We start from the raw sequence: 144,179 nt of genomic DNA, 5'->3' as shown, positions 1-144,179 counted from the left end.
GGTAAGGCATTAAAAATAAAAATGGAAACACTGATCTATTCCATTTTGGGGGCTGCCTTCATTGGAGAGGTGAATCTGACTAATTTCTGCATTTCCCCCACATTCTGGGAAGGAGCTTTTATTATTATTTTATTTATTATTTTATTTATTATTTTATTATTTTATTTTATTATTATTAAGTTGAGAATCTTCAGAAACAAATTCCCAATTTTGGTTTTGTAAGATTATTCACTTATAAAATGGAATAATATGGAAATATGTTTTGTGTTATAATACATGTATAACCCAGATCAAATTGCTTGTCAGCTCTGGGAGGGGGGAAGGAAGAAGGGAAGGAGATAATATGGATCATGTAACTTTGGAAAACTGTGGAAATTTGTTATTAAAATAAAAACAAAATAAAATTGAAAAATTAATTAAAAAAAAAGGAAACAAATCCCCAAGCCAGAGAAAGGATAGAGAGAGCCTTGGCTTGAGGATCTCTTTGTCAGGATTGAACTTCCAGCTTGGCCACTGACCGGCAGCCATGGGGGCTGGAGGTGGGGAAGTTCTCTCAAGATCCTCATCAGGTGACTATTGCGCTGAAAAGAATAATGAAGTGGAGGAATTCCATGGGAACTGGAACAACCTCCAGGAAGTGATGCAGAGCGAGAGGAGCAAAACCAGGAGAACATTGTACACAGAGACTGATACACTGTGGCACAATCAAATGTAATGGACTTCTCCATTAGTGGCAATGTAGTGATCCTGAACAACCTGGAGGGACTTATGAGAAAGAACACTATCCACAACCAGAGGAAGAACTGTGGGAGCAGAAACACAGAAGAAAAACAACTGCTTGATTACATGGGTTGAGGGGATATGATTGGGGATATATAATCTAAATGATCACACTAATGCAAATATTATCAATAATATGGAAATGGGTCATGCTCAATGACACATGTAAAACCCAGTGGAATTGCTTGTTGGCTATGGGAGGAGGGGAGAGAAAAGAACATGAATCATGGAACCATGGAAAAATATTCAAAATTAAATAAATTCAAAAAATAATAAATTTTTAAAAAGAGCCTCATCAGGTGTGTGTGTGTGTGTGTGTGTGTGTGTGTGTGTGTGTGTGTGTGTGTGTGTGTGTGTGTAGAGGGGGAGGGACTTAAAGTGGTTTTGCCTAGTCTGGGGTCCGAGGAGCTTTTTAACTACCCTACTGCACTCTTCTGTCTACACCCTTCTCCTTTTTAGAGAGGATGATTTCCCAGAGAGGTTCCAACACTAATGGAATGTCACAGTCCAGAGACATTCAGGCTGGGGATCTAGGAGGCAGTGGAGGGACTGGGGAGAGCTGTGCTGGCCAGCCTGGGAATGGCGTCCCTATTTGGGCTGTATTTATTGGTTTTCTTTAAACGTTCCCATTACTCAGAGGCCTTTGGGCAGACGTGGGGACAGAAATAAATACCACATGCTCACTCCAGCCAGGAGCTGGGGAATCCAACTCCCCATCAAAGGCGGGGAAGGAGGGGCCAGGCCACAAGGAGGGAGGGAGAGAGGGAGAGGAGCCAGACCGCACAGACACACAGCACAGTGTCCTGTCCTGGAGGTGAGCACACACATATACACTCAGGGACATAGATATACACAGACACATATAAACTCAGACCCCCAGAAACAGTTAGGCACAGACAGAAAACAGACACGATCTTACACAGTTACATTAAACAGGGTCAAACAGAGCTGCCCACAGGCAGAGATCCCCAGGTCTGTGCCACAGTGGTGGGGAGTGGGTATTGAAGATCTGTGGGCAAAATCTCCCCCTTTGTTCCTGGGTCTCCCTCACCTTGCCTCCTGCCATTGATTGGGCTGGAATTATTCCTGTGGATCTTGGGGGAGGGTTTTCTCCTTCCCTTCCTCCCTGGGATCATCCCCTGAGCTGCTCCCCCTGCCCCTAAACCTCCAAAGACAAGAAGAAGGGTCTGAAGGAGAAAAGATGTGGATACTGGATGACTTCTGGTCAACCCATGGACATCCTGGGGGTTCCCTGAGCTGCTCCCCTTCCCCAAAACCTCCAAAGACAAGAAGAAGGGTCTGAAGGAGAAAAGATGTGGATGCTGGATGACTTCTGGTCAATCCATGGACATCCTAGGGTTGGGGAGACTAGAGGAAATCTCCAGAGCCATACTCAGGTAAAGTGACAAGTCCAAACCAAATCAAAATGACTTTGGGCAGCTAGTCAAGACATGCTGATATTAGAGCCAGCAAGTGTTTGGATAAGGCCATTGCTCTGTAGGTGGGGGCGGCTCATTCGTTCAATAAGGATTTATTAAGTGTATATTATGTCTCAGTCAACATATTAGGCATTTATGTTATATTTATTTTATATATAGGTATATAGGATATGTTATTATATTTATATTATGTTAAGATATTATATATGTTATATTAGGAATACAAAGACAAAAACCAAAATAGCCCCTGCCCTCAATCAATTTCTATTTCATTGGCAAGAAACAACCAATGTACACAGAGAAGTAAGTAAGAAATAGTTTGGGGAGAGGGTACAAGCAAAAAGAGGGTACTAGGCCTTGTGTAGAAGACATCACTTGAGTTGAACTATGAAGGAAAGCTAAGGATTCTAAGGAGGTGAGAGAATTCCAGGGACTGGAGAAAGTCTATGTAAGGGTAGCATAGCTCTGGATATGGAATGTTATAGAGAGGGAGCACTAGTAAAATTGGTTTGGCTAGGACATTGAATGAAGGGGAGAAATGAGGAGTAAATCTCGAAGGGAGGTTAGAGACAGGTCGTGATGGACTTTAGTAGACAGAAGAGTTGGATGGAGCCATTGAAAATTCTGGAGCAAGAGAGTAAAGATCTTTGGAATAGCAATTTGGCAACCACATAGATTGGAGATGGGGGGGAGGATAGATTCCAGGAGACCAATTAGGAGGCTACTGCAATAGGCTAGGCTAGAGGTGACAAGTCTGAACTATGGTGGTAACTGTGTGAGGAGACAGGTGATAAGAAAGAGAGATAATATGGAGGGAAAGTCAACAGGACTTTGGTAATTGATTGAATGTGGTGGAGTGAGGAAAATGGAAGAGATAAAGATGACTACCAGGGCACAAACCTGGGTGACTAGAAGGATGCTATCCTTAGACAGGAAGTTAGGAGGAATGAGGGTTAATTTAAAATCTGGATTTCAGTCTTTGTCTCTCTCAGGAAGCCTCCCTAGATTGATGAAGAGCTCATCTTGTGATGCCTATGACTTGGATTCCCACATATATACTCCCTACTTTCCATCCTTACACTATTCTCATCCTTCCAAGAGGCAGGTGGTGCTGTGGCCAGGGGGTTCAATTCCACATCAGAAGATCTGGGTTCCCTGGGGCAGGTAGGAGGCTCAGGGAGCCACATTGAGAGCCAGGCAGTCTTGGGATCAATTCTGGCCCCAGATACTTCCTAGCTGCTTGACCCTGGGCAAGCCACCTAACCCCTACTGCTTAGTCTTTACTGCACTTCTGTTTGGAACCAATACATAGTATTGATTCTAATATGGAAAATAAGAGTTTAAAAAAGATCTGGGTTCAAATTCTAACTACCACTTTGGCTATTAGTTGTGTGATTGAACAATATACTTTGCTGCTTTGAACTCCACTTTCCTTCTTTGTAATATGGAATAATAATCCTTGTATTACCTCTCCCTCTTGCCTATGTGAACTTTAAAACTACTCCACCCTAATCAGACCATACTTTAGAAGATTTAATTTAGCTATTTCTTGATTGTAACAATGGAGATACTTGGTCTAACAGAATCAGGAATGTCTTGGGAACTCTACTTTGCTCCACCCTGCTTAGTCTAACAAGGTCAGGAATGTTTGCACCCATACTCAAGGATTAAATATCTAGGTGGATGGCCTTCAACAGACATGTGCAGAAACAGTTGACAGACCCCTGGGCTGTCCTAAGTCAAGCTAAGCTACCATTGGTACAGACGAGACACAAGAAAGTGATGTAAAACTGTCTATATAGGGCATGTCACTTCCTCTCTTCAGCCTCTTTCCCCAGAGAGGTGGATCTGGCTGATCACTTCCTGTGAGCAGCTAGGCGATAGTTTGATCCTGGAACTCAGCCTGGAGGAGCTCCCTCAGACAGCTTCCTTGAGACAGTCTTGTGGTGAGTGATAAGACTGACTCTCTTTTCCCTTGGGCTCAGGGGAGGCCCCCTTGGCCAAGGCCTTTAACTCCTTCCTGGCTCAGCCCAAGCCGGAGCAGTTTTAATTAACTCTTTCCCTCTCTATCTCTTCTCCTTAATTCCTTCTCTCTATATTAATTAAAATCATCATAATTTCTAGCTGACTTGGGTATTTTATTATTTGGGATATCCCATGGTGACCAATTAATTTAGATTATAAGTCACAATGCTAAAATTATCTTTACACCTATTTGAAGAAAGTGCTTTGTAAACCTTCAAGTGCTAGAGAATACTAAGCTTTTGGCATTACCCTGGCAGGGGTTGTGTTAGTATTTCCAAAGGAGCTGGAAAAAGAACTGAACTTGAGCCAGATGGAATCAGCACTCCTCTTCTCTCCAAAGGGCTATGTTAGGGACTTGGGGCATCCTTTCTTACCTGTCTGGGATTATTTCTCCTTGACTGTGTCTGGGGCTGAGTCTTTGTTTTCCTCCCCTCCCCTCCTCCATTCCTTTTCCTTAGGATCCCTCCAGTTCTAAGTTCTGTGATCTTGAAATGGACTCCCCCTGCCTGCAGTCTCTCTCTGATCTGGTTCTCTTTGTACGGAGCTGCCAATGATCCCTCTTAAATTACAGGTCTGACTATGAGACTACTTCCTCCTTCCCTTTTTTCCTCTCTCATAAATTATAAATTTAGAGCTAGAAGAGACCTAATATAACCCTCTTGTCCCATAAGTAATAAATGGCAAAGCCAGAATTTGAATCCATGCCCAAATCTAGTATGCTTACCACCACCTGTTAGTGGTTCCTTTTTCTTCTCCCATTTATTACTCCTTCTTCATTATACTTGCCTCCATTTATAGTGCTTCCAAATTTACAAAGTGCTTTCCCAATAATGGTCTTTTGTCAATATTTTACAGATGGGAATGAAGAGGTCCAGAAGGTCAAGGGTCTTAGATTCATGAGTTCATCTATCATTTGAACTGGCAGAAACCTTACAGATGATTTAGTTCTGATTGTGAGTCAGAAAAGGAATTTGCTTGCTCAAAAACACAAAGCAAGCTAATAGCAGAGGTAAAATTTGAACTCAAGTCTTCTGGCTCACAGTCCAAGCTGCTTCAACATCAAAACCTTGAAGGATCTTTTTATTTCATCTTTGTGGGCACTCCCTCTGCCAAGGCAGATCCTAACTTCAGTAGGTAGTTTTTTCTTCTTCTTTTTTTTTTTTACTAGTAAATAGTTTTACTAGTGTCCAAAAAAAAAATCTGTCCCTAGCGGTAGGCCCTTTGGTTGGGAATCTCTCCGAAAGCTAAGCTGGTCTGAGAAATCAACAAATGTACAGTACTTTTCTGGGTCAATTCTTAATTTGTGTCTAGGTAGGACCTGCCAGAACCTGGGATCTGGGATTTTTATTTACTTTTTCTGGTTCCACCTATATATTATCACATCAGTTTTCTTTGGTTTGTTTTTGTCTAGTTGTTTACATGCTGTCTTCCTTTAGACTGAGAAAGAAGAGGCTGGTTTTGTTTTGTTTTCCTGCTTCTTGAGAACAAGGGACTATCTTTGATCCTTCTTCGTACTTCTAGCACTAAAGATTGACTGACTTTTAGGGCTCACCAAAACACAAAACTAGATTCAACTTGGGGGAAAAGTCCAAAGGAGCTAAATGTTGACTTGATGTAAAATCTTTTAGAACACACTTCCCAGCTGTGTGACCCTGGGCAAGTCACTTAACCCCCATTGCCTAGCCCTTACCACTCTTCTGCCTTGGAGCCAATACACAGTATTGACTCCAAGACGGAAGGTAAGGGTTTAAAAAAAAATCTTTTATGACAAATTTTCTTTTTTCCCCTCTCTCAATCTTCTCTATATTTGGCCAAAATATCATCTCATTATTTTTCCATCAGAATTTTTGTAGCTTCTGTAAGGGTAAGGGAAAGGTGATCAGGGAAACCCTCTGGTCAAGCTGCTGAATTTCCCAATCAACTTGATGAGGTTAGAGGGCAAGGGGCATGGTTGAAGGGACAGTTCCCAAGGAGGGAGATCTGTGACTTGGCACCTAGCTGAGAGGACACAGGAAACTCCTTTGATTAGTCCCTAGTGTCCAGGGCTGCCTCCAAGATGATTGGCTACTGAGAATCAGAAGAGACAGACTCTTGCTGGAAGTCATTTATCCCTTGTGGTCTATAAAAATGAGCTGTGAAAAAGGCTGGCCCTTGTTCACTCACTTTCTTTTGCCTTAGACTTTTAGAATGGAATATAGGAAAGAAGTTAAAAGGGATTTCTCCCTCCCTTTCTCCCTCAGGAGCAGAAAATGGTGATTTGTAGAAGTACGCAGTAGTCTGAGAGGGTAGTCTCTGGGCCTCCAGCTCCTGGCTGCCTTCCGTCTGCCATTCTGTTTCCTTTCCTGACAAAGCTCAGAGACTAGATTGCTCGACTAGACTTTCCATGTTTTGGGGTTTTACCTAGTGGATGGTCCCAATTAGATTTCCCATCTTTGAAGCTCCTGGTATGGAGATGACACCAGAGTCTTGGGGAAGAGAGACTGGTCATGAGTGACATTTGGGGAGTGACCCCAAAAGGATCGGTTTCTCTTTGTTTGAGTCTCCACGTGGAAAGTCCTTCTCAGGAACTCTAATCTTAGAAAAGGACACAGAAAGTCAGAAAGAGTAAACTCAAGCCACCTGGGCACCTGCTTCTTCCCCTGCAAGTCATCAGCTTATATATACTTCTTAGAGGAGGGAGAGGAAAAAATCTCCTCTACTCCCAGGCTCCACTTGCTGTACTGCTTTTTGAAGGAAGACCAATGGAGGGAAAGCATGAGAAAAAGGCATTAAGTCATTTCACAGTTTGCTTTTATGAACCTCAAGGGAAGGCCAGCTCTTCCAACAAAAATCCATTTCCCCTCAACTTCCAGGCACCTGCCATCTTTGAGGTAGCTCCAGGCACAGGAGACCAATCAGAGGAGTTTCCAGTGTCCTCCCAGCAAGGTGACATGATCAATATCTATCTCTGGATGCCTAGTATTTAATAATGTTTTTCATTCATCTATTCATTCCTTTATTCACCAATTCATGCATTCACTCATTAATTCATTTATTCATTCTATGGGAGGTGACCTGAGGTCTACTCCCTACAATCTCACCAAGTTCATTGGGAGATTCTCAAATTCTCCTTATACTCATTCTTAGTTTAAAAAATGAAGATTAAATTTTTCTGTTAAAAATTAAGTGACTTAAAAAAAATTATGGCAGGTCTTCAATTCTTCCTGCTCCATCACTCTCGAATCAATCAACTGATTGGCAAACATTTATTTAAATGCCTATTATTCCTTGCCAAGTCCTGACTTGGAATTTGAATTTGCATGCTGGCCCTGACACTTAGTAACTAGCTGCGTGCCATTGGACAAATTTCTTCATTGTGAAATGAGGGTAATAATCCCTGCTTACATCACTGTCCAAGGGCATACCGTTGGCCTTCATAGGTGAACAAACTGCCTCTGGTGAGAAAATCATGGATCTCTGATTTATTGCAGTACAAAAAATTTCGATACCTAGAATCAATTTGGCAGCATCATAAAACAGTGGGAATAGTTCAACTCAGAGCTCTGAATCCAGGATCATATATGCTAGCAAGGAGAATTGAGTCAAGATAAAACAAAATCATTCTACATCAAGCCAATACAATCACACCGAAGACTTAGTTGGCTGGGAATGGCAATGTTATAGCCTAGAAGAAATATCTTGACTTTGAAACTGGATCTTTTCTTCTTTAAGTCCTTACCTTCCATCTCAGAATCAGCAACTGCATTGGTTCCAAGACATAAGAGCAGTAAGGGCTAGGTAGTGGGCATTAAGTGACTTGCTCAGAGTCGAACAGCTAGGAAGTATCTGAGGTGAGATTTGAACCCAGGACCTCCTGTCTGTGGGTCTGGTCTTAACCCACTGAGCCACCTAGTTGCCCTCAATTTTTTTTCTTATATGAATTTGCATTTATGAATGAGTAACATATAGGTGCTGAAGCCTGTGAATATTTAATAGTGAGGGATTAGCATCTCCAAATATAGGGTGGGAGAATGACCTTGGATTTAGATCATTGTTCCACAATCCTGACTGATAATGGCTTCCCCTGACCCACTGTTTCAGACAGGTCTCCAGACCTGCTCCTCACCATCTTCTTGACAATCTCACTATCAGTTAATGTGTCAACCCTCCTCTCCCCTCACTAGGTTTAGATTCAGAGGTCCTTGGTTTCAGTATCAGCCATATGTAAATAGAAAACTACCCATCTGTCCTTGTGCAAATTATTTTACCTCTCTAACCCCAGCTTTCTCATGTGTATAATGAAAATTTTGGATCAGATAATCTCAAAAGACCTTTCAAAAATCTAAATTTTGTGACTGATTTCCCTCTTTGGTATCGTCTCCTCCGAAGCTGTCAAAGCTGCCCCCCAAATCTCCCCAAAGTGCAGGTCTGAGGATGTCTATCACTTCCTTTGGCTCCTGAACAAGTATCTCTTTTACCCAAAGTACCAGGTGCTAGAGATACAAGACAGAAATGGCAATGATCCCTGCCCTCAGTGAGCTTACATTCCCCTACAGGCAGATGATGTAGACAGAAAAACTAATACAAAATGTACAAAGTCTCCCCAGATAGGAGTGCTCCCAACTGGGAAGGATTCAGGAGGAGCCTCAAGCTGAATCTTCAACAGAGTTAGGGGGTCTGAAGACCTGGAGGTTAAGAAGAAATACATTTCAGATATTAGAAATGGCCTTTAAAAAGGCACAGAGGGTATAAAGAAAGGAGAGGGAGGTCTAGTGGCCTGGAATGTGGAGCTCAGGAGGGACCAGTGGTGGGAAATAAGTCTGGGGAGAAAGGCTGATTGGAGATTGTAAAGAGCTTCAAATGGAACTTCCCCTTAGAGGGCAGGGTTGTAATCCTAAAGGGCTTTGGGGGGAGGCCAGGAATTTATAGGAGGGCAAGGATTCTAAGATTTAGAGGTCAGGAGGGGAGAGCATTTCTGGTCTGGGGACAGCCAGTGCCTGGAGATTAGACCAGTATAGATGGTAGAGTTCACAGAAGGGGCTTTAAATGCTTAACAAAGGACCATATATTAGGTAATGGAGATAACAGGGAACCACTGTAGTTTATTGAGCAGGGATGTTCCCTGAGCTGACAAAAATTCACTTTGGTAGGTGGGTGGAGGTTGGATTAGAGCTGGGGGAGAGGAGACAGCAGAGCTAATTGGATAGAAATAATCCAGGCAAGAGGTGATGAAGGGGATGAAGTGAAGACTATACTAGCAGGGGATGGGGGACTGATGATGGCTGCATGATTTGAGGCCACAGCAGGTATATGAGAGCTACTGTTCATGATAGGGCAACTACATAGCACAGTGTATAGAATGATGGACTTGGAGACAGAAAGACTCCTCTTCCGGAGTTCAAATCTGACCTCAGAGATATATGAGCTGCATGACCCTGGACAAGTTACTTAACCCTATTTGCCTCAGTTTCCTCATCTATAAAACGAGCTGGAGAAAGACATGGCAAAAAAAAAATCCCAAAAGGGGTCACAAAGAATTGGACATGACTGGAAATGACAGGATCTGTTTCGAGGCTGGGTGCATCCTCAGTGCCTGGAATGGATTCTGCACTCCTTTTCTCACCTTCTTTGTCTGATAAATGCTTCTCTATCACCATTCAAGGCCCAGTTTAGCTTCCACCTCCTCCATGAGACCACTGGGGAGACACAGGAGTCTGTCTGGGTGGCTAGAGATTCCAGTGCAAAAACAAAAATTCTAGATGTTTATACCGAAATTATCTTACATCTCATATTTACACTTTTGGTTTCCAGTGATGATCAACAAACAATTTAGTTCACAAACACCAGATTCCTGTGCAAAGGCTCCTTTCCCACATTTGTCTAGACCTTTTAAATGTATTTTCTTCAGCAAGCAGAGCAGTTGCCACTTTCCATCCCTTCTTTCTTCCTTCTTCCTCAATAATGTCACATTTCTATAGTGCTTTAGAGTTTTATGCAGTGCCTTCCTCACAATAGCTGTGGGATGGGAAGGAACATGCAAGTAAAATTATTTCCATCTTATAGATGGGGAAACTGAAGCCCTAAGAAGTTAAATGATGAATTCAGCTAGAGTTTTTGAGGTAGTCTGGTACTCAATCCATGCTACCTCTTGCTTGTCCTCCTCTTCCTCTTCCTCTTCCTCTTCCTCCTCCTCCTCTTTTCTTCTTCTTCTTCTTCTTCTTCTTCTTCTTCTTCTTCTTCTTCTTCTTCTTCTTCTTCTTCTTCTTCTTCTTCTTCTTTCTTCTTCTTCTTCTTCTTCTTCTTCTTCTTCTTCTTCTTCTTCTTCTTCTTCTTCTTCTTCCTTCTTCTTCTTCTTCTTCTTCTTCTTCTTCTTCTTCTTCTTCTTCTTCTTCTTCTTCTTCTTCTTCTTCTTCTTCTTCTTCTTCTTCTTCTTCTTCTTCTTCTTCTTCTTCTTCTTCTTCTTCTTCTTCTTCTTCTTCTTCTTCTTCTTCTTCTTCTTCTTCTTCTTCTTCTTCTTCTTCTTCTTCTTCTTCTTCTTCTTCTTCTTCTTCTTCTTCTTCTTCTTCTTCTTCTTCTTCTTCTTCTTCTTCTTCTTCTTCTTCTTCTTCTTCTTCTTCTTCTTCTTCTTCTTCTTCTTCTTCTTCTTCCTCTTCCTCTTCCTCTTCCTTTTCTCTCCATTTCAATTTTTCCTTTGCCCAGTAGCCAAAGTAATCTTCCTAATATGCTGTCTGATTGTATCTCTCCCCAGTCTTCCATTGCCTCTAGGATCACAAGGGAATTCTCATTCATTGAAGGTCCTTTTGTTCCCAAAGTGAATTTTTGGGGCAATAATACATTTTTTTGACATGCTGACAGCCCCTAATGAGGGTGGCAGCTTTTGCCTAATCAAATAACAAATAAGAGTTTGAAAATTAACCAAAATTCTCTTTAATTTCCTTTTAGAGCTGAGATGTGTCTCTTCTGAAGTTCTCTTCTTTGCTGGTTTTTGTGATATGATAATATTCTACTTGTGTGTCCCTCCCTTTTTTGGCCATATCTTTTCTGGCTTCTTATCCCCTCCCCATCACTTAAGTGTAGCCTTTCATTAAGGTTGAATCCTCGATATCTTTCTTTCCTTCCTTCCCTCCTTCCCTCCTTCCCTCCTTCCCTCCCTCCCTCCTTCCTTCCTTCCTTCCTTCCTTCCTTCCTTCCTTCCTTCCTTCCTTCCTTCCTTCCTTCCTTCCTTCCTTCCTTCCTTCCTTCCTTCCTTCCTTCCTTCCTTCCTTCCTTCCTTCCTTCCTTCTTTCTTCCTTTCTTTCTTTCTTTCTTTCTTTCTTTCTTTCTTTCTTAGAAGCTATTATAGTACATGATGGAAATAAGATGATGATTTAAGCTTATTTCTGCCATAATACTTTCTAGTTTTCCCACTTCCTCTTGTTAAATAATTATTTCTCCAGTACATTATGTTCATGGGTTTACTGAAGATTAGTCTATTGTACATAGTTCCTTCTGTCTTACTTAACTTTGGTGTTTCATTGGTAATTCTGATTTATTAAAAATTCAGTAACATATTTTTAAAAGCAACTATTGCTTTATGATATTATATAAGAGCTGTTTTTTGCCAAACTCCTTTCAATCCTACTTGTTTTCATTGTCTCCCTGCATAATTTTTTTAAAACTCCTACCTTTGTTCTAGCATTAATTCTAAATGTATGAGCAGCAAGGGCTAGACAATTGGGATTAAGTGATGTGCCCAGGTTCACCAGATAGTATTGTCCTGAGGCTAGATTTGAATCCACATCCTCCCAGATCCAGACCTGGTACTCTATCTATTATGCTACCTAGCCACCCCTTCCTGGTGTAGTTTTTTCTCTTTTGTTTTTTTCTTCTTTTTTAAAATAATATTTCATTTTCCCTATTATATGTAAAACAATTTTTTTAACAAATATATATTTTTTAAGTTTTGGGTTTCAAACTCTCTTCCTTTTTCTGACTCCCCCTTTCTCCTTCTGTCTGTTCTTTCCCCTTTCCTGAGATTGTAAGCAATCTGACATAGATTTTACATGTGCAATAGAGCAAAAGTTTTTCAAATTAGTCATTTTGTGGAAAAGCTCTCAAATGAAAATAAAGAAGAAAGCAGAGGAAAAGAAAGAAAGAAAGGAAGGAAAAAGGGAGAAAGAACTAAAAAGGAAAAGAAAGAAGGAAGGAAGGAAAGAAGGCAGGAAAGAAAGAAAGAAAAAGAAAAAAATAAAATATAGTTATATTTCAGTCTGCATTCAGACTCCATCAATTCCTTCTTGGAGGGCAGATAGCATTTTTCATCATGAGTCTCTGGGATTGTCTTGGATCACTGCATTCCTGAGAATAACTAGGTCATTCTCAGTAGTTAATCAAGAAATATTACTGTCACAGTGTACAATGTTCTTCTGGCTCTGCTCACTTTACTTTGCATCACTTTATGTAAGGCTTTCCAGATTTTTCTGAAGTCATTTTGCCTTTTTGTAGTGCAATAGTCATTCCATCACTGTCATATATCACAACTTGCTCAGCCATTCCTCAATTAATGGACAACCCCTTATTTTCCAGTTCTTTGCTATTACAAAAGTCTACAATAAACATTTTTGTACAAATAGTACTTTTTCCTTTGGGATACAGACTTAGAGATGATATTGGTGGATCAACTGATAGGCACAGTTTTATTATCATTTAAGCAAAGTTCCAAAATGCTCTCCAGAATGGTTGGATCAGATTGCAACTACACCAACAGTGTATCAGCGTCTCAGTTTTCCAAAATCCTCTCCAACATTTATAATTTTCCTTTTCTGTCATATTGGCCAATCTGATATGTGTAAGGTGGTCCCCCAGAGTTGTTTTATTTTGTATTTCTTTAATCAAGAGTTATTTGGAGCATTTTTTAATAGATGGCTTTGATTTCTTCATTTAAGAACTGACTGTTCATATTCATTGACTATTTATCAATTGGGGAATGAATTTCCTTATCTTCTTTTTATTGTACTTTTCTAGTATGATATCAAATAATAATGGTGATAGTGAATATCTTTTCTTCATTCTTGATTTTACTGTGAGAATTTCTCGTGTTTCTTCAGTAAAAATAATGCTATCTTTTGAGTATATTATGTAAATGGTTTTGATTGTATTGAGGAAAGGTTCTTTCATTCCTGTACTTGTTATTATTGTTTTTAATATAGATGGTTACTGGATTTATTAAAGGCCTTTTCTGTTTTTAGTAATGTAAATTTCATTGTCTTTGTTATTGATATGTTTTTATTGTGCTTACATTATTTTTCTAATATTGAACCATCATATTCCTGAAAAACACTGAACTTAGTCAAATGAATCATTTTTGATATGTTGATATACTCTTTTGCCATATTTTTATTTCAATGTTTATTAGTGATGTTAATTTATAATTCTCTTTCTCCTTTAGCCTTTTTCAATTTGGGGAATTGAGATCATGCTTATCTTACAGTTTGGCAAAGTGTCTTCTTTTTTTTTTTAAACAGTTTATCTAGCATAGAAATAATTTGTTTTAAAATTATTGTATAGATTTTATCTGTCTTTGAATATTTTTTTCCTTTAGGAGTTCATTTATGGCTTTCCCAGTTTATTTCTGAGATTTGGTTGTCTATATTATCTACTTTCTGTTTTGACAATTTTAATATTTTCTATTTTTGTAGATATTTATCCCTCTTATTTAAGTTTCAATTTCATTGCCATTCAATTCAGTGTATTAGAGTCTGACAATTTTCCTTATTTCCTCTTCATTTGCTTTGAATTCTCTTTTCATTTTAAAGTTTGTTAATTTGTTCTTTTTCTATCATTTTTGGTTAAATTAGTAAAAAGTTTTATAGATTTTGTTAGTCTCTTAAAAGGCAACTTTATTTAAAATTTTTTGTTGATGTGATTTTCTCCTGTATCCCTCCTCCTTCTCCCAGAGAGTCATCTCATATAACAAATACTTAAAAAAAAAAAGGAAGAAGAAAGGAGAGGTAAAAAAATTAGCATAACTAATCAACATATTTTTAAAAATCTGAAAATATATGCAGCACTCCATGTCCACAAAAATCCATTCCCAGCAAAGGGAACATAGATGTCTTCTCATATCTCTTCTTTGGACACATTCTTGTTCTTTATAATTTTACAGCCTTTGTTTAATTTGTTTTTTGGTTATTTATTTTTCCATTTTCATTGTAGCCATTGTGTATATTTTTTCCTGACTGATTATTTTGCTTTGCATCATCTAATGTAAGCTTTTTGTTACCCCTCCCACCCCCAAGACCGTATTGCCCTATTTTGCCTAGTCTGGAAGGAAAGAAGCTACACAAGGACCTGATCCTACTACTGATTGGTCAATGGGAGTTTTAACCTGTTCCATTTTTAGGCTGTTTTGCCCTTTTTGGGGGCAGCCTTGTGACCCTCTCACCTTCCCACTTCCCTTGTAGGGTTTCACCATATTGGTACCCTACTTCATTCAGACACCAGAGAGTATTAATTTATTATACCCAGAACTTCTGAACTCAAGAGAACCATCAGACTCAGCCACCTCAGTAGCTAGGCAGTGTCTGGCACTTTGCCTGATCATGTAAGTCTTTCCATATTTTTTTTGTAGTCATCCTATTTATTGTTTATATAGCAGAATAATATTCCATCATATTTCTATTCCACAATTAATTTAGCCATCCTCCCAAGCATCCATTTTGCTTCCAAGTCTTTAGGACCATAAAGTGCTACTATAAATATTTTTGTGTATTCAGGGGACTTTCTTTTTAGTCAATGACCTCCTTGGGTTATAATCAATGACCTCCTTGGGTTATAAGCCTACTAGTGTAGTCTCTGGGTCAAATGGTATGGGGATTTTAGTTACTTTAGTCAAGGTTGTTTTTGACATGTATATTCCTTATTATGAGTGATTTGGACCATTCTTTCATAAGGCTAATAGTTTGTAATTCTTTTGACAACTGTTGCTCATATCCTTTGACCACTGACCTCTTTGGTCAATAGATTGGAGGATATATTTGCTTTTTGTTAGTTCAGTTTTTGGTGTAGGCATTGGTTTTTTTTTCCACTTTTGTACTGTATCTTTAGCACCTAGCAGAATGCTGTCACCTAATAGATGCTTAATAAATGCTTCTTGATTGATTGATTTTAGGTTTATAAATTAAAAAGTTTGATCTGTTGTTTATATTTCTACATTATTATATTATTGTTGTTGTAGTATTATATTGTTTCCACTTTTGTGCTGCTTGAGCCAGTTTTTTTCCTCAGAGAGTCCATTGCTTTCACGAGATTTTCCATTGTCTTTTCTATATGGTCAGTTCTTAAGTTTACCCTCTTAAATTGTTTCTTCCATGATTTTATTATATAATATTACACAATACAAGTATATCTTGTATATAATATGCGCAATAATATAATATTATAATTATAGATTATTGTGCATTTGTGAAATCTAGACAGTCTACTGGCGCCATGCCAGAAAATGGAACCACTCCTATTTGAATTGTTTTAGAAGATTCTGAAGATCACTTGGCAAGACCCTAAGGTCTTCTCTTGTGCTACACTGGCAAGCATTAAACTCTACTTAAGAGAGTGCAACTCTGATGGGCTGATCCCAGGCTAAACGCTGAAGGCATTTTTACCTAACAGACTTTTAATCAGAACATGCACAAGGAGGCTCAGGGAGGCCAGAAGGAGAAGTACAAGGATGCTCTCAAGGTCTTTCCAAAGAACTTTAGCATCAATTGTGAGCCATGGGAGATGCTAGTATAGGACTGCCCAGCAGCATGTGCCCACATCAAAGAAGACCATGGCTTCCATGAGCAAAGCAGCATCTTGTTAGCACAAAGGAAATGTGAGATGAGCAAATCTAGAGACATTTCCATTGCAAATGTTCAAATGGACTATTTGTGCCCAATCTATGATAGAGCCTTCTCAACTTGTATCGGACTGATAAGTCTCAGTTGAACATACTGTAAACCCCAACATTGTGATGTCATTAGTTTCTTTTGATCGTGAAGGACAATAACAATAAGTGCTAGATCTCCTTCTACATCTCTTACTGTGATCCTAAACCATTGTGGACTTTCCTTCTGTATGTCCATTCCCTCTCCCAGAAGTTTGGTTGCTGTTGAAGAGCTGCTGTTCTTTTCTTCAAATCATTTCCAATCATTTCCAAGTTTTCCCTTAGTATCTATTGTATTGGGACCTCTTTTTTTAAAAAAAGTTCTGTAACAGTCATACTGTTAGTTTTCCTGTAAAAGCTCTTTTCCCTTCCCTTAAAATTTTTTATTCTTTTGTTTGGCTCCTTTGTCATTGTTTGAGGTGGTTCAGAGAAGTGATAACTCACTGAGCCATCTTGCCAGAACCCCTAAAATCAGCATGTTTCCCAATACACCAAGCTGCCTTCAGAGAGGTTTTTGGCTGCTATCTATGCTTTTAGAATCTGTTATGTTACTGTCAAGTGAAGGTTGGGTTAGAGGGAGAATTCCAGTAGGGAAGAGAGTCTCTGTGTCTGCAAATTTGTGAAAATTGCTTATGTCCCTTTCTCCAGGAAGCTTCCCTTAGTCATTCCTGGACCTCTGGTTAACAACCTTCATTTCCCTTTGTATCTCGCAGAAGAGTTTATTTTATAACTTGTATTTAGATGTACTATATTTTATAATGTGTATTTTACTATTATTATTTATAGTATATATTAGTTATATCTCTACAGAAGTTCTAACAAAAATAACCAGTATTTATAGAGTGCTTTTAGATTTGAAAAGTGCTTTACAAATATTATTTTATGTGATCCTCATATTAACTGTGAGAGGGAGGCATTACTATCACCTCCATTTTACAGATGAAGAAACTGAGACCCAGCTAATAAATATCTAAATCAGGATCTGAACTCAGGTTTTCTGGAGTCTAAGTCCAGTGACCTATCCACTACATATCTTACATTCTTAGAAATTTGACTCAGGTCTCTATATATTTTGAGAAATGAGGCCTTTATCAGAGAAATATGCTGTAAAAATCCATGGCCCCCCTCCCCCCAGTTTCCTACTTTCCTTCTAATCTTGGCTGCATTGGTTTTGTTTGTGCAAATCCTTTTTAATTTGAAGTAATCAAAATTATGCATTCTACATCCTATACAGAGTATAATTCTAGGAACAGAGTGTATTTGCTTTCTGAGGATCAGGTTTGCTCAGTATAGAGAGATGATCATAAATAGGCTAACCATTTTGTGATGAGTTATTTGAGTGGTGACCCATAAACAAAGAAAAACACAACTGTCCCTAAGGCTGTGTGGCCACTCTTACCTCTGAAGTGATGATGGCAGACTAAGTATGAAGAATCACACCATTTTTAGGCTGTAAATATTAACTGTTAATTCTTTTTTTTTTAATTCTCACCTTCAGTCCTAGTATCAATTCCAAGACTGAAAGGCAGGGGCTAGACAATTGGAGTTAAGTGACTTGCTCAGGGCCATACAGCAAGGAAATATCAGAGGCCAGATTTGAACCTAGGTCCTTCTGACTCCAGACCTGGCACTCTCTCCACTTTGCTATTTAGCTACCCTTAACTATTGATTCTTTTTTTAAAGCCCTTACCTTCTGTCTTAGAATCAATACTGAGTATCAGTTCTAAGGCAGAAGATCGATAAGGGCTAGGCTGGAGTGACTTGCCCATGGTCACAGCTAGGAAGTATTTGAGGCCATATTTGAACCCAGAATCTCTTCTCTCTATGGGTGACTCTCTATCCACTGAGCCACCTAGCTGTCCCCTACTTTTCTTTTTGTGTGCTTAGCACAGGGTTTTGTGCCTCGTACATTTTTAGTGAGTGCTTCATTCATTCATGAAGATATCTGAAGTTTATGTGTAGAGGATGAAGTGGAGAATCTCTGTGAATAACTAAATGAATAACTAAATAAGGCTGAGCAAATCAAAACAACATATATCTTCTTTTCCATTTGAATAAGATTATTTAGTCAATTTAGAACATTATTCCTTGGTTACAATAATCACATTATTTCCCTCCCTCCCCTCCACCCACCCTTCCCGCAGCCAACATGCAATTTCATTGGGTATTACTTGTGTCCTTGATCAGAACCTATTTCCATGTTGTTGTTTACACTAGGATATTCGTTTGGAGTCTACATCCCCAACCATATCCCTTCAACCCATGTATTCAAGTAGTTGTTTTTCTTCAGTGTTTTTACTCCCGTAGTGTTTCCTCTGGATGTGGATAGTGGTTTTTCTCGTAGGTTCCTCTGAGTTGTTCAGGGTCATTGCATTGCCACTAATGGAGAAGTCTGTTACATTCGATTGTACCACAGTGTATCAGTCTCTGTGTACAATGTTTTCTTGGTTCTGCTCCTCCCACTCTGCATCACTTCCTGGAGGTTGTTCCAGTCCCCATGGAATTCCTCCACTTTATTATTCCTTTGAGCACAATAGTAGTTTTGTACAAACAAAACTAATGCAACCAAAATTAGAAGGGAAGCAACAAATTGGGAAACAATCTTCATTACAAAAACTCTGACAAAGGTCTAATTACTCAGATTTATAAAGAGCTAAACCAATTGTACAAAAAATCAAGCCATTCTCCAATTGATAAATGGGCAAGGGATATGAATAGGCAATTTTCAGTTAAAGAAATCAAAACTACTAATAAGCACATGAAAAAGTGTTCTAAATCTCTTATAATCAGAGAAATGCAAATCAAAACAACTCTGAGGTATCACCTCACACCTAGTAGATTGGCTAACATGACAGCAAAGGAAAGTAATGAATGCTGGAGGGGATGTGGCAAAGTTGGGACATTAATTCATTGCTGGTGGAGTTGTGAATTGATCCAACCATTCTGGAGGGCAATTTGGAACTATGCCCAAAGGGCACTAAAAGACTGTCTGCCCTTTGATCCAGCCATAGCACTGCTGGGTTTGTAGCTGGGTTTGTACCCCAAAGAGATAATAAGGAAAAAGACATGCACAAGAATATTCATAGCTGCACTCTTTGTGGTGGCAAAAAATTGGAAAATGAGGGGATGCCCTTCAATTGGGGAATGTCTGAACAAATTGTGGTATATGTTAGTGATGGAATACTATTGTGCTCAAAACAACATATATCTTAGTACTTGCTGACTTGGATGTAAGGTGAGTTTAGGGACAAATGGCAAAAGAATGTGGGAAAACATTGTCAAGAAACAAAAGAAAAAAAAAGATGTCAGGAAACAAAAGAATCCAAGAACTTATAGTTTACTCAGAAGCTTCATGCCTATGTATCATGATGATTTCACTGAGAAAGTTAGAAGGTGCTGCAAATGGTGAACATTAAAGGAATAATTTTAAAAAATGAATTGACTATATGTTAACAGAAAGGAAGGTTGTATGAAGTGTTTAGGGAAGACTAGCACCTCTGGTATGAGGGCTTACTGAGCACTTTTCAGAGCTGCTCATCCACCTTTGGTGTCCACCCGACACTCAACTCTCACTTGTGGCTCCAAGAAGCTGTAGCATACACAGCAGGCAACCTCTTGCCCCCAACCCTCCCAAATGAAGTTGAGGGTAACCAACAAGTCTCAATCTGTTGATGAATTAGTGGAGTATCTACCCCAGGCATGTGAAGACTTCCCCTTGTGGAAGAGATGGATGAGAACAATTTGTTCCAATGGCCACCAAGGCAGAGGAAGCAAGTGTTATGGAGCACTCGGAGCACGGTTAGACTTTGAGGAAGCCAATATCTTTCATTGCATCTCAGGTCATCATCAGTCATCTTGACTTTTGTCTTGCCACTGGATTTCAATGTCTCTGGAAGAAAGAGTCAGGCAACTCTCTCTCACTTAAATCCAATTTATACATGAGTCAGAAGACATCACTTAGTGATGCCATTTTAATCTTTGAGTACTAAGGGCAACAACCAACCAAACATCAGAAAGAAAATGATTTATTAAAAAGACGAGAATGATTTCTGAATCAGTTGTTTCTATAAAGTCAGACCATTGACTTATTAGAATAAAAGTCAATAGCAAATTAGAACCAAGGCATGCAATTTAAAAGGCAAATATGTCTCCAATCTTACCTATTTAAACAAGGTATTGATGCCCCCTTCCTCAAATGTCAATGGATAAAGGAACAGACATTGATGAGAACTTTTACCATTTCCTGTAAAAATTTTACTGATGTAAAGAATTGCCACAACAAGGAGACCAAAAGAGTCTAGAAATCACCTCAGTCAGCAAACACTCAATCTTCCTGCCAAGCAGAGAGAAATGACAGCCAAGGGTAACACCAACTTAGAATATAAACTCACTTGTAAAATGTCATGGAGGAGGATGGTGGAAAAATATGAGCAATATTGTCTCATAAAAGAGAGAAGTGGAAAGCAAAAAACAAGTTTACAGAAAACTTCCCAAGAGACCCAATTAAGTCAGATAATTCCAAGGCCATTTAAGGAGGAAAGAAGATAATAGATAAGTGGAAAAGACCTACAAACTTGTTATGAATTAATAATAATAACTGACATCTATATAGGGCTTCAAAGTTTACAAAGGATTTTATGTAGGCCATCTTTTTTCACTCACTGATTTATTCAACAAGCATCTATCAGTATATTAGGCATTGTACTAGTTGTGAAAGGGAGACAACACCAAACAAAGCAATTCCTACCCTCAGAAAACTTACATTTTATTAGTGGTGTTGATGAGGAATGATAGATGCATAAATAACCATAGGAACACTGTAATGTAAGCATTATTGGAGTTATTCTTATTTTATAGATGAGGAAAGCAATGCTTTAAGAGTTTAAGTTACTCATAGATGTTAGATAGTTACACATAGTAAGGATTAGAAGTAGAATTTGAACTCAAGTCTTGGGGACTTCAAGTCTATCATATTATTCACCACACCACACTCTCTCTCAGGGAGATGTGGCTGCAAAGAAAGCTAATTAAATCTTAAGTTGCATGAAGAAAGCCGTCCAAGGTGGCATCCAAAGGATGGCATTAAGGTTGGGATCATGGATGTTTACTTCAAGATCATATGATGATCAGGAGAAGGAACTGAGGTGTTTAGCCTAGAGAAGGGAAGATTTGACAACAGGGCAACCAAAATTGTCTCCAAATGTTTGAGCCAGGCTTATCATATAGAAGAAAGGTTAGAGGTGTGATCTTTGCCCCAAAGGGGCCAAGGACTGGGAACAGTGGGGTGAAGTGGAGTCAGATTTGGGCTCATTCTAAGGAAAAACCTTTTAATAATTAGAGCTATCCAAAAATGGAATGGGCTGCCTTGGGAAGTAATGGGTAACCCCTTTCAGTAAAGAGAAGGGGGGAGGCCATAACTACATGTTGGGTGTATTGTTGAGGGGTTTCTTGTTCAGTTGTGCATTGGGAGAAAAGGACTTTGAGGTTTCTTTTAACACTAAGATCCTGATTTGTACGACAAACTCTTTTCTCCAAGGACAATGGAGCCACCACATTTAACTCTAATTTCAAGGTCCTTAATGTGACATAGAGAGAGACAAAAATGCCATGACAGAAAATGAAGTGGGGAGTCCATATCATATAAACATGGGCGGTTCATATCTAAGTTGGAACAAATTGGGGGATGTGGAGGAACCGATCTTCAAGGTATCTGAAATGGGGGAAGGTACTAAATAGTAGGGGGGGAAATCATGGATGTTTACTATCTTCAGAAGAGACTCAAAAGGATATCAAGAACTCTTGACCCAAATGCTTACTCTCTTATCTCTATACAACCTTTTAAAAAATTTTCATTATATTTTAAGTTCTGAGCTATCTCCCTCCCACCCTTCCTGTACTAGAGAAGGCCATTACTTGACACACAGAATAGAGCCCTATTCAAATTCATGCGCATGGTGTGCATGTACACACACACATATGTAAAACCATACTACACAGGATTCTACTTATCAGCTCTTTCTCTGAAAGTGGACAGCATCTTCCTTTATCGGTCCTTTGTAGTTGATTTGAATATTTGTAATACTTAGAATAGCTTAGTCATTCAAGTTATTCTTTTTTTTAAAAAATATATTTTATTTGATCATTTCCAAGCATTATTCGTTAAAGACATAGATCATTTTCTTTTCCTCCCCCCACCCCCCATAGCCGACGCGTAAGTCCACTGGGCATTAGATGTTTTCTTGATTTGAACCCATTGCTTTGTTGATAGTATTTGCATTAGAGTGTTCATTTAGAGTCTATCCTCTGTCATGTCCCCTCAACCTCTGTATTCAGGCAGTTGCTTTTTCTCGGTGTTTCCACTCCCATAGTTTATCCTTTGCTTATGAATGGTGTTTTTTTCTCCTGGATCCCTGCAAGTTTTTCAGGGACACTACACTGCCCCTAATGGAGAAGTCCATTACGTTCGATTATACCACAGTGTATTAGTCTCTGTGTACAATGTTCTCCTGGTTCTGCTCCTCTCGCTCTGCATCACTTCCTGGAGGTTGTTCCAGTCTCCATGGAACTTCTCCACTTTATTGTTCCTTTTAGCACAATAGTACTCCATCACCAACATATACCACAGTTTGTTCAGCCATTCCCCAATTGATGGGCATCCCCTCGTTTTCCAGTTTTGGGCCACCACAAAGAGCGCAGCTATGAATATTTTTGTACAAGTCTTTGTGTCCATTATCTCTTTGGGGTACAGACCCAGCAGTGCTATGGCTGGGTCAAAGGGTAGATATTCTTTTGTCGCCCTTTGGGCATAGTTCCAAATTGCCCTCCAGAATGATTGGATCAATTCACAACTCCACCAGCAATGAATTAATGTCCCTACTTTGCCACATCCCATCCAGCATTCATTACTTTCCTTTGCTGTAATGTTAGCCAATCTGCTAGGTGTGAGGTGATACCTCAGAGTTGTTTTGATTTGCATCTCTCTGATTATAAGAGATGTAGAGCACTTCTTCATGTGCTTGTTTTTTTTTTTTTAAATATATTTTATTTGGTCATTTCCAAGCATTATTCGTTAAAGACATAGATCATTTTCTTTTCCTCCCCCCCCCAACCCCCCATAGCCGACGCGTAAGTCCACTGGGCATTAGATGTTTTCTTGATTTGAACCCATTGCTTTGTTGATAGTATTTGCATTAGAGTGTTCATTTAGAGTCTATCCTCTGTCATGTCCCCTCAATCTTTGTATTCAGGCAGTTGCTTTTTCTCGGTGTTTCCACTCCCATAGTTTATCCTTTGCTTATGAATGGTGTTTTTTTTTTCTCCTGGATCCCTGCAAGTTGTTCAGGGACATTACACCACCACTAATGGAGAAGTCCATTACGTTCGATGATACCACAGTGTGTTTGTCTCTGTGTACAATGTTCTCCTGGTTCTGCTCCTCTCGCTCTGCATCACTTCCTGGAGGTTGTTCCAGTCTCCATGGAACTTCTCCACTTTATTATTCCTTTTAGCACAATAGTACTCCATCACCAACATATACCACAGTTTGTTCAGCCATTCCCCAATTGATGGGCATCCCCTCATTTTCCAGTTTTGGGCCACCACAAAGAGCGCAGCTATGAATATTTTTGTACAAGTCTTTGTGTCCATTATCTCTTTGGGGTACAGACCCAGCAGTGCTATGGCTGGGTCAAAGGGTAGATATTCTTTTGTCGCCCTTTGGGCATAGTTCCAAATTGCCCTCCAGAATGGTTGGATCAGTTCACAGCTCCACCAGCAATGAATTAATGTCCCTACTTTGCCACATCCCCTCCAGCATTCATTACTTTCCTTTGCTGTTATGTTAGCCAATCTGCTAGGTGTGAGGTGATACCTCAGAGTTGTTTTGATTTGCATCTCTCTGATTATAAGAGATGTAGAGCACTTCTTCATGTGCTTGTTAATAGTTTTGATTTCTTTATCTGAGAACTGCCTATCCATTTCCCTTGCCCATTTATCAATTGGAGAATGGCTTGATTTTGTGTACAATTGATTTAGCTCTTTATAAATATGAGTAATTAAACCTTTGTCAGAGGTTTCTATGAAGATTTTTTCCCAATTTGTTGTTTCCCTTCTGATTTTAGTTATATTGGTTTTGTTTGTACAAAAGCTTTTTAGTTTGATGTAGTCAAAATTATTTATTTTATATTTTGTGATTCTTTCTATATCTTGCTTGGTTTTAAAGCCTTTCCCCTCCCAAAGGTCTGACATGTATACTATTCTGTGTTTACCCAATTTACTTATGGTTTCCTTCTTTATGTTTAAGTCACTCACCCATTTTGAATTTATCTTGGTGTAGGGTGTGAGGTGTTGATCTATTCCTAGTCTCTCCCACACTGTCTTCCAATTTTCCCAGCAGTTTTTATCAAATAGTGGATTTTTGTCCCAAAAGCTGGGATCTTTGGGTTTATCGTATACTGTCTTGCTGAGGTCGCTTTCCCCCAGTCTATTCCACTGATCTTCCTTTCTATTTCTTAGCCAGTACCAAATTGTTTTGATGACTGCTGCTTTGTAATATAGTTTTAGGTCAGGGACTGCAAGGCCCCCATCGTATGTGTTTTTTTTCATTATTTCCCTGGATATCCTTGATCTTTTGTTCTTCCAAATGAACTTTGTTATGGTTTTTTCTAAATCAGTGAAGAAGTATTTTGGTAGTTCAATGGGTATGGCACTAAATAGATAAATAAGTTTGGGTAGGATGGTCATTTTTATTATATTGGCTCGTCCTATCCATGAGCAGTTAATGTTTTTCCATTTGTTCAGGTCTAGTTTTAGTTGTGTGGCGAGTGTTTTGTAGTTGTGTTCATATAGTTCCTGTGTTTGTCTTGGGAGATAGATTCCTAGGTATTTTATTTTGTCTAAGGTGATTTTGAATGGGATTTCTCTTTCTAGTTCTTGCTGCTGAGCTGTGTTGGAGATATATAGAAAAGCTGATGATTTATGTGGGTTTATTTTGTATCCTGAAACTTTGCTAAAGTTGTTGATTATTTCAATTAGCTTTTTGGTTGAATCTCTAGGATTCTTTAAGTAGACCATCATGTCATCCGCAAAGAGTGATAACTTGGTCTCCTCCTTGCCTATTTTGATGCCTTCAATTCCTTTATCTTCTCTAATTGCTACTGCTAGTGTTTCTAGTACAATGTCAAATAGTAGAGGTGATAATGGGCATCCTTGTTTCACTCCTGATCTTATTGGGAATGCGTCTAGTTTATCCCCATTGCAGATGATATTAGCTGTTGGTTTTAGATATATACTGTTTATTATTTTTAGGAATGACCCTTCTATTCCTATGCTTTCTAGTGTTTTTAATAGGAATGGGTGTTGTATTTTATCAAAGGCTTTTTCTGCATCTATTGAGATAATCATGTGGTTCTTGCTAGTTTGCTTGTTGATGTGGTCAATTATGTGGATGGTTTTCCTAATGTTGAACCAGCCCTGCATCCCTGGTATGAATCCTACTTGATCATGGTGAATGATCCTTCTGATCACTTGCTGGAGTCTTTTTGCTAGTATCCTATTTAAGATTTTTGCATCTATATTCATTAGGGAGATTGGCCTATAGTTTTCTTTCTCTGTTTTTGACCTGCCTGGTTTTGGAATCAGTACCATGTTTGTGTCGTAAAAGGAGTTTGGTAGAACTCCCTCTTTGCTTATTATGTCAAATAGTTTGTATAGTATTGGGATTAACTGTTCTCTGAATGTTTGATAGAATTCACAGGTGAATCCATCAGGCCCTGGGGATTTTTTCTTAGGAAGTTCTTTGATGGCTTGATGGATTTCAATTTCTGATATGGGATTATTTAAGAATTCTATTTCCTCTTCTGTTAGTCTAGGCAGTTTGTATTTTTGTATATATTCATCCATTTCTCCTAAATTGGTGTATTTATTGCCATATAATTGGGCAAAGTAATTTCTAATGATTGCCTTAATTTCCTCCTCATTGGAGGTGCTGTCCCCCTTTTCATCTTTAATGCTGTGAATTTGCTTTTCTTCCTTCCTTTTTTTAATTAGATTGACCAGTACTTTGTCTATTTTGTTTGTTTTTTCAAAGTACCAGCTTCTTGTCTTATTTATTAAATCAATAGTTCTATCACTTTCGATTTTATTAATTTCTCCCTTAATTTTTAGGATTTCTAATTTGGTTTTCTGCTGGGGGTTTTTAATTTGATCGCTTTCGAGTTTTTTCAATTGCATTTACAATTGATTGATCTCTGCTCTCCCTTGTTTGTTAATATAAGCTTTCAGGGATATGAATTTGCCTCTGATTACCGCTTTGGCTGCATCCCAAAAGGTTTGAAAGGATGTTTCGCCATTGTCATTTTCCTTGATGAAATTACTAATTGTTTCTATGATTTCTTCTTTAACTAAACGGTTTTGGAGTATCATATTGTTTAATTTCCAATTGGTTTTAGATTTGGTTTTCCATGTACCATTACTAATCATTATTTTTATTGCCTTGTGATCTGAGAAGGCTGCATTCATTATTTCTGCTTTTCTGCATTTGTGTGCTATGTTTCTGTGACCTAATGTATGGTCAATTTTTGTGAATGTGCCATGTGGTGCTGAGAAGAAGGTGTATTCCTTTTTATCTCTATTTATTTTTCTCCATATGTCTATTAATTCTAATTTTTCTAAGATTTCGTTCACTTCTTTTACCTCTTTCTTATTTATTTTTTGATTTGATTTATCTAAATTTGATAATGGTTGGTTTAAGTCTCCCACTAGTATGGTTTTATTGTCTATTTCTTCCTTCAATTCTCCTAGTTTCTCCATTAGAAATTTGGGTGCTATATTATTTGGTGCATACATGTTGATTAATGATATTTCCTCATTGTCTAGAGTCCCTTTTAACAAAATATAATTACCTTCCCTATCCCTTTTGATCAGGTCTATTTTTGCATTGGCTTTATCAGATATCATGATTACCACTCCTGCCTTCTTTCTATCAGTTGAGGCCCAGAAGGTCTTACTCCATCCTTTAATTCTGACCTTGTGGGTGTCAACCCGCCTCATGTGTGTTTCTTGAAGTCAACATATGGTAGGGTTTTGGATTCTAATCCATTCTGCTATTCGTCTACGTTTTATGGGTGAGTTCATCCCATTCACATTCAAAGTTATGATTGTCATTTGTGGACTCCCTGGCATTTTGATAGCCTTCCCTAATTCTAACCTTTTCTTTTTCGGCTCTACCTTTTAGTCCAGTGATTTACTTTGAATCAGTGCCCCTTGTCCCCTCCCTTGATGTTTCCCTTTTTAGTCCCTCCCTTTTTCTTCCATCCCCCTCCCCCCTCTCTTTCCCTCCCTTTTTGTTCTCCCTCTCCCCCTCCCCACCTTGGTTTTCCCTTCTCCCTACCCTTGTTGGGTAAGATAGAATTCAAGATCCCAATGGATCTGGATGTTTTTCCCTCTCAGAGTTGATTTCCCTGAGATTGAGGTTTAAGTAAACCCCCCCCCCCTCTCTTCCTCTCCTTCTTATAGGAGTTTTCTTCCCCTCCCCTTCCCATGTGAATCTTTGTGTGAGAACCATTATTCTATTTGGTCTTTCTTTACCCCCTATTTGTACATTACATTTTCCCCACATGTTAGTATACATAGATTGATATAAATGTAGTCCTTATAGAAGAGAGTTTGAGTAAAAGAAGAAGATAACATTTTCCCCCTTTCCTTAATATTTACCTTTTCAGGTATTCCTTGCTCTTTGATTTTTGGTATCAAACTTTCCACAGAGCTCTAGTCTTTTCTTTGCAAAAAGTTGGAAGTCTTCTATTTTGTTGAATGCCCATACTTTCCCTTGGAAGTATATAGTCAGTTTTGCTGGGTAGCTGATTCTTGGTTGGAGACCCAGCTCTCTTGCCTTTCTGAAGATCATGTTCCATGCCTTACGATCATTCAGAGTAGAACTTGCAAGGTCTTGTGTGACCCTGATTGGTATTCCTTTATATCTAAATTGTCTTTTTCTGGCTTCCTGTAGGATTTTTTCTTTTGTTTGATAGCTTTGGAATTTGGCAATTACATTCCTGGGAGTTGTCTTTTGGGGGTTTAGTGTAGAAGGTGTTCTGTGAGCTCTGTCAGTGGCTGTATTGCCCCCTTGTTCTAGAATCTCTGGGCAATTTTCTTTGATTATATCTTGTATCACCATGTCCAGTTTGGCGTTTATTTCTGGCTTTTCTGGGAGTCCAATTATTCTTAAATTTTCTCTTCTCCCTCTATTTTCCAGATCTATCACCTTGTCGGTGAGATATTTTATGTTCTCTTCTAATTTCTTGGTGTTTTGGCTTTGCTTTATTAGTTCTTGCTTTAAAGCCTGGTTTTCTTTTACAGTTTGGTCAAACTGGTTTTGTAGATGCATGAATTTCTTTTGCATTATTTCCCACTTTTCCTCCCAGAGGGCTTCCATCTTTTTGGTCATTTCTGATTCAAATTCTTCATGGGTTTGTGGAGAGTTTCTATTTCCTTTGGAAGATTTTGGAGAGTTTTCTTGTATATCTTCTTCTATCTGCTCTGTATTTTGTATTTTGGCTCCATAGAATGTGTCCAAAGTCGCCCCTTTCTTCTTATTTTTCTTGGTATTTTGGGGCTTCTGTGCTTCTGTGGAGTTTGTCATCTCTGAATGTGGAGGATTAGCTTTTCTTATCTCTGTCTGGTGATCAGAGGCTTTAGTCCTGGGCAGATGTTGGTTCTATGAGCTTTCCCTGGGTTAAACTGAATATGCCTCACTGGAACTGGAATGGAAGGGTTGGTCCATGAGGCCACACTCTCCCCCCCCCCCCCACCCCCCGGCTTGCTTTCCGGAAGTTGCCTTCAGAATCGCTGGCCGTGAGGCTGTTTCGTGGGCCTGCGGGGGATGGGCTGCAGCTTCCCCAAGCTCTGAGGGCAAGGACTTTCACTGAGACTTGGATAGCAGGATCCAGCCCGTGAGGCTGTCTTGCCCGCCCTGAGGGTTGCTGTTGTCTCGACCAGCTCTCTGCAGCGGAAGCCCCAGGCAGTAACTTTCACTGGGACTCCGGTAGAAGGCCCTGAGGGTTGTTGTTCCGAGGACCCTGCTCTCTGAGCCCGGCGGGGCTGCGGCTTCCGGGAGCCTTGGACTCTGCGCTCCTACCCCTGAGGTCTGAGTGATCTCGGGTTCTGGCTTTTGAGGGGAGCCGTACCTTTTGAACCGGGTCCAGGTCCAGGAGGAGGGTTCCCAGGGTCTGTGCTGTTGATCGTTTTGAATTTCGGCGCCTTAGGAGCTTATATTTTGAGATCGGTCGGGAAGGGTTTTCCGGAGATCTGAACTTTAGCTTTCTCTAAGCCGCCATCTTAACCGGAAGTCCTCAAGTTATTCTTTAAATAATATTGCTATTACTGTACCAAATATACTTTTGGTTCTACTAATTTTACTTTTTATTATTTCATGCAAAACTGTCCATATTTTTCTAAAATCAACCTGCATATTATTTCTTGTATCACAGTAGTATTCCATCACAATAATATACCACAACTTGTTTAGCCATTCCCCAATTAATGGGCATCCCCTCTTGGCCACCTCGAAGAGAGCTGCTATAAATATTTTAGAAAATATAGGCTCTTTCTCCTTTCCCTGATCACCTTGGGATACAGACCTAATAGTATTGCATGGCCAAAGGGTATATACAGTTTTATAACTCTTTGGGCATAATTTCAGATTGCTCCCCCAAATGGTTGAATTAGTTCAGAATTCCACCAACAATGGAAAAAATTCCCAATTTTTCCATGTCCCCACCAACATTTGTCATTATCCCCTCCTGTCTTTTAGCAAATCTGATAGGTATGAAGTGATATCTCAATGTTATCTTAATTTGCATTTTTCTAATCAATAATGATTTAGAGTTTTTTAGAAAAATAGGACTATATATAACTTTGATTTCTTCATCCAAAAATTACTTATTCACACTTTTAACCATTTATCAATTGGGGAATGACTCATATTCTTATATCTACAAAATCTCCTCAAAGATGGTTTACTCCTGTAAACATCCTAGAAGATAGGACAAACAGGGCAATTTTTGTAAGTAATATTGAAAAGCAGATTACAGCTAAAGAAAATGTGTAAGATGAGTTGTGGTCTAGGTAGCTGGAGGAAGAACCCATCTTGATCATCCCATGGATTCATTAAAGAATATTTATATGTGTTTCTTTCTGTCCTCTACCCACTCTGCTAGACTGTGAGTTTCCCGAAGAGGCACAGTGTCTTATCTAAACACTGAATCTCCTCCAACTTTTATCAGAGAATTTCCCATGCTCTTGGCACATATTGGGATCATAGGACTATAGGATTTCTAGATGAAAGTGGCTTTAGAGGTCATCTAATCTGTTCCTTTTATAAAGGAGGAAACTCAGGCTCCAAGAGCCTCTTACTCAGGGTCACACAAAGTAGTAAATAGCTGGAGAGCCAGGATTCATGCTGAAGTCTTCCATCTATAAATCCAGGACTTCTCATTACATTATGATGCTGGGTGGTTGAACTGAATTGCACTGCCTAAATTAAAGTAAGCCTTTGGAAGGGATAAACGCCTCATCTGGTTGCTGAACTCTTCAGGGGAGAGCTGAACTCATACTATTCCTTCTAATACTGTCTTCAGGTGGGCCTGGGATGAAGATAGAGATACCGAAGAGATGAGTAGAGGAATGGGGATAGGGATAAGAATGAGAATGAGGATGGGAATGGGAAAGGCCAGTCCAGGTACAGTATAAAGTCTGAAGGGGAGAGAAGGAAAAAAGAAGGAACTATTGACTTGATTCTCATCAAGAGTAGCAGTGGTGCAGTGACGGCAAATGACTGAGATCAAGGAACATGACAGGCTAGTAGTCAGATTTAGTTATGCAGCTCTGTGCTTGGACTAATGATAAGAGACCTTTAGAAGAGTTAGTGTTTACAAGGAAAAGCCAACAGGCAACATAGTTTTCTCTGATGCAAAATGAAGTCAGTGTCAGAAGATATGTGGTCCAATCTCAGATTTGCTTCCCGTTCATTTTATGTATATTTTGTCTCACCCTTTAGAGTATGAGCTCCTAGAAGGCAGGGACTGTTTCTGTTTCCTCTGTGTGTCTCCAGTCATTTAATGCACTCCGGCACACTGAGAAATGCTTTTTGATTGCTCTGATTATGATCTTGAGCAAGTGAAATGATCTGGACCTCGATTTCTTTATCTGCCATATTAGGAGGTTGGACTGGTGACAATACTCTTTTCAGTCCTGAATTACACACAATTATAGGATTTAGAAAGGAAAGGCCCCAGAATTTATTACAAAGGGTATTAGTATGATTATTTTAAATCTTTACCTTCTGTCTTAGAATCAGTACCAAGTATTGGATTCAATGCAGAAGAGTAGTAAGGGAAAGACAATGGGGGGTCTAGTCACTTGCCCAGGGTCACACAGCTAGGAAATGTCTGAGACCACATTTGAACCCAGGACCTCCAGTTTTCAGGTCTGGCTCTTTATCCACTGAGCCACCTACCTGCCCCCTAAGGATGTTATCAAACCTACTTTAGAGATGAAACAACTAAAGTTAAGGGAGCTTAACAGAATAGTGTTAAAACTAAGATTTAAACCCATGTCTCTTGTTCCAAATTCGGTGCTTTATCCGAGCCAAAGAATTTATTTCTATACATAAAAACATATACCAGATATAATAAAAACCCTGGGATATCACAAAGACACCTTTCCCTTCATTTCCCCACAAAGCCTGAGGTTGTTTGGAAGCTTTAGTTCTTTAAAGATTGTGAGAAAGATTAGCCCTAAATATCAGAGCAAATCATTTAAAAGGAGGTTAAGTTCCTACTCGTCTCCTTCTTCTCAATTTCTTCCTTCTTTAATCTCTCCTTGACATCATTCCAAATTGTTATTTTCAAAATACAGATCTTACCCTATCAGCCTCCAATTTAAAAGCCACTACCACCACCACAACAAAATTTTGGTGACTCCCAATTGCCTCTAGGAAAAAAAATACTGAATCCTCAGGCTGACATTTAAACTCCATAATTACCATATCTCCCATCTACCTTTCTAGTCTTTTTCTTGCATTCTCTCTTGTTAAATGACAGCCTCTCTCCAACTTCCATATCTTTGTACAGACCACCCTCCCTCTTGGAATAGCATATGGAAAGTGGGCCTCAGAGAAGTTAAGGGATTGGTCCAAGATAACACAGATGGGGGGGGGGCAGAATTTGAATCCATGTCTCCTACCTTTAATGTCTTATCTTTCCTCTACAGCATGCTGTCTCTTAACTATCTACTTCTCTTTGTGCATCTAATATATTGAGTTCCATATTCTCTCCCTCCCTCCAGCCTCTTCCCACAGTGTAAGAAGGCAAATAATTTCCTATCAGTTATACATATGACATCATGCAAAACATTTCCATATTAGCCATTTTGCAAAATAAAATCTAAACAAAAAAGAAAAATAGAGAAATTTAAAAAATATGCTTTGATCTCTATTCAGAGTTGATCGATTCTGATCAACTGTTAAAGACTTAGCTACTGTCTGCAATAGAATGACCCAGGACATGTCTATGATAAGGAATGCTGCTATCTACCTCCAGAGAAAGAACCACTGGAGTTGGAATGCAGAACAAGCATATGATTTTTCACATTAGTTTATTTGGGTTTTTATTTGGAGTTTGGGATTTATATTAAATATTCTCTTACAACATGGAATTACAATATGGAAGTATGTTTTGCAAGATGATACATGTATTGCCCAGATCAAATTGCTTATCATCTCCACGAAGGGGAAGGAAAGGGAGGGAGAGAGACAAGTTGGATATTTTAATTTTGGAAAACACATGCTAAAATTGTTATTACATGTAGTTGGGGAAAAATAATATCTTAAAAAAATAAAACAGAACTTATCAGTTCCCTCTCTGGAGGCAGATAGCATTTTTCATCATGGGTCTTTTGGCAATTGTTGTAGATCAACGTATCATTTAGAGTAGTTAAGTCTTTCACTGTTGATCATCATACATTGTTGCTCTTACTGTGTACAATGTTCTATTGGATCTTGTAGCAGACCAGGTATATTAGCACCTTGAAAGTATGATTGGTGTATTGATATTGTATCTTATGTGTTCATATACCAGACTCATGGTCATGTTGCCTATTGATTATTGTATTTCCAAATCTTCAATCCAAAGGACAGAGGAATTCCTGGGCAGGACAATATTTGCCAGACGGTCCTAGCTCACACCTTATTAGACCACATTCTTTACCAAGTCACATGTTTGATTAACCTCCTCCTCTATTATTATGTGATTGTCAATTGAACCCATGTTAAAACCTACACCATGTCACATGTTCATTAGCGCCATAATGTAACCTCCTGTAGTTACATCTTAAAATTCTCGTGGGTGGACATCTGAGAAGGAGATTGGAAACTGAGGGAAAATGGATAGAGGAGAGAAAGAGAGAGACACAGGAATAAAGACTCAGAGACAAGGAGTTAAAAAATATGGGCTACATCTTGCCGTGCCCCTCTGATGGAATTGGGAGAGGGCTTTACAGGTGCCCTCAAACTTTTATTGAAGAGTTTAGGAATGTGGAGTGGGAGGTAGTTAATGACCTAGGTCACTTGCTAGAGTGCTAGAGGAGACTGAACCTAAGAGGTCCTCTTTTAGCCTACAAGAGCATAATGAGGGCAGGAGCAGCTGGGTGGCACAGTGGATCCAGTGCTAGACCTAAAGTCAAAAGGCTCATCTTCCTGAATTTAAATCTGGCCTCAGATACTTACCAGGTTTGTCATCCTGGGTAAGTCACTTAACCCTGCTTGCCTCAGTTTCCTTATCCCTAAAGAGAGGGAAATGGCAAAGCACTCTAGTAGCTGCCATTTCTAAATGAGTCACAACGAGTTGGGTATGACCGAAAATGACCAAACAACAATAATATAACAGTGGAAAAAGCCCAGGATTTGGATATAAGTTCTGTGGGTTCATATCCCATTTCTGACCCATAAGAGCTGTGTGACATTGGGCAAGCCACCTCTGTGTCTCAGTTCCCTTGCTGTGTAAGTGCAAATAAGACTCTTGTTCTCCTCACCTCATAAGGTTATTGGAGGATCCCTTGGAGAAGCTCCACGAGGTCTGGAATCATGTCTCCTCAAAGCTGGGTCATCTCCCCCAAGCCCAGCCCAGGGCTTTTCACCCAGCTTTAGTAAGTGCATGTTGTTTGTTTGGAGTTTAAGAAATGTATGTTGAGTTGAGTCCTCTGACTCCATATCCAAAGTGTTTCCATTGTTCAATGCTACTTTTGCCTCCTTCTAAATTGGACAATTGAAACCCAGGGAAGCCAAAAGACTTGGCAAGACTCAGAAGTGAGTCAGCACTGGAGAAGGTATGAGAGCCCCAAAGAGTCCAAATTCTTTATGCCAGCATTCAAGGCCCTCCACAATCTGGCCCTAGCCTTCCTTTCCAGGCTCATCTCCCAACACTTCCCAATATCTACCCTACCGTCGAGCCAAACCAGCTGACTCACCCTGTTCTTTCTGGCCTTAGTACATAACTTTTTGCTCATACGATTCTCTCAACTTGGAATGCTCTCTTGCTCCTTCTCTGCCTCACCCTTCAAGGCCTGGGTCAAATGCTACCTCCTCTAGGAAGCCGCCTCTGATTCTACCCCTCTTCTTGCCTCTTTTGACATTGATGACATCCTGTGTTCTGTAGCCAGAACTTACTTGTCTACAAGCTTTATTTCTTCAACACTAGGCTGAAAGCTCTGTGGATAGCAACTGTCCTACAGCCATTATTCCTACTATTGACACCTACTTCACATTCTTTAAAATTTACAGAACTCAGGGGGGCAGCTAGGTTGCTCTGTGGATTGAGAGCCAGGCCCAGAGCCTCAGACACTTCCTAGCTGTGTGACCCTGGGCAAGTCACTTAACCCCCATTGCCTAGCCCTTACCACTCTTCTGCCAATACACTGTAGAAGGTGGGTTTTTTAAAAAAACAAAAAACAAACAAATTTATGGAGCTCTCCTCACAACAGCCCTGGAAAATGGGTCATGAAACAATAAAATCATCCCCATTTTACTATGAATAAGCTAAGATTCAGAGAGATGAATATCTTGTTTATGAATATCATGAGTTGTTCATGGCCACACAACTAATTAATATAGCCTCAGATCCACTTATCATCATTTCAAATCCAGTCTTGTCCAGGAAGCTTTCCCAGATGATTCCAATCAATGACCATTTATTGTTGTTGTTCAGTCATTTTCAGTTGTGTTTGATTCTTTGTGACCCCATTTGGGGTTTTCTTGGTAAAGATACTAGAATGATTTACCATTTCCTTCTCTAGCTCATTTTACAGATGAAGAACTGAGGCAAGTGTGGTTAAATGACTTGTCCAAGGTCACATAGCTAGTATGTATCTGAGGCCAGATTTGAAATCTGGTCTTTCTGACTCGAGGTACAGCACCCTATCCCCTGGACCACCTAGCTGCCACTTTTATTAAGTGCCAACTATTTGCCAGAAAGGAGAGTATGAACACAAATAAGAACAGAGGCAGTCCCTCCCCTCAGGGAATTTTCAACTTAATTGGATAAGACATAAAAGGAAGCTGAAAGGGAAGTAGAGAGTTCCAAAGAAACCCCAAATCACCCTAACCATCAGTAAAGTCTCCCTATTCTTATCTTCTCCAGTCGGAACAATCCAACTCTTAATTAAATTTTGTCATGTAGCATTTTTTGATTAGGATTCCATTTGAGAATGCCTTGTCTCTATTACCCATCAAGCTCGGTGAGTCTGAGGAAGGTAGGTTTCCTTCCATGCACATCTTTGTAGCTCCCTAGCATCAGAGTCAGTGAGGCATTATAGAAAGAGCTCCACCTTGGAGTCAGAAAACTGTGGGTCAAACCAAGATTTGGCTTCACTAATTATTCAACCTGGGCGAATCTCTCTTGTCCTTAGTTTCCTTCTGTGTAAAATGTGGATGATTAATCCTTTCCTTTTTGGATCATTATGAAGCAGGGATGATGCAATTATAATGTCCTACAGAGAAGAGAGCTGTTTTTAGAAGGTATTTAATAAATTCTTAAGTGGTTAAATGAGGGCCACCCACAAATCCTGATTGAGGCAGCAAGGTGGTACAGTGAATAGAACATTGGACTTAGAATCAGGAACACTCATTTTCCTGAGTTCAAATCTGGCCTCAGACACTACCTAACTCTGTGACCCTGGGCAAGTCACTTAGCTTTCTCTGACTCAGTTTCCTGGACATGGCAAACTACCCCCAGTATCTCTGCCAAGAAAATACCAAAATAGGGTCATAAGAGTTGAACTCGAGTGATATGACTCAACAACACAAATCCTGATTCTCTCCAAGGCAACTGTTGAAAGATCAAGTTTATTGGTTCTGTCAGTCTTGCTGTGTCGATGCCATTGTGGTTTCTTCTAAAACTCAACTCTTAGGAGCACAACAGAAGAAAACCCTTAATTAGATACCCTGCTACCAGCAAACTCTGTTAAGGTGGAGGGATCAAGAAGAAAGTTCTGGGACCTTTTCTGCCCTCTGCTGTTCAACAGTTTTATCAATGCTTTGGAGGAAAGCAAAGAAAATTTATTGGCCAAATATGTGGGTGACAAGAAGCTAGAAGAGCTAATATGCTGGATGACAAAACTGGGATCCCAAAAGATTAAAGCAGGCTGACACGGTGGGCCAAATCTAATGCAAAGAAATTTAATAGGGGTAAACATGAAAACCTATGCCAAAGTATAAAAAATAAGTTACACAAATTTCAAGATGGGGGAGATATGGCTAGATGACAATTTGTATGAAAAAGGTCTAGAGGTTTTAGTGGACTGCAAGCCCACTGTGAACAGATAATGCAACATGGCAGCCCCCAAAGCTAATGTAATCTTATGTTTCATTAAAAGAAGCATCAACTATAGTGTTCAGAAAGAGGAAGGTGATATTATCAATATGCCTCTAGTTTGGCCATGTCTAGCATATTCAGTTCTGGGCACTACATTTTAGCAAGGAAGCGGTTAAAGTGCAAGAAAGCAATCAAGAAGGAGAGGTAACTAGACACCTGAAGAAACTGGGAATGCTTAGTCTGGAGTAGAAGACCTGATGAGGGCAGAGTAGTAATAGTAGGACAATAGTAGTAGTAATATTAGTAATAATACTACTAATAGTAGTAATAGAATAGTAGTTGTAGTAGTATTAGTAATAATATGACTAGTAGTAATAAAATAGTGGTAGTAGTAGGATAATGGAAGCAAAATAATAGATAATAGTAATAATACTAATAGTAATAGTAGAATAAGAGTAGAAATAGTAGAATAATAGATAATAATAGTAGACTAATTCTAGTAGGAATAGTAGGATAATAAATAGCAGTAATAGTAATGATAATGGAATAATAGTTGATAGAGTAGTAGTAGTACCATAGTGGTAATAGAATAATAGTAGTAGTAATAATAGCTGTAAGATAATTTTAGTGTTTTGGCCTAAAATTTAGATTTTAATGGTCACCAGGGATGATTCCCAAATAATAAAATACTCAAGTCAGCTGGGAATTATGGAGATTTTAATTAATATAGAGAGAAGGAATTAAGGAAGAGAAAGAGAGAAAGAGAGAGAGAGAATTAAATTTAAACTGCTCTGGCTCAGGATGAGCCAGGCAGTAGTGAAAGGCCTTGGCCAAAGTGGCCTCCCTGAGCCTAAGGGAAAGGGAGTCAGTCTTCTCATTCACCATGATATTGTCTCCAAGCTGGGTTCCAGTCCTCCACTGAACTTAATCGCCTGAACTGAGTTCAGAACTGAATTCCACTCTGAACTGAATTGCCTGAACTGACTTTTTACCCCTCCTTTTAAAGAAATTTTCTCTTATGTCACCTCCCCTAAATTTTCACACCTACCAATCACAGTAGACGTTTTTTTCCCAGGACTGCCCATTCTTAGTTCTCGCCACTCTTTAGTTCTCACCTTCTCTGGTTAGATGATATTTTCTGAGTACTTCACACTTCTTTGTTACACTCACCTTTTGTGAGTTACTTGATCTTTTTGTGATTAATTCAACCTTTATACTACTTAACACCTTTTTGTCTTAGATCTAAAAATAGACTTAGCTTAAGGTTCTAGCTTTACTATAAGGTATGAATGAAGTACTTTCATTGTTCAATCAGTAGTTTACAACTTTATCTTCCCCTAAAGAATGTCTAAGTATGGGTGGAGTAATGTAAAGTTCCCAAGACATTCCTGATTCTTGTTAGACCAAGTATCTCCATTGTTATAATAAGGAAATAGCTAAATCAAATCTTCTAAAGTACAGTCTGAGTAGTTTTTAAGATTCACAATCCCCCTTGATGATCATTGGGAGACTAGTTTCTCCATTGATCATTTAACATAATCATCTTGTAGTCCTAAAGTACTTCTAACTACAGATGTATACAATATTCAATTTTCTAAGAAGAAATTACAGTAGTTAGGGAGGAATAGAAAAGAAAGAAAGCAAAACCAATGTTTTGTTAGGCGCATTGACAGAAAGTCAAAGTAGGGGCAGTCCCCTTGGCATAAAAGTGTACATTTACAAATAAATGTTCAATAATACTTTAGTTCAATCAACTACACCCAAAGTTCGTTCTGGACCTTCTTGATGTAGTGTAGGTTTTCTGGCATCTTTCTGCAACAGTTCATTCTCTGGATTTAGGAGTTAGCAAGCTTCTTCCTTGAAGATCTTTCTTGAATAAAAATTCAAAATCTTGGACTAAAATACAATCCCCGCCCTGAAGTGGGTGTTAAAAAACATCCAGTTCAGCTCAGGATGCAATATTGAGTTATGGGGTTATATGAATCAATTATCAAAAAAAAAAAGAGAAAAACAACCAAAAACATAAGGAAAGGGAAAAAAAACAGAAAGAAAAAATTTCAAAATAGGCCCTTATTTGGGTTTAATACATTTCTAACAGGTCCTTGTATAGGTCCAATTTAAAGTGGTTTCTATCCCACAAGTCTGTAGGACAGAATAAAGTAATATTTCACTTACCCATTTGCAGCCAAGACTACAGGAAGTTGCCATACTATAAAAGGAAAGGAACTAGAATTTTATTTTGATAGGGAAGTGTCATTCCCTGGTCTGATTTTTTGTCATTCTCAGGGATATAGGGAGCCAGCACCATAGTCAAATTTTGTACTTGTATGAGTATTTCACAAAAAGTGTAGATACAAGGAAATCCTACGACTTAACATATGTCAAGTGTCGCAACCTCGAGTCTCACACTAGTTTTTCATGTGTGCTCTTTTTGGCACTATTCAGGTTATGTCTGTGCTCCTTGTTTTTTATCCCATTTTCTAAAATCAAACACAAACATTAATCACAGTCCCATAACATTTTATCAATAAATGGCAGGTTCCCATAGTTTAAAGCTTTTAGGTATGCATTGATATTATAGCAAGTATATATATATATATATATATATATATAATATATTACTGCAAAAAATAATATTAATTGTATGTACCTTTAGTATAATAAATGAGAAAAAGGAGAAAAAATCAAAATATTCTAATCAAAATAAAAGGAAAGCAATAATAAAAATAGGGGGGGGGATCATGAATTCAATGTGTTCTCAAAAAACAGCATCCATTTGTCAATGGATTATTATCTCCAATGCATGTGATAGGGTACAGTCAATCAGTCTCAACAGAAGATGCTCTCTTTACATGTGAGCAATGAATCCAAGAGTCCTTCTCTCCAACCTTTATAGATGTTGAGGTAGTTAACAATATTTGGAATGGCTGCTAGCTCTGCTCGATCATTTCCCCTAGAGACAAGGTCAGTGCCACCTGTATGGGCAGAGCAATGAACTACATGTAGGGCTTCAGGCAGCTGGAGAGCAGAAAGAACTTCATTAATAATTTCTGCATTAGCTATAGATTTTCTAGCTGAGGTTAAAAATCCTCTCTGGAGCCATAGCATTCCGACTGAGTGACAAATGCCAAAAGCATATCTAGAATCCGTATAAATTGTTGCCTTTTTATCCTTGGCAATTATACAAGCATGCTTCAGAGCTTTGAGTTCTGCTCCTTGAGCGCTAATATTAGAGGGTAGTGAAGCTGACCACTCAGTGGCAAATTCTGTGACTACAGAGGAACCATCAGTAAATAAGACCAGATCTGGATTGTCTAAGGAAGTGTCCAAGAGATTATCTCGAGGCTTTTCTGCCATGGACACTAGTGTTTCACAACTATGTAATGGTTCTCCTGAAGTTGGTAAATCTGGAAGCAAGGTGGCAGGGTTAAGGGTTGAACAGCGTTTCAAGGTAATGTTTTCATTGTTTAACAAAGTTATTTCATATTGGCCATGGAGTCCTGGATCTGGGTTCAAATCTTTCCTCAGATGCTTATTACTTATGTGACCAGGCAAGTCACTTGACCAGCCTGGGTCTCAGTTTCTTCATCTGTAAAATGAGAATATTGGACTAGATGGCTTCTGAGGTATCTCCCAGCTCTAGAATTATTTGACTTGGGTGGAGTAGAGTGTGGAATATGACAGGGATCTTCAAGTATTTGGAAGAAAGATGAAAAAGAACTTGTTTTGCTTGGCCCCAAAAGGCTGAACTAGGAACAATGGGTGGAAGTTGTGGGAAGACAGATTTGGGCTCAATGCTATGCAAAGAAATCTTTCCTGACAATGAGAGCTATCCTAAAGGAATTAGGCTCCCTTAGGTGTTCAGGGGGATCCTTGTCTCTGGACATAGTAAGTAGAGGCTGGCTCATCTTAGGGAGATTCTTACGCATACAGAAGGTTGGTCTAGATGGCTTCTAAGGCCACTTCTAGCTACCAAGAGCTGGAGATTCTGTACTTCTGTGATTTCTAGAAAAGGCCAAGCCAAGGAACCTTAATGATCAGATCTGCTCCTCTGCCTGTCTGTTTACATGTTCCCTGTGGCTTGGCTAGAGGATCAGGTCTTGCGCCCTGTGCCTCTGGCCTCCCTCTCCCGCCCCGGAATGGTCTCGCTCCATTGACTGCCTGGCTCCGGCTCCTGCTCAAGGCAAACAGTTCTTGACCTCTCTCCAGCTTCTGCCTTCTCCAGCCAGGCCTCTTGTAAAGTTCTTCCAAGTTTTCATATCCTCTTTCCCATCCACCTGGATGAAAATGACCCAGGCAGGGGACAGATGGAGCTCGAAGTAGGAGGCAGCCTGTTCTTTCAGGGAGACCTCAGCTATCTGGGGAGATCTCAGTACTTAGAAGCAATGAGAGAATGACAGCCTCTGCCCTCAAGCCTTAGTGTGCATGAGGGGGGAGCACAAACCCTGCCTTCTCTTAGTCTGATGATGAAGAAATTGTTCCTGCCCTCTGGGACTTCATGGTTTGAGGGGAGACGCATGCCTGTCCTCCATGGGCTCCCTGTCTGACCAGGGAGACACAGATCCCATTCTTTTCAGAGGAACCATAGGGCTGCCAGTGGCTGGTCAGGGTCAGAACGACTTCAGATATTTTGCCATGAAACCTTCTTGCTTTTTACCCTTCGAGGAGGCATTTTTAAGAACTCGATTTTGGTGACCTGAGGTCCTGGCCTGGTGAGGGCAGAAGGAGAGTTGGAGGGATTCTCGCCAGGTGTGCTAAGTCAGGGTTGCTTCCCAAGGCTGAGTGTTTCCAGATGGTACATGCACCTTCTTGGAGTTTATTCCCAGAAGGGCTGGACAAGGTACTGGTGAATGGTTGTTCCGAGGCAGAGTGTTTCATGGTCCATCTCATGGCTCCACCAGGAAAGGCCAAGGTCAATTAGGATTTCACTAGGAGACAGCTCTAGACCCGAGATTTCATTTTTGCAGGGAACTCCCCGCTGAGGGAACTTCTACCAATGCAGGGCAACACCTTTCCTGGAACTTCTGAGATGTTTAGAACAGACAGTAGGAGGTTAAATGATCTGCCCATATAAGTCAGGGTCAGGACTGGAACAGAACAGAATTTGGGTGAGACCAGCTCTCTGACCTTTATACTATGTTGCCTCTCTTTTTACAAAATAATTCAATAAAGCTCTGCAAATATTAAGTTCCTGGCTGGTTTTCTAGCTTTCTAGGCCTCGTGCTTAGAGTGAGGAATAAAAAGCTGGTTTCTGCATGACGTTTATCTTCTGCACTTGGGGAGTTTATATTCTAATGGAAAGTAAAGGTGTTGACATACACAGGTATGCCTAATGACAGTACAAGAGAGTGTGAGATGAAAAAGAAAGAGAGGCAGAAAGACACACACACAGAGAAACAGAGAGAGAGAGAAAGGAGAGGATGAGAAAGACAGAGACAGAGAGAGACAGAGAGACAGAGAGTCATGGGGATGGGGGGAAGAGAGAGAGAGAGACAGGGACAGAGACAGAGAGAGAGAGAGAGAGAGAGAGAGAGAGAGAGAGAGAGAGAGAGAGAGAGAGAGAGAGAGAGAGAGAATGAGAAATCCAGGCAAATGTTCTAATCTTTGTTGAATCTAGAAGATTCAAGGATGAAGAGATGATTTTCAACTTGGGAGGATATGACAGAGAAAGCTTTATGGAAGAGGTAGCACTTGAACCAGGGCTTTAAAAGAAAGGAGTTAGGGCAGCTAGGTGGCTCAGTGGATTGAGAGCCAGGCCTAGAGATGGGAGGTCCTAGTTTCAAATCTGGCCTCAGACACTTCCTAGCTGTGTGACCCTGGGCAAGTCACTTAACTTCCAGTGCCTAGTCCTTACCACTTTTCTGCTTTAGAACCAATACACAGTATCAATTCTAAGATGGAAGGTAAGAATTTTTTTAAAAAGGAAGGAGTTTAGGGAGAGAGTTTTTTCCAGGCATATAGCAAGGGCAAGGACATAGGAAAGGGCATGAAGGGAACAGGGCACAGAAAGAGGTCCAGTTTTAATGTAGTATAAAATATATAGAGTAGGAGTAGCATAGGATAATGTTGGAAAGGTTAAGATGGTGCCATGTTGTAGAAGGCCTTGAATTCCAAGTTATGCTGTCATCAATCTGCCTAGATTATTAATAGGACTAGAATTATTAATAGGACAAGGTATTTAAGAGGCATAATTACTTTTAGGGGGAGAAGACTCTTTACATACAAATGCTTGAGCTATATGCTTATATCACAAACAAGTTGATCCATATATTCTAAGGGAAGGAGGTACATTTGACTTCATGACCAATGAAGCTTGGTAGGATGGAACCCATGACTAGATTACAGTTTTAGAAGAGAATCGCTTGCTCAGAAGGAAGGGAAAAGATTAAAGGATAGGGGAAAGGAGGAGGAAAATCACTGCATATTAAGAAGCATCCTTGTGAATAAATTTAGGAACAAGAGTGGGGAAGCAGGCTGGAGAGCATTTGGATAATGATTAACAGAGGAACAAAGAAAAACAATATTCTTATGTGATGATACTACAGATTGCCTTACAAGAAGGAGAAGTTTGGAAAAAGATCATAAGCCTGGAAACGTCTTTGTTGAGATCACCTACAGAGAGAGGTAGTCATACCTTAGGATCTAATTCATCATTCATGTTGTGTGATCCATAATCTTAACCTCTTGTATCCCTTTCTGATTATAACATTTTTCTTCCTTTCATTTCTCCTTCTGTCTGACTCTTAACTAAATCCATTCTTCCCTCTCTTTTGGTTTTATTCCTCCTCTATGCTTCTTTTAAGTCTCCTTTGCTTCTTCATCTTTTATTATATAGAACCATAAGTGTCAATATTCCTCAAATCTCTGTCCTGGATCTTCATCTCATTCTGAGTTCTCTCCTTTGTCCATTCAGTTATTGTCTCTATTCAAATATCTTTTTTTTTAATCCTTACCTTCCGTCTTGGAGTCAATACTGTGTATTGGCTCCAAGGCAGAAGAGTGGAAAAGGCTAGGCAATGGGGGTCAAGTGACTTGCCCAAGGTCACACAACTGGGAAGTGTCTGAGAGCCAGATTTGAACCAAGGACCTCCCGTCTCTAGGCCTGGTTCTCAATCCACTGAGCCACCCAGCTGTCCCCCCAAATATCTTTTAAGTGCCAAGCATTTCCTTGTTTTCCCATTCCTGTATTGTCAACTACTAGACATCTCCACCAGAATATGTCATTAGCACCTCAAACTTAGTACATCTAAAGCTGAACTCATCATCTTTCTCTCTAAATGATCTCTTTCCCTTGAACTTCTCTGTTTCTGTTAAAGATACTGTCACTATTCTTCTGGAAACCCAATTAAAAACCTTGGAGACAACAATGAGAGTCTTATATAGCCTCTCCAAGTTTAGTGAGTTATCAAGCCTTGTTGATTCTACCTTCATGACATTCCTTGCTTTAATCTTCTGATTTCTACTCATGTAACTGTTCCTCCACCCCACCCCCACCCCCATTAAGGTCATTATCCTCTCTCACCTGGATTCCTAGTTTTTCCCTTTTCTAGTCCATCCTCCCCATAGTTGCCAAAATAATTTTCCTGACAGGTGTGGCTGTGCCACTTCCCTGCCTCCATACCTTTCCTGCTTTTTTTATTGCCTCTAGGATACAAGACAACTCATCAGCTTGGCATTCGAAGCTGTTCTTTGCTCTAGCTCCAACTTACCTTTCCTGCATTATATCACACTGCTCTCTGTAATACTCTCTCTATTTCAGCCAAACTGGATTACTCTTTTTATTGTGGTTCTGAACTTGGAATTTCATTCATTACCTTTGTGTTTATGTGAAAGTAATTGACCAGATCTCAATGGTGTTTTCTCTTCCCTGCTCATTCCTAGATTCCTCCCCTTTCTTCAAGGCTTAACTTAAGTGTCATCTCCTCTGTGGACCCTTTCCTGATGCTCCTCCATATATCAATTGTCCTTTTATTCTATTTATCTGTGTGCATGTTGCATTCCCTGCCATTAGAATACAATTTCCTTCAGGGTGGGGGATTTATTTTTTTCATTTTTGAGTTTGTACCCCCAGTATCTAGCACAATGCTTTATACATACAGTAGGCACCAAATAAATACTTGTTGAATTGAAGGAGTGTAGAGGCATAACAGAATAGTAATGGGGGACTTCAATTATCCAAACATCTGTTGGAGTTCTTTCACTGCCAAAAGCATAGCAGCTAGTAATTTCTTGGCTTCCTTTTATAATAATTTCATCCTTCAAAAATTGGAGGAAGCCATGAGAGTGACTGCTGTTTTGGACCTGAACAAGGACGAGAGCTGGTTGCTGAATGGGAATCTTGATGAAAAAGAAGCACCCCACCTCAAATTTCACGGTAGGGAAGGGAGGAAAATAAAGGCATAATTTGATGTCCATGCAAGATTTTGGGCAAGCATATTTCAAAGGATTCAGGGAAAGGATAGGCAGGATTCCAGGGGCAAAATCCTACTGGGAAAGTCATCCTAGGAGGAAAAATAGGAACCTACCAAGAGGCATTTTTCCTTCCTTTGGCAGCCACACTCCAGGTGAACCCCTTCTTAACCCAGGTCAACTCTTCACTTCCTTTCATGGGAGCAGACTCTTCAGCAGTTGCTTCAATATGTTCTTGGATCTCTGTCTCCCCACCATGGGACGATGTGTCAGGGTGGATCCCTTCATATGACCTTGTGTCCTGATGTCACTCCCCTCAACTGAATTTAACTTAAAAAGCTGATTTTATGACGCCTTTCATGTTGCCTGTTCTGGACACCAAAATCATTGGCTATAGCTCTTGGATCAGTTGAAGGATCTACAGATGTTTAACCTTCAAAAGAGAAGGTCTTGGGGGAGTTGGGGCACAATAACCACCTTCAAGCATTTGAAGGGTTGTCCCATGGAAGAAGGGTTATATTTGTTTCTGCTCAGCCCCAGAATGCCCTAATTGGTGAAGGCTTTGGGTAAGCCTAAGGAAAGTCTTCCTAAAAATCAGATTTACCATAAGATGGGAATGGGCTGCCTTGAGTGACAATAGATCCCCCACATTAGAGGTCTTCATTGTCAACCCTGAGTGAGGACCTGTTGCTGATGGAGAAAGTTGCTGATGGTATGAGTTGGCCTTGATGACCTCGGGGGTCCCTTCCAAATCTTATATTCTATATGAATCTCTGTGAAGACCAGTTTCTTATCAGAAAAAAAAAGTTTGGGAAAAAGCATAGGATGATTTCCTCTTTTCCCTTCAAATTCTCTCCTCCAGGCAGACTCCCCAAAGGGACCTCACCTGTATCTGAGTGTGCCATAGAATTATACATGTCAGAGCTGGAAGGGATCTCAGAGCCCATCTAGTCTAACCCCTTCCTGTTATAGCTGGAGGAACTGGAGCCCAGAGTGGTTAAATTATTTTCTCATTTACACAGTTGGTGGTAGATCTGGGACTAACACCCAGTTCTCCTGACCTCCGGTCCATGTCTCTTTCCATTACACCATGTTACCTCTAGTTCCACCCTTGGACCTCCAGGCCTCTGTATAAACTTTACTTATTTGCAATTCATCAGTCAGCTAAACAAACAGAATTCTTTGAGTATGTCCCAGACCAGACTTGTGCTAAGAACTTGAGGATGGGAAAGGGAAAAGAAGAAGGAGAGAACACGTAGTCCCTGTCTGGGGAGAGCTAAGAAACCAACTGGGGAGACCATTATAGAATCAAAGAATCTCAGAGCTATAATGATCTGGTTATATGCCAATCTGAGCAGGAATCCATCTACAAAATCTGACAAGAAGACATCTAGGCTCAGCTTGAGACAGCACAATTCATTCTACAACTCTTATTGTTAAGTTGTTCTTACTTCAACATTGTATTTGATTTTTAAAGTCCTTCACAATATGGCTTACTTCCTTTTCCTTTCATTTCTCCAAATTTCTTGACTACTCCAATTTTTTTTCCGGAGGACATATAATCTTTGGAATTGTTATTTCACTTTTATCTCTAAGAGATTCACTGAAGAGACAGTTGAAGTGAGAGGAATTTAGAAGAGTAGAATCATAAGATTGTGGTTTTAGAGTCAATTTAGTCTAACTCTCTCATTTTACTGAGACCTAAAGAGTACAAGTGACTCATACAAGATCTTAGAAATAGTAAATGTCAGAGCTAGGATTTGATCCCAGCCAGAGTTTCTGACTCCAATCTAGCGCCCTTTCTACTATCCCATAGACCCAAATAGTTTTTCAGCTCAGAGTTGGGAGAGATCTCAGGGATCATCATAATTTCCAACAGCCCATTCTATGCAAAAACCTCCTATAAAATATCCTTTGAGAGGCCATTATTTACTAGTTGAATACTTCTAGGAGAGGGAAATCCACTACCTCACAAAAGAGCATGGTCTTCTTTGGAAGAACTATCCCTACAGTGAAGTATTCTCTTATATTACAGATATGGTGGTTAAGATGAGGAAAGACTACCTTTCCCAGGATGCTCGGGTCAAGAAAGTTAATAAGTGGAAGAGAATAAAGAATCTTTCCCATAAGGCCATGTGCCTATAGCACAATAACTGATTGGTTTTGGTGGAGTAAAGGAGATCTCTGCTGGATTCATGTCCACATAGAGTAGAGAGTAGTGACTGAGAGTCAGACAGAGAATTATGGATTGTAGATCTATGCCTGTGGTGATGGCAGCAGGGGAGCAGGAAATCCATGAGGCAGAGACTTGGCTCTTGACTGATGTCTACTGTCCTGGGTCTTGTCCAGGGGCATATTCAGGCTCTTGGATATTGCCCATACCTTCTAGATTAGGACTGTGAATCATGGAGGAACCTGAGTCCCAAATTACTAGAGGAATAGAGGAGTTGGGATGGTGGGATTAGGGGATGAAAATGTCCTTCAGGAATGTGTCCAACATTATTTTTGTTACTTTTTCTATCCACTTATGCCCTGATTAAATAATTTATTATTTTACTGCTTTTCCTTATTTGGGACTGTTAGCATGGTGAGCTACCAAATACCTAGACATGAGTTAACTTCAGAAGGTTTCTCTTTTCTAACAGAGTGGGACCAAAGAGAGCCAGACACATAATTTATTATTAAAACTTTCCCATCATTTAAACCCCCATTGTGGAAGGTCTTGACATGGTTGAACCACAGGCAGTACTTGAGGTGGGCTAAAATATGCCTCCCTGTCATTTCTCCCCAAAGGTTCTAATTTTTCCTCTATATTCTCGATTTTAAAGAGAATAAATTATGTGGAATAAACTAAATTCCTTCTAATATTTCTTCCACATGGCAACCATTCAAATCCTCGTAGAATGATGCATTTTTAGAGGCTAGAAGGAACTTCAGAAGTTATCTAGTCCAAACTGAGCAATGATATCAGATATGATAACCAAGCTCAATCTCTCTCTCTCTCTCTCTCTCTCTCTCTCTCTCTCTCTCTCTCTCTCTCTCTCTCTCTCTCTCTCTCTCTCTCCACCCACCACTCTCTCTGCCCTATCCTTCTACCTTGGCTCCTCGAAATCAATATTAAGTATTGGTTCTAAGGCAGAAAAGTAGCAAGGGCTAGGCAATGGAGGTTAAGTGACTTGCCCAGGGTCACACAGCTAGGAAGTATCTGAAGCCTGATCTGTACCCAGGACCTCTTGTGTCTTGCTCTCTATTCATTTAGCTACCTAGCTACCCCAAAGCCATCCTTTTTTTGAAGACTTCTGGTGATGGAAAACTCACTACTTTGTATGGTAGCCCACTCTATTCAGAAAGCTCTGATTGTTAGGAACTAAATTTATATTTAACAAAAATAAGACACTGAAACTTTTACTTATTGCTCCTAGATCTACCCACTAGGGCCAACTGAACAAATTTAACTTTTACATGGCAGCCTTTAAAAGATTTGAAGATAGCTATCATGTTCCTAACTCTCACCTTTATGATTTTTCCAGGCTAAAGATCTCCTTTTCCTTCAGTCAGTCTTTTTATAGCATGGTTTCTAGTCTTCTCACTACACTAGTCAGCTACCTCTGGATTTGCTTTAGTTTGTCAATGTGCCTCTTAAATGGCAGTGCCCAGATCTAAACCCAAAACTTCAGAAGTGGGACCAAGTTTTCCCTATGCCTTTTCTTGGATGGATCAGACACCCCGCTTCCTTCAATCAGTCATTGTGTAGAGGGCAACTGGGCAGCTCAGTGGATTGAAAGCCAGGCCTAGAGACGGAGATTCTGGGTTCAAATATGACTCCAGATATTTTGTCTTTATTCTGGGCAAGTCACTTAACCTCCATTGCCTAGCTCTTACTACTCTTTTCCTTGGAACTAATATACAATATTGATAAGCTGGACAGTGAGGGCTTTTTAAAAAAATCATTGTATGACTTGGTTTCCAGTCCCCTCACCATCCTAGACATTATGTTCCAGTTTATGAAAAACCCTTTAAAATGTGGGGCTAATACTGGGCACAGTACCTCGAGTCTATTCTGCTAACTCTGGAGGTTTTCTCAGTATAGAAACTTGAATCCTCCCAGAAGTGGAATAAAGCACAAGGTGGCCCTGGAACACTGGAGCATCTTAGGGTCTCTGATGAGCTCAGGAAATGTGTGTGTGTGTGTGTGTGTGTGTGTGTGTGTGTGTGTGTGTCCCATCCTTCACACAAAAGTCAGGATAATAGCTGCCAAACTTCAGCTTCAGGCATTTCCTGCTTCTTCCTTTCTACATCCCATCTCAATGATTTTTTCTTTTTCTTGCCTTCTAATCAGTGTCCAAGTTTATTATTAAAGGTACTATCCTAGGTAAAACAAGTGACCCTGTTTGCCTCAGTTTCCTCACCTATAAAATGAGCTAGAGAAGGAAATGGCAAACCACTCCAGTATCTTTGCCAAGAAAACCCCCAGTAGGGTCATGAAGAGTTGGACACAACTGACACGACTGCACAACAACAATCAACCCCTAGTCCAAGATTCATACTCCAATAGTCACTCAGTCCTGGGGTCGTGGTAGCAAAAATTTAAAAAAGGTTGAGATAAGAGGGAGGATGTATGGGGGATACACAGAGCAAGCTGAGCTACCTCAAACAGAGGGGCAAGATTAGGTGTGAGCACATGTGTGAGGATAGACAAGGAATGTGAAGTCCTCATTGGACTGAAGACTGGGAAGGGGATCCACAGATCCTAGGAGGTCTTGGGTCTGTGGCTGAGGGGTTTGTTCTCACAGAACTCTCTTCTCAGTTCCAACCACACTGAGCTTGCTGGGCTTGGGGGTGCGGGGCAGGAAGAATAAGTATAATTGCTCTCCCCGTTCCCTGAAGCATGATAACTTGTAATAGAGGTGGAGTCCTCTTCTTTCCCAAACCCAGGTCTTCCTTTCCCTCTTTCTGCCAACCCCTACCATACACACCTTGTGAGAGTGGGTATAGAGCACCCACTGTGAGTGCCAGGGGCAGGCGCCAGCCAGCAGCCATATAGGGAATGTGGTGGCCTCATTAATGAGAACTTCCTGCTAATTAAAAGCTTCCCCAGGGGACTTCTTGGCTCCTACCTGAGCTACCTCATCCCCCTCCCCACAGACTCAGGGCCAGTGGTTGATGAGAATTCCTTATATATGGGCATCTAGACGAATGAGCTGGCTGGAGAGGCACGTGTGGGTTTGGGAGGGACCGTGTTTGTTTATAGAGACAGAACAGGGTTATCTAATTCTGCTTTCTGATGCTCCTGTGGTGAGCCTGGTGTTCCCCATCTACCCACTGCATTCATGCATAGAGCCTGAGAAAAAGAGCCTTTTGATTCAACTGTTCTGCTGTAGCAACTCAAGCTATAGCCAGATCTCCCTGTTTACCTTCCAAAAGAAGACAGGCAGGACTGGGTGGGGGGAGGCAAGAACTAGGGACTCCAGGCAGCATCTGGAATTGAGAGACCATTGGAATGTGGGTAGCGAAAGGGTCCTGCCTGTCCTTGTCCCCAAATCCCAGGGAGCCAAGGGCTGAAGAAGTGGAGGGGGATAGAGTTCCCATTGCCATCATAACCTTCACCATTATGGTCAACAATACTGTTACCATTATAAGCATACTTAATCATCACCATCACCATCATCTCCATCATTATCACCATTATTGGCACCATTATTACTGGGACTGGCCTGTTAAGGAAACTGAAGACTTCAGTAAAGTGGAGATGACAGTCTTTATATGACCAGAGGTATAAAGTATCCTAGTAGGTCGTGAGGCAAATCCTTAGTAAGTAGACCTTAAAGCATCATAGAGAGTTTCTGTTGTTTGTTATGATTATTCTGCCTCCTGGTACTGACCTCTCTCTCTGGAGGGCTTCTTGGATCAGATCTTCAAGGGACAGATGAATGGACAGATGACAGTGTTCCCTGGCTTTCTAAAGAGTCAGATGGGTTTGGTGTGGGGGAAAGAAGCTGAATCTCACTGAGAAATGTTCCATTCAGTGGTAGCCTTTGATCTGCAGTGACTTCCGTGATCTCAACCCCCTGAATGCCCTGAAGAACAGTGTTGAGAGACTGGGTAGTGACGGTTGGAAAGCAAATCCCACTTTCTTCCAGTTCTGGTGCCCAGGGTAGGAGTGCACGATGAGCAGTAGGCAAAAGGTTCTATCCTAACATCTGGGAGGTGGAAGGAAAGGGCTCAGGGCTCAGAGTGGCCCCCAGAGTTCCTCCACGACTGGGTTTTTTGGGTCCACCCTGGGACATGTTCCTCCTATGCTCTGTTGAGTGGACAGGAGTCAGTTGACCATTTTGTTCATGCCCCTGCCTCCCAGAAGGAGACCACAAACTCATCTCAGATAAGCAGTTGTGTCTTCTAAAACACAAAGGGGTGCTGGACTCCTGATCTCCAGGACACACAGACACACACACTCAAATATTATGAAAAGTCTTGTTGAGAGAATTCTGAAAGAGATGACATGAGGAAAGGGAGCATTCCTGGTCCTTAGGGAGACTCTGTTTGGAGTGGGGGATGTGCTAGTGTTGCTATTGGCCCCTTAATGGTGCTTCTAGGAGCCTTCTCTCCCCAGTAATTCACCAACTCCTTCTGGTGCCTCCCACCCTAGGGCTTAGCTCCCTGTGACCAGTGTGTGGCCCTTCTTTTCAAGGCCACATTCTCTCAGTCTTTAAAGGAGACTATCATGGTGCAGTGGAAGGAACCCTGAAGCTGGAGAGAGAAGAGCTACACCTACCTGGGTGACCTTGGTCAAGTAATTTCTCCTTTTTTGGCCTCAATTTTCTCAAACATAAAAAGAGGATGTTGAGTTAGATGATCCCTGGGCTGAGGTACCTACTTACTAGCTTTAAATCCTATGAATTCAATGAGGAGGGAAGCTTATTTTTGTTGTGTGTTGAGGTCAGGACCTCCCCCTTTCCTTCATCAGAACTTCTGACTTTTATTGCTTGCAATATTGTAGAAATACAATCCAGTAAATGGGAAAAAAACTAACCTGTCCTTAGTTTTTCCTTGGAGTTCACTGCCATAGGATCAGCATTACTGATCTTTTTCTTTTTAAGAAAACTCTTAATTTCTGTCTTAGTAACAATTCTAGGACAGAAAGGAAAGGGCCAGGCAAATGAGGTTAAGTGATTTGTCCAGGGTCACACAGCTAGAAAGCATCTGAGGCCAGACTTGAATCTAGGTCCTCTTGACTCCAGACCTTGTGCTCCATCCACTTAGGTTCCCCTTGATCTCTATAAGTTGGAGGCATAGGACTTCTCTCTCTCCTGATGTTCCACTCCAGTCAGGTTCATTTGCCACTGTCCCTGTCCTCTGGAGGATCATGCCCTTTCCTGTACCTGTTCACATTCAATAATAGAATTAGTCCCAGTAAAAGTTGTCTTATATTAGAAATGGTGAATTGGTAAGGTAGTGAGCCTTTTGTCACTAGAAGTGTTCAAGCAGAGACTGGGTGACCCCTTGTTGGAGATGCTATTGTCTATGAGATGTGAAATTCAGTAAGACAATATGCTTATGTAGGGCAGCAAGATGGTACAGTGCATAGAGGCACTTCGCCTGGAGTCAGGAAGACCTTAGTTCAAGCCTGACCTCAGAAACTAACTGTATAACCCTGGGCAAGTCACTTAACCCTATTTGCCTCAGTTCCTCATCTGTAAGATGAGCTGGAGAAGGAAATAGCAAACTACTCCAGTATCTTTGCCAAGAAACCCCCAAAGGGGGTCATAATGAGTTGGACATGACTGAACGATAGACTTTAAGATTTATAAAACACTGTAAGAATTATCATTTCCACTTTATAGAGGAGAAAATTGAGGCCCATAAAAGAGAAATGACTTGACCAGGGTCACTTAAATCATAAGTGTTAGCTATGGTACCTCTAAGATTTTTTCCAATTCCAGAATGCTGTGATTCTATCTCCTTCATGTGTTCTAAGATTCCAGACAAATTGGACTATTCACTTTTCTCTGGCTGTGGCATTCCATAGCTGTGTGGCCTCCATGTGTGCCTCCATGCCAAGAATGCACTCTTCTCCCCCTCCATTTCTTGGCACCCCTACCTTCTTTCAAGGCTCTCTCAAGTGCTACCTTTTAAAAGGATCCCATTTTGATATTCTCAGTTGTTATCCTGCCCTCTCTTTCTTCTCACATTAGACTGCATTTACTCGCTAATATAAATGCAGGTGGAATGAAGCTCTCTGAAAGCATGGATTGTTTGTCCTTTTGCATTTGTGTGTCATCACAGAGAAGGCCCCTAATCAGTGGTAGTTGAACTGAAGAAGGAACTAAGCATTTTATAAAGTGCCTACTATTTTCCAGGCATTGTGCTAAGGGTTTATAATCTCTTATTTGGTCCTCACAATATCTTTGAATAGTAGTTGCCATTATCATCATCATTTTATAGTTGGGGAAACTGAGGCAGGCAGCTATTAAGTGACTAGCCCAAAGTCACAAAGCTACATAGTGTATGAGGCTAGATTTCAACACATCTTCTTAATCCTAGGTCTAGTGATCTATCTACTGTGCCACCTACCTGCCTAAATTGACACAGTTATGCTGTAAGAGGAATTATAAATTCAGAAAGAGAAAAAAAAGACCTTCTTTAAAGGGGATACAGGTCAGGGGACCCAATCTAAGGGCCTCAATGCCCAGGAAAGCAGTTTAATTCAAAGGAATTCTGTAGGCAGACTCCAGGGATGCTTCTGAGTGATTTTGAAGAGAGAGCTGTTCTTCTGATCTGGGACACAGAGATATGACTGTGGTGTTGGGGTGGGGGGTGGCCCTGTTTCCTCAGTGATCAGAGGAGATAAGAGCAATAGTTCTGGCTAGAATGGAGGTAGAAATCAGGAGGGGACTAGGAAGGGAATTATAGAAGAATATAAAAAGGTCGGTTCTGTTGGCAAACCCGGGCCAAGTGGGTGCTCTGAACTCTGGATGAAGACAAAAGAGGCTTTATCCAGGCAGTGACTTATACGAAAACAAAGACAGCAGTTTATCAGCCTGGAGGGTGTCATCACTTCCCCTCTGAATATAGAAGGTCCTGGAATTGATTGAAAGGAAGCAAAGTTTGATGCAAAATGTGCTAAATTTGGAAGTTGTGGCACTTGGGTTCTAGGCCTGTCTCTGGTAGTAATAATAATAATAGCCAGGCACACAATTATTATCTCATTTGACCCTTGCAACAATCCCAAGAGGTAGCTGTGATTATTATCTGATTTTACAGATGAGGAAACTGAGGTAAGCATAGATTAAGTGACTTGCTCAGAGTCACACATCTAATAAGTGGCTGAGGCTGGATTTGAACCCCAGGCTTGGCATTCTATCCAATGTGCCAACTAGTAGATGGGGGATCCTGTGTGTGTGTGTGTGTGTGTGTGTGTGTGTGTGTGTGTGTGTGTGTGTGGCCTACAGAAGTGCCCTTCTCTGAGCCATGATTTCCTCGGTTTGCAAAACGAGCATAATAATATGTGTACTGTCTAGCCTACGGGGCTCCAGGATATTAGAACCAGGAGGGACTTTAGAGGCTCTCTAGTCCATCTGGCCAGAATATCAACCCAAGTCTTCTGATTTATCATGATTCAGAATGTTTTAGGATTCTGGTTCAGGGTTGCTCACTGTGAGTAGAGTGGCTGAGGAGGAGGCAGGAAAACATAGAATTAGGGAGGACTGGAAGAGAAGTCACTGAAAAGGATGTTGGCAAATTGCACTTGCTTAGGAGTATTTCAGGGGAGGAAGTACTGGAGAGAAATGATACTCTGCGAATTCTTGTGGACATTCCTTCTGCTGTAGCTCTTGCATCTGCCTGGTCTTCTCCATTGCCATGGCCATTTCCCTAGCTAAGTCCTTCTAACGGTCTCCTTTATCTAAGACCTTTCTAAATTTATTTATGAATCCTCCTCTGTAGTCATTCTATGTTCTGGTCAGACTTGGAACTACCTTATGCCCATTTCATACTTCCCTCTCTTGCTTCTGTGTATGCAGACTCCATATATGGAAACACAATTCTTTTTCCTGCATATGTTTCTCTTTTCCCAAGGTCCAGTTCAGGTGCTATTTTCTCCCTGAAACCTTCTTTGATTTCTCTATCTTCCCCCAACCCTAGCTGAAAATTCTCTCTCCCTCCACAAATGGTCCTAGAACACATCAGCTAGTTCCATCCTTGACTCCCATCACAATCCACTTTGGCTCACTTATTTGTGTAGCATTTATAGTTCTCCCTTTAAATTAGAACCTCCCTGAGGGCAGCAGGAAGGAAGAAGGGGGAACAAACATTTGTTAGATGCCTCCTATGTGCCAGGCACTGTGCCAAGTAGTTTACAGATATTATCTTATCTCTGTATAATTTTCCACTCTTGTAATTCAGTCCCTAAAAGAAGGTCTGGAATATAGTAGGTGTTTAATAAATGTTTGGTGAAATTGACTGGGGTCAGAAGATTGGGATTCTAAAAGCCTAATTCTCTTCAGACTTTTTATCCGATATTAGGCACATTACTAACTTTTTTAGAGACAGGTTCTTCAATCATTTTTAAAACCCTTTACCTTCCATCTTAGAATCAATACTACATATTGGTTCCAAGACTGAAGAGCAGTAAGGGCTAGGCAATGGGGGTTAAGTGACTTGCCCAGCATCACACGGCTAGGAAGTATCTGAGGTTAGATTTGAACCCAGACCTTCTGTCTCTAGGCCAGGTTCTTTATTCCCTGAGCTACTTCACTGTCTTCTTCTGCCTCCATTTTTGTGTTACTCAGTGCAGTGGAGTCACTTAACCTTTACTGTGCTTTAGTTCTTCAGCTATAAAATGGAGATAACAGGGCTGCCTCAACGGGCTGTTGTGAAAATCAAATGAGATAATATTTGTTAAGTACTCAGCACAATGCCTGGCTCAGAGTAGGCATTGTATAAATGCTAGCTATTTCCCTATTATCAATATCATTACTCTTATGATCTCTCCCAGGCTTCTCAGATGGTGTCTTTGCCAGAACTTCTGACTGAGCAACTCCAAGGATCTGTCCAGGGTACAAAGACTATAATAGTATCAGAGCTTAATCAATGTTTGGGGTGAGCAGTGAAATAAACATGACTTGGCTCCCACAGTGAGGTGCCCAACCCCACTCCCTCCACGATATATCTGTTCCAGCCCCTGCCTTTCATTTTCCAACCCAGACATCCTCATCTTTTCTTGTCTGGGCTTTTTTTTTTTTAAATATATTTTAAATCCTTCCATCTTAGAATCAATACTATGTATTGGTTCCAAGGCAGAAGAGTGGTAAGGGCTAGGCAATGGGGGTCAAGTGACTTGCCCAGGGTCACACAGCTGGGAAGTATCTGAGGCCAGATTTGAACCTAGGACCTACCATCTCTTAGGCATGGCTCTCAATCCACTGAGCCACCAAATTGTTCCCTTGCCTAGACTATTGTAATAGCCCCTATGATAGCATTTTCTCCACCTCTCTGATTCACTTTGTACACCCTGAGTATTGTTCCTTTCTCACCTTTAAGATCACATAACTTTTCTACTCAGAAAACCTCAATGGATCTTCTTTGCTTATTAATTCCTTCTCTGGCATTGAAAGCCCCATAGAATCTGATTTTACATTCCTTTTTCATCCTTACCTCATATAACTTCTAGTCAAACAAGACTGCCCTGCCCCATCTTAATGGCTTTGCTTATAGGATTCTTCCATACTTGGAATGAACTCTTCCCTTCCCACCTTGCCCTGACATCTCAACTGAAGAAGTTCCTTCCTTCCCAGTCACTTCTGCCAGGAAGACTTTTCTGGCGATTCCTCGGCTGGAATTAATCTCCCCTTCATTAATTTTTTCTTACAGTATGTTGCCTGGACTCATTCTCCTTCCTATTGTAGAGTTATTTGCATACATGTCTTTTCCTGCCTTTGAGAATGGGAGTAACAAGGTGTAGAATGTTCCTAAGTTTTGGAGTTAAGAGAGTGATGGGCTCAAACCTTCTGTGTGACATGGGGTAACTCAGGCTAAGCCTTCATTTCCTTATCTGTAAAATGATGCTAAGGAAGTCCCACAATATTCCACAGGGTAGTCATGAGGAGAAAGCTCTGTACACATTAAAATACTCTAGAAATAGGCACTAATAGTATTCCTGTACCCTCAGTGCCTTGTCCGTGGTAGGCATTTAATATACTTTGATCAAATTGAATTCAATCAACATAAAATGAGTTCTGCCATCCCTGAGCTCATGAAAGATGAAAAAGTGCGGACGTGTTGGATACTGCCTGGGGAAATCAATGCTTCTTGTGGATTGGCAATCATTGTGAAGCTCCCTCTAGAACAAGCTCAGGTCTTCTCCCCAAGTCTCCCAGATCTGCTGAGAGACCTGACCGATGATATTTTTGGAGATCAGACCTCTTTCTTTAACTTCTGACCCAGTAGACAAGGAACTACCCTTGAGGATTTCTTCCAGCCCTCAGAATAACTTTCTTCCCTTAGTGTGTCCTGGCTTGGATGGCATGTGGGTCCACCCCCCCCCCCATTATTTAGCTCAAAACAAACACATAACCACTCCAATATTTTTCTTTTTCTTTCTTTCCTTTTTTTCTTTTTTTCTTCTTGGTATTTTTTCTCCCTGACCTCCACAGCTTCTCCGTCCCTCAGTGGAGGTCTGTCCATCCCCGAGTGGCCCCGGATCTGGCCTTGGTCCTGAGAAGGAAGCCCTGGCCCCTTGAGCCTGCATACTGACCAGGCTTGGGAGCAGCTCCATGACCCCGGGCTCAGTCAGAGAGACTGCTGGTCTGGTTTGCACTTGGGAATGTAGGGTCCCCAGGGCCCCTGGGTGGGGGGCCTGGCCTGAGTACAAGGATGGAGGCAGGCCTTAGAGTTCAGGCTCAAGCCCAGGGTCTCTGCCCCCTTGATGGGTTGGGGGTGTGGGTCACATGACTGTTTCCCTCTCCTCCTCCAGGAGTGGAGGGGGCTGTTCCCCAACCATTGGCTCATAAAGTCCGGAGCCGTTGAGATACCCGTCATCTTTGGTGCCAGGCTCTGGGCCAGATGAAGGCAATGAGTTCTCAGAAATGGAGCCATGCTTCACATAGCCAGGCAACTGGTGGTGGCCATTGGCACTGGCTCCAGTCCCAGGAGCTAGTCGAGGGCTGAGGGACAAGGCTAACCCCCCTCGAGGTCCCACATTGGTGACACTGGTATGTGATACCATGGGGCCATAGCTGTAGGTGCTGCTGCCGCTCCGGGCCTTCCGCTTGAAGTCCAAGGCCAGGGTCCATCGGCTCCATGACTTCTTGATCTCCGCTTGTACCTTGTGGGGAAGGAGAAAAACAGAAGGATCAGTCTTTGTGACCATCCATTCTTAGAGTATGAAAAGAAGTCAAATCGAGTCAGGAGGGGACCAAGTTGAATCTGTCTCAGCCATTTGCTAGCTACGATGGGCAACCATGGGCAAAAGATTTAACTTTTCCACAGTCCAGGGATGAGGGTCAAATAAGGTCACATTCCTTAAGTCACTTTGTAAAACTTAAAAATCAGATGGCTTGCCTGGATCTCTGCTTTACAGTTAAGGTGGCCCAGTGGCTAAAGAGCTAGGATTGGAGTCAGGAAGACCTGAGTTCAAATTTGCACTCAATTACTAATTAGCTATGTGATCTTGAACCATTTACCTCTATCTGCCTCAGTATTCCCAGATGTAAAATAGGGATAATTGTAGTACCTACCTTCCAGATTATTGGAGGGATCAAATGAGTTATTAGCACAGTGCCTGACACACATAGTGGGTAATTAATAAATGTTTGTTTTCTTCCCAGTTCCTTATCATTTTTCCTCATGTCATACTTAGTACACATATTGCATGTCCCTGACTAGACTCTAAACTCTCTGAGGGCAAGGTATATGGTTCTGTAGTCTCATTTCATCTTTGTTTCCATTAGCCAAGCAGAGGGCACACTCCAGGGATGGACAGGGTTTACACTCACCTCTCCATTGCAGAAACAGTATATTATGGCAACGAAAAATCCCTGGGGAAAAAGAGACAAGGCAGGGAGGTAAATATGTCTTGAATAGTTTTCTCAGGATGTCTACTGATTGGCCCACCTCCCATTCTCTGAAAGGCTTCCACTTCCAGGAAGACCTTTCTGCTGAGAAGAGAGAAAAAATCCATGCTCAGAACATCCTTTCCAGGTTTAACTTTAGGTTGGGGAAGAGGAGGAGTAAAAAGTCCACCTTCTCTTTCAAGGTTCTATAGAGAAGGAAGATTTCAGCATCTCCTTCCCTTTTAACTCTGGGTTAGGATCTCAATATACTGACAATGCAGTAGGAAATTCTCTCCAATAATAGGGCAGGGCAGATATAATTACTGATATCTTACAAGATAATTCACAAATCACATTTGTCAGATTTAATCATATTCATTCCTCAACTACTGCTTCCTTCCCCCTCTGAAAAAGAAATTCCAGGTTCTGACAGCTAGGGGGAAATTGTATATAGTTTTATTGTTAAGAAAAATATTGGTAAAACAAACATATTGTAGAATAAATTCTTCTACTTCAGGAGATATAAAAATTCTTGAGGTCCTAACCTTTAACCTAAAATTTAGATTATATTTCCCTTGTAAATAGCTAAATTATACTTTTGACATTTAGTTGTAGGCCAATCAAAATCTCTGTCTGTCTCTCTGAGACTGTAAAGGCTGGAGGAGGTGGGGGTGGGGATGGGATCACTGGATGGACACTGGGTGCAAATCATTATCAAATGATGGGCAGTGAAAATTTCACAGCTGACAACTAGTTTAACTGGTTTCAGGTCCTGTTACTTATGAAAGACTTAGCTTTGCTACTGAAGAAATGGAAATTCTTTCTCTCTCATCTTTCTTTTTCTTACTCCTTTCCTTCCTTCCTTCCTTCCTCTTCCTTCTTCCTTCCTTCCTTCCTTCCTTCTTCCTTCCTTCCTTCCTTCCTTCCTTCCTTGCCTTCCTTTCTCTCTCTCTCTCTCTCTCTCTCTCTCTCTCTCTCTCTCTCTCTCTCTCTCTCTCTCTCTCTCTCTCTCTCTCTCTCTTTGCAGGATCTGGTGATTTTCCTGGACTACTGCAATAGCTTTTGGTTGGTCTCCATGCCTTAAAGTCTCTTCTTACTCCAATCCATCCTCCATTCCTTTGTCAAAATGATCTTCGCAGGTCTCACCATATCACCCCACGTCCCCCCCACTCAGTAAATCCCAATGGTTCATGTTATTTCCAGGAACAAATATAAAATCCTCTATTTGGCTTCCAAAGTCCTCCTAAACTGGTACCTTCTTCCTTTCCAGTCTTCTTGTACCCCATTCCACTGATGTACTCTATAATCCAGCGACACTGCCTCTTTTGCTGTTTCTGGCACAAAACAGTCCATCTGCTATTTCTGGGCATTTTACCATCTGTCTTGATGCCTGGAATGCTCTCCCTCCTCATTTCTGACTTCTGGCTTCCTGGCTTCCTTCAAATCTTAGCTAAAAAAATATTTTTATTTCGCAAAAAGCCTTTTTCAATCTCCCTTAATTTTAATGTCTTCCCTCTGTGATTTTCTTCAATTAATCCTAAATATATCTTGTTTGTACAGGGTTATTTTCACATGGTCTCCACCATTATACTGTGAGCTCCTTTGAGAGCAAGAACTGTTTTGTTTTGTTTTGTTTTTGCTTTTCTTTGTAATACCCAGGGCTTAGACAGAGCATAGCATATAGTAAGTACTTAATAAATGCTTACTGACTTGACTTGTTGACTTGTCCTAACCTTGTACTTGTGCATGAGGATGTGTGTTTGCAAGAAGGCAAACCTAGTCAGGTTGGTTTCAGTTTGGGTCACTGTCAAAGGTACCACCACTTCCAAGTTGGAGTTGTTCTCAACTCTTTATTCTCTTCCTCCTATCACGTCCAATCATTTACCAAGTCTTGTTTATTCTATTTTCACAGCTCCCATACACATTCTTTTCTTTTAAAACCCTGACCGAAGGCAATATAATAAAATAATAAAATAAGTTGAATAACAACACTGAGGAACTGTTTTTGAATAAAAAAAAAACCCTCACCTTCCATCTTAGAATTGATCCTAAGTATTGTTCCAAGGCAGAAGAGCGGTAAGGGCTAGACAATGGGGATTAAGGGATATGCCTGGGTCATACAGCCAGGAAGTATCTGAGGTCAGTGACATGTGATCCCAGGACCTCTCTATTCTAGGCCTGGCTCTCTACCCACTGAAACACCTAACTGTTTCTATCTGTTCTTTTCTTTTCACTCACAAGGGTAGACCTTTGTTCAGGTCTTCATTACTTCGATTATTGCAGTAGCCTATTAATTGGTCTCCCTACTTTGCTTTTCTCCAAACCATTTTCCACATAAAATGATCTTCCCTGAAACCCAGATTTGACCATCTTACCCACTTCCCTATTAAAAAAAAGATTTTTGTGGTACCTTATATATGCAACTAGGTGGTGTGATGGATAGAGCACTGGGTTTGGAGTCTGGAAGACTTCATGAGTTAAAAATTGGTCCTCCTTCCTAACTATGTGATCCTGGGCAAGTCATTTCACCTTGTTTACCTCAATTTCCCTATCTGTAAAATTAGCTGGAGAAGGAAATAGCAAACTACTCTAGGATCTTTGCCAAGAAAACCCCAAATGGGGCCATGAAGAGTTGGACATGACCAAACAACTATTGCCTCTAAAATAAAATACAAAATCTTCATCATCTTGGCATTGAAACCTTCACCAGCCCAATTCCAGCCTACCTTCCCATACTTATGTGGAGTACAATTCCCCTTGGAGGGTTTGAGCAACCAGAGTACCCTGCCTCCACCCCCAATTCCCCTTTGTGCTTTTTGCAGTGGCTTCTCCACTCTTTCCATGCCTGGAACGTTCTCCTTCCTCACCTCTTCTCCTAGACTCTCTAGCCCCATAAGCCTCAGTTCAGGTGCCTACATAAGGCCCTTTGCTGATCCCCTAAGTGAAATGTAAACTACTTGGGAACAGCTTAATTTTGTTTTTTTGTCTTTGTATCCCCAGGGATAGCAAAATGCCCTTGCCTGGAGTAAGTAGTTAATATGTTTTGTGGCTGAGATTACGATTCTAACATATTTCTGTCCGTTCTCCCCGATTGCTTCTGGGATCTACTGGGAAAGGTGACAGCTAAGCTAGGCTAATTGTGTAATATTTATTGCCTTAAGTCTAATAGCTTGCCCATCAGATCACTTTTACCAGTGTACCCTCACCCTGCAATAGACCAGTGATCCACAATGGCCAAATCTCAATAGCCACACCTACCTGGAATGAATTGAAGAGCATTTCATAGTGCATTTGGACTTGCCAAAGAATCCCTGATACTTCTGTGTACGGCGTGGCCCATGAAGACAATGTAGTGCACCCCAAACAGAGGCATGAGCACTAGTGTGGACTTCAGCAGCTTTCTGCAAGAGGGGAGGCAATCAAGGTCAAGATCAACCCTCTCCCCCTCCCTCTCACCTGAAACAACATTTCTTATCTTTTCTGTCCTTCCCTCCCTCCCTCCCTTCTTTCCTTCCTTCCTTCCTTCCTTCCTTTCTTCCTCCCTTCCTTCCTTCCTCCCTCCCTCCTCCCTTCCTTCCTTCCTTCCTTCCTTCCTTCCTTCCTTCCTTCCTTCCTTCCTTCCTTCCTTCCTTCCTTCCTTCCTTCCTTCCTTCCTCCCTCCCTTCCTTCCTTCCTCCGTTCTTCCTTCCCTCCTTCATCCCTCTCTTTCTTTCTCCCTTACTTTATATTTTGGAATTGATGCCAAGTATTGGTTCTAAGGGCAGAAGGACAGTGAGGGGTAGGCAATAGGGGTTAAGTGATTTGCCCAGGGTCACACATCTAGGAGTGTCTGAGGCCACCTTGCTTGTCTTTTAAGGCCCAGTTCAAATGTGTTCTTCTCCAGGAAGTTATAATTTGGTGAATAAAGGACTGGGAATTGGAAGAGGGTCCTGATTAGGGCAATTCAGTAGGGAGGCTCACCTATACTGTTGCCTCGTGTCACATCTCCCTGCATTGGTCTCCCGGAGTTTAGTAAGCCAGGACTCTGATTATATTGATAAAAAGAATAAAGTTCACCTGTGGGAGAGAAAAAAGGAATATTGTAATTTAGGAAGAAGGGTTGGGATTTCAGGGTTCTCTGTAGCTAGAGGAGAGGCAGACGGAAAGAGGGTGATAGAGGGTGAAAGGTCCACGTGCCTGTGGACCTTTCCCCCTGGGAGAGAAAGTAGCAGGAGTCTGAGTCCAATGCAGAAAAATAGAAAGGATGTTGGTGTTGGGAGCCAAAACACCTCAGTTCAAATTCCAGGTCTGGCATTTAGGAGCTGTGTGACCTTGGGGAATTCACTTAACTTTTCTGGATTTTGATTCTTTTTTCTATAATGTGGGTCTTATAGACAAGGGCCCTACATTCTCTTCTGGATTTGACATTCTGTAATGCTGTAGGATCTGGAGGACTCCCAGGGAAGAGCCCACGTAGTCTGGGGAAAGTATTGCCCTTCTGTCCTTCTACTTATTCCTTAACCTGAGAATTTTCTTCTTCTGGGTCCTGTTCAACAGTCAGCTCTTCTCTGTAACCTTCCCAGAAAATGCCAATATGTCCTGGGATTCACTTGCTGTGGGAATTCTCACTACAAGGTCCATAATCTTAATACATGATTATTGATTGATTATGGTCTTGTTATCTGAGTCTCGGGGGGAAGAGAGGTCCAATATGGGTTTAGTCCATAGTTACACAACTAATTAAATGCTAGAAGCAGGATTTAAACCTGAGTCTTCTGGACTCCAAATTCAACAGTCTAGCCATTATGCCATACTGTGGTCGCCTTCCATAGGATCATTGGAGATAGACTTGGACGAACCCTTGGATAGAATTCAGTCCCTCATCTTCATTTAAGAGATAAGGAAACAGAAACTGAAGAATGATGAAATATGATGATTTAAATGAAGAAACGTGATTTGCCCAAGATCAAGTGGCTAGTAAGAAAGCAGAAACTTAAACATGAGTTCTTTGACTCCAAATCCACTGCTCTTTGCACTAGAACACTCATCTGATTATTCTCTGCTCTCTCTTGTCTGCTCTTTATAATTAGATCCTGGGAAAAAGCTCAAAGAGGGGCCACTTACCCTAAGTTGGATAGATAGACCTAGATGCCTTGTTGACATGGGGCTGGCCAGGTCCTCTGGAGACCTCTTGGCTATTGCAACAGCTTTGTAATTGAATTTCTTTGACTCAATGACCTTGTCTATCTAGTGTGTTCAGCATATGCCACCAAAAGGTGCTCATGTGAGAAAATGCATGTAAATTTATCTGGAAACTTTAAAGCAATATAAACATGCTGGCTTTCACTGTTATTATCTTTAACAAGAAGGCAGAGTTTAGCAGATGGTCTCTAAGATCCTGCATCATAGCTCTGATTCCACCATGATTTCAACTTCTTCAAAAGTTCCCCTTTGTCCCTCTCTCCATCCCTCCATCCCCTTCCAGGTCTCAGCCTAGTATTCAAAGACCTCCATTAGAGGTATTTTGGTACATGTTTAGCAACTGGGTCTCCAAAAATAAAAACCACTATATTTTCTGTTGCTTTCTTAAGTCTGCAATTCAACAAGCAATAAATCAAGCTCTGATTTGTAGTTTGCATATTTCTAAGGTGTAAAATGTTCTCACTGAATTTTTTTCCACTGAAAATTTAAAAATTGCATGGCTCTAGTACATCTCTACTACCGTCAGGCTCCAACTTCCTTATATTATATGACTCCTCTCTTAAACTCTTTAGTCAGGCCAGACTCCTCATGTCAATCCTTCCATAATCACCTAAAGGCCCATTTTTTTTGCCTTTCTCCTGCATAAGATTCAATCCATTTAAATCTTATTTGTCCTTTAAGGGTCTTCTCAAGTCTCAGCTTCTCTAGAATCTTTCCAGATCATCCCAGTCCACTGGGATCTCTTCCTCATTAGAACTCCCATAGGACCTACTCTCTTCAGTCCTCACTTGGTCCTAGGATCAAATGAATTAGAATAATAAATTATTTTTTCTTGAGTGTGAGTTTGGCCTCTCCATCTAAATTGGAAGTACCCCAATGGAGGGCACATGTGTCTCATACAGCCACAAAATATCAGTTAGAAGGGACCTCAGGCTCCCATCTGGTCCAACTTGTACCTGAGTGGAAATTTTCTATGCAAAATTCCTGAAAATGGCTCATCCAAACTTTGCCTGGAGGTCTCATAACATGGATTTCACAACTTTTCTCTAGTGCCTTCCTTCTGTTTATTCTCCTCAATTTATCCTGTATATAGCTGGTTTGTAGATAGATGTTTGTTATCTCCCTTATTAGATCATGAGCTTCTCTAGCATATTGTCTTTTACCTTTCTTTGCATTCCCAGGACTTAGCATAGCGTGATATGTAAATACTGATTGATTAGAAATTTAAGTAAATCAACTCCCTAATAAGGCCTCGGGATTAAATAGCAATTTGATTGAAAAAAAGATCTGGGGTTTTTAGTAGACCACAAGCTTGAGATGAATCAACAGTGTAGCCAAAAAAGCTAATGTGATCTTTAGCTACTATAAGATTAGTAAATTTTCATAAATGATGAGGTGCTAGTCCTGTTGTCTTTTACCCTGATCTAATCAATACTATATTTTCTGGGTACCACATTTTATAAAGGACATTTATGAGCTGGAAAGCAACTAGAATGGTCAAGAGCTTTGAATCCATGCCATAGAGAATAGGTTGAAGGATCTGGGACATTTTCCCTGGAGAAGTGAAGGCTCCATGAGGGGTAGAGCATCATCGTAGATGTGTTAAAAGGCTGCCAGGATGAAGAGGGATTTCACTTATTTGGTTCAAGGTCAGAAGGCAATGAAAGAAATGAGTTGCAAAAAGATAAATTTAAGTCTGTTATAAGGAGAAACTTCCTATTATTAACTATTATTAGAATTCCCTGAAAATAGGATAGGCTATCTCTAGGAGGCAGCTGCTTCCTCTCCCTGGTGGCTTTCAAGAAGAGGCTGAATGACTACTTGTTGGATGGACTTGTAGAAAATATTTTTTTCTCCAAAGGCTGCCAAGATCCTTTCCACCTCTAATTCTGAGGTTGGGATCTCCCTGAGGGTATAACGATGATTTCTCAAGGACCAAGGCAGTTTAGTCTCTCCATTCAAAATGGAAGCTCCTTGAGGGACAGTCCATGCATTTCACATAATTGTAAATTATCAGAGGTGGAAGAGATCCAGACACCATTGGATCCAATTGTACAATGGTTCCAACAGCCTTGGGAGGCTGGGAGTAGGCTTCCCTTGCAGTTTGGGGCTCCTTTAGGGCAAGGACCACATAACCTCCTTAGACCTCCCTTCCTGTCCCCCAGGTCCTGCTCACCACAATAGCTGCCAGGATGGGCACCTGTATGATCCACTTCTTATTCCCCGAACTCAGGTCCCAGCACCTGGGGAGACACACTGTGATCAGTCCCAGGGGCATTCCTGATAGGCTCCCCCACCCTGGGCACAGCTTTTCCTTAGACCACTCCTCTAGGAATATATTATGGGCAAAATACTTGGAAGCTCCCTAATTTGGGGTCTATCAAAAGCCACCACCATATTAGACCACCCCCTGAAGTGGCCCTCATAAGGGACATGATTGTGCTTTCTGATGCTGGCATCACAGTCCATGGATGGGCCTTGGACACCCTAAGACAATCATGCTCTGAAGCTCCCCCCAAAACTCCAGTGCCCAAAAGGCCCCAAAGGAGGCCCTGGACTTACTCAGTGTTGGCCAGTGTGGCCCTCACGGTCACCCATACAGCGACAAACACGGCAGGAAGGCCTGGGGAGGAGAGTAGAGGAGAAAGAGAAGAGGAAAGAAGGGAGAGGAGAGATATAGAGAAGGAGGTGTGGAGACATGGAGAAGAAAAGAGAGATGCAATAGAGGTGGAAAGGAGAGACAGAGGAGAGGAGATGAGGCATGAGACCCCAGCTCTCCTACCCTCCTACCCTTCAACAGCCCATGGTAAGCCCCCTCCCCCAATTTCCCTCCCTCTTTCCCTTTCCCTGGCCTCAGCCTTGATTGACCTCTCTGACCATAGATGGAAGGCACAAGAATGTTGAGAGAGAGAAGAGGGGTGGGAGGAGGAAAGAGAGAATATATCAGAGAGCGAAGATGATGATGGGGAGAACACAAATGGTAGAGAGGAGAGATGCTGACACAGAGATCTGAGGAGAGGTAAAGGAGATGTGAGAAAGGCTAGATTAGGAAGAGAGATGTGAGGAAGAAGAGAATGAGAGACAGAAAGGAACCAGTAGAGTTGGAAGGGAACAGAATGACCATTTAGTCCAACATAGGGCAGATGAAACAAGGAAGGGAAGAAAAATGAGGAATGAGGGTAAGAAAAAGGGATGGTGGTGAGGGAAGTAGGCAGGGTTAGAAGGGGAAGTAGTGAAGACCTGGCATTGGCTCAGGACAGCTGGGTCCTCTCTAGGGAGGAGATCCCCAAAGGTATGAACTCTAGGGGTTGTGGCTGCTCCCCAGCCTCAAAATGTGGAGTTCCAGGATTTGTGGGTTCCAGGATAGAGACCATTTTGATGACTTTTCAGAGAATGTCCAACCTCCTTCAACTAATACTTGGTATTCTGTCTCTAGCCACTATGTCTTTGCTCTGACTATTCCCTGTCCCTGGAATGTCCTCCTACCCTGCTGCCGCCTCCTAGAATCTCTGGCTTCTTTCAGTGCTCACTTTACATGCCCTCTCTTCTGGGCAGTTTTTCTGATTCTCCTAATTGTTATGATTCTTTCCCTCCTCAAATGAGCATGCCTCAAGGTGTCACACCTCCTCTCTGTAGACTGTAAGCCCCTGAGGGGAGCAGCTACTTTATCTTTATATCCAGCGACCACCTTCCACCTGGTAGGTACTTAGTAAAATATGTGCTTGATTCTATTGAATTGGAAGCCAGTCTGTTCTCTGCTCCCTTTTCCTTTCCTCTCCTTCTCCTCTGCTCCCCCCTGCCAGACCCTTTACCCCCACTATGCATCTGCCAGTGAATAACACACTCCATCAGGTTTAAAGAATTCATTTGTCTCTTCCAGATTTTACTTGTTCGGATCTTTCTTTTAATCACTGGTTCCCTCTTTAGGGTAACCCTTGAACATCACTGTCCTTGCTAGCATCCTCCCCTTCACCTCCAGGCCCCCATTATACTTTCTTTCTAATTTCAGCTTCCTTGGCCCCTCCAGAGGTCTTTTCTGTCTGGCCTTCCAGGTTTATCCCTTGGTTTCAGATAGAAGTGTATCTATCTGAAGCCCAACTCACTAGGATCTCTTTCTCTGTCTCTGTTTCTCTGTCTCTGTCTCTTCTTTCTCTCTCTCTCTCTCTCTCTCTCTCTCTCTCTCTCTCTCTCTCTCTCTCTCTCTCTCTCTCTCTCTCTCTCTCTCTCTCTCTCCTCCCAACCCTTGCATTTTGTCTTACAATTAATACTAAAAATACTAAAAATTGGTTCCAAGGCAAGATTGGCAACGGCCAGGCAATTGGGATTAAGTGACTTGCCTGGGGTCACACAGTTAGAAAGTATCTGAGACCAGATTTGAACCTAGGACCTCCTGTCTCCAGATCTGGCTCTATCCACTGAGCCAAGCTGCCCCCTTTTTGATGGTCAACTCAACTGTCCCATGCACTTGCCTCTTCTCTGATTCAAGAATATGGCTCTCCGCTCAGTTCCCCTTATCCTAGGATCTTCTTTCTCCCAGTCTCTTCATCTTCTTCCCAACTTCTGAACCCCTCAGTTTTTTTTAAATTTTAATTTAAAACATTTTTTTCAGTTTTTCTAAAAGCTGTCATCTCAGCACAATCTACCACATTATTCAACTGCCACCCTTACCCTTCCTCCAGTATCCACAGTCTAGCTGGTTGGCCCAAAGATCATCTCTGCCAGATTCATATAAGCAGGGGGAAAATCTCAATTTAGTCTAAATAGGCACAGTGGAAAGAGCCTGGAGAGGAAATCAGTCCCCCACATACTATCTGTAGGACCATGGAAAAAGTATTTCCTCTTTCTGGATCTCAGTTTCCTCATCTGTAAAATGAGAGGGATGGATCCCAAGACCTAAGTACAGACTCAGCCTGCCCTGGTGGTGCTGCCTCCTTCCAAAAAGCCCTTTTTGTTCTCCAGCCCTACAACAACATTCACCGCCCACCTGCCCACGCGTGACAGGAACGCATCCACATCCCCCCGTGCACAGATTCATATGCCCAGTCCTCACGGGCATGCACGAGCCCCCACCTCCATGTGCATAGACAGATGCCACAAATGCACACAGAGATGCAGGCACTTATCTGCATCTGTACAGCCTGTACGGACCCAATGACTCCCCTGGGGACACAGAAAGGGTTCCCTGGGTGGGCACTGATGCTGTCAGTGACTCTTATAGTATCCACATTGTATGCGCTGTGCATGGGAATGAAAACACACAGTGTGTACAATGCAGGTTCTATAAAGTCAGGTGTGTCCCCCCTCAGGGCTTGCCCCTGTGGGCTCATCTAGCCAAGTGAGGCTTGATCCAGCCCATCCTATACATCACAGCCAGCGCCCTTCCCCAGCCACTACTGGTGGTCTCCCCTTAAAACTCAGCTCCACAACCTTTGTCTTGGCTCCCTGTGGCCCCTTAGGCTCAGGCCATCTCCCTGGGCTGAATTTTAGGGCTTTTGCTGTTAGCTCCCCAATAAGGTCACAGACCAGAAGCTCACACCTTTCTGGGTTCTGAGATGGACAAGGGCTAAGCTTTTGCCAGTAGGCAAGTGTCCTGATGTCCAGGGGTTGACTATTGGAGGAAAGAGAAATATTCAGTCACAGTCACCCTACCTGGAGGTCTAAGCAGCAGGAATATGAATGGTGGGGGGAGAGAAAGAGAGACAGAGAGATAGAGACAGAGAAAGAGAGAGAGAGAGAGAGAGAGAGAGAGAGAGAGAGAGAGAGAGAGAGAGAGAGACAGAGAGAGACAGAGAGAGACAGAGACAGAGACAGAGACAGAGAGACAGAGAGAGAGAGACAGAGAGAAGGCATCCTTGGTTTAGCTCACTTGCCACATAATAGAATAAAAGAATTTTTAGGGTTGGAGAGGGCTTTGGAGATAGAGTAGTCTAAATCTCTCAAGTGGGGAAACCAAGCCCCAGAGAGGTGACTTGCTTGATATATAGCAGAGATGAGATTGGAACCCAGGTCCTGATTTAGGACTATTTCTCCTGTATCATGCAGCTTTTTATTCCCCTCACATGTCTGCCATTGTTGGGGCTGTCTGTTCAGAATGAGCTGGTCCAGGGCATGGTGGGCAAAGTAGGGTACCCGTTCTCTAAAGGAGTCACTAAAGTCCATGTATTCCTATGGAGATGGGGGGATCCTCTGGGCATTCCATGGACCCTGATTACAGCTAGATAGGTGGGGAGAAGGGGAGAGAAAGGTTTATGTCTCAAACCCAGGATTCTCTTCTGTCAGAGACAGGCCATGGTGGACCCAAGCCAGGGCTATAGAGGAATCCCTGGCCATTATCTGCTACAAGGGTTCTTCTTCTGGGCTCCTGTTTTCTGGTTACAGACTGAACTTGGACCCTAAGTCACAGGCTGAGCCCTGACCCTGGTCACAGGTGAAGTTTTTGAAGCTGACCTCTAACAGAATTATTGGAAGCCAGACCGAGATGGGACTTCAGAGTCTACCTCCTTCATTTTATTTTATTAATTTTTTAAAACTCTTATTTTCTGTTTTAGTAACAACTCTAAGACAGAAAAGTGATAAGAGCTAGACAAATGGGCATTAATTGACTTGCCCAGGGTCACCCAGCTAGGAAGAGTCTGAGGTTAGATTTGAACCTAGGACCTTTCATCTCCAGATCTGGCACTCCATCCACTGTGCTACCTCACTGCCCCAATGCCTTCATTTTACAGATGAAGAGACCAAGGTTCAGAGTAGAAAGGATTTGCCTAAGGTCACACAGAGGTCCAGGGGCTGAGCTGGGCTGGACTTCTTTAGTCCTTTGCAACGTATGCTGCCTCTCCCTTCGTCCTTTCTGTGGCACTGAGCACGTCTCTGGCCCTAATTCCACACTTGTTTCCTGTCCCTGACACCATTTCCCTCCTACAAGTGTCACTGCTGATTCTAGATCTGAGGCCCTTGTTGTAGGTGGAGGTTGGACAGCCAGTGTGCATGTGTGTGTAAGGGGAATTTCCTGGTGTTGGAATAGAATTATGGGGAAGCTATAGGACAGGCACAGGCACAAATATATAGGGCTAATAGAATATATAATATAAATAGTATATGTAATATATAAAAGAAATGATACATGCAATATATAAAAGAAATGCTTATGTTATACTATATATAATAAATAATATAAATATAAATAATAGAGAAAATAAATAATATATTATATATAATAGAATATAAATAATATATGTAATCTATAAAATAAATAATACATGTAATTTATAAAAGAAACATTTATGTAAGTTATACTATATATAATAAATAATATAAATATAAACATATAAAGTATAAAATAAACAAATTCTATATAATAGAATATAAATATATGTAAAATAAAATATAAAACAAATAATACATGCAATATATAAAAGAAATATTAATGTAAGCTATACTATACATAATAAATAATATATAAAGTATAAAATAAATACATTATATGTAATAGAATATAAATATAAATAATATCTGTAATCTATAAAATAAATATTACATGCAATATATAAAAGAAATATTTATGTAAGGCATGCTCTATATAATAAATAATATGTAAAATAAATAAATTATATTATATGTAATATAATATAAATAACATGTAATATATAATATAAACAATGTATGCAAACATGTAATATATAATATAAACAATGTATGCAAACATGTAATATATACTATAAACAATGTATGCAAAATATAAAAGAACTATTTGTTATATTACATATAATATAATAAAGAATATAATGTCTAGCATATAAAATAAATATGTATTATACATAATATAAATATAAATAATACATAATATATACAGTATAAAATAAATTTTTATATGTTTTATTATATATAATGTAATGCATAGTATACATATAAATATGTATAAATATGCAATACATGCATTATATAAAATAAATATATATTATGAATAATGTAATAAATAATATAATAAACATTGTGTAAAATATAAACTATAATCTATAAAGTAATATATAGTAGAACTAATGCATGCAGGAGGAGCTCCACGATGCAATTCCATAAACACACACATGCACGCACGCAGACATTCACGTGCATGCTCAGACACATGGAGCCACACAATGTATGTACGCTCGCACACAGGTACAAGGGAACGTGCGTGCACCTCGGTGGACTCCGACACAAAAAATGACACTCTCACACACACTTCGACATGCATCCGCACACATAGCTATCCTACGCCATTGGCAAGGGCAGGATGGGACCAAGGGGAAGGCAGGCCTCTGGCATCCCGGTGCACGTACCCCAGCCGAATAATGTGAAACCCCAGAGATACTTTTTCTCAGAGAAAAAAGCCATGAAGATGAGGCTGTGAAGGTAGAGGCCTTCCACCAGGATCCAGTAGTAGTTGGTGGTCAGGAAGTAAAGGAAGACGGTTACCGCCACTCTGCAGCCCACCTGGATGGAGAGGAGACAAGGGGCAGCGAGTCAGATGGAGTGGGCAACCCTGTCGTGGTGCATGCCCCACTGGGGATAGTTCTTCATGGATAATCCAAAATGGGAGACAAATTCTATTTGAGAAGGCTGGTGGTGCTCATCCCAGAAGACTGAGCCACTTGCTTATGGCTGATTATGCTCAGGCTGGTGTAGAAATCATTTTGCATTTTCCTATGTTTGTGTGTTAAGGGTGAGGTTGATGCTTGGGTCTCTGAGAATCCCTCTGGAGTGCATGCACTCTTTTGGGGGTCAGGGGGATAATGGAGAAGTGCCCCCTTGGGGACCTTCCCAGAAAGAAGCAAGAGGTCACTAATGGGCACTGAGGGATGGAATACCTTAAGAGGACAACGGATGGGGATGGGGGGCACAAAGTGATTAGGCTGGGCAAGAAGGGACCTTGGCCAGGGTCTGGGACACTCACAAAACCCGCCTTGTCAGCAGGGGGAGGCTCTGTAAAGGCCCTCAGCTCCTCCTCGGTGATGCGCTCGATTTCGTCTGTGGAAACCCCCGAGTAGAGCACAGCATCCTTGATGAAGATGCTTACAGCCCGGAGCATAAAGGACACGAAGAGATGCATGTGAATGTAGTTTCGGGTGCAATGTAACCTCCTGGAGGGGGCACAGGGAACAGGGTGCGGGCGCCATGTTAATGATGCTTGCCATGATCTACCAGCCACAGGAAGCAATGACCCCTTCCTGCTCTACCCTATCCTCATACCCCAGATGCTTGTCTTTGATGAGCTCAGGGCATGATGAAACATTCCTGGAACAATAATACTGATAATTGCAGCTCCCACGGCCCTACAAATAATGTTTACATGTTGCTTTCTTCATCATCAATTCTGTAACATGGGGAGTAGAAAGATTATTGCTCTCATTTTACAGATGAAGGAGCTGAAGTTCCAGGAGGCCAACTAATATTTTTTTAGGTTCAAAGTGCAGGTTGGTCACCCTCCTAGAAGAGAAAGTAAAAAGGCTGGAGAAGCAGAGAATCAGAAGTGGAAGGGATTTTAGAAATTCACCTAGTCTAATCTCCTTATTTTATACATAGGGAAACTGAGGCCCAGAGAGGTGAACTGATTCGTACATATTCACATAAGAAGTAAGTAGAAAAGCAGGAAGTCAAAGTCAGATCTCTTTGCATTTTGTCCAACTCTTTAGGGTATTAGAAAGGGGTGGGGGAAGGCTGTTTTTGAAAAAAAAAATGAAAGTAGGGCTTAGAGGTTTAAAAAAATCAAGAAAATGGGTGTCAGGGTAGTGGGGGACAGCGAGGTGTCTCAATGGGTAGAAAGTCAGGACTAGATTCAAATGTAGTCTCAGTCACTTCCTAGCTATGTAACCCTGGGCAAGTCACTTAACTGCTATTGCCTAGCCCTAACTACTCTTCTGCCTTAGAACCAAAAGTATTGGCTCTAAGATGGAAGGTAAGGGCTTAACAAAATCAAGAAAATGGGTCTGAAGAAGCAAAAAGGAATTCTGAGCAGTGTCAAGAGGTTGGAGAGTGGAAGAATATTACCCTAAGAAGACTGTGAAGAAGAACCACTGAATATCTGGAGCATCATCTTCCTGGAAAGGAGGGAGTCAGTCTGTCTGAGAATGCCTTCAATGACTCATACTATACTATGGATCCACAAAGGCTATCAGCAGAGAGATCATCCAGTTAGAGATGAGAGGAAGGACAGATAAGCAGTGACAGTTGATGACTCCCCACTTGGGGCTTTCAAGGCAGCTTTTGGTCAGACTGACATAAGCGATAACAAGGTCTGCTGACTTCCCAGGGCAGGTACCCAGAACAAAATGGAGAGATTTATTAGACCCAATGGCTGCTCCATGTTTCCACTGCTTAATGTGGAGACAAAGGATTCTGCCAGAAGATTTTGGAAGAAAGTGTGGCTGAAGATTATGAAGTCCTAAGCAAGAAATGGAAGTCTTAAGACTATAAGGAGGGATTTTATTATTCTTGTCAGTCAACAGTCAATAAAGAGTTATTGATTGCTTATTATGTTCTAGTCTTTGCCAACTAAAGGCAGAGACTCAGAAGAAAAAAGCATATTGTAGAAATGAACAAGTGGCTAAAAAGATGGTGTCTGAAAATGGGATTTGGATTTCGGGACCATATGTTTAAACGGGATAATTGGCTCCTGGCCAGGGATGGTTGCCACTTAATGAGTGCTAGTAAAATATATCTTATTTCCCCACAGTTTTGCAAATCTTACTCAACTGGAAAGGAAGGGGGTTGGGGAGATGCATATCTATCCACCAAGAAATGATACAGAATAGTTATATCACAAAAGAATAAGAGTGGGGCATCCTCAATAATTTACAAAGATCAACACCCAAGAAAGAAGCCAACATTAGAATCCATGACTTCAGAAGTCTATATAAAAATGTATTAAGTATGTGCAAGGCACCATACTAAGCACTGGGAATACAAATACAAAAAATGAGATAGTTTTTTGAATAGACAAAATTAATTAGAGATTCCAGGGGAAGGAGACAAATTTGATTTCACAAGTGCCATTGAGTTTTGGTGGGATGGAATTCATGCCTGGAATATGGCTCTGGAAAAGTTTTCAGAATAAACAAGAGGACAGGGAGGGTAGGATTGTAGATGATCATTTATTCATATGAGGAAACTCAGGAACCAGAGAGGAAATGGCATGGTGGAAAGCAGGAGTAGTTCTATGAGAACTGATGGAAGGGGCGGGGAGGGGGCAGAAGTACTATTTTTGTGGTATTATGCTACAGAACACATGGGCAGAAGGAAGAAACTGATGATGTACTCAGGAAGCAGTTCAAAAGCCTGGTATAGAGACATGATGTAATAGTAATAGTAGAGTATCACTGTTCCGACATCATTAGGGTTCTCTCTGTTTCTCTTTGACTCTCTGTCTTTCCCTCTCTGTCTCTCTCCCTCTCTGCTAAAAGGAAAACAACAAATGAATCCTTGATTTTCTTCAGTATTAATTTTATATTTCCAGAGTTGGAGGAAGTAACAAGAGGAATCACCATTCTGGACCTGATTCTGACTAAAAGGAGAATTTGGTGAAGTCAAAACAAAGGAAACTTAAGGGAGTGGGAGGAAGTAAAAAATCCATCTTACAAGTCATGCCAGAAGAGAGTGGGGCATAGTCTGATAGATACCCTAGAAAAAGGAAAGGTATCATTCCATGGAATCAAATTCTATTGGGGTGGGTGGATGAGGAACCAGCTAATGAGAGATTGGGAACTCTTAAAAAATGAACTTCTGAGGACACACACACACACAAAAAATCCCAATAAGGAAGGAAGAAAAGGGGGAGCAGTTAAAAGAGAATGACTTGGATACATAGAGCACTCCTTTATATCTAGCATTTAAACAGTACTTTTAGAATTTACAAAGGGCTTATTTTTTATCCTAACAACAACATTAAGAGGTAAATACTATTCCCCCCAACCCAATTCTTAACTTCTGTTTTATTAGAGGCGAGGTCTCCCTTTACATCTTTGATACTGTTGGTTTGGTTTTCTTCTTTCCTTTTTTAAATTAGATTGACCAGTACTTTGTCTATTTTATTTGTTTTTTCAAAGTACCAGCTTCGTCTTATTTATTAAATCAATAGTTCTTTGACTTTCAATTTTATTAATTTCTCCTTTGATTTTTAGGATCTCTATTTTGGTTTTCATCTGAGGATTTTAAATTTGTTCTCTTTTTAGTTTTTTAAGTTGTATGCCCAATTCATTGACCTCCACCCTTCCTAATTTGTTACTATATGAACTCAAGGATATAAATTTTCCCAAGTACTGCTTTGACTGCATCCCATAGATTTTGAAAGGATGTCTCATCATTGTCATTTTCTTCAATGAAATTATTGTTTCTATGATTTTTTCTTTAACTAACTGATTTTGGAGAATCCTATTGTTTAATTTCCAATTAATTTTTGATTTGCCTCTCTATGTACCCTTACCGATCATTATTTTTATTGCGTTATGATCTGAGAAGGTTTAACTTCTGTTTTAGAACTAATACCTGTATTGATTCTAATGTAGAAGATTGGTAAGGGCTAGACAATTAGGGTTGAGTGACTTACCCAGGGTTACACAGCTAGAAGTGTCTGAGGTCAGATTTGAACCCACCCTCATCTCCAGGTCTGGCTCTCTATCCACTGAACTACTCAGCTGACCCATAAGTACTATTATTAACTCTATTTTTCAGATGAGCAAACTGAGGTTGAGAGAAATTAAAGGGTGGTTTGCTGAGGTTCACACAATTAGTATCTAAGACAGGGCACTCATTCAAGTGTTCCTGACTTCAAGTCCAGCCCTCTATCCACTGATCTACTTAGCACTCACTGACCAACCTAACTAGGAAGCATTGCTAACAAGTCAGATCAAGGAGATCTCATTAAGCTAGAATGTTGGACCTAATCAGGTAGGATAAAATTAAATAGAGATGAAGTCTGATACTTTAGCAGCCACATAAAGAATGGACTGGAGGGAGGAGACATTTGAAGGAGAGAAAGGAGTTAGCTAGATGCTTTTAAATGAATTCGTTTATTAATTAACTTATTAAATAATTAAAAAACCCTTTACTTTCTGTTTTATAATCAATATTAAATATCAGTTCGAATGCAGAAGAGCAGTAAGTACTAGGCAATGGGGGTTAAGTGACTTGTCCAGGGTCACACAGCTAGGAAGTGTCTGAGGTCACATTTGGACCCAGGACCTCCCCAACTCCAGACTGGGCTCTCTATCCACTGAGTTTCCTAGCTACCCTTTAAATATATTTTAAAAGCTGACTTCACAAGTACAGAATGGGAGAAACCTAGGATGTTTGTGCCTAGAAAACAGTTCTTTTTACAAAGACTTAGGGAGTTTTAGTGGTTGGTAAGATTAACATGAATCAACAGCTTGATATGGCAGCCAGAAAAACAAATGTATTCTTAGGCTCCATTAAGAAAGAAATTGTGAATTAAATAAAAATTTTAAAAAAGAAAGAAAGAAATAGTGGGGGAAGCTAGGTGGCTCAAGGAATAGAGAGCCGGTTCTAGAGACAGGAGATCCTGGGCTCAAATCTGCCCTCAGACACTTCCTAGATGTGTGACCCTGGGGAGGTCACTTAACCCCACTTATCTAGTCCTTACTGCTCTTCTGCCTTGGAACCAATACTTAGTGTATTAATTCTAAGACAGAAGGTAGGGTTTTTAAAAGAAAGAAAGAGAAAGGAAGGAAGGGAGGAAGGGAGGAAGGGAGGAAGGAAGGAAGGAAGGAAGGAAGGAAGGAAGGAAGGAAGGAAGGAAGGAAGGAAGGAAGGAAGGAAGGAAGGAAGGAAGGAAGGAAAGACATGCACAATTTACTGGGTAGAATATGTTCAGTTTTTAGTTTCCCATTTTAGAAAGGAGACTAGTTAGATTGGAAGTATTTTTAGAGATGGACTATCAGGATGGTGAAGGGTCTCAAGGTCCTTATCCATGCCCTCTTCTCTCCGCTCAGACAGCTATATTCTATTTCAGCCCCTCATCATTTCTTGTCTTGGACCACTGCAACAGACTCCTAACTGATTTCTCTACTAAAGGTTTCACCTAACTCCTATCCATTCTTCACACAGCTGCTAAAGTGATTTTCTTTTCTTTTTTTTTTCAGTAATAAATGTTTATTGAATTCCATTTCTCATACATTTCCGGAAATTATGGAAAGCCTCAATGCTGATATAATTGTAGTACCATCCTACTCTTTGGCTTCTCCCTATGAGTGGGGAATAGACAGGTTGATTGGAATGCTTGGCCATTGAAAGAACCTTAGGCAAGGGAGGTAGGTCTTGGCTCTTGGGAACTTGATTTCTAGGAAAGACATCTTAGCAAGCTGACAATAGTGAGTAGGATGATGGAGGCATGTAGTAACTGAAATGAGGAAGTTTTACTTTTGCCTTTCCGACTCATTCTGCTTTCAGTGGCCGTGATGCCTTTTGGCCAGAGCCAGTACAATAAGAAAGAGAGGAAGGCAGTTACAGATGGAGACTTGGTGGGGAGGGGGAAGAATGTCTCCCAAGTTTACGTACCCCTGGCAAAAAGAGGAGCCCACTTCCAATATTGGGGTTTCTGAGTCCTTTAACTCCATAGTGATTTTCTTCAAGTACAATCTGACTATGTCACCCCCTACTCAGTAAACACTAGTGGTTACTTAGAATCTTTAGGACCAAAATAGAAATTCTTTTTTTGGGGGGGGGAATTTAAAGATCTTCACACCTCTGCCTTTTTATGCATTACTTCCTTCCATATACTCAAAGGATTTTGCGGTTTTCTTATGTCCCATCTCTGTGTCTGGCACAGACTGGCTGTCTCTTTAGACTAGAGGGTACTCCTGACCTCATCCTTTTGGAAGTCTTGGTTTGCTTCAAGACTCAGGTCAAACAACATTCTCACAATGTCTTTTCTATTCTCCCCAGTTCCCAAGGTTGTCCCCCTAAAGGGCACCTTGAATCTGTTTTAGGTTAATTTTGTATGTCCTTACTTAATGTGTGCATTGTTTCTTGGATGACACTCTAAAGCCCTTTTAGGCAGGAACTCTTTCACTTATGTCTTTGTATCATCCTCCTAAATAAAAGCTTGTTGATTGGTTGATTTTGACTCCTGATTAACTGCTTTGCTACTGTAGCATATCCTTGGCTCTGAGGTCAGACCAACTAGGTAAGAAATAAAATTAATCCTCTGGGGGAAACGATGGCTGGCATTCCAGAATAAAAAATGCCCTCGTTCTGGATCACCTGTGCATTGCAGTAATAATGGAGAGGAAACTACATATTCTATATTACTTGCCCTTTAGAAAATTTCTGCTTAAGTCTCTGTCCTTACGTCTCAGCAAGTTCAAGATTGTTTAAATTATTGACTCAAGTTGAACAAGTTGACATCAAGTCCTGAGTGGTTAAAGGCTGGGCCAGGAGGGCACACATGGGTAATTCTTACCAATTTGGAAAGGGTTCAAGGATAGGCCTGGGGATGGAGTGTGAGTCTGACATCTGAGGAGCAGCTTAGCTAAATTTGGGAAGGTTAATCACCAGAGGGAGAGATTTATTTTGGCCACAGGAAATAAATAATTATGTAATGAGATGTGTCTAATGAGATGTCTTCTTTGATCCAGTGATGCTGGCCTCCTGGCTGTTTCATGAACAAGACCCTCTGTCTCTTAGCTCTGGGCATTTTCTTTGGCCATCCCCCAGGCTTGGAATGTTCCCCCTCCTCCACTCTGACTACTGACCTCCCGGATTTCCTTTTAAGTCACAACTAGCATCCCATATTTACCAACCCCTCTTACTTCCAGTGTCCTCCCTCCATTAACAACATCCTATTTATCCTTAATATAGCTCATTCTGTATATATGTGTTTGCATCTTGGCTCCCCCCATTAGATTGCTAGCTCCTTGAGGGCAGGAATTGTCTTTTGACTCTCTTTGTATCCCCAGCATTTGGCACAGGGCTTGGTACATAGTAGGTACTAAATAAATGATTATTGATTGATTAAGGAATTGGGAGGTACATTATAGATTTATAGGATTTTTAGAGTTGGAAGAAACCTTAGAATTCATCTGGACTTGGAGATGGGAAGACAGTTAAATTCCTACCTTAGGTTACTAGCTATGTCTTAATCTCTACATAATTCAGTTTCTCCACCTATGAAGTGAGGTGATCGGATTAGATTATATTCTAAGGTCACCCTCAGGGAAAACTCTGTGATCCAAAGAGCTCCCTTCACTTTCTAGAGGAAGAATCTGAGATCTAGAAAGTTTGGGGTGACTTGCTCAAGGTCATACAGAGCTGAGATTCCTAACTAGAGCCTCTGTTTCTCAATCCAGTGCTCTTTTCACTACACCACACTGAACTGGCAGAGGAAATGTCTCCTGATGAAATCTCAGGTCTTTTGAAATACTGTGGTGCTGAAGTAATTCTATTAATAACAGTGATAATAATAGTAACAACTGGAATTTATAAAGCACTTTAGTAACAAAGCACTTAACATCCATTATGTAGCTAAATTATTGGTCTAGATGTACAAACCACAATTTACTCACTGAGCCGAGAAAACAATGGACATGAATCAGAATTCAGTTGAATTTTACATTCTTTCCCTTTTCTGAAATCTCATCCCCTTGTGGTGTCCCACTGGCCCCTTCATCCCCAAATGGCTCAAACTCAACTTCTTATGGGATTAAAGGATCAAAGAATGTCAGAGCTGGAAAGGGCTGAACTAAATTGAGTGTGTACTATATGTTAAAGGGAGTTACTGCTTCTACTTCCTGATAATTTCATTTTTTTTAGAAGGTGGAAGAAGTGACAAGAACTGACTGCTATTCTGGGCCTAATTCTGAGCAATAAGGAAAAACTTGTTGCCAGAAAAGAAATTATGGGGCTTTCAGGAGGAAGTGATCTCTCCATCTGAGAGGGTGATAGATGAGGAGGGAAACCAAGGCTACTCTGATGGGAACCTTGGGTTTCTGGAGAGCAGATTTAAGAGATGAGAGAAAGGGCACTTAGCATCCTAGAGCCTAAAATTCTACAGGGTGAGTCCATTTAGGAGACAAAGGAAGTTCTGAAGAATACCCTTAAGTACCCCCCAGAGTGCCTCCTGCCCCCCAGAATTTAGGCTTGTTGACTTGTCTACAACCTGTTGATCATGGATGGGGATGGGACTCTGATTTCCTACCAGGATCTATCTATCTATCTATCTATCTATCTATCTATCTATCTATCTATCTATCTATCTATCTATCTATCTATCCATCCATCTATCTATCCTTCCTAGGCATTTTCCTCACTTGTGCTCTTAGACCAAGCCTCATAGTACACCCTGTTCTAGGTTCCCGGCTCCCTGGTTACCTTGTGCCACTTTCCAGATGTGGAGTGGAAATGGGGACCTCCTGGACCTCCATCATATCCTTACCTAAAGTAACCCAGGATCAGCACAGCCACAGTGAGGGAGCCCAGAGAGATGGAGTAGCCCACAGTGTAGATCATTCCAAGGCGATCAAAGACTTCCTGGAGGCCAAAAAGAAAAAGGTCAGTAGGCAGGTGATGACCAGGGCTTCTGTCAGTCCATTTTAGGGTCACTGTGGGGAAACTGCTACCAGATCAGCATCAGCATTAAGGAAGGCAAGAAACAAGACTCTTCTCCTCAGGGAACCTTTTGGCAGGGGAGGAGGAGGTACAAATCCTGCCTTCAAGGGGCCCCTCGTCTAAGGGAGAGGGTAGGGGAATACACATAGAGATTGTAGACATATGTAACCATGATTCTACAGAATATATATATGATCTACACATAATACACATGCATGCACATATAGAATATGTATACACACCAATGATTAAATAATACATATTTAATCCATATATAACATACATGTGCACATACAGAATATATACATGCACAACAGTGACTATATAGAATATATCTAATCCTTCTATAATACGTACATGTACATACACGTGTATATAACAGTGGTTATATATGACAACATTCATGCATAATACACACAGGGCACCTATGTAATATGTATACTGCACACACAAACATATGTGTATATACATACATGCTTGATATAGCGTATATCTCAGCAAGAAGGAGATGGGGGACAGGCTGGATACTAAATGGCTCGGGTAGATGGGAGGCAGGAGAGATTAATCAGGAAAGGCTTCAGGGAGGATAAAACTTGTGACAGGGCTTTTGCTTTATGCTGTTTTCCTGTGAGTCCCTCAGACAAGGGGATCCCTGAAAAGAATGACCTTTGTTGCCCTTTCAGGCTGGGGACCCCAAAGCCCAGCTCCTTACCAAGGTGGGGGCTGGAGTTTGGGGGTTCTCCCCACTCCCTGTCCTTGTTGGGTTCTGTTGCCCCCTCAGAGGCTGGCCCAATTCCTAGAGCTGAGAAGGAGGTGGCTGATGTCACCGGGCAGGGATCCCAGTGATTCGTCTTGATCTCAGGTTCTGGACCACATGTGAGCCAGGGCTCTCCCCACCTCCCTGCCCAGTGGCAGCTAAGCAGGCCTTCCTGGAAATCTCGCCACTGGCCAGGCCATTGCCAACATAAGGGGCTGGGAAAGAGGGAATGGGAGTCTGGCCAGGTAGTACTGGGGCACTGGGGGAAATTTCATCAGGAAAGATGGAGTCTATAAACCAGAAGGCAGAAAGGGCAGATGGGGTAACCAAGCTCAGCAGAGGCTCTCCACAGGTAGAGTTTCCTGGTTTGGCTCCCTTGATCTGGGCATGGGGAAGACCTAGGCCCCTTCCGAAGGTGAGGTTTGGAGAAAGAGAGAGGGAGACAGACAGAAAGACAGACAGACAGCCCTCTCTTCTCTCCATGTCTTTGCTCCCACCTTCTACTGAATGTCTTCCTTCTATTGACATCCCTTCCTTGCTACTGTCCCCTGAGACCCCCTGTCCATCCTTCCTCCCACCTTGACCTGTCTTGCCCAACCCTTTCATTTTCCCTTCTCTCTGCTTCCCTCCATTCAGGGTTATTTTGTTTCCTTATTCTTCCCCCCCTCCACCTTCCCCCATCCCCCTTGGAGCAGGATCTATGTCAAATTTCTCTTCTGTCTTCCCAGCCCCAATCACACATAGCCATGTGAGAAGTGTTTACTCAATTGGCCTGAGGTAGGTCCTAAGATGGAGACACTGGGCTAGGGCCAGGGCCAGAGAAAAGGAGAGACTCACAGAGACAGTGGCAGGAACAGAAGAAGGCAGAGAAGGACAGAGATGGAAGATGCATGAAGAGACAGAGAGGTGAGGGTCCACCTCCAGAGAATCAGAGATAGACAAAGGACAGAAGGAGATGGAGATGTTGGAGGGAGACAGGCAGAGAGGAGAGGCCGAGAGAGCTCCAGAAATGTTGAGTTTGGGGTGGGGGGAAAGTAGGGGATGGAGAGAAGGAGGGCTGGCAGGGCAGAGCCGGGGAGGTGGGGCTGGTGAGGGCCACGCCAGCGGCTGGTAGCTGTGTGATGCTCATTAAGGACGACGCAGTCCCAATGCTGAGCGGAGGGAAAACCAAGCTGTTGGTGTTGGCCTCTTGCCCTGCCCCAAACCCTCGGAAATAAATCAGAGGCAGGAGGCCCAGCCCCGCCTGCTCGCCTGGCCACCGGGGCCTTCCCGTCAGGGAGAGAAGAGGGGGGCTGAAGCCCAGCCACAGACTGGGAGGAGAGGAATGAAGCTGTTGTCCCGGTCCCCAAAGCGGGCGGGGGAGGCCCCGTATTCCCTCCTTCCCTGCCTATTTCAGTTCAGTCACTTTTCCCCCAGCCTCTCCATGAGGGACCATGAAAATCCCCCTTGTATGTTCCCTGGCAAGCCACAGGGTTCCGCAGACTGGGGTAGTGAGGGGTGTTGGTGATGAGGAGTGGGAATATAGGTCCCCTAACCTGGTCCCAAGAGCACAGGTGTGGATTATACAGGCTAGTTATCACCTTGGAAGTCCCTCCTCCCTACATCTGGCACTCATCCTGGGCTCCAGCCTCAGCTCTGATGTTTACTAGTTGTGTGATCCTTGACTGTCAGATTAACCTCTCATCTGGGCTAAAGGGCTGGTAATGCTTTTCCTTCTTATCTCCCAAGGACTGCTGGGAAGGAGACACTTTATAAATTAGAAAGTGTTAGAGGAAATGGGAGTTGGTTTTTTTCTTAAACCTTGCCTTCTTCCTCAGAATCAATACTGAGTATTGGTTCCAAGATCAGAGCTAGGTAATGGGGGCTTAAGTGGATCGACTGGGGTCACGGAGCTAGGAAGTGTCTGAGGTCAAATTTGAACCCAGGACTTCCTGGTGTCCAGGTCTGGCTCTCAATCCATTGAGCTAACTAGTTACCCTTAAATGTGAGTTATTATTAGGGACAGAAAGAAAAAGGGGGAAGAAGGAAGAAAAGGACAATGGGTTAAACCTCAGGGCCATCCTATATATATATATATATAAAAGAAGAGATGAACTCTGAGTAGAGCTGGAGGGATCGAAGTTAGATGCCAGGAAGAATATTCAGATACTTATAATAGGGAAATAATGTATTTTCATACTTCTCTGTGTTTGTGGCTTACCTTCCTACTAGCCTAAGCTCCATGAAGGTGAAGATGTTCTTACCTAACCTTTTCATTTCTCCCTCAATGCCCAGATCAGTGTAAAGTTCTGGATGCTTAGAGACTGTGACTAGGCAGAGAGGTACACAGTGAGGCTGGTGGTGATGAATTCACGCCCTTTTGGAAGAGTTTGAAGAATATGAGACCTGGCTCTTTTCTCTAGCACCAGCTCCTCCAACCTATCCCAGCCCATTTGTGGCTGTGCTAGTCATGATGGGAAAACAGAGAAATAGACAAGATGGCCATCAGTCCAAGGAAGGAAAAGTGGAGAAAAAGGCAGGACCTTAGGGCCAATAGTGGTCTCCTTGGGGTTCTAGGAGAGCAGTGCCAAACACAGAAGACAGGGCAGAAACCTTGGCTCAGGAAGTTGGAGCTCTGAGAACCATTTCCCAGGGACCTTGGGAGAAGATGCCTCCCTCCCTCCCCTAATGAGTATGTGTGGCACATTATTATGTGGGTGTATTTTTATTATATTATGTGGGTATCAGAGAGAGACTTAGGGGACTCCCCACATTCAGAGCTAAAAAGGGATGAAGTAGAACTTTCCCTTTTCCAAGATCTCTACATCACCATACTCCAATCTCTGCCTTACTCTGTTGGGGTGAAGGAAGAGCATCCCCTTGGTTTTCTAGGCAACCTACAATGCCCTGGGGTGTCATTTATCAAAGATGCTGATCCTTTATAGGTAAGGCTGGGAATAGCTTTGAGAAGGATCTTCGGGATGGGGATGGGGAGAGGCAGACAGGAGACTAGAACCAGGTGACCTAGATACCTTAATCCTCTAAATGACATCTCTGTCTCCAACTTTTATTAAATTCAGTCCTGCCCAAGAACCTCCAATAGCTTCCCATTGAAGGATAAATCCCACTCCCCCTCCTTCAGAGGCCCTCTACCATCTGGCCCCAAACCTCCCATCCAAATTTCTTTCTCTTCCTCTACTTCCCTTTACTTCAGCTCAGCTGCTCTTTTTCCTTGTCCCATGCATAGGTCAAACTAATTTCTCTTTTCTGTACTTTTGATCACTGTCCCTCCTTCCCTTCTCCATAGGGTTCCTCCCAGCCCTGATGTTCAACAAGGCCCCTTCTTAGCCTGACATATTCCAAGGGCCCTCCCAGCTCTGACATTCTGGGATTTGCAGCTTTCTCCATTTACTCTGATCCCCACTGAGCTCCCTCCTCCAAATCTCTGCCACGCTTACAGTTAGAACCACAACATTTCCCAATTGTTCATACATCATCTTGCATGTTTAATGTGGATGAGTTCTAGACTGTAAGGTCCTTGAGGATGGTGCTACATCTCCTGCTTAGATTGAGGACTCCATCAGGGCAGGTCCTATGTCTCTCCCTCAGACCAGAGGCTCCCTGTGAGGGGACACCTGAACTCAGGGACTGAACTCTTCATCCTTGACTCTGGTACTCCAAATGACCTTTGGGAAACTTAGTTCAGAGTTGATGAGGAACAGAGAAAACAAGACATGGTTATAGAAGCCCTTGGAGAAAGTGGGGCAAAGGGGGATCAGTGAACAGCCTAGGGGATTCCCCACATTCAGAGCAAAGTTCTGCACTGGGCACGAAGGGAAGGTGCCCTAGGCTTGGGTCGGAAATAAAGGCAGGGGATGAAGACATAAACACGTACCCGTTCCCGGGTCTCGTTGGTCAGAAACTTGACACACTCGCTGTAATTCGCCCATGTCCGGTTGTTCCCAGGCACCAGCTCCCAGCTGCCATTGCTGTCACAGCGCCGATAGGCTCGGCCTGGCCGAGGAAGGGAGAAGGGACAGGAGGACCTGTGGGTGAGGGGGTGGGCCAGCAGGCAGCTGGGACCATTCCTCCCCATTCCTGGAGAATATTCCTCCAACAGAAAGCATTGCCTCCTCAGATCCCCACTCTCTCTTCCTTGGTGAGACATGAAAGAGTAGAGTATATTCAGTCCCATGACTATGAGGGATTCCAGAAACTGTCTCCGTTATGGGGATGGGTAGTCTACAGAGCAGTGGTAAGGACAAGAACAAAAATGAGAGAGGAGAGAAAACGGGAACAAGAAAGGAAGCAGATGAGAAGGAAGAGGACAGAGTGGGGAATGCAATGAAGGAGAGACTAAGTGGCAGGAGAGAGATAAGAGAAGGGCAGAGAGAATGGGAGAGGTGGAGGGAAGAGGGATGAGAAAGAAGGAAAAGACAGGAAGGAAGAGATATGAGGAAAGAAGGCTGAAGGGAGAAGCGAGAGGGAAGAAGAGAAGACAGAGGATCAGAGACAAAAAGGAGGGAGAGAAGAGAGGCCAGAGAAGACAGGAGAGAAAGAAAAAGATCAGTCGGAGGGAGAGAGGGCAGAGAAGGGCTGGGCAGATGATGATATGGAAGGGAAAGAGGCAGACATGAGTGAAGAAACCAGGTCCCAGCTAAGGCCACTCTGCGTCTGTGAACAAGGATGGGTTCCACACCTTAACCTCCCTTCTGACTGGCAGAGGTGGGGGTACCTTTGTGGTTGAAGTCGTAGATGTAGTCAGGGCAGGGCACAGCCACCACCTTGCCGGGCACTCCAGCAGGCCAGCACACAATGTTGTCCCACTCAGGTAGGCAGAAGCCATCTGTGGGGGCATAGATACCATTGGAGACCCACATGGCCAGACAGAAGGACAGAAGGACTGATGTCCAGGGGAGCTTCAATGCGAGAGAGAGAGATGGCTGCATGCCTCCTGGCCCAAAGGCAAATAGAGTAGTTTGTTCTTCAACCTTCCCTACCCTCATTCCAACCCTCACCCATGGGTTGACTCAGAATCTCAGAATGTCAGAGCTGCATGGGACCTAAGGACATATATTGAAGTTGGAATGGATCTTAGAACATAAAATGTCTCATTGGAAAGGCTCTCAGAACAAAATCAGGCTGTGAGGACAGGAAGGGACCTACAACATAATACAGACATTGTCAGAGCCAGAAGGGACCTCAGTACAACAATAGCTACAACTATAAAGTTTGCAAAACGATTTAAAGAAATCTCATGTTATCCTGATAACAACCCTGGGAGGTAGATGCTTTTATTATCCCCATTTTATAGATGAGGAATGTAAGACACAGAGAATCACTTGAGGAAACTGAGTGTACTTGTCCAGGGTCCCACTGTGAGCAAGAGGCTGGATTTGAACTCAAATCTTCCAGAATCCAAGTCTAAATGGATCTTCCATTATGCCACCTAGTACCTCCTAAGAGCTTAGGATATCAGACTTTTAAGGGACATTAGAACCTAAACCCTAGAATGTTAGAGCTGAAAGGAACCCCAGAGCCCAGAATGTTAGAATAGAAAAGAGCCTGAAAGATTATAAAGTTCAACCCTCTCATTTTACAGATCAGGAAACTGAGGTTTGCAGAGGTATGAAGTGACTTTCAAGGCCACACAGCTATTTTTTTACAGCTATTTTTAAAAACCCTGACCTTCTGGTTTAGAATTGATCCTAAGTATTGGTGAAGGCTAGGCAATTGGGTTTAAGTGATTTGCCCAAGGTCACATAGTCAGGAAATGTCTGAGGTCAGATCTGAACCCAGGACTTCCCAGTCTCCAAGTCACCTTGCTCCCCCAACACAGCTAGTTTTTGTAGATCTGGGATTAGACTCTAAGCCTTCTAGCCCAGGTCTCTTTTCCCCAATACAAATTCCATCCCCCCCAATTATATGGGGGCCCTCATGGTAGCCCCTCAAAAACAGGCTTTCTTCTTACACATTGCCTTGGCAAATCTTCCATCTCTTGCCAGCCTGGTTTTCAGGGAGCTACCATGAAAAACAAGACCATCTTAGAAATTAATGCACATTTGGGTTGATGGCTGAGAACTGCTTCAAATGAGTGGGACTTTCTTCTCAAGGTTACAGTGTAGCTAGAATAACAAGTCCTGTTTCTAATAGCATTTTAAGACTTATAAAGTGTTTCTTTCACTACCACTCAGTAAGGTGGGTAGGGAAAATATTATTATTCCCATTTTACAGATGATGAAATTGATACTCTACAAAAAAGGGACTTATTCAAGATCACACAGCTAGGAAGTAGCAAAGCTATAACTCCAGTTAGTCTCCTTGTGCCAGATCCAGTTTCCACGGGAAATGGCCTGGCCTGGGAGTCAGAAGTCTTGGGTTCCAGTTTGCCATTTGCTATTTAGCCTTGGGCAAGTTCTTTACTCTTTTGGGAACTCTTTCCCCAGTTTCCATCAATTAGTAACCAAAGCATTCACAAGGAAGTTGTGATAAAATGAGGATTGGTACCCAGAATTGGTAATAAGACATTGCTAATCTTTTCATAAAATTCTCTAGAGAGGGGCATGATTTAACCCAAAAGAAGGAAATGCAAATGGTGATGCTCATGCACTAGGCCAGGATGAAGGGGGACATTCTTTTGGGTCAATGCCTCCCTGGAGAACATCCCACCACAGAGTAGATAGTTGCCTCCCTACCTGTAGTCAAGGTTGATCGTGTTACAAAACTGCTATGTGACCTCAGGTGGCTCATGAACCCATCATCCTGCTTGTTCCATTACTTTTGGGGGGAGCCCTCCCATCCCAGGAAATGCCTCTGACCCCTCTCCTAGCCTTTTCCAACTTTCCCCGCCCTTTCCCACCACAGGATACTAACCACTGGATTGTTCCCCCCACCACCCCTACCCCCAAGCTGGAAAGAAGCCTTCACAGCCGGCCCCCATGAAAAGAGACTCTGTCCCAGGCCTGGTCCATCCTCTTGGCCACATCCCCTCCCAAGGCTCCCCCCAATTCCTGCTTCCCAAATACCTTACCCCACAATACCCCCTTGTCTCCTTGGTACCCCCTCCAAACCCTGGCCTGCTAGGGGGAGTGTGTGAGGGATCCTGTGGCCTGGGGAGGGGGCCAGGAGGATGGGAAGCCACCCCAGGTAACCACTGTTCTACAGATGTGGCTGCAGCTGGAATCTAACTCCAAAAGGCCATTGGACACCAAAAGAGCTTGAGTTCTGCTTTCTTTGTGTGTCATCTCCCTCTCACCTGTCTATCTTGCTCTTTGCCTTTTCCCTAACTTTTTTTCTCTTTCCTTCCTTCCTTTCTTCCTCCCTCCTTGTCTTACTTCCTCCCTCCTTGTCTTTCTTTCTTTCTTTCTTTCTTTCTTTCTTTCTTTCTTTCTTTCTTTCTTTCTTTCTTTCTTTCTTTCTTCCTTTCTTTCTTTCTTTCTTTCTTTCTTTCTTTCTTTCTTTCTTTCTCTCTTTCTCTCTTTCTTTCTTTCTTCCTTTCCTCATCTCTTATTCTCACCTATTTTTTTTCTCATTTTCTCTCTCCTTTACATCTCTTTTTTCCTTAGTCTCTTTTCCCTCATCTTTTAATATGTACCTCTTTTCCTCTCCTCTTTGCCTTTCTTTCTCACATTGGTTGCTCTCCTCCCTTTTTTTCCAATTCCAGATCTGGATTTTTTTAGGGTTCTGGCTATGATCTCCCCCTTCTCCCAGCCTGTTTTTTTTGGATTGTGGATAGGAGGGAGGGAACTGCTTTGGCTGGGAACAGGACTTCCTTAGCCCTTTCCCACTCTCCTCCCCCTGGAACTGTGTCCCCTTCTGGACCTTTTCTCTTTTCCAACCCAGGACAAATTTTCCCAGCTGTCCTTCTAGGTTTCAATGCTGCTCCTCTCCTAATTTCTAACCTGAGACCTCCTCCAGGAAGGCTTTCAGGATTAATCCCATGAGGGGTGGTCTCTTCTAGCTTCTAAAGATTGGTTTTTTCTTCCTCCTCCTCCCCTCTACCAAATGTCCAGATCCTTGAAATGTATTTAAAACCAATGCTTACACTGAGTATCTGTGTTTCTAGCTTATTCAGATGAATCTATTTTTCTCATCTATAAGCTGTCCCTTTTCTTCCCACCCCCAAAAAGGGTAGAGCCTAGATCCAGGCCCTGTACTTTGTCAGGTTACCTAGATTGAATCCTGTCTCTGACACTGTGTATCCTTGAGTAGGTTATTTTCCCTCTTTGGGATGCAGTTTCCCCATCTATAAAATGAGGGAGTTGGTATCAATGAGTTCTAATCTACAAATCTATGAAGCTTTTGCCCCCTCTGCTTCCTGAAGTCCTCTCCATCCTTCCTATTCCAGATCAAGTCATCTCCTCTAGGAATTCTTTCCTGCAGATTCCCTGGGAGTCCCCATTCTGATCCCCCTTTTCCCATGGAGCCTAATCACCTACTCCAATGCCTTATACCTTCTTTACTTTGCAGATGATTATTTACCTTTTTAAAAAGGCAATGGGGAAGTTAAGTGACTTGCCCAGAATCATATAATTAGGAAGTGTCTGAGGTCAAATTTGAACCCAAGACCTCCTGTCTCTAGTTCTGTCTCTCAATGCATTGAGCCACTTAGTTATTCCCCTGTTCACCATTTTTTTAAAAGCAAGCTCAGGAAAATAGGATTTACCCATCTTAGAACTTTAGACCTTAAAAGATACAGTCCCAACCCCTCATTTTACAAAGGGGGTAAATAAAGGCCCAAAGAAGGGAAATAATTTGTCCAAGGTCACAAAGCAATGTAGCCAGGAGCTCTGACTCAGCCCTGAGCTCTCTCCACTACTCCATATTATCTCATGTCTTTACTTCCTTCCATCACAGATCAGAGAAGCCACCACAGTGGCTAGGTATTGGAAATCAGGCCCTTGGTGCCCCACGGGGTCGCCGATGGGGATGGCACCTACCCTGTAGCCGGCTCCTGTCAGAAACTTCCCCGGACTCCTCTGCCTGTGAATAAAGCTTTTCAGCAGGTTTCTCCTTCTTTGTCTTTGAGGACCTTGACATCCAGTCTTTGGTGGAGTCAGCAAGTTCTGGCAGATAAAAGAGGGGTGATGATTCTGCACAAAGGCCCCAACTGGTCTCTTCCCCCAAATTCTGCTGGGGACCCCCTTCCATTGGATCAATAGGGGATTACTTTCCCAGAGGCAGGGGGATGAACAAGATGAGCCCAAAGCACAAGGGAGAAGTGTTTGGGTCACTTTCTAACTGCTGTTCTCCTGGGGCTTGGGTGGGGGGTTCCCTAAGCATCTTAGTTGTCCAAGGTCTTCTGATTAGCTGCAAGTGGGTAGGGATGGGGCAAGAAGCAAAAGTAAATAGGAGCAGGAATAAGGTCAGCCAAACTGCTGTGCCAATTAAGAAGCTAAAGGTGTGTGTCCTTAAAAGAGAAAATGAATGTTTAGATCTCAGAGAATACACTGTTACACATAAATGTTCAGCTGTTTAACCAGCTTCTTACATCAAGGAAGGAGCCAAGGAGAGAAAGTAAAGGGTATAAGAGGTCCTGGGTTCAAATTTGACCTCAGATACTTCCTAGCTTAGGGCTAAGTGCATCTGTGAAGGAAGAGTGGTTAGGAGTTGTCTGCTATCAGGGATTGAGGAACCTTTTTAGAGGCGATATCCAACAAGAAGGCAGAGAAGACTCCAGGGATGGGCTCTTGTGGAGATGATGGAGGCATTCTGGACCCCCCCGCCCCCACTCCCTGACTGCCAGACCCTCAGTTATGAGGGCATGGACTAGGGTTAGCAGACCTGTCCAACCCCAGCTCCCATCTCAGCTAAGCACTGCTTTTAGGGGCTTGCCAGATAAAGGAGCTGGCCCTGTGCCTGCAGGGAAAGGGGCTCCTGACTGAGACTTCCCCCGCTCTCAGGGGGCTACCTCTATGGGGGAAGGCCTGAGGTTCCCACCCCTCTGCATGGAAGATTCCCAGCTTCTCTCCTGGTTGGAAAGGAACTCCTCACATCTGACTCAAATCCCTCTCACTGCAATGTCAAGTCTGGTTCCTTTTGCTGGGCCTCCAATATCTGGAAGCCATCGGGATGGTTGGGATGCTGTTGGATTGGCTGAGGTCTGGCCACAAAAGGGAGGAGGAGACAGAGAGGGAGCAGCAGAAAAGGGGGGAGAGAGAGAGAGAGAGAGAGAGAGAGAGAGAGAGAGAGAGAGAGAGAGAGAGAGAGAGAGAGAGAGAGAGAGAGAGAGAGAAACAGAGAGAGAGAAACAGAGAGAGAAACAGAGAGAGACAGAGAGACAGAGAGACAGAGACAGACAAAGAAAAGAGAGAAGGAAGGAGAGAGAAAAAGAGAAAGGGAGGGAGGGAGAGAGAAGGAAGGAAGGAGGGAGGGAGGGAGAAGAGACAGAGAGAGAAGAGAGGGAGAGGGAGGAAGAGAGACACACATACAGAGACAGAGAGAAAGAGAAAAGAGATAGAGGGAGGGAGGGAGGGAGAGAGAGAAGAGAGACGCACAGGGAGATTCTGTCTAGACTGGCTTGTTGTATTTTTAAGTTATTATTGTTCCTCTTTCTGTCTTGGGCCAGGTGGGGAACACATTAAAAGGGGGTGTGTGTTTCAGGGAATCCCTGAGTAGTTTCTGTAGGGAGAGGGACAAAAGACAGTGGAGGAGGACATTGAGAAAGGAAAGGAGATGGGTGAAAAGCTGGCAGTGGGTAGGCTGGCAGCAGGCAGGAATGAGAGGAGGAGGGTCCTTGGATGGAAACCATGTTTGTAGAAGAGCTAAGGAAACTTGGGTGGGTGGGGAGGAGGAAGGGGGGAGTGTGTGAGGTAAGATAGAGACAGAAACAGAGAGACAAAAACAGAGCAAGGAATAGAGATGTAGAAACGTGCACAGACAGAGAGAAATAGGAAGGGACCAGAGGAGTCTGTCCTGTAGGGCTTGTGTGTGCAGGGATGTGATGGGGCAAGTTGATGGTGCCACCTTTGAGAAGTCAGGGGGGAAGAAAGCAAAGTCAAAGATTCCCTCCCTGGTTGGCAAGTTACTGTGGCCCAGGCTGAGCCCCATCCCCAGGCTGACCTGGGTCAGAGACCCTGCCGGCTCCTTCTATCCCTGACCCCTCTGCCAGGCCCTCCTTGGCCAGCAGTCTCTCCTTTTGGACTTCTGGAACTGGTCCTCTTTCTCAGAGAACTTCCCATCTCTGCTAACTCAGCCAACCCTACCATACCTGTGAGATACTCAGCAGATGTGGGGGTAGGACAGGGAAGGAAGGAGAGGCGGGCAGGCAATGGACAGAGGCCTGGCTATGGGACAGACCTCCAGCAGAGCAGGTCACGGGCCCTGTTAGAGTGCAGGTGAGGAGAAAGCTGCCCCTACCCAACTCTCCAGGGAAGGGTGCCCTGAAGGTAGAGGACCCCTGAGGTGAAGGCTGTGGGGTCCCTTCAGCCCCAGGGAGCACTGAGGACAGGGCTGCCTCCCCCTGAGCCCAGATTCTTCTGGAGGACAAGGGGTACGTCCACTCCTTCAGGTAGGGGCTCCTGTGCATTACCCAAACTGAAGGAATGATGAACACAATTGCTGGAGGCAAAGACTCAGAAGAGAATGACCCACAAGCCCCCTTAATTACGGAAAGCTCCAGGTGTCGGGACATGGGCCTTTCTCCTCCTCCCCCATTGGGCACTATGGATTTTCTCATTGCCCCCATTACCTTCTACCCCCCCCCCCCAGTCCCCAAGGGGCTGCGAACGGAAGGGAGTAAATAGCTATGTCTGTCTTCTGTTTGGTGGCCTGGCCACCACTAATAATATTAGAGAGACAAGAACTGGTGGTTTGAATGGTCCCTAATTAGCCCCAATCACTGCTTCCTGGAATTGTAGTCTGGGGCCCCGAGGGAGCAGAGAAAGCGGAGGAGGGAATGGACAGGCCGAGGTAGGGAGAGGAGCCTCAGTGAGACCTCAGGCTGAGGGGGGAGACAGAGTCCTTCCACCAGGAGAGCTTCTGGATGGAAGGGGGAGACCTGGCCGCTGCCTTCAGGGAGCTCACGGAGGGGGCAGATGAGGTCCCTACTCTTCTCTGGAAGCTACTGGTTTGAGCAGAGGAAAGTCATGGACCCATTGAGCGGAGGCAACGTTTGCTCTCCACTGAGTTGGTGAAGGAGGCTTCCAAGTCTCTGAAGAGGCTCGCTGAGTGCCGAGTGCAGGAAGGCAATCTTATTTCGCTTATTTGGGGGGGGGGGATCCAGAGGACACAAACAGGGCGGAATTTCATATAGACAACAGGCTGCCTAACAAAGACTGAGCTGCTTTGGGAGGTGGTCAGTTCCCTGTCAGGGGAAGGGTCCAAGCAAAGACTGAATGATCCCCTCTGCCAAAGAAGCCACAAATGGGATTCCCACACCGGGCTAGCCTAAGGCGCTAAGGTTTCTCCCAGGTCAGAGATTTGGGGATTCTTTCATTCCAAGATTCTAGAATCTTTTAGGACTCAGAACCTACTGTCCTGGGATGGGCTTAACTGGTCATAGGAAAGGATCCCAGGAACAGCATCAAGTGGAAAGACCTTTTTGCCAGGTGTTCAGAGGTCTTGCCGTGGGAATGGACACCACTGCTATGTTCTCCCAGTAGAAAGACCAGAGGACCTGAGTGTGAATTCCTACGCTGACACCTAAGAGATGGACAACTATGGGCAAAGTGCTTGGTGTCTCCAGGCTTCGGCTTTCTCCATCTGTAATGCTGGGACAATACTATTCTCCTATCATTCAATGAAAGTATACAGGGGTGTCCTGAGGGATAGATGCTCTTAGTGAGACATTTTGTGGGGAGAGATGAGCAGCGGATGTGTGAACCCCTGGCCCAGACTAATAGGGACACCCCATAAATTCACACTCGACACGTATACACAGACACAGACACAGACACAGACACAGACACAGACACACACACACACACACACACACACACACACACACTGATCTTTCCTCTTTCCCCACAAGGCCACAACAGTTTCCTTCACCCATATCTCTCCTCTTATTCCTCCTCTTCCCAGCCAAGTTGTATTCACATATAACCACCCAAAGAACAGATAAAACAATCACAACCAACCTATCATCCACTCTCACAAAACCACATGCACACATGGAAATGCATACAACCAGACATGAGGTGATAGACAATACACACACACCTCCCCATCTACAACTAAATATGCAGCCACACAACATACACACTGAAGAAGGCTGAGGAGAAGATGCCCAGACAGGGATTTCCTGCAATGTCCCATCCCGCTAAAGGCAGGTGTTCGGCACTGAAGAGAGAAAGTTTAATGGGCTTCTCAGTTTCTCAGCTTTTTGCTTTCTTTCTCCTCCTTCCATTGGGTAGCCTCAGAAGTAAGGAACACAAGGTAAACTAGCCTTGTAGTGATGGGGGTATGCAAATGATGTCCATGGTTATGTTGCATGATGGGAAACTCCTAACTCACCAGGGACCCTGAGGACCTCTTTCAGGCGCTGCTCACACTGGGCCTGGGCATTGCGCAGAAGGATGATCTGCTCCTCCTTAGTTATGACATCATCGGCATCCACCTACAGGGAGGAAGGAAGGTGGGTGGGTTAGAACACAGTGGGGACACTCTAGGGTAGAGAAGAAAGCAGGACCCTTTCTCTGGGGTTCAGTGATGGCTTCCTTTCTCTGGGGTTCAGTGATGGCTTCCTGCTCTGAGATTAAAGTGTGGGTTCTTGACAGAACACTCCTGGTGGGAATTCATAACCTTTATGATCTGGAAAGCTTCAGAGTAGAACTAGTCTTGGGTCAGGAGGTCAGGAAACCAGGGTCCAAAGTTTAGATTTGACACTTCACTCGGTGAACTTGGCAATCCCCATTACTCCACAGAACCTTAGTTTCCTTATCTATAAATTGGGGAGGGGAGAGTAGGGGTAGGCCAGATGATCTCCAACATTCCTTCTGGCTCTATTCATGATGCCTCTATGTTTCATTTTCTAACTCTTTCCCTATTTAGTATATTCTGGTATCAAAGAAAGAATATTAAATTTGGAATAAGAAAGGAAATGAACATTTACTATGTATCAGGGATTATGCTAAGTGCTTTACAAATATTGTTTCATTTGATCATCACAATAACCTTGGGTGCTATTATATCCCCATTTAAAAAATAAGGAAACTGAGGCAAAGTGCAGTTAAATGACTTAACCTCATATAGCTAGCATGTGTCCGAGGTTAGATTTGAATTCAGATTTTCCTGGCTTCAGGCCCTGTAGTCAATCCACTGAGCCTCCTGGGTTCAAGTCCTGACTCTGCCACCTATTAGCTATGAGACCTTGGGCAAATAATTTTTCTTTCCTGAGCCTCTGTTTCCACCTCTGTAAAATGAAGGTTGGAATCAGGAGTTCTTAACTTGATATCCACAGAATTTTTTAAAATTAAAAATTATTTTAATAGTTTTCAATTTGTAATCTTCTGTATTATTTTATGCATTTAACACCATTATTCAGAGAAGGGTTCCCTAACCTTCACAAGATTTCCCAAGGGGTCCAGGACACAAAAAAGGCTAAAAATCTTTAGATTAGATGATCTCTAAGAGTCTTTTTGTTTTTATTAAGTAGGTGACATTAGCACTCTAAGGTTTATAACAAATGGGTAAGGTGGCTAGTGCAAACATTATTATCCCCAATTTATAGAGGAAACAGGTTTAGAGAAACTTGATGATTGATAAATTCCTTTAATATACAATAATTCCATGACTTATCCAAGGTCATACATAGCTGGCTTCTGACTCCAGTGCTGGCATTTTCCCCACTACCTCATAATATGCCTTTTTGTTGTGACCCCATTTGGTGTTTTCTTGGCAAAGATACTGGAGTGGTTTGCCATTTTCCTTCTCCAGCTCATTTTACAGTTGAGGAAACTGAAGGTTAAATGTCTTTTCCAGGGTCACACACACAGTTAGTGTCTGAGACCAGATCTGAACTCAGGTCTTCCTGACTCCAGGCCCAGTACTTTATCCATTGCACCATCTTGCTGGCATGATATTCCTACTCTCTCTTAATTGTGCCATAGGAAGTTGGAGGGAAGGAGAGGGCAGGGGGCTCCTTTGGTCTATTGCTGCCAATAAATCCTGAAGGGCTCTTCTTTGGATATCCTCCAAATTCTTCCTGCCCGCTTCCCCAAGAGGCATCAAGTTGGTGCAATGGATAGAATGTTGGACTTGGAGTCAAGAAGACAAGTTCAAATCCTGTCCTTGGACAAGTCACTAACCCAGTCTCAGTTCCTCTGGGTAACTGTGAGGATCAAATGAGATAAAATCTATAAAGCACTTTGCTAACCATACCAGGCTATTTATTTAGATGCTAGCTACTGTATTAGCATTCAGACCTAGCCATTCTGCCTAGAACCTCAACAGGTTCCAATGACTGGTCTTTCTACCTTAAACAAACAAGACAAAACAACTTAATTGATACCTTTAAAAAATGCCACAGTCATTTCCTGATATCCACCCGCCCTCCACCCCACTGTGCTGTTAAACTCTTCCTGGAAAAAGAAAGGAAGAGAAAAACATTTCAGGAAAATTGACCCACAAAGCAATCTTGGCTGATGGTGCATGTAACACTCAGCAGCCATAGACCCCTACCTCTCTCTTTTTTGTTATTTTCCTCTTGACTCTGGGTTCTGCAGGAGGAGAGGCTGCTTTCCTTCCTTTGCCCTAATCCATAAGGTTTATATCTTGGGAACTGCTTCTTAAAGGATTAAACTATTTAGATTGGGAAGAAATCTTAGACACCAACAACGTCAATAAAACAAATGGTGGCGTCTAACAGATACATTTATAGAAATGGAAAACTTTATGAGAGTGGTAGGAGATCAGGCCATTGCTTCTAGAAACTACAGTAAGCTTATTCTTAATTGATTGATGCAGACTTTGTAGGGAAATAAATGATCAACCTATTATAGCAGGTTTCAAAAGTGTGTTGTTCAGTCATGGACATGGACTCTTCATGGACCTGTGACCCTATGGATCATATTGCACATAGGGTTTTCTTGGCAAAGATACTGCAGTGGTTTGCCATTTCTTTCTCCAGTGGATTAAGGCAAAAGAGATTAAGTGACTTGCCCAAGGTCACATAGCCAGTACTGGATTCAAACTCAGGTTGTCCTGACTCCAGCCGTAGCGGTCTATCCATTGAACCATCTCAAAAGTGTCGCGCCTAACAAATACTTAGCAGGACTCTCTTAAGGCATCAACATTTATATAATATATATTCTATATATTCTATAATTTGTATAATTCACTCAAGATTCTACTTCCTATTCTTCCTGAACTAATAGAACTCTACTACAAATGCCATTTTCAAAGTAGTCCTGAGAATTCTACTAAAAACCTCCTGAAATTGGGGCATTATCATGGATAAAATAATCTCTCCCATACCTCCCCAATGTGACATTGACCCACAGAAATTTACGAACCAGTTTCTTTGAATAGATGCTGCTCTACCAGACACAAGTAACCCCTAAATTATGTGGAATGAAGAACTCTTGAAACATAGAGCAGTGAAAAATCATCCGACCCACGGAGGACTGGGACGAGGTAGCTGTCATACACGAACTTCTTGCCAGCTACCCCCAGCATGCTATTGGTGCCTCTATAGAAGGTCAGCCTGCACCCTAGTGCTTTTATTCAGTGATTTAAAAAATCAGTCACTTCATTTACAACAGTAAATAATAGTAATTAACAATTACGTAGCATGTTGTGATTTGTAAAGTGCCTTCCAAATATCAGCTCATTCAATCCTCCCAACAGCTTTAGAAGGTAGCTGTTATTTTTATCTCCATTTTACAGATGAGGAAACTGAGGCAGACTGAAGTTCAGTAATTTGTCTAGGGTCATACTGCTATTAAGTATCTAAGGTCTTATTTGAACTTAGGTCTTCCTGAGACCTTCCAGTGCTCTGTCCATTGAGCCACCTAACAACAAAAGAATAATGGCAGGATAGCAACTTGTCCCAGGATCATTTCTATCTGAACCCTATTGTACACAAAGATGACTTATGAGAAATCATAGTAGTATTTGACATTTGTGAATATTTTTGCCCATTTATTTACTTAATAACAAATTTCCACATAAGGCATTTGTGAATTTTAAAGTTTACAAAATACTCTCTATATGGTCATCTCATTGGATCCTCACAACAACTCTGTAAGGCTGGGACTCTAGGTGGTATTATTCTATTATTACAGAGGAAGAAACTGAGGCAAGTTGAGGCTCATAGGTTTGTTTGTTTTTTTTTAATTCCTCACCTTCCATCTTGGAACCAATAGCAGAAGATCATATTTTAAAGACCTTCCAAATTTTATGTTCTATAGTGTCTAAAGAATACTGAGTTACAGTTGGGGGACTTGAGCTTGAATCCTTATTTTGCTACTGATTATCAGTGTGACCTTGGCCAAATAACTTCCTCTCTCTAGACCTTAATATCCTCCCTTATAAAGTGAGGGCAGGAGACTAGAGGACCTCTGAATTATTATTTTAGGCCTCCTTCCTGTGGTCCCCAGCTCTGGCTCCTTGGGTTTATAAGGAGGCCCAAGTACTGGCCACATTTCACCTCTGGCCTCCAGGCTCTGTCTCTCCTCCCACATCATTCCCTGGAGGAGTCCGATTGTGGCCCAGCCCCACCAGGCATCCAATGCGCAGAGAAGATTCTTTCTACCCAGGGGGATCCAACCCCTGAAGCTTGGGGACATTCCACTGATGAGGCCTGGGGACATTCCATTCCCGTGGTCCCTCCCAGAGAAACTGGGGACAGTAACTGGGTTCTGGCAGGGCCCCGGAGCTCAGGGACAGAGGGCTGGGCATAGAATCTTCAGCAAAGAATCATGGGCTATCCTGAGGAGTGAGTGAATGAGGAATGGCTGAGGTTTATCCATTTTTATTCATCTTTGGACCTTCTCTGCCCTGTTTATCATTTCTTCTTTCCCCGCAATAATTTTTTGATCTTAAGAGTCAGAAGACTTTTGCTTTTAGGTATATGATCACATAATCCTGCCCCCGCCTCCTTTTTCCCCCTCTGAGTCTCAATTTTTTATTTGTTAAATACAGAGAATAATATTGTACCAACTACCTCTGAGAATTATGATGAGGAAAGCACTATCTGTGTATACTGTGATAATCATTATTCCTTCTGAGCTGAGGGGGTAGCAGAAGTTAGTTATTTAAAGGTCAGTTGGGTTGGGTATTTAAGCATATTTAATTTAACTTAAGTATTAGATATTTAAAGGTCAGTTGGGTTGGGTATTTAAGCATATTTAATTTAACTTAAGTATTAGATATTTAAAGGTCAGTTGGGTTGGGTATTTAAGCATATTTAATTTAACTTAAATATTGGATATTTAAAGGCTAGTTGGGTTGGACATTTAAATTTAAATCTGGGAGATGGATATTTAAAGACAGATTGAACTTGATGTTTTTTTATCAGCTTTAACAATCTGGATTCTATGTTTGTTCTAAGACCAGTTCTGACATTCTTTATTCTAAAGACTTTTCCAAGCTCCAATATTCTATGTTTTGTGTTCTAAGGTTCTTCTCAATTAGGAGAATGGGTAAGTAACATTTATTAAGCACTTCCTACCTGTGAAGTGTGTTAAATGTCTTGAGTATAAATACAAACAAAAAGAATGAAAGTTCCAGCCTTCAAAGAGCTTACTTTTTTTTTTAAACTCAAACCTTCTGTCTTAGTATTGATTCTAAGACAGACAAACTTCAAGAGCTAGGCAGTTGGGGTTAAGTGATTTGCCCAGGATAACTTAATTAGAAAGTGTCTCAGGCCAGATTTGAACCTAGAACCTCCTGTCTTTGGGCCTGATGCTTTATTCACTGAACCACTTAACTGTCCCATGAGCTTATATTCCAATGGCCAATGACTGCAGCCCTAATGTTCTATGAGTAGAAGAAGGATCATCTGATTGATGATGGCATTTCAGGCAAGCCAGGGAGAGAGCTTTTTGGGGGAAGGAGGTGTATGAAGATCATTTCTGGTGCCTTCAATTAAAATATCCTTTGTGACTTTCCATTTTAAAAAAGATGAAGCCATCTGGCGGTGGGAACTGGCCCTGAGTAAAAAATTCACTGGCTCTTATGGGGTTTGAATTTAAAATGTAAATATTTGCCAATATTCATTCAAATAAAACAATATAATTCCTCTTTCCTTTTTTTCTTCCTGGGCCAGTCAATGACTCCCTCTTAAGTAGAGACAGCAAACCACAGCATCTAAAAAGCTGGAAGGGAGGCTATTGGTCTGACCCCCATGAATCCTCTGGGAGAAGGTTGTATTTAGGTTAGGGCTGGGGCTCTGGAAATCTCCCTTCATTCATTTCTGACTCATGACCTTGGGAGCCGAAGGGTTAATGCTGCTGCCACCACCACAGAGTCAGAGCCTAGGATTCTGCTTACCAGTATCCCTAGGGCTTCTTCACACCAAGACCCCAGATCTCACACCTCCTGGGAACCTCCTTTCTGGAAGGTGGGGCTCCAGATGATCTGGGGGCATGGGAAAAGGAGGGCCAGAAGGTGAGAGAGAGGACCAGCCAGGAAGGTCAAGTTCAGACTCGAGGATGGTTAATAAGAATGACAAGATTAATAACAGCTCCTATTTCTAGAGTCATTTAAGTGCTCCAATTTATGTATGAATTAATTAAATTATGAATACTCTTATTAATAAACCACTTGCATTTCAATAGCACTAGGCAGCTAGACTGTCCCAGAAATACAGAATGCCAGAATTAGGAGGAGCTTCAAAGACCATTTGGCTTAACCCTGACTGGAACAGAAATGGTCCCTAATGGCTCACCAGCCTTTCTCTGAAGATCTCAAATGAAGTCTTGCCCCACTAATTCTTTCCTGTTAGGCTGCTAAGGGAGCAGCTAGGTGGCATAGTGAGTTAGGAAGACTCATCTTCCTGAGTTCAAATCTAGCCTCAAATAGTTACTAGCTGTGTGACATTGGGCAAATCCATTTACCCTGTTTTTATTTTTTATTTTTTTTCACTTAACCTTGTTTGCCTCAGTTTCCTCATCTTTAAAGTGAGTTGGAGAAGAAAATAACAAACCACTTCAGTATCTTCACCAAGAAAATCCAAAATGGGATCACAAAGAATTGGCTACGACTGAAACATCTGAACAACAGCATTATTATCACTAAGATACAGAAGAGTCTTCACTGAAATGGACAGGGGAGGTAATGACACAGACAAGCTAGGATATTCCTGGAGTATTGGTGCCATTGCCATTGTCTTCTTTTTCCTTTTCATCATATATTTTCGTCTTGTTTAATGGAATTCAGATAGAAGTGGTCCTAGGGCAAAGTCACTATTCTACCATTATTCTTTTATTAAGTGCTCTGATGGGATGGGTATAATAACTGTTTTTTATAGCTGAATAAAACTATTAGGATGTCTGGCTGTCTACTGAGTGTCTTTAGTACAAGTCCAAGAGCAGATGGTACGATGGGATTGATATACACTTCTACTTGTTTCTACAAGATTTTGATTTCTTATACTATTTCTCTACATTTTGAAAATGTTTTATTCCATGACATTTGGAGATTATACATATCTAGGATGAAAACATCTATCAAAAATATTTTTAAAATATGTTAAGTTTAGGCAACAGTACTGTCTGTGATAATAGTCTGGTTTCAAGATAGTTGATTGGTTCAGTTCCCCAGGATAATTTGTGAGCTGCATTTCTAGAATGGAGATTAATTATCCCAGTCAGTCTATGATTCTGAAATATAGCCACCAGGTCATCTTGCTAGGTATGTGGTAGATTCTAATTTTTTTAGTCTGCAACAAGGTTTCACAGGTTCTATTATTTCTTTGAGTAATCTTCATTGATTACCAAGTGTGAGCTCCTTAAATATAATCTTGCTATAATTTCTGGCAGCAATGATCTAGTCCTGTATTACCAGCTTAAACCTGTTTCCATAAACAACTCTGCAGGGCTCAGCCATTGGTTTTATGCTTCTTGTCAACCTGCTGGTGGCGGAGTTCATGTGAATATTACTCTTTTGATTCCACTCTTAGCCATTTCATAGGCTTCCTCCAGAGGTAAACCACTTCTGGTTACATCCAGCAAATCCTATCGTGTGTGCCTATTTATTAGCATTTACTATTGTTTGGTAAACTGATATCTGCTTGTTTCAAAAGTATTCTTGTAAGTTTTTAACTTGTTCATCATCTGCTTTAAGAATGTCTACCAATCTTCTTCCTTTCCATAAGGAAGTGTTAAGAAAATCAAAGCTATATATAGTCTTGGAATGCAAATTCAATTCAATCCAATATGAGCAATTCAAACATTTTACTAAGTACCTACTGGGTGCAGAGAAAGATGGAAAAGGAAAGGCCATCCACTCATGGAGGACATTGAATGCCAGGCAAAGGAGACTGAAATTTACTCAAGAAGCAATAGGGAACCTTTGGAGATTTTTGATCAATAAATTACCCAGCTAGATGTATAGATAAGGCGATGTTAGGCAGGAGGTGAAGGATGGCTAGGAAGAAATAAAAAGTGGAGACAAGAGACCTCTTAAAAGAGAGAGATTAAAACCCCCTCAAAAGAACCCACTGACCTTGAAGTCAGGAGATCTGCATAGGAATATTGGTTATTCCTTTCACTAATTATATGAGCTTGGGCAATTTGCTTCCACACTTTAGGCTTCTCCTTCCTCTTTTTAAAAAGAAGGGAATGAATAAGATGATCTTTATCTTCCAGATCAGATACACTGTAAGTTGGCGAGACTCCTGGAGCAGTGGAGGCAGATAGTAATAGCCTGACCCAAGGTGATCTAATTGAGTCTTACTTGAATGGGAGAGCATCTGAAATTCCCAAATTTGATTTTAAAAAGTGATCAAAGAAGCAGATGACAAACAGGAAACAGAGGAAAATTTGGGAGTTTTCCCCAATTACCCTTTCTCTCTCTTCCTCTCTCTTCCCTGCTCTCCTATCATCAAGCACAGACAGCATCTCTTTTCAGAAAGCTACAGAACCCTGAACAAAGTGGGGCCACATAAGATTGCTGAGGAGGAGACTTTTGCCTTCCTTGTGCTTGGGGGTGAAATGAGATGTTCCAATTTCTAAGGCTTCTTCCTTGGCTAAGGGCTGATGGGAAGCCAAGAGAGATGGGGAAGAGTGTCAAGAAAGGCCACCCAGCCTAGAGTTCCTTTGCGATGATGTTGAGAGGGAGAGAGGACAAGTGATGTAGGAGTGAGAGACAGAAGATGGGAGGGAATATTGAGGAGAAGGGGGAGTCAGGGGCTGAAGGGAGAAGTTAATTGACCACATCTCTCTGGCAGTAAAGGCTTCCAGGGCCAATGATGATTCAACTGGCTCAGAATAGAGTTGATTTCTCCTGGTTTCAGTTAGCAGAGGGTGTATATGTTTGAGTCCTCAATGTGTATGTATATGTAACTGTGAGCATCACTACATGTTTGTGTGTCTTGGGAAGAGCATGCCTGTGCAGGTAAACATATTTGTGGGTAAATGTTTATGAGTATCTGCATGGATGTGCATACATTTGTGATTGGTGGAGCCCATGCAGGTATGTTCATTACATCTGGGAGTCTCTTATGTGTCTTCTGTTTGCCCAAGGGTCTGTTGTGGTACTTAAATGCTGGGGTCTGTACATTGGAGTATGGATTTTTCTATTCTGGGTGTAAGTACATAGATCTATCTGAATTTGCATGTGTGTTTTTCTGTGTTTCTGAGCATATAACTATGTGTGTGTCCATTTATATGCATCTCTATATGTTCCCAAGTGTCTATTACTCTGTGTGTGTGTGTGTGTGTGTGTGTGTGTGTGTGTGTGTCTGTATGCTGTGGGAGGAAGAGAAAGCCTGGGTGGGGGGGCTCCCTCACAGCAGGCTTGGCTCCAGACTTCCCTCAATTGGAACCAAATGCCTGTTCCCCGCCTTCTCCTCCCGGCTTTCCCGAGGGCTTAGGGCCCAACCACAAGCTCCCCAAGCCCCGCCACTCGTCTTGGCTCTTGCCCAGCCAACATGGCGTGCCACATCTACCCGCAACATTCCTCAGCCCCCTAGGGACTGAGTCTACTCTTATTTCTTTTTGATTCCCCCTTCCCAAGGCACTATCAGGGACTCAGAGTCTGGAGAGACAAGAAGGAGGTTGGTTTAGACAGTGCCAGAAAGAGGCAGATAGCTGGTGAGGCAGGACATATGGAGCCAGGAGGTGAGGAAGGCTGGGTATTGAGGACCGTGGGGAGGGGGAGTGGCTGACTGGGAGAAGCTGCTGAAAAGATGTTTATGGGAAAAGGAGAGAGAAATAGGACATGATCCTTGGACTCATTCACTGGCTATTTGGGGTTTCTAGTCCTAGAGTGGTTTTTGTTTCATCTTCTCCATGAAGCCTTCTCTGCTTAATTCCATTCTGATTGTTTTTTTAGTTGGCATCCACATGCCACAAAGATCTCCATTTGCACCATAACTGTTTACGTTTGTTGAGATGTTATTGTTGCTATGTTTTGTGTCTATTTCCACGATATTTTCTCCAATAGACTGGGAACTCTTTGAGGGTAGGGGGACCCTATCTCCTAAAATCATCACCATCATTACTGCATTACCATATTTACATTAACTATCATCACAATTCACATTATCACAGTTATTGTCATCACCATTATCCTACACCATCCCCATCACCATAATTAAGTCCTATCTGGTCTTTTTGTTTGAAATGAACAGAACATGAACACGAATCCTTCTTTACATGTTGTCTTCCCCAGTTAGAGTGGGAGTTCCATGAGAGATTTTCTTTTTGTATTCCTGGGCTTTGCACATAGTAAGCTCTTTAAAAGGACATTCTTTTCCATTCCAACTTCACCATTGCCATTTTCACCATTATTATCTCTGTCCGGATACCATCACCATCTTCAACATCATCACCCTTATCATCACTTTACATTATCATCACTTCCACTCTCATTTCCATCTTCATCACTATCACCACCATTACCATTACTATCTCCACCTTTGTTATCACCACTACCATTATCATCTCCATCCTAATCTCTGTTACCCTTTATCACCATCACAATCCTTGTCATCATCTTCATCCTCCTCCCCATCATTACCAAGGTGGCTGTTATTGGGCGATATATCTGATGGTGCATTTAAAATATTCAAGCCTGGCTTGGAAAGACCTCACCCCTGTCTCCTCTAGGCTTCAGGAAAAGTAATAGCAGAGTCAGAGATAGGAGTCTGTTCTTTGTCATTTATGTGTGACACCAATGAAGGAGTAGATATTTCTTCCCTGGATCTCCCCATTCAAAGGGAGATCTGGAGACTTTTGGGGCAGAGAGTAGACTTCTGCATTCCGATATGTGGGTATATGGGTACCTGGCCAGCTGAATGACTGATTGAGCAGCTGAAAATCAGAATAACTGATGAACAGAATGACTAATCAACTCAATAATCATATAGATGACCAAACAGGTGACTGACAGTTTGAGTGACTGACTGATGGGCCAATCAATGATTGAATGACTCGCTGCTTGTATAATTGACTGACAAACCCATAATTGGACATTCTAGCTGACTTGATGACTTCTATGCCAATCAATTAACCAAAAATCTGGTTGACCAAATGACGGATTCAATAATCTCTGGAGGTTTCCAGTCTCTACTTTGCCACCCTGCCAGAAAGCTGGGACCAGGGCCAAGGTTGAACATTCTTAGCTGAGACATATCTTAGCTCAGACTGTAGTTATCTGTCCCCAGAGCACCCTGCCTTTTCCATGTGCTCTGAAAGCACATGATAATTATTATATTTATTTATACAGTAAAATTCTTTTGTGAAATTTGGGTAAAGATTTAGAATATTTTTGTGTTGTTTATTTAGCCAACATATAGGGGGAGTCTTGTTCAGGTTGGACTGGGCACCTTCCAGGCCAAAGATTTGGTGATTATGAGTAACCATGTATATTTATATAGTATATTAGACCATCTGTATAGCACTTTTCCTATTCTGAATGTATGCAAATTCTGCATTTATGAGTGGCTCACTAGACATAAATGTCTCTGACTCTGGGGCTTACTATCTACTTCAGTGAGCTTGGACAAGTCACTTAATCTCAACTAGATCTCAGTTTCCTCATCTGTTTTATGAGGGGATTGGATTACATCACCTAAGTTAGATCTATGAGCCTATGTGTTTGGGGTGAAGTTGTACAGTGGATTTGTGAGTATATGGTCTTTAGTCCTTATTGTTACAGAGATCAGGATGTCCAAACTGAACCTGGTCACAAATGGAGCCCTGAATCTTGATGGTATTTGTATGTCTGTGTTTTGTCTCTGTGATGTATGTTTTTTTTTTCTGTGTTGTATGAATCTCTATGTATTGCGTGCTTTTATTGGGTGCATCTTTATAGATTTGCATGTGTGGTAGGTCTCTGTGTGAGTGTCTGCCCAACCTTATGTTTTCTCTCTGAGTCAGGCCTTTTGTTTCTCTCATTCTCCAGCCAGATGCCTCCCACCAGCTGTTGTCCCTTCCCCCTTCACTTGGCTCCCAGCCCAGCTTGGCCCCCTTGTTCAGAGGAATCCATGTCACCCACCTTTCCTTTTGGAGTCACATTTCTGAGGTCAGAGTGGGAGAGTAGGGGTGGGAGAGTCTCTCCTTATCTCTCAGCCTATTCAGATTCTTCCCAGTTCTTCAAAGCCCAATTTATCTTGCCTGGTCTAAGAAATCTTCCTTGACCAGGCAAGTCCACAGCCATCTCTTGAACTTAAAAATTTCCACAATCCTGACTTTCTGTGGCAGCCTTTTATTTAGTATGAACAATTTTGTATTGTCTCTACTTATTTCCTATATTTAAGAGTAGTACCTCTGATCAAACTAGTGACTCATTGAGGGTAAAGAATATGGCTTCTACTCCTTTCTTCTCCTATCTAATAACCTATAGCACTGGACTGAACACAGAAAAGCTTAATAAGGTTTTACCTGATCAATGGTTGTTTGTGAGTAAATGAATAAATTGTGGTCAATGAATGAACCAGTGAATTATTGAGAACATAAATAAATAAGAGACTTAGTGAATGAATGAACCAAAGAGTTAATGGATTAGAGAATGAGCAAAAGAGATCTTCCCTCTAGGTCTTTGATAGGACTACTGGTTCTTGTTTGATCTAGGTTTGGAAGAGGTGACCTCTCTGGAAGTATCTTTAAATACCTTGGGAAGTGGGCTAGCATCCTATGGAAATGGAAGTATTTAGAAATTGTGCTATCACCAATTGGTCCCTGGTTCAGGGGATTACAGATAATCAAAGCTGGGGCAATGTCTCAGGCAGGGAGAACATGAGTTTGTCCTTCAAGAGGCCCCCTGTATGGGAGGCTTTCTTCTCACCCTGGGTGACCACCATGGCCCTGGGAATATATACTTAGGCTTAAACAACTGAATATAAGCATCACTCTTCTTCCTACACACAACACTATGCCTTTGTTGTCTGTCTGGGGGCAGTATTTAGGGGTCACCATCACCTGCAATATATGGCTCTTTGGCCTTAGCAGTGAATGGTTAGATAGTTTAAGATAATACAAAATAACAAAATAGAAAAGATACCAGCTAATTGATGAAGACTCCTAACTAGCTGGTAATCCCTATTGGTGGGGCTATCCTAAATCCATGTTGGTGAACCTATGACACATGTGCTGGAGCATGCCGGAGAGGGCTGCTCTCTTCCCCCTTTCCACGAATACCTGAGGCCATTTCTCCCTTCACCCACCCTTCTGTCTAATAGCCTAATGGAAGTGATTCTTCCCTCTCCTGTCCAGGGTAAGGTGTGGGGCTCACATGGGGCTCACATGAGGGTTGCAGTTTGGGCACTCTAAAGGTTCACTATCATTGTCCTAGATCAAAGATTCTTAGTTTTCTCTGTGTTATGGACCCCTTTTGGCAGTCTGTTAAAACCTAAATACCCCTTCTCAGAAATAATGCTATACAATGCATAAAATGAAATACATAAGATTACAAAGGAACCCATTTATATTGGTTGTCAAAGTACATTTTTAGAAAAAATGATCGATTTAACTAAGAACCCCTTGGGTTAGAGCAAAAAACATATTCCTTGATTTGGGAGTTCTTTCCTTCTTTCTTTTCTCCATCCTTACCCACCCCCTGGCTTATTTCTGGTTTCAGACTGGCACAGGGCCAAGAGCTTGTTGTCCACCTCTCTGGTGGTCAATCCTGCTTATTGGACTCTTTCTGAGCTTTCCCTCCACACTTCCCACAAGGAAGAGCCTTATCTCCTAGGAGGAAAGTGAAAAAATGCTGACAGACTCAGAAAGGACAGATATTGACATTCTCCCATCACTGCCCTTCTCCCATGACCTCTTTACCCACAGGTCTGGTTCCACATTCCCCTTCAAAAATTCCCCTTTTTCTAGTGCAGAGTTGAAAGTAGTAGAGAAAGGGATCCTGGCTTAAAGGAGATTCTAGGGGTCTGGGTCCTCTTACTTATGTTGAATAGTGGTGAGAGTCCTGGATTTGTATCCCTGGGCTTTGATCCCAGCTCTGCTATGGGAAGGTTGTTGGGCATGGAGTCAGGAAAGATTTTGGCTCTGATATTTATTAACTGCATGACCCTGGGCAAGCCACCCTGATTTCCTAATCCTTAGTTTCCTCCTCTGTGAAATGGAAATAACAATACTTGTTGATAATAGTGAACTTATAGGGATGGCTTCAGGAAGGTGCTATATAAACCTTAAAGTTTGCTCTTTAAATTCTGTGTGTTATTATTTTAAATATTATCTGTATGTTTCAGGGGAAGTAATTTCCATTCTCCGTGTCCTTGTTTCCTCTTCTATAAAACAAGGGGGTTGACTAAGGTCTATAAGGTCTAAGATCGATTTTAGTTATAATATGCTACAGCTTTATCTCCCATTCACTACTTGGGAGTAAGATGGGGAAAGAGAAGAAGAGCTAGACTTCTATGGGCCATCAGTCTATAGGTCATGGCTTCTAATCCCTACCTTTGTGCACAGTGGTCACTGCTCTCCTCTCCTAAATGGAAGGAGAAGACATAAAATTGAATAACATTAAAGTGAAAACATTGGAGACTCTGTGGGCTGCCAGGACTTCTGGGACTCACCTCTTAAGAAACATCCCCTATTGGGGCAGCTAAGGTGTCTCAGTGCATAGAGAGCCAAGCCTAGAGATGGGAGGTCCTGAGTTCAAATCTGATCTTAGACACTTCCTAGCTGTGAGACTACTCTGGACAAGTCACCTAACCCTCATTGCCTAGCTCTTACTACTCTTCTGCCTTGGAACCAATACTTAGCATTGATTCTAAGACATAAAGTAAGGGTTTAAAAAGAGAAGGAACAGTCTCTGTCCTGGTCTTAGCAGGGTGATGTGATCCCTACTCTAATGGAACTCCTCATGGTCCAGTGTGGGGAAGGACTGAGAATTACTGCCCTTGATGCCTCATCCCTCTCCTATGGTGTTGCCTTCTGCTGAAGTGGTAGCAGCAAGGGCTTAACTTAGACTAGAGGAAGGATTGCCCAAGTGTAAGAGGAGAAGAATACTTTTAGAAGTCAAGAGCGAAGATTCTAGTCTTTCTTTTCAGTATCTTGCATAGGCATGAGTGCTAGGGATTTGGGGAAGTCACAGGAGTATTTACAAGGGAGCTACTTTCATGGAGAGAGATGATGGGGGTCCAGAGAAAGAGACAGTCATTTACAAGTGTGCAAAGCATCATCCTTACAATAGAATAGCCCAGAGGGTAGGTAGTAGAAGGGTTATTATCCCATTTCTACAAACGAAGAAACTGAGGTTCATGAAGGAAAAGAGGAAGTTTTAAGTTCAGATGTCTCTTAGCTCCAAACCAAGATACAAGGGATGGAGAGGAAGGGTAGTGGAGGGATGATGATGGTACAAAGAGAAGTGGGTGTTGGTGAGGGGAAATGACTCCAATCTCTCCTTCCCAGCAATATGATCTAAGCTCTCAGCTGCCCACCACACTCTGCCCCCCTGCCAGAGGTCAACCTCAGTGTTCAGCTCTGCCTTCCCTCTGAGGAGTGGGAAGGTCGGGGCTTGAGAAATGTCCTGCCACCCAAGACAAACAAACAACCTTCCCGACTACATGCTCTGTGGACTCATCTGCCTTGCCTGACTTCCCATCTTGCCTGAGGTCCTGTGGGCTGGAGTGGAAGGAGGTGAGGGTGAGGAGGGAAGAGGGAAAGAGAGAAGGCGGAGGGAGAGAAGAGACGTGGAACCAGTTATTTACAACCTCAGGAAAGGCCTGTCCAAGGGAGATAGAGATCTGCAGAGAGGAGGCCAAGGGCCAGGACCAGCACCAGGGCTTGTTAGCTGTCTCTTGAGTACTGGAGAGGAAAGAATGAACAAAACATTTGTTCACTTGCCTCTTTCCTCAGGGCTTGGAGGGATGGAGAAACAGTAATGATGCAGCTTGAACCTACAAGTGTATCGTGTGTGCATTTACCTCCTGGAGATCCAGTTGTTAAACATTTCTAAGTGCACTCCTCACTGAACTGCTACTGGGGATGAGAGTAGGGATGAGGACAATGATGGTCTTGAGAGTAGAGGAGTGCTAAGAGGGGCTTGGAGTAAGGGATCATGGAAAGGGATAATAATTGCTAAGACTTGTAAAGCTGGTTCAATCTGACCTTGGACACTTCCTAGCTGTGTGATCCTGGACAAGTCACTTAACCCCCCAGTGCCTAGCTCTTACCATTCTTCTGTCTTGGAACCAATATACAGTATTGATTCAACGCATAAGGTAACGGTTTTTTTTTTTTGTTTTTTGTTTTTTTAAGATTTGTAAAGCCTTTTACCTATGTTGTTTCTCTCTCTCTTTAAACCCTTAACTTCTGTCTTAGTATTGATCCTAAGGGGAAGAGCAGCCAGGGCTAGGCGATTGGGGTTAAGTGACTTGCTGAGGATCATACAGATAGGAAATGTCTGAGGCCACATTTGAACCCAGGACTTCCCATCTCCAAGCCTTGCTTTCTATGCACTGAGCTACCTTGCTGCCCTATCGCTGTAGTTTATACTGAGCCAGTGTGGTTTAGGGGAGTACTTAGTTCCCTAGATTTGGAGTGAGAAGACCTGGGTTCAAGGATATGCTGGTGTTAGCTCATTCAGAGCCCATTGTTAAAGTTTTGATGTGAGCATTTACACCTGGGAAATCAGTTAAGTATTACAAATCAGGGTCTGATTTGTTGTTTTAAACATAAACATATAAACTATAAACAATAAACATAGTCTAGACTTAGGAAAGTGATGGAGAAAAATATTGATGATACAGCTGAAACATACAAGGGTATCATGTGGATATTCCTCTGGAGATCCAATTGTTAAACATTAATAAGCATGCCCCTTGCCTGGGTTCAGATCCCACCTTAGATACTTAAGCTAGCTGGGTGCCTACTGGAAAGACCTAACCTCTCAGCATCAGGCTGCTCTTTGGTAAAATGGGAGGAGATAATAGTAAGTGCTTAATAAATTTTGTTGATCAATTGACTCAGGCTGCCTCACATAATAGTTGGAAGTTGCTTTAAGTGCCATGGAAAGAGAAGCTATTTTGTGGGGATGCTGCTAGGGGGCAGTGGTGATAATAATAGCTGACACCATTCATTTGCACCTCCTCACAAAACTGTGAGCTAGGACCTACTGGCATTATTATCTACTTAGCAGGAAAGGAAACTGAGGCTTACCCATGATCATACAAAGGGTGAGAGTTGCAGGAAAGTTTTGAATCCAGGTGACTTCTGGCATCCCTGATATTGATGATGCTATGGTAGATGATGATGGTGATAAGGGAAGGAAACAGAGGATGGTATTGGTGTAAAATGATGGGGAGTGATGGCAGTAGGTGTAATGGATGATAGTTGATGGTGGCAATAGGGAATGATGGCAGCTGGGATGGGGCAAACGCACTGAGATCTTGGAGAAGGAAGATCGACTTTCTCTCTCTTCCCCTTCTCTTGAGCCCCACTGCCAAATTCCACATTGTGCCCGTCTCAGCTCTCAGGAAGGTGCCGAATTCTCAGAAGTAAAGAAAGGGCTCACTTTCTCAGCCTCCTCACACACCCTTTACCCCCTACTCTGGGAATCTGGGCCCTGCGAATTCATTTCTTGAGTCATCTTCTCCTTGCTTCCAGGTGGATTAGCCTTGGGAAATGGAGGCATCTGTGCTAGGGACTAGGGGAGGGGAGGGAAGGAGGCTCCATAACTTTCCTCATATTCCTCCTCATTGGGTGGTTCTTCGTAAGATTATCCTAAATCCTTCTTGCTAAAGGCCATGGAGCTATTCCTCTCTCCAATCTGCCCCCAGGGGGAGTGCCATGCACACTCAGTAAAGGACCGACAAATGGATGTCCTATTTCTAAACAGATTGGAATTTCACAGGATAGAGGGATTGGGAGCTGGAAGGGACCCTAGAGACAATTTAACCCAACCCCTCATTTTTGCAGAGAAAGAGATTAAGGCTCAGGAAGACAGCACAGAGCAATAAATTTGGAGTTAACAACCCTATATTCAAATCCCATCTCTTCTACTATCTTTGTGACCTTGGGTAAATTGGTAAACTTCCCTGGTTCTCAGACTCTTAAAAAAAAAAAAAAGATGGGATGGATCCGATGATTTCTAGGCTCCCTTCTGGCTCTAAATCTAAAATTTTATGAAGTAACCTTGCTCAGGGTCACATGAGAATTCCAGGATTTGAACCTATGGTTTCTGACTCTAAATTCATTTAGGGGGACAATTTCCCATTGTTTCCTCTAAGGTGAGTTGTGACAATTCCAAGGAGACACAGACACTCAAGGAAACAAGTTTCCTTTCCCTGACTTTCCCTTTCTTTTTTCCAACCTCTGCCTAGATCCTTTCCATATGGAAAGACTTCCTGCAGGCAGCAGAATTTGATGGAAAGAACATTAGAACTGGAATTGCAAGACCCTCTTGGGTATGAATCCTGGGTCTCTGATTTCCTATATGACCACCTTCTCTGAACCTCAGTTTCTAATCTGTAAGATGGGAATAATATACTGCCCACCTTACAGGACTGGAAGGAAAGTGCTTTGTAATTCAAAGTTTCATAGATCTGAAGGTTATTACTATTATTATTGAAAGAGAAAGAAGGAAAATATGGTATCAGGCAGATGGAAAATTTCCCCCAAAACTTCCCAGAGGCCATCTGCTTTCCGTAGTGCCTCCCACACAACCAAAGTTCTTGAACTTCAAACTCTTTTCCTCTAATCTTAGCCTCCTGCCTCTCTCACACAGTAGCCTAAGCCCAAATGCCCTTGTTGGCTGCCAATAAGCCATTCTCCAAAATGGTCCTAAAGAAAACTTTTCCAGATAAAAAGACTGATCACCCCTGAGAATCATTTTGTTCTTTTAACCAAGTGAGAGACTTACTGTAAAGTCATCTTGGTATAATGGGCAAAGAGGATCTTAATAAAGGTTTAGTGATGGTGATGGGGATGTTAGTGGTGAGAGAGATAATAATAATAGAGAAGATGATTGTGATAGTGATGCAGAGTGGTGGTAGTGACGGTGACAGCAACAGAAGAGGGTGGCAATAGGGAGTGGTGAAGGTGATAGAGAAGATGGGGATGAGGATGATGGATGATGATGATAGGAACTGAGTGAGAAGGTGGTGATGATGATAGTGAGGGCAGTGATGGCAATGAATAGGACAGTTGATAATGATAGTGTTAGAGAGGTGGGAAGGGATAGGGTTTTGATGGGGAAGGAGCCAGAGATGATAGTGATGGTGATAGAGAGAGTAGTGATGATGATTCAGAAGGTGAGGGTGGTGATGGTGACGGTAATGATACTATGGTGATAGTGAGGTGTTGAGAGAGAAAAGTAGAATCTTAGTGGAGCTCCGTTTTCCCTTATATCATTTCCCAAAAAAGATCCCAGTGGTCACATCTAGAGTAGCAGTAACTGCATTGCACTGATTACTTTCTCTAACTATGTTCTGTAGCTGTTGAGGTAAGAGAGACATTTTGTTTGCCCAAGCTGGGAATGTGGCCCACATTCAGGGAGTGAGGAGATCAATAGTTATAGTAAAGGCAGAAAGGAAAAACACATACTTGTGGATCATCAGCATGAAGGTGACTTCATGTGTCTCAGTGTGAAAGATGAGCTTTGTGGTCAAATTCCAGCATGGATTGGGGTGGTGGGGTGGGAAATCTGAAGCAAAGATCTCTTAATCTTTTCTACCAACCCATGAGGGGCCAGGTCCCCTAGGGAATGAACCCAAATGATTCGAGAGATACACAATAGTGTTTCAGCTCTGATATCAGCTGATCCTTCTTCCTCAGCCTTAGGAAAGGTTTAAGTGTCAACTGAGAAATGGGTAGCCCAAGGTTCCTGCTGGGGGAGAGAGCTCTGAGTGAGGAGTCAGCTTCAACTCACAAGCTGAATAACTTTGACAAATCGTTTAATCTTTCACGGCTCCAACTTCCCCATCTGTAAAATGACCCAGGTGGATTGGCCAATCTCAATGTCTCTTTAGCTCTAATGGTCTCTGAGGCAATGGGGCAGGAGACAGAGATGCTCCATTTCCACACCCTATCCTGACTCACTGAAGCTGATTAGTGTGGAGTGATTTTATTCCTTCCTGGGACCTTCCTAACATGCATTCTATCTCTTATACTGCAGAGAAGTCTGGAGCATACATCGTTGTATGTACATGCATTTGCCCCTCTCGTCTTCATTCTAATTTTCCCAGAATGGAATAGGATCTCTCAACATTCTCAGGGCCATATCTATCCTTAATCTTCCCAGAGCTTTTAGTTGGGAGCCAGGGGCTGTCTATAAATAGGCAACCAAGCAATCAAGAAATATTTATTAGTCACCTACTTTGTAGTACTGGGATAAAAATACAAAGAATGATCTAGGAAAGTGGTTATTATAGGGTCAGGAAAATACAATGAGTTCTGAAAGTTCATTCATGGCTTCCTTTAAAACAATTCCAAATGAAATTATATTCTCACTTATAATTCTGTCCTCCACCAATCCTTGAGTTCCAGAGAAGAGTCTTAAAAGGGATTGCCCTTCTTTTCCACTTCTGTCTACTATCCAAACCTACTGCTGTCCCTTTAAAGGAGAATAAAAAGTTTAGCTGTCCAAGAATAATATTATTAGTAATATTGGCAGAGTTATCTTGTTATAGTGGAAAGAGTTATAATTTTAGAGAAAGAATAGCTAGATTCAGGTTCTGATTTTGCCATTCATCAGCTACTTGGCCAAATTGGTTTTGAGTGTGAGTCTCAGTTTCCTTATCTGTAAACTGAGGATAATATTTACACTCACTCTACTGGGTTGTGAGGAAAGGTTGTGAGGAAAGCTCTTTGTAAATCTTCCATGGACCCTTCACTCTAGCCAGGACTGCTTCTTCACAAAATATTGCTTGTGTTTCTTGTCACTCCAATGCTCATTCCTGCATTACACAGAGCCCCTGTCTGAAATACCTTTTCCTTTCACCAAGTTTTAGTCCCACCTCTGCCAAGAAGCCTTTAACTTATCCCCAGCTCACACTAACTTGCCTCTCTTCGGAGCTCCTGCAACCCTGATGGTCTACACGCTGTCCTACACCCTTGATCACTGGACACCTGGAGGCCTAGGATTGTGAGTTACTTTGACATTTGTGTGAATCTGATTTCTCTAGCCAGATTGGGAGCTTCCAGAGGGCAGGCTTCTCTTTTACCTGTCTCCTCAAACACCACTCCCATCCTCCAAAACAACAATACAAACAAACCTGAGTAGACATTAAGGATTCACATATTGATTGAACAGGGTTTAAAAAACATAACATAAATTATTCAGCCAACTATGAAGATATGCCCTTTGAGCACGAATTACTTAGGACAGAATATTAGAGGAAGTTTGTTGTATCAAACTCAAGAAGAAAGAGGGAAGGACACTAACATTATCTATGTTTTATTGTATTTTTTATTATGTTGTTAATATTTCCCAATTACATATCAATTTGGTTCTGGCACATGAAGGAGAATTGTGGACTGAGTTTTAACACCACTGTTGAAGCAGATAAAGCCCTGAACTTAGCATCAGAAGTCCTGAGTTTGATTCCCAGATGCAACACAAGATGTGTGATCTTGGGCAAGTCACCTAATATTCTCTAAGCCAGATTTCCCTGATGTGTAAGTAAAATGGTACAACTATACTGAGAATGTTATCTAGGATTTTTGGAGAGGAAAGAACTTTGCAAACTTTATAAAATTCTGTAGAAATGGGATTTTTTAAAAAAGTGAACTATATAAAGTCAGTTTTTACAGATCATCTGGCCTAGCTTCTTCATGTGTTAGTGAAGGAAACTTAGGTCAAGAAAAGGGGAAATGACTTATCCAAGATCATACAGGAAGTTGGTCGAAGGATTAAGACTAGATCTCACAGGGGCAGTTAGGTTACCCAGTGAATAGAGAGCCAAGGTCTGTAGATAGGAGGTTCTGAATTCAAATATGACCTTGAATACTTCTTAGGTGGGTGTCCCTGGGCAAGACACTTAACTCCAATTTCTTAGCCCTTACCTCTCTTCTGCCTTGGAAATGACATTTAATATTTATTCTAAGACAGATGGTAAGGGATTTAAAGAAAAAGAGTAGGCTCTAGCTCTCCTGATTTTCAGATCAGTGCACTTTCTACTATGATATCCCATATTAACTAAGGAAGTATCAAATGACTACCCTGGGAAAAAGGATGGGAAGAACTCCTCCCTCTCAACACCCAACCATATGGATTCTCCGACCCTTCAATCCTTCCTCTGACCTCATCACATCTTCCTACTTTTATACTATCTACAAGGACCTTTTAGCTCTTTAAGAGCCCAAAGCCTTCTCACAGAACACTCCCTCCAGGAAAATTTCCTTAATGCAACCCACCAAACCCTGTTCCCACTGTATCTTGGCTTAGCACAGATATACCTTGGGTGGGCAAACAACTCCTTTATGCTCAATGGGAAGTTGAATTGAAAATGTTTTCAGGGAGTAAATGAGTCTCAAGGGAGATTTTTGGTGAAAGTATAGATGACTCTGTGACCCACCCTCATGGTTAGAGCTGAGCCCCACTGATGGGAAGGTGAGATGAGGCAGAGTGGTGTCTAGTGGCAGGTTCTTGGATCTCTTCTGTCTCCACTGTGTCCTAGCCGATCGGCAGCCCTAGTCTTGGCTGGAGAGCTAAATAGTCCATCAGTGTTTGTGACTCTTACAGAGCTGATGGGTCCATTGTAGAAAAAAATATCTTGATTGATCCCTGCCATGAGAAGGATGTTACAGACTGAACTCAGCAAGAGAAAAATTGGAAGTTGGCCAGACTCTCACTCAGAACTTAGACCTTGGTGGACGGCCAGAAATGGATGAGGTGATAGCTGGTGAAGCAGAGGAAAGAAGGAGGAAAAGAGATCTCTTCATGCACAGAAAACTGACAACAATGTGACAGACAGTATCTCCGATTCCTCACGTAGAATTATTTTTCCTTCATTGATGAAGCCCCTATTCCTTCACTCAGCTCCTCATCCCTTCATTGATCTCTTGTTCCCTGAGTATTCACCTCTTTGCTATCTTTTCATCCCCATTATTGAGCTCCATCCCTTACATAAATTCAAGCTCTTTTCACTGATTCTTCAAACAAATCCTCCAGTCCTACTCCTCTCATTAAGCCTTCATTTCCTTCACTGAGCTGCTAACCCATTAACTGAGCTCCCGTTGTCTTATCACAAAGCCCTCCACTCCAACATTAAGCATCTGACATCTAGGATCTAAGAATCTTTTTCCCCTTCTTCATTCCCAAAGTACTACAAGTGTAGTACTGATCCCTGCTGATTCCCTCATAGAACACAAAACTTAAAATGGCACCCTAGGAGGGCCAGAAGGTGCTTAGAATGCCTTCCTTAGAGAAAGTCGAGTCCAAACCCCTTCATTTTACAAATGAGGAAACCCAAAGAGGTTAAGCCAGAAAGGTACTAAGTGATCAATTTAATTTGAACCCAGGTCTGATGACTCCCAACCCCAGCTAGGGTTCCCATTTACTATGCATTGTCTCCAGAGGGCAAGACTTCTAATACTAGCTTCAGCGCCTCTTAGCCTCCCACCTGGGAAGCTGGGGATAGTTAAAACTCCTCTTTTGAATCATTCCCCTCTAAATACAAATTCTTACTCACATGAAAACCCACTGGCCCTAAGATTAGATTGTTTTTTCCCTCCGCCACTTATCCCTAAACACAATATGCCACAATCCAGTAACTCTGCTTGGAATCTCTCTGTCTCAGTCTCTGACTCCCCCACCTCTCTGTCTCACACACCCGCACCTGGAAGCCTACATCCTCACACTTGGACACCCGCATATACATGCACATGCATACATATATACGAATCTTGACACATCATGTTCTCAGACAACTGAAGACACATTCCCACATATTCATTCATACTTAAGAATAGAGACATGTACATTCTCATCGTAGGAGACATACAAAGTTATGGGACCACATAGCATGGTGTTTAGGAATAAGTAGAGGAGAAAAAAGCCTAATCCTAGGGTCAGTGGCTTTTATTATGAGAATCTGTATTTAGATGAAAATGACGGAGAGCAATTTTAAATATCCCTATGTGTATGCGTGTATGTATGCAACATATCCATCCCCTTATATGCTGTCACACCCAAACAGCCAACGTCGCACTCTCAGGACCCTCGATTAAGACAGACTCAACAATTCTTTTCTTCCCATTGGCCCTAATGAACCTAGCTTGTCTCTAAGGGTGGGAAATCCAACATACTCTGGACTTCAGTCTCTTGGGACTGGAGGGAAACCAGGTAGAGTATTGCTCAGCTCTAGGACCAGATGAGACTTCTGGGATCCAGAGATGGCTTAACTATTCCCTTATCTCAATCAGGCACTCAGCCTGTTTTCAGAGGGATAGACAGCCTAGGACTGGTGCCCTATCCTTCCCAATGAGAACTTCACTTTCCCCTCTTCTAGCTAATCCAAGGAACACTAGGAGACCACACCCGAGCCCCTCAGTCCAGATGCTCTCCAGGGGCCAGCTGTGCTTCTGGCTCACAAGCAGGGTAAGGGAGCGCAATTTAAACATAAGCTATTATTACAGATAAATCACAGAGCTGGAAGTATTTTGATACATACATAATTGTATATTTAATATGAAATTATATAAATATCCTTTGAAACAGAAGAGGGGAAAAAGACCACTAACACTGCGATCTTACAGAATGGTAGAACCTCCAAATTGGAGGATATCTTATGGATTATGTCAGATGAAGAAACTGAGGCTTATAGAAAGAAGCTTAGACCCTGGTGGATGACCAGAAATGGCAGAGCTAGCATTTGAGGTCCTCAGACCAGGTCGGCTGACTCCAACTCCAGTGATCTTCCTATTGCAGGAAACATTTTCTCAGAATCCCCATTCACCAGTGACAATTCCAGTCCTCAAGTTCTAACCATCTATGAATTATTGCAATTTGGATTATTGTCAACAAAGGCTTTAGTTGATCAGGAACTAGTTGGGTCAGAGAATAGCATCCTGAGATGGAATACAGTATGCTACATTATTGGGGGGGGTAGAGTAGGGAGGGTGGAGGAAACTGGGGTAAGGATGCATTGTAGATGGGTGGGTGGGGGGAGAAAGAGTTACTTTGGTGGGATGTAGTTGTGAAGTAGGGGGATGGTGGACCCTGGATGAAGGAGATGTTGGGTGAGGAAATCCCTGCCCTGAAACTTATTTCCAAGTTCATAGGATTCTTGGATTTAGAGTTGGAAGAGTACTAGAGATCAGCTGGTTTAGTCCCTTCTTTTCTTCCAGATCAGACATTATCTAAGCAAAAATCTCTTTTACAAAATTCTCCCCAGACCTTTTTTCTGGAGAGACTTAAAGGGATGTCTGTGATGGAGCAAAAAAGGGCTCTCTCTCTCTCTCGCTCTCTCTCTTTTCTTTTCCTTTTCTACTCTATCACTGCCTCTTTGCTTTTCCTTTATCTCTTCCTTCTTTCCCTGTTTCTCCTTCCCTTTGTCTCTTCCTCATTGTGTTACTCTCTCCTTTCTTTCCCTTTCTTCTTCAATCTCTTCTCTCGTTGTCCCTCTTTTTTCTGCTCTGTCCCAAGCTTTCTTCCCCTCTATTTAGTTCTATCTCTATTTCTTTATTCTCCATCTTTCTATCTCTCCTGTTTCCACTCTCCCTCCTTATTTTTTCTACTCATTTGGCACTAATTCTTTCCTTGAGATTTGCCACTTCACTTACATGAGTTCTCATTTAGTAGCTAGATCCTTAAAGGAGCTTGGAGATGGGATCCTGCTCCTTCTCAGGGATACCTTCTCCCTAGTCATTTATGGCTCTACTGATGCCACTCTTTGAGTACTAGAAAAGATTAAAGTGTGTCATGAAAGAGAAGTAATCTCCTCAGTCTGAGCCTCACCCTCAACATCTCATACTCTTGCTGGCTGGGATTATACTCTTGGTGAAAGAGTCTTCCTGGAGATTTCAAGAACCCCAATATTCAGAACTGCTAATACAAGGCTGCCAAGAATCTTCAGATGTACTGGTAATTCAGGACAATCAAAAGAAGGGAAATGGTGGGATGATTAAATACAAAGTGACCAGGGATCAGTTAAAAAGGGCAGTACCCCTTCAACAAAGATCTGCCAACTGTCTAGGGAGAATATCTAAATACATTGATGCCTAGGGAGGACCCCTCAGACATAGAAGCACCAAAGACTTCTGGAAGGGGGACTTCTAAACAGAGCAAACAAAGGTTCCTTAAGGAAGTGCTAAATACAGCATAGCTAAGGACTACTGGGGTCTATCTCTAAATACAGAGTTTCCTATAATTCCTTAGGGGTTTCTTTAGATTGAACTACTCAAGAATACTGGAAGGGGACCTCTAAACCCAGAGAACAAAAACTCCTATAGGGAGGGAAACCTGAACACAGAGCCACCCAAGACCTTTAGGGAGGAGGTCTTCACTCATAACTGCCAAGTATTCCTGAAGAGATACCTTAGACATGGAACTAAAGAGTATGCCTGGGAAGGGGAACCCTAAGTACACAATGACCAAGAGCTCTTGGGGCAACCCTTAAAAACAGACCCATCAAAGATTCCTGAGTTGGAACCCTAAACATTATTATATAAAGGATCCCTAAGGGGAAAGTCTAAAAACAGGGTCACCAAGAACCCCTTAGATCTAGAACCACCAAGGACACCTTGGGGAACCCCTTAAAACAGAGACCAACGGATTCTGAAAGGAAACTATAAACACATATACCAATATCCCTGGAGCTCAAATAAGGCTCCCAAGGACCTTTTGGGGACCTTCAAGTACTTAACTGCCAACGGATACCTGTGTATGTGGAGAGATTCTTAAATTTATAGACATCAAGTTCCCGTGTGGAGGAGTCCCCCAATGTAAAAAAACTCTAGCTCTTCACGTCCCCAACCAATCCAGCTCCTTTTCCCAGCACCTCTTCACCCTAGAATTCTATCCCCATCTCTTGTGCTCCCCATAGTCTGTCTTAGGCTCCTTTTTCTAGCTATTAAGTCTGCTTTTAGATAAGGATGAAGTTATCTGCAAATCCCTGGACAGTGAAGTAACGAGAGACCCCTTCCCTAGAGGAGTCTGCTCCCCACCCCTGTCCATGGAAGGAGAAAACGGTCCAAAGGTCTTCAGGAGACAGAGGGACTTACCAGTGCGTAGACGGAGCTGAGCACGGAGCAGCAGAGGAGCAAGGCAAGGCTGTGCGAGATCCGGGGCGCTCCCATCGCCGCCGTTCCCTAGGGCCGAGTCCAGCAGGGCTGGGGACAGAATGAACCGGGCCGGGCCGGGTCGGGAGGGAAGGTGGGAGGGGTGGTGATGATGGCGAGGAGAGAAGGGAAGGCCTGAGCGTTAGCCAAGGGGGGCGCAGGAGGCGTCTTCGACCCCCTCGCCCCCCTCTCTCTCTATGCCTTATTTCCTCTGGCTCTCCGGGGGTTCGTTCCCAGACTTAGGCTGCAAGAAAGAGGCGGAGGCAGAGGCTCCCGCCCCGGAGCTCTGGGCGTCCCCTGCCGAGGCTCCGGGCAGCCCCAGAGCCCGGCACTGGCTCCATGTGCTGGACGATCGCGACCGAGCCGGAGAGCTAGAGGAGAGCGAGAGGAGAGCGCAGTGCGCTCCGTTGGCTCGTAGGGTATCTGCCTCGGAGCAGGGAAATCACATCCATATGTCAGAGCCGCTCTTCTCCCCCTCCCAGCCCCGCCCCCAACTCCCCCCTCCCCTTAATGGGAAGTTCGAGTCGTGGTTTTGTCCAACGCTCAGGGGGTGGGGTGGGGGTAGCAAAGGCGGGGGTGTGGCCTGGGGGGTGCAGAGGCTGCAGGGGGGGCAATTCTGGGGGGGGGCTACGTGGGAGAGGGGTCTGGAGCGATGTAAACTGTGGAGGCAGGGGTGGTTGTGCTGGTGGTAGTGGGGGTGGCAGTGTGTGAATGCCGGTCTCCTTGTATGTGGAGGGGTGGAAGCTAGAGGGTGTGGGAGCCGGCACGTGGGGGTGTAGAGGGGGTGAGAAGAGGGCTGGGGTAGGAGTGGTGAGATGAGGATGAGAACAGAACCCGGAGAGAGATTTGGGGGTGGGATGGGATAAAGGAACGGATTGGGAAAGGGGTAGTAGGGGAAGGAGATGGGATGGGGAAGGGGAGTGGTCAGGCGGGGGTGGGGGAGGAGGAGTGGTTTGGACTTAGGGAAAAGGGGGGGCTGGGGAAGGGGAGTGGTCCGGGCCCCGAGGGGGGAGTGGTCGGGGCTGGGAGAGGGGTGGTCGCCGAAGTCCGGGTGTATTTTTAGATCTGGTAATTTTATCTTTTCCAGGTTTCTAGGGAAGGGGGTGGGGGGGAAAGCGCCGAAGGAGACACTGAAGGGGAGGGGAAGGATGGGGGTTGTGGGGACGCGTTTTTCTGCAATTTAAACAGCGCCTGGCCGTAGGGGGAGAAAGTCTTGTTTAACTTTGCAATAACACTCAAACCTACAGTAGTCGGAGGCTGGCCGTCGCCAGCTCCCGGCCCCAGCCCCGGCCCCTTCTCCTCCCATCCCTTCTCTCTTTTCCCTCTCTTCCCTCCCCTCCCAGGCCTGGCCCGCCGGCCCGGCGGCTTCCCTCTCATTCCCTCAATTTCAGTCTTTGGGCCCAGGATCCGTTTCCCCTCCTTCCTCCTTCCCCCTCTCTCAGTCTGCGCGTCCAACTCCAGCTCTAGCTGTCTCTCCCTATCCCTTTCTTTTCTCCTTCGTCTCTGTCTGCCGGTCTGTCCTGCTCTCTCTGTCTGTTTCTTTCTCGGTCTCTCTACGTACCCTCTGCCTCTTTTTCTTCTTCTTCAGCTTTCTCCCTTCCTCCAGGCGTCCCCCTCTCCTTCCATTCGTCTCTCAGTTTCTCCTTACCTCCCCTCTCTCTTTCTGTAGCTGTCTCTCTTCATCTGTCTGTTCCTTTAGTCTCTGCCTCTATCTCTGTCTCTCAGTCTTTGGCTCTTGTCTGCCTCCCTCTTCTCTCTGTCTCACCCCCCCTTCCCCACCCCCACCCCCGCTCCGCTCCCCCGAAAATATTTGCAAGTTTCCAAAAAAGCCCCGAAGCCGAGCAGAAGGGCGGAATCTGGGTCCTGGGGCTACAGCACTAGCAGACTGCCCCGACAAGACGGCGTTATAAGAAGGGAAAGGTACCGAATCCCCGGCCTGCTGGGTTCCCCATCTGTTTTAACTCCGAACCCCCAGCACATCCACTATACCCTCACAGTACATGCACACTCCACACACATACATACACTAACACTTACTCTGAGCCGGTAGCCTTGCGCCCCGCTTTGCCATGGATGTCGGGGACCCCCCGACGGCCCCCCGAGGACAGCGCCCCGTCCTCGGACCCGGGGGGACTTCATCGGGCGCCGGGCCCCCTTCCTAACTCCCTCCCTGCCCCCGCCCTCCTCTTGCCCCTCCCTGCCTCTCCCACTCCACTCCCCTGGTCCTCGGCCTCCTTTCTCTCTTCTCAGGCTGTCTCTCTCCCTAATTCTGTATTCCCGTCAGTTTTTACTCCCTCCCTCTTTTTTCTCTCTTTTTCTCGAAGTCTTTCTCTCTGGTTCGCTCCTTAGCTACCCAGCTACTCAGGCCCGGAACACGACACTGACAGTGTTTACCGGGAGGGGAGGGGGGAAGGAGGAGGAGGAGGAGGGATGAATTGGGGGGAGGAGCCCTGGAGTCCCAGGTTATAGGATAGGGAAAGGGATGCCAGGAGCACCCCACCCCACCCAAAAACCTTCGAACCCAGACGGAGAAAATCCTTTCCTAAATTTACGTGTGCTGCATGCTGGTGGGGTCCAGAGTTTTGGTCCAACGATCCCCGCCGGATCAGTTCATTCATATCCCCTGGAGGCCCAGTGATTGGCTTTGGGTAGAAGGGGATGATTTTTCCCTTTTTCTCCCCGCCCTCACCCCGTTTCAGGTTTTGGGTCCTTGAGCAGAGGATGTCTAGAGAGGAAAAGGCTGGACAGAACACAGAGGGGAGACGCCCCGGTTCCAGGGACTACGTGGCCCCAGAGAATGGGGCAGCAAGTCTGTGGGTCTATCAGCCCCTTCATCAGCCTCTCCTTTAGTCCTTTTCTTGTTTACTTCAAGGTGGGGGCTCCTGACCCACTTTATTATTACTTTTCCAATGAAATTGCTATTGGGTTAATTTTTTTTCCCCTTCTAATTGCAACAGCCCCTTAGCGTCTGAATAGGTGCCTTCAGTTCCTTCATGAAAAGGCCCCTCTTTCCAAGGCCAGAGCAAGGTTTCCTGGTAAAGCCAGAAACCTCTCAACCTCTCTCTCTCTCTCTCTCTCTCTCTCTCTCTCTCTCTCTCTCTCTCTCTCTCTCTCTCTCTCTCTCTCTCTCTCTCTCTCTCTTTCTCTCCCCCTCCTCCTCCGTCTCCCTCACTCCTTTTCTCCCTTTCTCTTGAATTTCTCTCTCTGCCTTTCTATTTATATCTGTCTCTTTTCCCCTCCCCTTTCCCTCTCTGTATCGCTTTCCTTTCTTTTCTCTCTTCTTCCTCTGAAATTTTGCTTTCCTCTTTTTGTCTCTTACTTTTCATTATCTGTTTCTTTCATTCAATCTTTTCTTCCCACCCACCCTAATCTTCTCATGTGCCTCTCCCTTTCTCCTCTCTTTATCTTTCTCTTTTTTTCCTTTTTCTAAGAGGTCAGCTTGGGTAGCTTATGTGGGTAGAAGGACAGTGGGATCTTAGAGACAGGTATATATAGCCCAGCAAAGTCTGCCTGGCTCCTGTCCTTTTTCAGTCCAGGTCCTCAGACAAAAACCATTGAAAAGGCAAGGGCTGGGTCCTTGAGTGAAAGGAGTTTAGCTGTATTATTTGAAATCCCATTCTCCTCATTTCCCTTCACTGAAAAACATCAGATAGGTAGAGAGAGAGAGAGAGAAAAAAAAAAAGACCCAGAGGAGGAGAGGCCTCCTGTGGATTTTTTGGGTAAAGACAGGGATGATAAAGTTCTAGCCTTGGGTTAAAAGTTGAGAATGGAGAGGGGAGAGAATTTGAGGCCTTCAGAGCTGGCTTAGAGGTGAGCTGGTGTGATTTCCTCCCACCCCTCATTCATTAAAGAATTAGGAAACTAAAGCTTAGATAGGAAATGAGGGTCATATGTCTAGTTAATGAGAGAACTGGAACTAGAACTCCGGTCTTCTGATTCTTAGCCGGAAACTCTTTGTATTACACCATAGGTCCAGAGAAAGGTCCAGAGAGGGGCTCTTTGAGGGATATGGGGGTTTAGGGAAGGAATCTGAACCCAGTGGAAAGGATTTATGGCCAATGAGAGGAATGAAAGTTCATTGGAGGGAATGAGGACTAACTAAGTTAAGGAAGTAGGAAGAAAGGTCTGGTATACAGTCTTACCCTATCATTGGTTTAGTGGAAATGGATAGGATAGATTTCACAGAGGAATTTAGTAGAGAGAAATAGCAATCTTTTATTAAGACATAGCTGATCAAGATCTCAGCAATGACCCATCCCTAGGGATGACAGATTTCCCATTTTCCTCTCATCTTACATAAGAATTTATAGGAGAGAGCATTTTGGAGGGCATTGCAATATTGCTGTTGTTTATCCTTTGTTTTTGAAGTGAACTGTAGATATCATGGGACAATGGCTTGATTGAACATCAGTTGGATATAAGTGAAGCATAGGTGTACTAAGTCATCAGCCTCACTCTTCTAGTCATTGAAGTCCAATGGCAGGGCTAAAGTCAGGATGACTGGTGATGGCCTGAGGATAGCCTTGGCTTCTTTAATGTCTGACCAGGCTTTAAGCACTCCAATGATTTGGAGATTAGAAGACCCAGGTTCCAAAACTAGCTCTTCTACTCACTACTAGCATGACATTGGTCAAGATACTTCTCTCTGATCCTCTGTTCACATACAACATGAGGGGGTTAGAATAGACTGCACCTCAGAACTTGGAGGCAGAAGAGATCATGATTCAAATCCTGCTTTAGATATTACTGACTGAGTGATGGTGAGTAATCATTTAGCCTCCTCAAATCTTGGTTTATTTTTCTGTAATGAGGATGTTTACAGTGTTAGTGCCTCCCTTGCCTAGCTGTCTTATGGATGAAATGAGATTATGCATACAAAGCACTTTATGAAACTTAAAAGATTTTATAAACATCAGTTGCTGATATGAGCTACACAGGAAGCCCTGCCTTGTCTCACTATAGCTAGACATATCCTTTCATAATAACATTTGCTTTTCCATAGTAATTTTTGTAAATTCCAGATAGCAAAGCTAAGCTATTAAACATCTCTCAAGTTATGACAATTCTGGGGTCCTTGGTTCTAATACCTGTCTGTTGCCACATCATAATGTTGTATCGACATGTGGGTTATATGGTCTGCAAAATAAACCAGTACCTTGCATCTAGTAGGTCATTTAATTGAATGAAAAAGCATTTATTAAGCATTTACTAAATTATAAGCACTGGGCCAAAATCTGGGGATAAAAATACAAAAGCAAAAACAATTTTAGTCCAGGCCCTCAGACAAAAACCATTGAAGAGGCAGGACACTGGAGGGCTGGGTCCTTGGGTGTGAAGAGCTTACCTTCTATAGGGGAAGCATATTTAGGGGAGTAGTGGCCAGGGAAAGGTGTTTTGGGTTGGAAAATTACAGAGACAATGAATGGAGTCATAGGAGAGTAGATCAACCCATCTTTCCATTGGCAAAGGCAAGATTAATTTGATTATGATTCCAGACCTGGAAAGGGAATAATATGGGGAGATGGGGGAGTAAAGTGAAGCCTGGCTGAAATCTACATAGATGTGATGGGCTGCATTAGGTCCTAACCAGTCAGCATATTGGTGCCCCAGGATAGGGCTTCAGGCACTAAAAAGGCCATGCATGGTCTTTGGTTTAAGGGGCAAGACATCTACTGAGATCAATAATATTTCAAGAACCTATGACTTCATGCCATGTGAGTCCTTTCTCCAACAACACTAATTCTAATTCTAATTCTTCTAATAGTGGGAAATTTTCATAAGTTATTGTGGCCAAACAAACTTTAACCCCTGTTGGCTAACCTTGTGGTACTGAACCTCTCAACTCTTAGCTAGACTGATTTTCTGAGGGTACATTCAGTTCATCCTTTGGACTGTACTTGAAATATTCCTGCATGGTAGGGCTTTACCAGACCTACCATCAACTATAAGATCATAAAATTTACAACTGGATGCAATCTTACAATTTATCTAACCCAACTCCTGTCCTTGAACATGTAAGGAAACTGAGGCCCAGAAAGGAGAAGGAACTTGCCTATAGAAACAAAGCCACTAAGTGGCAGAGTCGAGACTTGAAAAGCTAGATTGTCCAGCTCCAAATTCAGGGTTCTTTTGACTACACTGTGTTGTTTGCTGTTTCTTTGCAGTTTATCAAAGATAGGAGGAAGATTCTAGTGGAGAACTTGTAGACAGAAGAGGTTAATAAATATTTGCTGAATTGAATTGGATGGGTATGATCTTAGACAGGAAAGAGACCTACTCTCATGACCCAGCCCTACTTGGTAGATTTTCTTGATATAGTAGCAAAGATTTAGAAACAGAAAGGACCTCAAATGTCATCAAACTCAATTCATACTTGAACCCAAATCCCATCTATCTGCAACAAGTGGCTGTACCAATAGAAGTATTTCAGTGATAGGGAGCTCATTACATTCTGACACAGCCCATTCCTCTTTAAAAAGTCTGATTATTAGAAACCATTGGTAGTAGTTAGGAAGTAGTAAGACTAGATAGAGAACTGAGAAGAGGCAGTGTAGCATATTTTCAAAATGCATTGGAATTGGAGTCAGAGGCCCTGGGTTTGAATCTTGATCTTGCTTGGTGTGACTTTAGGCAAGTCACTTCTTTTCCATGTTTCAGTTTCCCTACTGATAAAATGAAGGACTTGGATTAGATGATGTTTAAGTTCTATGACTCAAAAGATTGGAAGGAGTAGTGAAGCAGTGGTGTGTATGTGTATTTATACATATGTAGGGAACTCAGTGAACTTGAAACTGGGATGGCATTTGAGTGAAGATAAAAGGACACAAAAATAGGAAAAACAGAGAAACAGTAAGAATATAATACAAATTGCCAGGCCAGATGGAGTCTATGAATGATGCTTCTCTGATAAATTTTATGAAGATGGCCCAGAGGCAAGACATAGGGCTGGGAACTATGATTAACTAGATGTCTGCTAGAAGTCTCATTCAACTCTGGTAGATTTTTTAAATTAAATTTTATTTTATTTTCAAATCTGTATTCTTTATCTGCCACAATTCTGACAGATTTTTGAACTGTCTTAATCATAATCCAATTAGAAAAGAAAGAAGATATATAAGGATATAATGCTTATTATCAGAGTCTTTACTGGATACCTGGGGAGATAACATACTAATTTATGCTAATAGCCTTGAAGAAAGTACTAGAAGAGGTTTTTTTTTTTTTATCTCTCAGAAGGTAGAAGTGTTGATGGGACCTGAAATTCTGGTCTTAATTCTGATCAACAAAGAATGGGTCAGAAATGAAAACAATGAAAACACTGGGGGAAAGAGTCCATTTCACTTTAGAGTTTTCAATGGCCAAATCTATCTTAATCACTTTTATTTGATATTTTTTAGCCTGAAAATTATTCTCTTTGATAGAGATAAGAGAAGCAAAATAGGAATGGAGGGGTTTTATGTCCAGTGGAAAGTACGCTGAACTGGAAGTCAGAAGACCAGGGTTTGAATCTTGACTCACTTTCTTATCTGTGTAATCTTGAGCAAGTCCCCTTCTTTCTGAGTCTTAGTTTCACTATCTATAAAGTGGGAACACTGAGTTGAATAGAATCTAAAGTCACTTCCAGCTCTGACATTCTGTGATTTTGTAATCTAACAATATCATCATTTCTTCCAAGTGAACCTGCCACTTTCTTGTTCTTTGTGTATGTCATCCTGGCTAGGATTTGCTGCACTAAAAGAAGTCAACAGTGACCTTTACAACATCTTTTAGTTTCCATGCGGAGTAGTTATCATTCCCAAGACTTCCACTATGAAGAGCTTCTCTGAATGAACTAAGCTGTCTTTCTTCTCCTCCTGCGTTAGGGAGATAGAAGCCAACTAGCATTCCTGGGAGATAGTTAGGGGTGGGCAAGTCTTTTTGTAATGAATGTCAGAACAGTTTAATAGCTGAATTATTTAATTATTTTCTTATGTTATTTCATTAGCTAACATTTATTTCAAATTGCTGTGTCATCTGGCTTGGTTCACTATTGAGAAGTAAGCTTATGGGGACTCCAAGCCATGCATTTGAATAGATGACTACTCCAATGGTCTGTCATTGATTTTGTTTTGGCCAATGACTTAGTTCACTTGAGTCCTCTGCTCATGTCTAATCATGGTGTAGAGGTGGCCCTGGATCCTTGAAGGATAGTTTGCAAAGATACCAACTCTGTCATATTCTACCAAACTGGAAAAACTTTAAGGGTAGTTCATAAATTGACTGTGTATCTGTCATTCAAGTAACCAGCCTACCTAAATTCAGAAAGATTCTTTGACAGGTTGCCTAAGAGAAAATGGTTTTTCTTTCAACTTTAGCCATTGGCATAGACCATTTATTGAAGTAAGGAAGGGTGGTGATTTGTGTCAATGGAGGGAATACCTACACCCATTAAGCAAGAAGCATTTAATAAAGATGCGTATGGCAAGATTGTAACATGCAGATGGCATGAAACTAGGAGGGATAATTTGAAAAACAGAAGTGGGATGGAGTGAGACAGGCTGAAATGAATTCTCAAGAAGGTGACTGGATGACAAAAGGCTCAGAGGCTACCCCATATGAGAAGCAGTTGAAGGAACTAGGAGTTTTGATTTTTTTTAAACCCTTACCTTCTGTCTTAGAATTGATACTAAATATTGATTCCAAAGCAGAAGAGTGGTGAGACAATTGGGATTAAGTGACTTGCCCAGGTTTTAACCTGAAAAAGAAAAGCCTGGTGGGGAATGGAAATTCCATATTTAAAATACCTGAAGGCTTGCCATATAAAGAGAGATTAGGCTTAGTCTGCTTGGCCCAAGGAGTAAGAATTTGGAGTAATAGTAGAAGTGACAGAGAAGTAGATTTCAGCTCAATAAAGCTCAATTTCACAAATATGCATTAAGTACCTACTTCATGCAAGGCACTGTCCTGGGAGTGTCAGGTCAAATTTCCTAAAAATTATAACTGTTCTTGAATGGAGCAGTAGTGAGCTCCCCACATCCCTGGAATTCTTCCAACAGATCCTGGATGGCCCTTGTCAAAGATGTTGTAGAGGGGATTCCTGTTTTAGCATATGTAGGTCTGGATGATCCCTGAGGTCTCTTCCAAGTCTGAGATTCTATGATTTTATGAAACATTAGGGAACAGCGTAATGGTGGGAAATGAAAAGCTCAGGTATACTACTGATAAATGCTGTCAAAATTTGGAGAGGAATCACAGAGTGATTAGGAAACAAATCATGTAGCTTGGAGTGGTCAGGGAAGGCTTTCTGGAGGAGGGCTTTGTTTTGGGAAGTTCAAATGACAAGATATGCAGGATGAATTGTTAGGGGACAGATTAGACAATGTGTCTTGAGAGGATTTAGGAAGAATGGATACGAGTTGGATAGATGGAAATGAGCAGGTGAGAGATGGTAAATGGAGAATGATGGAGAGTTGATGATCCTGACTGGACAAAAGATGACTACTAAGGTGAGAGGGGCTTAAAAGTTGATCTGTGTCCAGAGCTAGGATTTAGTCAGTGACTAAGGGTAGGGATTAGCCAATTACCAGAGCTAAAGTCAGTCAATAACCAGGATAAGGGCTCAGCCTGTGCCTGAAGTTAACTGATCAGGGCTAGGGCTCAGGCTGGAACAAGGCAATACATTTTCTTGAAATAAGATTTCTTGAGTTATGATCAATCGATGAATTTGATTTATGATATTTTTATAGTTTCTCCCTGGTTCTTATTTCTCTCCTGGTTGCATGACCGCATCCCCACAACATGGCATCCTGTGACCTGGGAGGAAGGCTAGTTGTTGTACTGAGTTAGTATCTGGTTTGGGGTCTCTGAACAAGTTGGACCCTGGGATAGGGATACTGGGGTGTTTAAGAAAGACACAGAAGAGTAAAAGGACTCCAAAGGGAGCTCTATTTATTAGGATCTTCAAAGAGGAAGGAACCTCAGTGGGCATCTAGTCCAGCTTGTGCCTAGACAGGAATCCCCTCTAGAACACTCTTAAATAAATAAATAAATAAATAAATAAAACCCTTACCTCTGTCTTAGAATCAGTACTATCAGATCCAAGGCAGAAGAGTAGTAAGGGCTAGGCAACTTGGGGTTAAGTAACTTGCCCAAGTCTACACAGTAGGGCATGTCTAAGGTAATATTTGAACCCAGGACCTCCTAACTCCAGGCATAGTTTTCTATCCATCCACTGAGATGCCTAGCTGCCCCTATACCACTCTTGACAAATTCTCATCCAGGCTTTATTTGATCCAATAATGGGGAACTCATTACCTACCAAGGCAGTTCATTTCTTCCCCTCTCTGGTCTTCAGTCTCTTCATCTGAAAAGTAAAGGGTTTAGACTGATGACTTCTAAGGTCCCATCCTACATGCTCATTCTGTCTTCTAATTGTCTTGGAGTGACTATGCATGGGAGATGGGAAGGGGCAATTTTTACAGAGCCTTGGTAGGCTTTCTTTCGTGGGGAGAAGAAAACTAGGAGAATGGGGGAGTCAGCAAGTGGAGTAAAATCTGACCTATAGTCAGTCTGTTTCTTAGCCCTAAAAACCTGGAAGCCTTGGCTGGATTTGGAAACAGGCAGGCTTCTGTCTACGAATATATAAATACTTGAGGGTTAAGCAAATATATCCAGACATTCAACGGGACCCTAGAGAAGAAGGTCCCTGCCAAGGCTTGTCCCAGCTCCAAATAACTCTCTAGAGTTGAGGGCTTGAATAGTTGGGCTCTAGTCAGGATGAGTCAGTTAGTCAACATTTATTAAGTGCCTACTATGTACCAGGTACTGTGTGAAACCCTGGGGATACAAAGAAAGCCTAAAGATGATCAGAGGGGGATGTGAGCTTAGCCAGGCAGGCTCAGAGCTAGACGGGGTGGATGAGGTCCCTGGAGGGATGCAGTCTGAACTCAGGATGGCTCTAGCTGGCTGGAGGCAGCATAGTCAGTGGAAAGAGCCAGGATACTTTCCAATTATGGAACTTGAAGCAATCCATTCTCCTCCTCCCTAAATTTCTTCCCCTGCTAAATGCAGACAATCACACCTGTGTGTGTGTTGTTGTTTTTTCTCTCTCAGAGATATTGTGAGGAAAGTGGGTTATAGAAATGCCGGTTAACATGACGCTAATCATCATTATGTATTATTATCAATTATCAGTCATTACCATTAGCCACATATGTCCTGTCTGAAAATCTCAGTCAAGTCACTTTGTTGGCCCAGTGGAATAAATGCTGGAGTTGGACTAGGAGGACCTGTGTTCAAATCCTATCAGCCCCTACTTGTGTGACATTGGACAAAGTTTCTTAGTCCCTCTGGGTCTCCTTTTCTGTGAAACAAAAGGGTATGCTAGATGACCTCTAAGACTTTCCGGCTCTCCATCCGTGATCCTGTAAGCCTGTGAACTTTCCCCTGAGAAATCTTTCACACAATTCCTCCAGAAGACAAGGAATGTGCTCCTTCCCTGTCTCTGCCTCTCGGAATCAGCTCATGGGAGGGGAGCTGCTGCTTCTCTTTGGACCTGGTGCCGGATCTCTTTTCTGGGGAGGAGCTGTGTTCCAGAGTAGAACGCTCTCCTGCTCTTTCTGCCTCTGCTTTGTATCCTGGGCAGAGAGAATGGCAGCCCTTTCGAGGTGGCTAAAAAATGTTGGACAAATTGAATGTCCCCTTCTGGCTATCATTTTTTCCCTTGTAAAACAAGGAGCTGGCTGAGGGAGGGCATGATCCGAGGTCCCTTCCTGTGCAAAGGTTCTAATGCAGGCTCTAAAATTCTATTTTTGTTGTAGGGGTCTGTCCAGGGTGGGGGGTGGGGGGATGCCTTCCCAATCTAGCCCTACCATTTCCATACTAAATTTACATCATTAGCTATTTATTGCTTTTCCTTTAGGCAATCTCTTCTCTCCCACCCCCCACACAACCCCCAAGGTCCCTGTAAAGATGCAATTACCTTAGCTTGAAAGTGATACATTAACCTGTTAGCACCCACTGACCCATTAGCAGGAATTAGTTAACCAAATTAGCAGAGTACAGAGCCCTGAGGGGATGAAGGGCAAGGCTGGTCAGCTTCTGAGAAGGGAAGTGGGGTACTAATAACTGCAGCTCACATTTCTATGAGGTTCTAAGGAACAACCTTGTAAAAGATGCTCAGGGCAATGACTTGCTTAAGGTCACCCAGCTAGTAGCTGCCAGAGGCCAGGTACCCTCCAGGTTTTCAGCAGGGAACTATAGAAGAGGGGGTACACTGAGGCCAGATGGTGGTCAATAGATGGAGTCCTAGGACCAGTATGGAGCTGATGGTTCTGAAAGACCTGTCCGTGGGGAACCATTAGAAACAGGCCCTCGAGTGGAATGGCATTGCATTTTTAACTGAATCGACTTATTTTTTTAAACCCTTACCTTCCATCTTGGAATCAATACTGTGTATTGGTTCTAAGGCAGAAGAGTGGTAAGGGCTAGGCAATGGGGGTTAAGTGACTTGTCCAGGGTCACACAGCTGGGAAGTGTCTGAGATCAAATTTGAACCTAGGACCTCCCATCTCTGGGCCTGGCTCTCAATTCACTGAACCACCCAGCTGCCCCCTGAATTGACTTTTGAAAGGAATGTAATTGAACTGTTCTGTCTACCTCTGAGAGTGCATTTTCTAACCCCCCCCCCCCCATTCTCTCCTCCTTCTAGGGCTCATTGCCAAGGCTTTGGGGATTAGAAACTGAAGGCCAAGGGGGGCAGGGACTGCTGGCTCAGAGCCAGTATGGCAGAATGGAGCAGAGGTAGAGTTTGGCTCCGGCCCCTAGCTGGCTCCACCATCCTCAGCCCCTGTGTGTAAGGCACCAGCCAAAGTACACAGGGCTGCCCTGAGCCAGGACCCAGCGTGAGTAGCAAACAGGAAAACCACTGGCTTTGCGCGCTGGACTCTGTAGTTGCGTGCCCACCGCCCCAAGTTGCTCACCAGCCCGCCCCCTTTTCTCCAGGGATTCCTTTCCTCCAGCCCTTCCTGGAGGAGGAAAAGTCTGACTCCCTCATTCTGGAAGGAACCTTGGGGGAGGACTGCCCTAATTCCAGACCCAGTTTGAACCCTAACCCTGGTTACACACTGAGCCTGATGCCGGATGCAGACCGAGCAGGGTCCCCAGTTAGAGAAGGAGCCCTAAACCCAAGTCGCAGGCCTCTCAGCCCTGTAAAGCACGATATTTATTGTATAGGAGGGAGCGGGGGTTGGGGGAGGCCTGGAAACTCACCCAGATAAGCTGGAGGGGTCAATCACTGTTTCTTGGGCTTTCCCCCAACACACCCATCGCTCCAGTGATCTCTGAAGCTCCTTCAGGGCACACTCTCGGGCCATACTCCGAGACTAACCCCGAGCCCGGGAGGTGAAAACAGAAAGAGAGCTCTAGAGAGGAGATGGGCTAGAGCTACAAGGGGCTTTGGAGGTTATCCAGTCGACTCTCTTTTTAGAGAGGAAGCCGCTGAGGACCAGAGAGGATTAAAGTTGCACTGGGCGCCAGTTGCGGAGCTAGAACTCAAACCCAAGGCTCTTCCACGACTCCCTTTTCCACATTTCCACCATTTCTGCCCCGTTTCCAGCTCAAAGTCAAACCCCACCTTCCCTGCGCCATGACAGTCAGTCCCAGGACAGGGGAAAGGAGACCCCGGACAGGGAAAAGGAGACCCCGGACAGGGAAAAGGAGACCCCGGACAGGGAAAAGGAGACCCCGGATCATTTGAAACTGTGTGTATTCATCCGCAAGAGAAAATAAGCCAAAGTACCAAATTTAATACCACCTACCCAACAAAATAATCTCCACACAACAGATAACGAAGTAGAACGTTCTAGTTGATTTTGAAACATAGCCCTACCCTCCTATCTCCACACGATCACAGATAAGGAAGGCAAGGCATTTCCATAGGACTACCCCTGTCCATCCCCTTTGGTTTATTCTAGCCCTGTCAGAAGGAAGGAGGAATCCCCTGGGTCACCAGAAAGCCCCGCGCCAGGGCCCTATGCCTATGACTTTCTCAACAACACTCAAGGCTTAAATAGGTCCCGGCTCCCCAGACTCACCCACCAGCTGATGTGCCAGCTCAGTGGGCTGGCCCCTGCACTACCAACAGGGTGGCCGTGCCCAGGCTGGGGGGCACCAGGAGTTAACGATGAGCAGCAGCCTCTGAGGCACCCCGTCCTGCCTAGGAGGAGAGAAGGAGGCTGGGGGAAGGGAGGACAGAAGGGCATGGGGGAGAAGAAAGCCTGAGTCAGAACTTTCTAAAAAAACACACACACAACAATTTTAATTAATTTTTTGCGGAGCGCCATATCTGCTAGGGAACTTTGTTCCCCTGACCACTGGTGTAGCACCAGGGCAAGGGTCAGGCTGGCACAGTGCCCACTGCATTCTTCTCCTCCCTTCAGGACTTAGCTGTGGGGTTCTCTATCCGTCTCTGTCATTCTGGCCATGTCTCTCTCTCTGCCTTTCTGTTTCTGTTTCTGTTTTTCTTGTCTTCTCTGTCTCTCTCCCTACCTTTCTTTCCCCCTTCCTTTGTCTATTCCTTCTGTTCTTGCATCTCCTTGTCTTTCTGTTCTCTCTACCCCTGCCTCCCCTACACCCCCCCCCCCCAACTCGTTCAAGTAAAAGCATAGACTTGCTGTTCCAGAGTCTCCAATTCTATTTGTCTCTGAGTTTATTTATCTGGCTCTGTCTTTTTCACACTGGATTTGTCTGTTTTTCTGCCTCTGTGTATCTGTCTCCCCCTGCCCCCCACCTCTGACTCTTTACTTTCACCTGCTTTATATTCTTATTTTATGTTCTGTTCAACATTGTTATCAGTGTCTGGAATAGACAGCGACATCAGGCTTATCAAATAACAGACTTGAGAAAGATAGCAAACATGTTGAATAAAAGAATCAGGATACAAAAAGATCTGAAAGGTCAGAACAATAGAAAAAAATTTAATAGGATAAATGTAAATTTTTATGCTGGGGTTTTAAAAAATTAATTACATACAGTATAGAATGGGGATGGACTGCCAAGACAGTTTATCTGAAAAAGATCTGGGCTTTCTGATGTAATATGGGATTTTCTGACTTAAGATGAGTCAACAATGCAACATGGAAGTCAGAAAGGTAAAGTAATCTTAGGATGCATTCATAGAAATATTGTGTCCAATGCCCTGGTCAAATCCTCTTTAGAATATTGTGATCAGTTCTGAGTGCTAAATTTTATGAAAGGCATTGATAAATATGAGTGCTTGCTGGGAAGCTCAACTCAGGTAGGATCTCCTCCAAGAAGTTTTCCTGGAACTCACTAGGACCTTGAGAAACATCAAAGAGTGAAAGCTAAGTTATATGCTCTTCCTTTGGGGTGACCAGTCAGGTCCCTGGAAAAGTCCATCAGCAGATATTTGATGACTTGGATGTTACCAATCAGAGATCTTCCTCTTTCCCTGATGTTTCCTTCTTCTTCATTGTGTCGTTGAGGGTGATAGCCTAGTAAACCGGTATTTCCCAGGCCCATAGTTAGCAAATTCCATCTTCTTCCTCCCTAATTACAGTGATTCCAAGTCAACAGCTGCCTAAATAAAAACTGTCCCTCCCTTACCATTCCCCATTGGGCTCAGCACTATTTTCTTGAACCCTGTTCTCTCCCCCATTGTCTCTCCTATCTTTCTTGTCTTCTTATACCTTGCTTCCCAACATGAATTATTTATTCACTGACCTCCTGGCTATTCCACAAACAAGATATTCCATCTCTTGGCATTTTCCTAGCTTCCCCCTCCTGCTTGAAATGCTCTCCTTTCTCCACTCTGACTACTGGCCACTCTAGCTTCCTTTCCATACCAACTAACATTCTATCTTTTACTGGAAGCCTTGCCTAACTCTTAATTCCAGGGCTTTCCTTTTGAAATGGTTTTCTATTTGTCCTGTAAATAGCCTGCTTTATATATATTTGTTTGCATGTGGTCTCTCCCATTAGATGGTAAACTTCTCGGGGCAGAGACATTTTGTATCCCTAGTGTTTAACTCAGTTCCTGGTGTTCAAAAAATGTATCTTGATTGATTACACCCTTTGGGGCCCTATTCTACCATGAAGTTCCTGTGCCTTTAGAACATTTCCTGTCAAGTCTTCTGCACTTATGGAAACCTCAGGGTCCAGAAGACATCATTCCTGATTGGCAATATTGGTGGGCTTTATTTTCTTGGTGGCACTCCTCCACCATTCTATACATATATCGTTAATTTATTTTTTAACTTTTTTAATTTTTAAAAAAATTTATTTAATTGATTTCCATGGTCACATGATTCATATTCTTTCCCTCTCCTCCCTCCACCCCTCTCCCCTAGCCAACGAGCAATTCCACTGAGTTTTACATTTAAGACCTATTTCTATATTATTGATATTGGGTGATCATCTACATCCCCAATCATATCCCTATCAACCCATGTGATCAAGCAGTTGTTTTTCTTGTGTTTCTGCTCCCACAGTTCTTTCTCTGGATGTCAATAGTGTTCTTTCTCATAAGTCCCTCAGACTTGTTTGGCCCTCAGAATTGTTCTGGCTCACTGCATTGCTGCAGGTAGAAAAGTCCCTTACATTTGATTGTGCCACAGTGTATCAGTCTCTGTGTACAATGTTTTCCTGGTTCTGCTCCTTTCACTCAGCATCAATTCCTGGAGGTCGTTCCACTTCACATGGAATTCCTCCACTTTATTATTCCTTTGAGCACAATAGTCTTCCATCACCAACAGAATTTTAAAAATGTGAATATAGGAATTTACATTTATCCTATTTAATTTTTGTCCACTATTCCAACCTTCCAGATCCTTTTGGATCCTGATTCTGTTGTTCAACATGTTTGCTATCTTTTCCAAGTCTGTTATTTGATAAGCCTGATGTCTCTGTCTTTATCCTAGACTGACAACAATGTTGAACAGAACATCAAATGAGGGATGAAGGGAGGTAGACAGACTCCTTGATTTTTATCACTACTTCTGCCCTTCCCAAGTGCTCTACCACTGAGCAACCCTTTTCTCCTTCAAAGTTCATTACATACCTTTCTAGCAGTCCATCCAGAGGCTTGTGGCCATCATCTATAACTTTCCTTCTTTTCTTTTCTTCCTCAAGTTGTTCAGGACTTTTAGATCCTTAACCTTTGCCCTTACAAGAAGGAACTTCAGTGTACATATTGATGACCCTCAAACATTTTGGCCTCCGTGTTCATTAATCCCCTCCATTCCTGTGACCTGTATGGGAGATTCAGGTAGGACTAGCACCTCTGGTGAGCCCTTTTTTTGGTTTCTCATCCTCCTTTGGTGTCCACCTGCCCCCAACTCTCACCTGTGGCTTCAAGAAGCTGTAGCATGCCCCCAGGTTGAGGAATACTGGCAGGCCTCAAAGCCATCACATGGGTCGATGGGGATATGATTGGGGCCTAGTGCAAATATCAATAATATAGAAATAGGTCTTAAATGTAAAACCCAGTGGAATTGCTCGTTAGCTAGGGGAGAGGGGTGGGAGGAGGAGAGGGAAAGAATATGAATCATGGAACCATGGAAATAAATTAAATAATTGAATTAGAGGATGTTTATCCCAAGCATATGAAGACTTCCCTAGGCTGAAGGGAAAGATGAGATCATGAAGGCCATGAAGGCACCTGAAGCAGGTGAACTCAATCACTTCTTAATAATCAGAACTGTCCAAGAATGGAATGGGCTGCCTTTAGGAAGAAGGGTAAATCAAATCAGTGGAGGTCTTCTAGTGGAGGCTGATTAACCACTTGTGAGATATTGTAGATAGGATTTCTGTTCTGGTATGCGTTAGGCTAGATGGCCTGGAAGTTTCTTCTAGCTCTGAATCTAGCTATCCAGAATATTGTGTCCAGGGTCTGAGTGCCATATTTTAGAGAACTCTGAGATTCTGTGACCCATTTTTGGAATAAGTAGAACTTTTCTCTACCTATGGTGGAGACTGGCTGTGGGTGAAAGTTTGATGACTTCACTTCAAAGGAATCAGAAAAGAAATGGAGAATAGAAATGACTTTAATAATAATAGTAGTTGGCGAAATAGGGAAGCCCTAAGTAAAATGTTGAGGCTTGTAAGGGCCAGAATGTAAGGGGTTAAAATTAAAGAGTTGGACTAAATTATTTACAAGTATGGTTGCCAGGAATTAATTAATTCCAAATGATTTTTAGCAATTTATTTATAAAATATAGAAAGAGTGAAAGTAGGGAAATGAGAAAGAGGGCAGAGTAAGAAATCTAGATTAATGAGCTAGACTATTTGCTCAAGCCCTGACTTTAACTTCAGCAGGGCTCCAGAAGCCCCAGCCAGAGGGCCTAGGGGCCAGTTAAACAAGGTTTTATCCATGAGGCCTCCTCTCAGAGGAGAGGACCCTCCAGAGGCTAGTACCTCCAGGAAAGACAGGGAAGGGAGTCAGCCTTTTTCATTCACCCATATGGTAGTTCTAAGGGAAAATAGAAGCAGGCTAAGGTCCTCAGCTGGAGCTCCTCCAGGGTCAAGTTCAAGGAGAAAGCCTTTATCATAGGAAGTTCCTGGCATTTTTAAAGACCATTCCTTTTTATCACTTCCTATGACTTCCTTCCATTTTATCAGCTAAAACTTTGTTTAGGAATGCCGAAGGGGTAGTCAGTGGGTTTTGATTCATCACCCACTATTGTACACATGGATCACAGACCTCCCCCACTTAAGGATAAATGGGGTGTATATGCTTCTGGTGATTAAATCTAAAAATGGGCAAGGGAGAGTTAATCCCATCTTCACAGTTCCCCCTGTGATCATTTAGGAGACCAGTCTCCCCAATTGATCATTTGACATAATCATCTTGTACTCCTAAAATTTTCTATCTACAGGTGCATACAATATTGCACCTTCTAAGATGAAACTACAATAGTTAGAGATAAGAGAGAGATAGAAGAAAGAGGAAGCAAAACCAGTGTTTGCTAGGTACATTGACAAATAGACCAGAATGAGTATGCCTAGAGATCAGTATATATTTTATTTTCATTTATCTATCTATCTGTCTGTCTGTCTATTAATTTAATTTATTTATTTATTAAAAACCATTACCTTCCATCTTAGAACAATACTGAGTATTGGTTCTAAGACAGAAGAGTGGTAATGGCTAGACAATGGGGGTTAAATAACTTGCCCAGAGTCACACAGCTAGGAAGTGGCTGAGATCAGATTTGAACCCAGTACCTCCCATCTCTAGACCTGGCTCTCAATCCACTGAGCTACCCAGCTGCCCCCCATCAGTATATATTTTAGAGGGCCCTCAAAGGAATGAAGTGGGGACACTGATTCTACTCCTTAAGTATTTTACACAAGGGTGATGGGCTTTTCCTGAATCTAGAAAGAGAAAGTTTAGGGATCCAAGCCAGGCCTTAACTTGCCTCATTGTTGGGAGTCTTGGTGTGTGTGTGTGTGTGTGTGTGTGTGTGTGTGTGTGTGTGAGAGAGAGAGAGAGAGAGAGAGAGAGAGAGAGAGAGAGAGAGAGAGAATTTTAAAATTTAGAACAAGCATTTAGTTTAATCTTCTTTTCAGATAAGGAAAGTGACACCAAAAGAGGATAAATACTCTGATAAGGGTCACTCATCTAAAAAGTGATAGAGCCAAGATTTTAATCTATGTCATAGAGAAATTACAGAATTTCAGTTAGAAAGTATGTCAGAGGCTAACTTCTATTGCAACAAAAATCCTCCTCCATAAACACACCCACCAGATGATTTTCCAACCTCTGTTTGAAGACCTGTGGTGAGATTTTCATTGCCATTGAGATAATCTATTCAACTCATTAGAATTTTTTTTCTTGTACCACACCTAAATCTGCCTCTGTGCAACTTCCACCATTAGCTCTCATTTCTACCCTCTGCAGCCATAGCCAATCAATCTTCCACATGATTACTTTTAGAAAGTTGAATTGTAATCACTGTAATCACTCTTCTAAGTCTTCTTCTTCCCAAGTTAAATATCCCCAGTTCTTTTAACCAGTCCTCATATGGCATGATCTTGTAGTCTTTCACCATCTTGGATGTATCCTAGTTTATCAACATGCTTCTGAAAATATGCACCATATTGAACATCATGTTCCATATGTGATCTGATCAAAGCAGAGTACAGTGGGTCTTACTTCCTTAGCTTCTGGACACCATGACTCTCAACATAAGCTAAGATTGTTTATAGCTAGACAAGTTTTGGCATATGATTGTGATGGAATACTACTACCATAAGAAATGTTGAATAGTTTACTTTTGGAAAAATGTGGAAAGACCTACATAAAATTATGAAGAGTGAAATAAGCAGAACCAAGAAAACATTATATACAGCAACAGAAATGTTGTTTGAAGAATAGCTTATGTATGTCCACCTCTAGATAAAAAGCTAATAAATAGAAATAAGTAAGACATAGTTTTAT

General features: G+C 42.4%; 1 protein-coding gene and 1 non-coding gene across 2 annotated transcripts; both read right to left on the bottom strand.

Annotated features, from left to right (window-relative positions):
- Window positions 1-51,137: 51,137 nt before the first annotated feature.
- On the bottom strand, window positions 51,138-124,201 carry PTH1R (parathyroid hormone 1 receptor). Its single transcript, XM_007499737.3, is given in 16 exon segments — window positions 51,138-58,719; window positions 59,390-59,431; window positions 62,705-62,782; window positions 62,784-62,847; window positions 63,407-63,459; window positions 63,461-63,502; window positions 66,804-66,870; window positions 67,190-67,250; window positions 72,943-73,096; window positions 73,557-73,743; window positions 82,047-82,141; window positions 86,851-86,969; window positions 87,691-87,801; window positions 91,895-92,020; window positions 96,411-96,513; window positions 123,686-124,201. Coding segments are annotated over 16 exon segments (1,758 nt in total). The 5' UTR covers window positions 123,761-124,201; the 3' UTR covers window positions 51,138-58,338.
- Window positions 69,833-69,917, bottom strand: MIR460 (microRNA mir-460). Its single transcript, NR_034990.1, has one exon. It is a non-coding gene; the product is annotated as a microRNA mir-460 (primary transcript).
- Window positions 124,202-144,179: the final 19,978 nt, after the last annotated feature.

Source organism: Monodelphis domestica, chromosome 7 (assembly GCF_027887165.1).
Source record: "Monodelphis domestica isolate mMonDom1 chromosome 7, mMonDom1.pri, whole genome shotgun sequence".
Classification (NCBI taxonomy): Eukaryota; Metazoa; Chordata; class Mammalia; order Didelphimorphia; family Didelphidae; genus Monodelphis; species Monodelphis domestica.
Note: the sequence above shows the minus strand (reverse complement) of the source record. Positions and strands in the feature narration are given on the sequence as shown.